The 126,143-nt window shown below is 58.6% G+C and overlaps 2 protein-coding genes across 7 annotated transcripts in view; one reads left to right on the top strand and one right to left on the bottom strand.

The window, feature by feature from the left end:
- BRSK2 (BR serine/threonine kinase 2) overlaps positions 1-43,249 on the top strand; it is a 64,951-nt gene extending 21,702 nt beyond the window's left edge. For 2 of the 5 annotated variants that reach the window (XM_025355860.1, XM_025355862.1), the window contains exons 2-20: positions 17,264-17,358; positions 19,430-19,515; positions 21,734-21,874; positions 22,581-22,697; positions 23,131-23,164; positions 23,356-23,424; positions 23,507-23,653; positions 24,972-25,003; positions 25,303-25,467; positions 25,607-25,704; positions 25,792-25,942; positions 29,812-29,872; positions 30,641-30,848; positions 31,396-31,444; positions 35,002-35,125; positions 36,838-37,018; positions 37,088-37,177; positions 37,457-37,551; positions 41,507-43,249. In XM_025355860.1, coding sequence (XP_025211645.1) covers positions 17,264-17,358; positions 19,430-19,515; positions 21,734-21,874; positions 22,581-22,697; positions 23,131-23,164; positions 23,356-23,424; positions 23,507-23,653; positions 24,972-25,003; positions 25,303-25,467; positions 25,607-25,704; positions 25,792-25,942; positions 29,812-29,872; positions 30,641-30,848; positions 31,396-31,444; positions 35,002-35,125; positions 36,838-37,018; positions 37,088-37,177; positions 37,457-37,542 — 1,934 coding nt within the window. In that variant the 3' untranslated portion in view covers positions 37,543-37,551; positions 41,507-43,249. Of the gene's footprint in view, positions 1-17,263; positions 17,359-19,429; positions 19,516-21,733; positions 21,875-22,580; positions 22,698-23,130; positions 23,165-23,355; positions 23,425-23,506; positions 23,654-24,971; positions 25,004-25,302; positions 25,468-25,606; positions 25,705-25,791; positions 25,943-29,811; positions 29,873-30,640; positions 30,849-31,395; positions 31,445-35,001; positions 35,126-36,837; positions 37,019-37,087; positions 37,178-37,456; positions 37,552-39,711; positions 39,760-41,001; positions 41,226-41,506 lie in introns of those variants that run through there. The other 3 variants (XM_025355861.1, XM_025355859.1, XM_025355863.1) reach the window with 3 other exon arrangements.
- A 6,706-nt stretch (positions 43,250-49,955) lies between these two features.
- Positions 49,956-121,565, bottom strand: MOB2 (MOB kinase activator 2). Of its 2 annotated transcripts, none has more exons than XM_025355873.1 (5): positions 121,452-121,565; positions 61,683-61,843; positions 61,353-61,446; positions 51,780-51,904; positions 49,956-50,992 (listed from the first exon to the last, which is right to left on the bottom strand). In XM_025355873.1, exons 1-5 carry the CDS (start codon positions 121,466-121,468, stop codon positions 50,676-50,678), a joined length of 714 nt encoding a protein of 237 aa, XP_025211658.1. In that variant the 5' UTR covers positions 121,469-121,565; the 3' UTR covers positions 49,956-50,675. The 2 variants fall into 2 exon arrangements, with proteins under 2 accessions (XP_025211658.1, XP_025211656.1); XM_025355871.1 differs by lacking the exon at positions 121,452-121,565 and adding an exon at positions 67,290-67,419.
- Positions 121,566-126,143: the final 4,578 nt, after the last annotated feature.

Below are 126,143 nucleotides of genomic sequence, written 5' to 3' on the forward strand. Positions count from 1 at the left end.
GTGAGCTCCCCGGGGGCTTCTGCCTCCCACGTGGCCCCTGGGGATGGCCCCTCAGAACAGCCCCTCGGGGTGGTGTGCCCTGACCTCACTGTCCACTGGGGTCAGCCCGGGGGACCCTGCCTCTGGTCCACTTCTCCCACCCTGCAGCCCCTTGCAGGGGCCACTAGGAGACTCGCAGAGGCAGGGCCCCAGGACCATGGAGGGAGACCCATCCCTCTCGGGCTTCTGCAGGACCTGAGCTGTCTCTGTCCAGCCCCGAGGGCCCTGGCAGTGGTATCTCTGTGGGAGGAGGGGGCCCTCTGCCCAGGCTGTGCCCTGGCCTTCTGCCCTGGGAGCCCCACAGCCCACATGGGCCTTGGCACCCAGCTCCCCAGTAGGACTTCCCCACGCCAGGAAGGAAGTGGGCATGGGCGTCTGGGGTCTGTGTGCCTGGAGCTGAGCCACGTGGCCTGGGCGCCCTGCACTGCCCACCACCCACTGACCCTGACCACAGGTCCGCAGCAGGCCCTGGGCAGAATGGGGAAACCAAGAAGAGGGGCCTGAACTGAGCCTGGGGTGGTGGGGCCTAGCACCCCCACTCCATCAGCCCCTCCTGCCATCTCTGGGGGCATCAGTGGCCCCAGAGCCAAGGAGCAGCCTGAGGGGCTGAAGCTCAGGCGAGGACAGGTGGGCGGCTGCTGCTCCACAGTGGTGGGCAGCCACAGCGCCCGGCCCTGCCTTCCGCCCCGAGGAGAATGGGCTGCCTCCCACACTGGCCACGCAGCGTGGGCCGCTTCCTCACACGCTTTACTGTAGCCAGACTTGGAAACAGTCATGTGATCCCCAGGGATAAATAACTGCGTTTTTTCTCCATCTGTCCTTAGTTTAAAAACAATTGTTTGTTGATTTAAAAGGAAGCGTTTACCTTCAAATATAAAGAAATTCAAATTTTCCTGTATGGACTAAGATTTGTGTTGGTCAAAAATGCCACACCCCAAAGTTGCCATTGTTCCATTGTTTAAAATTCTACATGCGAATGGAATCTCCAGAGGCCGGGCAGGAGGAGGACGGCCTGGGAGTGACCAGGCTGCTTCTCTGCCTGGACAGCTGTCTCCGTGCCCCTGTGGCAGTTGGAGGCTGGGGATGCCACTGCCCCACAGTGTGCTCCGGGATCTCAGGATGCTGGGAACTTCCCTCTGCAGAGAGTTCGCATCACTGGGATCCCAAGATGAGCTTGTGTGTGGAAAGCAGCGTTCATTAGACGCTAAGGAACCTCAGAGCGTGCCAAGGTGCAGCTTCAAAGGCAGCAATTCTTTGGAACTTAGGCCAAGGAAGATTTGTGTTTTGGAAATGGCAGATATTTTATCACTGACATTGTTTAGTGTAGGGTGATAAAAAGTAGACTGAATTTTTAAAATTAAAATGAAATTCGTGTAATATAAAATTAACCATATGGAAGTGTACAATTCAGGGACCGCGCATTCACCGTGCTGCGTGGCCACCATTGTCTAGTTCCAGAACATTCCACCCTGCGGGACCCTGCACCATTGTGTCCTCTTGCCCCTCCTCCATCCGTGGGAGCGTGGCCTGCCTTCCGTTTCTGGACACGTCACAGACGTGGGTCCCAGGCTGTGCGTCCGTCTGCGTCTGGCTTCGTTCACGCAGCAGAATGTCCTCAGGGCCATATCTGCTGCCATCCCTGTTGGGGTTTTCTTCCTTTTGAGGCTGAATGCGCTTCCCTGTGTTGACCAGACCACATTGTTCGCCCGTCATCTGCCGTGGATGCATGGCTGCCTCCACCTCGTGGCTCTCAGGAGTGGTGCGCTGTGGACCTGTGTGTGAGTACCCGCTCGGGTCCCTGAGCTCAGTTCCTGGGAGCCTAGACCTGGGAGTGGTAATTCTGTCTTTACCTTTTTAAAAAAATTAGTTCATTTATTTTTTAGAGACAGGGTCTCACTCTGTTGCCTGGGCTGGAGTGCAGCGATTCAATTCTGGCTCATTGCAGCCTTGGCCTCCTGGGCTCAAGCGATCCTCCCACCAGCTTCCCAATGTGCTAAGATTACAGGCTTGAGCCACTGCACCTGGCTTGTGTTTAACTTTGAGGAGCTGCCAGACTTTCTCATTGGACCTAGTTTTAGTTGACCTCCTTTTTTTTTTTTGAAACGGAGTCTCACTCTGTCGCCCAGGCTGGAGTGCAGTGGCACGATCTCGGCTCACTGCAACCTCTGCCTCCCCGGTTCACGCCATTCTCCTGCCTCAGCCTCCCGAGTAGCTGGGACTACAGGCGCCCGACACCAAACCTGGCTAATTTTTTGTATTTTTAGTAGAGACGGGGTTTCACCGTGTTAGCCAGGATGGTCTTGATCTCCTGACCTCGTGATCCGCCCGCCTTGGCCTCCCAAAGTGCTGGGATTACAGGCGTGAGCCACCGTGCCCAGCCCTCATTTGGGTTTTCTAAGGCCCCACAGCAAAGGCAGCCTGGTGCCCACTGGACGGCTGGCACCCCTGCCTGCCTGGGGTATGCCTCGCCCCCTCGGGTCCCTCACTTTGTAGAATGCGTTGGCTTGGAGGAGCCTGTTACCTGCTCGCTGCCCACAAGGTGGTCCCGGTGGAGGACTTGGAGTGGCTGCCCCTTCTGTTGCACAGGCTCTACCATGGCCTCCTCGGCCACTGTCCCCTGGGAGGGCAGCTGTGGTAAAGGCCAGAGCTCCTAGCTTTGGGCAGGTGAGTGCCCCTGGCAGTTCTGTTCTGTGATGTAGGTTTTTCAGACTGGGAAAAGTTGAGAGTTTCAAGGTCCATTGCCAGTGGGAACTGGAACCAGGCAAGCTAAACCATTATTGCTCCCGGCAACCCCAGGGCTCACCTGGCTCACGGGGACCTCTGCAATGACCAGGGCCTGGGACCACCCGATCTAGGGCAAAGGGAGGGGGAGGGGGAGGGATGTGATTATAAAATTTCTGTTTTAATTTCAAGTACAATAATGTTGGCAGATAAAAACACACAAACCAAAGCACTTTGATTTTGTCAGTAACTATTAAGAGTCTGGAGGGTCCTGAGGCCGGGGGGTCTCACGAGCACAGAGTGTGATGCCCGTGAGGACGTGACCACAGCATTGAGCGTTCTGTTTCCTGGGTGGCACCTCTGCGATGCCATCCACTGTTTGGCAGAGTCAGTCTTCTAGAGATGCTCTTGTAAAAACAGGTTTTTAGGCTCATGTGCTCCCTTCCCAGTGCCCGTCACCCCTGCCTGAGGCTGTGGCCCGGGCTCAGCTCCCTCGGGCTGAATGGCTTCCCACACATTGTGTCCAACACGTTCCCCCAGCTTTCCTTCAACTGCCGATGGTGGTATTTAGCCTCGGTTTTGGAGGATACTTTTGCTGGATGTAGAATTCTGGGTTCCTTCAAGTGCTTAGCAAGTGCTACACCATGGTCCTCTGCTGGTAAGAGGCAGCCGCCACCAAGGCCCTGCGTGTGATGCTCGTCTCTGGCTGATTTTGAGGTTTTCTCTTTATCCTTTGGTTTTGTGAGTTTCGCAGTGACCCACCTTGGTGTGTTCCTCCAGGTGTCTGTCCTGCTTGAGGTTCAGTGAGCCCCGTGGATACACAGACTGATGTATTTAGCACATTGGGGAAAATTCTTCATTTTTGTTTAAGTTTGCCCTCTTCAGCCGGGTGTGGTGGCTCATGCCTGTAATCTCAACACTTCGGGAGGTCAGGGAGGGCGGATCATGAGTCAGGAGTTTGAGACCAGCCTGGCCAATGTGGTGAAACCCCGTCTCTACTAAAAATACAAAAATTAGCCAGGCGTGGTGGTAGGCACCAGTAATCCCAGCCACTCGGGAGGCTGAGGTGGGAGAATTGCTTGAACCAGGAAGGCGGAAGTTGCGGGAGCCAAGATTGTGCCACTGCACTCCAGCCTGGGGGATAGAGCAAGACTCCATTTCATAAAAAAATAAAAATAAAATGTGTCCTCTTCCCTATTTGCTCTTTCCTGTCTTGAGGGACTCCAGGAACAAGTGTCTTAGACTATAAGGGGGCCCTGCAGGCGCCTGACATGCTGTGAGGTCTCCACCTCCCTCTTTTGCTCTGGTGCTTGTCAGGATAGTTTCTGCTGGCTGGTCATTGAGGTCACTGTTCATATGTGTGGTATTACCTTACCCTTTTGTGAAAATTCTAACATTTGGGTCACCTGTGTCCTGTTTCTGTTGGCTGTTTCTTCTCTTGAGGGTGGGTCACCTGTGTCCTGCTTCTGTTGGCTGTTTCTTCTCTTGAGACTGGGTCACCCTGTGTCCTGCTTCTGTTGGCTGCTGCTTCTCTTGAGGGTGGGTCACCTGTGTCCTGCTTCTATTGGCTGTTTCTTCTCTTGAAGGTGGATCACACTGTGTCCTGCTTCTGTTGGCTGTTTCTTCTCTTGAGACTGGGTCACCTGTGTCCTACTTCTGTTGGCTGCTACTTCTCTTGAGGGTGGGTCACCTGTGTCCTGCTTCTATTGGCTGTTTCTTCTCTTGAGACTGGGTCACACTGTGTCCTGCTTCTGTTGGCTGCTGCTTCTCTTGAGACTGGGTCACCTGTGTCCTGCTTCTGTTGGCTGCTACTTCTCTTGAGGGTGGGTCACCTGTGTCCTGCTTCTATTGGCTGTTTCTTCTCTTGAGACTGGGTCACACTGTGTCCTGCTTCTGTTGGCTGCTGCTTCTCTTGAGGGTGGGTCACACTGTGTCCTGCTTCTGTTGGCTGTTTCTTCTCTTGAGACTGGGTCACCTGTGTCCTACTTCTGTTGGCTGCTACTTCTCTTGAGGGTGGGTCACCTGTGTCCTGCTTCTATTGGCTGTTTCTTCTCTTGAGGGTGGGTCACCTGTGTCCTGCTTCTGTTGGCTGTTTCTTCTCTTGAGGGTGGGTCACACTGTGTCCTGCCTCTATTGGCTGTTTCTTCTCTTGAGGGTGGGTCACCTGTGTCCTGCTTCTGTTGGCTGTTTCTTCTCTTGAGAGGGTTCCATTTCCCCACTTCTTTGCATACGCCATAACATTTTGTTGGATGCTGTGTGTTGTTTATTTGGAGCAGCAGTTCAGACTGAAGTAGGAGCCATCATCCCGGAGGGGCTCCCTGCTTGTGTTGGGCTTGTGGGGGGCTGCTCAGCCAGATCCAAACAGGACTTCAGCTGGGCTGGGACTGGGGGCCTGCCAGCAAATTTCTGTTCAGCTGTAACACATCTCCAAGGGCCTGAATCCCTGGGTGGGGAAGTTGTTTCTTTTTTTTTTTCTGTAGTGCCGTAAGTGCCTGTCACTAATAGAAGCTCAGTGAATACCTGATTGATTGACTGATTGATCGATTGATTGATTGAAAGCAGCAAGTGTCTGGGAGCTCCTCATTACAGGTGTGTGTCAGGTGTGAGTCTGGGCACCGGGAGGCCTTTGCTCAGCTGTGTTTGTGGGCCCTGGGACATGATTCCCTGTTGGGTGGTGTTTCCAGCCGCTGGCTGCTCAGGCAGCTCCGAGCACTGAGCTGTTGGGTTGGTGGCCTCTCTGTGTCTTTCTGTTATCTTGTTCTGCTCTGCTGGGTATTTTCTCATTTTTTCAGTCCTTATTTAAATAGTTTCTTATTCTAGCAGTTATTATTTTTTATGTCTTAGAGCATTTTTATGTTTCTTAATTGTTTTTGTAGACCTTGTTTATAGATGCAATCACTCATTAAATCCTAGCACATTGGTACAATCAACAGAATTTTTGAAATACTTGTTTTGGCCAGACACGGTGGCTCACGCTTGTTTTCCCAGCACTTTGGGAGGCCAAAGTGGGTGGATCACTTGGGGTCAGGAGTTCGAGATCGTCCTGGCCAACATGGTGAAACCCCGTCTCTACTAAAAATACAAAAATAAGCTGGGTGTGGTGGTGGCACACGCCTGTAATCCCAGCTGCTCAGGAGGCTGAGGCAGGAGAATCACTTGAACCTGGAAGGCGGAGGTTGCAGTGAGCTGAGATTGTGCCACGGCACTCCAACCTGGGCAACAGAATCAGATTCTGTCTTGATAAAAACAGAAACAAGAATGTTTGAAATATTCATTTAATGAGGGCCAGTGCTGCTGCTTCAGCTCCAGGCTCCGCACCTTCTCCCACACCCAGGCACGTGGTCATTAGTCTCGAAGGAAGCCTGGTTGAGTGTGGAGCCGCCTCTCTCTTGGTTAAGAGGGAACATTGTCTCGTCTGAGTCTCTGGAAGGCAGGGCCTCTGCCCGGGGGCTTGGTGTCTGTACACACATGTGAGTGTGCATGTGTGTACCTGTGTGTGTGTGTGTGTGATGGCCTAATGGACAGGGAGTGGGGCAGCCTTGTCAGGATGAGACAGATTTTGCTGCAGGACCAGCCCCCACTCTGCTGGGCGTGACCCCGACTATCTCTCTTGTTGGCCTAGAGAAGGAAGAGGCCGGCCGGGGCTGCCCCCGACCTGTGCACACCCTTGGCAGGTGCTCCGGGGTGTCTGCAGCCCCGCCCACGGCCTGCCCTGCACTCCAGCTGACACAGACATTTTCAGTTTCCCAAGTCCCCTGGAGACAGGCAGGCCCAGGCCCACCCTCCGCCTCCTCTGCCTGCCTGCTTCTAGAAGGTTCTTGAATGTTTTGAGGTTCCCCCATCATGGCCAGGCTCCCTCTTGTTTAATTCAGGAAGGTTTGACAGGTGAGCGTGAGGTCCGCCAGCCTGGGCCTGGGCCCCTCCATGCAGGCCCTCTCTGGACCTGTGGCTCCCCGAAGTCCTGTCTCCACCCCCTTGGTCCCCAGCTCCAGCCTCTTCCTCCACTGTCTGGGCTGTCCCCTGGGGACACACCTCCTCCCTGCAGCCTCCTCGCTGGCTGTCTCCCTCTTCGTGGCCTGCCTGGGGGATTCCTCCGGTCACTCCTGTCCTCAGCTCTAGGGGGGGCTGGCAGACCCAGGGGCTCAGCCTCCGTGTGGCGTCCAGCAGGTGCAGCTCCCTGCTTTTCCAAAAGCCTGACCTTAAGAGCCCGGCTTCAGCCTTTCATGGGGAGGGCGTCTGTGCCCCCCAGGGACCCCCCAGGGCCCCCTCGGCCCTCTGGCTGGGTGCTGGCAAGTAGGTCTCAACCCTGGAGCCTGACGGGGGCCTCCCACCAGCATCTTTCATTTGGGTGCAGAGCAGAGAGGGGTTTTGGATGCTCACGGCAATGTCCTCAGATCTTCAGGGTTCAGATCTTTGGGCTGTCTGTGGGCTCCTGGCTTGGCTGACCCTGGACCTCTTCCTGGTGCAGCCCGAGGCTGTGCTTTGGAGGGGAGGGACAGTGTAGGGGCTCTCATTTAATCTTCACTTCCCAGGAGGGGGTGTCAGGAGACCCCTGAGGCTGGGCACGCCCGGGGTCACACCAGGGAGGGAGGCAGGTGTCTGCAGTCTGGCCCTGGCTCCGGCCCACCCTTGCCCATCTCGGGCTGCACAGATGCCCGCCTCTGCCTGGAAGGGACCTGGGTCCTGGAACAGCCTAGGGCTAGGAAGATGCTTCCTTCTCCACTCTCTGGTTTCCAGTGGGAGCTGCATCCCACCTTTTGTTTGGGTGCTGGGTTAAGAGGTGGGAGCCAGGCAGAGGCAGCGGAGCGGCTGCAGTGCGTGTGAAATGCTTCAGGGCAGCATGAGTTTAACTGGAGAGGTTCCTTCCAACGTGAGCAGTTGTCTCCCAAGAGATGCGCCGCCCCTCCCTCTGCGCCTGGCGCTGGTGGGCGGCGGATTCTGTGGGATCTATTGATGTTCTGAGGATGTGCTGAGGGCCTGGCTCCTTCCTGTCCCTGTCCCGGCCCCTGTCTCAGGGCTGTTATCGTGGGCGTGCGGGGTGGGGGTGCATAGAGCCTGGATGCCTCCAGACTGAGGAGGCGAAGGGTCGGGGAGCAGAGACCTGGGCGCTAATGAAGGAACGAGGCTTCAATGTCTGCAGCAACTTCAGAGGCCCCTCTCGGGGCAGGTGGGGGGACCCCCAGCCTGGGGAGCAAACCTGCCGGCCCAGCACCGGGGTCTCTGCCTGAGATGTGAGCACGGTGGCCTGATCAGGGCCCGAGAGAGGAGGGGGCAGGTGGGGCCGGGGGCGGGCAGGCTGGGGGTGTCACTGGGCCTGCTGGGGGTCTAGCCTGAGGTTGGGGTGCCAGGTGGGGGGGGCTGCGCCTCTGCCGCATCATCGGGTGTATTTGAGGCGGGGTCAGAGCCAACTGTGTGTCGGGTGAGAGCCCAGCCCAGCCCCAGCTGTGGGCCCCCAATGGGAGCATGCAGATGGGTGATCAGGGGTGAGCCAAGCAGATTGGGGGGCAGGGGTTGGCCAGGCCTCATTGCAGCTCACAGTCCCCAGCCCCCACCTGAGCCGTTTGGTGCCCTGTGTGTGCACAGAGTCTCAGGTGGGGCCTGCCCTCCTCCAGCCTCTCCTCCACCCTGTCTGCCGTGTGCCACCCATGGGGTGCTCTGGGGAAGGGTGGGGGTCCCTGTATCGCTGGGGGAGGTGTGCTGGCCACAAGGGGAGCAGCTTATGGGGCCGAGGCTGGCTCAGGGTGCAGGAGGCTCTGTGGTGGGCCCTGGCGAGTGAGGAGCTGTGGGGACGGTGCAGAGGGGCCTGTGCACCTCCTGAGTTTGCAGTTGCTGTGGTGCCCACACCCCCAGGATGCATGGCTGACCGCAGTCCCCCTGGGTGACCTCGACAAGCGTGTGGCCCGGACAGGGCCTCCGAGGGGCTGAAGACCTGCTTCCGAGGACACTCCACTCTGGCAGTCCTGTCCATGGTGCTGGACCAGCTCTGGAGACCCCACAGGCACACAGGTCTGACCGCCCAAGGCTCGGCTGCCTGTGGGGAACTGGACACGCTCCCTTCAGAGTCTCCCAGTGCCATGTCCACTCCCCAAGCCAGGACCGGGGGGTGACGGAGATGAAGCTTGTGCCGGCCCCAGGTGGGGGCCGCTGCCTGCCCAGGAAGCCCCACAGCCAGTCCCAACCTGGTGATGTGGTGTCAGGAGGATGGAAGGTCTTGCAGACCTGGGTTTCTGAGCTCCTCAGGTGTCTGTGTCCCCTCCTGGGAAAGGGAACAGAGCTTTGCAAGGCTCGAGGGGAGGGCAGTGCAGCTTGGGAGCCTTAGCTTGGCCAGAGAGCACCCTGGAGGGTTGATGTCCAGGTACCTCCAGGGCCCTGCACCCAGGACCTCCCCGAGGGCTGTACCTCGTGGGGGGCGCGGTGCTTCGCGGGGGGGTGTGGTGCCTCACGGGGGGACCCGGTGCCTCGTGGGGGGCGCGGTGGAGACGTTGGGGTCATGGCCGTCCAGGCTTCAGAGACATCAGAACTGGGGACCCTCCCCTGAGTCCTGTCCTTAGTGTCTTGAGACTGGGGGTGGGTCCGAGACCTCGTAAATGCTTCCGTGCAGAGCCTTCAGTGAGGAGCCGAGGCCTCTGGCCAGGTTCAGGCCCATGGAGAGTGTGCGTGGGAAGTTCCGAGACCGTGAGAGGGGCAGGGGCGTGCTGCGGCCACAGCGGTCCTGGAATTCGAGATGCCTTAGGAGGTTCCTGATGAAGGACTGTGCCCACGGACAGTCGTGTGAGCGGCAGACGGCACTCGCGAGCTCCCCGGGGCTCCACGAACAGCAGAGACGTGTGCTTTCACGTTCTGGAGGCGGGAAGTCCAAGGTCCGGGGTGGGCCGGCTCTTCCGAGGCCTCAAGGAAGCCTTGCCCCAAGCCTTCCCTGCTGGGCGATCCCCGTGCCCCAAGCTTCCCCCGCTGGGCGTTCCCGGCGCCCCCTGGGCCTGCAGAAGTGCCCCCCACCGTCTTGCTTTCACCCTCACGTGGCCCCCCGCTGTGTCCCCAGCCGCTTTTTCCTCGGTCTTTGATAGGAAGGCTGGTTGTTGGGTCAGCGTCCACCCCAGATCCCCAGCGATGCTATGTTGAGATCCATAACTTAGAAACCTCTGCAGAAGCTGTTTTTCCAAGTCAGGTCACATTCATGCACCTCAGGCACTGGGACACACATGGGGCCGCCATTCTACCTCCACATTCTCCAGCTGTGATGTGGGACCTGGTGGACCCCTCGGTGTCCCCATGGCCTCCAGAGCTGCTCCGTGAGCCCCAGGGAGCCCCAACATCCCCCTGGAGTGACAGCAGGTCCTGCCGGCCAGGCGGAGGGAAGTCTGCTGGGTGTCCACCTGCCAGGCCCTCACCCGCCACTGCTTCATGCGGGGGGTGCCCCAGCACTGGGTGGGTCTGAGTGTGGGGGCAAGAGGAAGAAGGGCAGGGAGAGCCAGGTGGGGACAAGGTGTCCTGGTGAGGTGGCCCCCACCTGCCCTCATGATCCCTCCAGGCAGACAGTGGGGGCTGTGTAGCCAGTGTGGGAGTTGGGGGTAGGTGAGGGACCCCTTCACTGCGGTGGGCCCAAGTGGCAGGAACTCCCCCAACATTTAAAGGAGAAAGGTCCAGGACCCCTTCACCAGGACCTGGACTGCTTTGCGTCCCGGCAGGACGGGGCAGCTACGCACCTGCTGCCCCGCCCTCCATCTGCGTCCAGCCAACAGGCCGTCCCTCCCACGCTTCACCATCCTGGCCTAGGAGGCCCAGGCTCAGGACTCGTTGGAACCGCTTGGACGGAGGGAGTCCTGGGGGCCAGGCAGGGCCCTGTGGAGCCTGCTGGGGTTCTGTTCAGACAGATGGGGGCTCTGGACCTGGGCCTCTGCCAGGTGGGCTCCCTGGGACCGGCTGGCAGGATGCTGGGGGAGAGCAGGACCCCCTGGGCTTCATGCTTCCCCTTCCTGGGGCTCCACACAGCACCTCATGGGCCCAGAGACGTGTTCTCCCTGCCTCCATGGGCGAAGAATCTGGGGCCTTGTCAGAGACCGTGGGGTCGGTGGGATTGGCGCCAAGGCCCTGCTGCTGAGGCCACGTGTTTCCCACTCAGCGAGGCTGTTCCTGCCAGGCGTGGGGACTTGGACCCTGGTCCTGAGCGCCGCCCCGAGCCTGGGATGGGAAGCCCGACGTCTTCATGGTCCTGCGCTGCATGGCCGTTTGGTCCCGGCGCTCTCAGCACTTGGAGTCTCAGCTCCCCGGGTTATCAGTCCCAGCCGCTCGGCAGGTGGCTCTGGTGAAGGCGTCACCCAGGGCTGCCCGGTCTGCAGTCTGGGCTGGAAGGGCTACTTCCTGGGGGGTCCCACAGGCTGTGTGGGGGCCTCGGGTCCTCAGCACCTGGACGCCCTGCAGGGCACTGCTGCAAGACATGGCCACTGGGCTCCCCTGAGCTCCCCAGAGTCCTGGAGGAAGCTGTGGTGTCCGTGTGGTCTGTGGATGAGGCCCACTCGGTCCCAGAGGCGCGGGTTGGTGACAGCGATGGGGCAGGTTGTCGCCTGTGCTGGTCTCTGGGAGCCACCTGGGTGGGGTGGGGGCAGGGCAGGCCTGTCCAATGACCCCACTCCTCAGGACTTTTCCTCCCTGCAGCCTGGGCCAGGGGCCATGTTCAGCACCAAGGACAGCAGCCCATCCCTAGCGCACGCCCTCCCCCACCCCAAAGCTCGTCTCCTGCTCTGTGTCCTCTCCACTGGTCTTTGGGTAGATGAGCTGCCCCCGTCCTTTCTCTTGGAACCCACCCCCTTCTGAGGGTGGGTAACAGACACCCAACGGTGTCCCCAGGTGGTCCTCCAGGCCGTGGCACTGGGTGTGCGCTGTGGAGATGGGAGGAGGTGTGGGGCAGGGGAGGGCGTTGGGAGGACACCCCAGGGCCGGTGCCTCAGGCCTCTGGAGAGTGGACTTGGAGCCCCATGGCTGGGGAGGGCTGAAGCAGGGCCAGGGCATGGGTGGGAGTGTACACTGGAGAGAAACTGAGTCAGGAAGCTGTCTGGTGAACCCAGGGGGTAGGGGCTTGAGCACCAGGTCTCCACCACCCAGCGGGCTCCTGGCAGCCCCAAGCCTCTTCCCTCCATGCCTCGGGGAAGTGAGTGCAGCTGCTCTAGGTCGTTAGGCAAACAGCCGTTTCCGCTGTGCATGAGGCTTGTGCGCGGCACGGCCGGGTCCCCAGTGCATCCCCTCACGTGACACTGAGAGGCAGGCCCCCGACTGCCCGGGTGCAGGGCTTGGATGCTGAGGCTCTGCCGCCCTATGCGGTGCCGTGGTGAGCACACCTCACCTGTCCAGCCTTCCCCCTAAACCCAGCGCTCCAGACGGTGGGCCAGCTCCTGGCTCCTAGCCTGTGTGCATCCATTCAGGAAAGCAAACACTACACACCAGTCCCCGTGAGGCCTCGGGTGCTCTGGGTGCGCAGCTGCGTGGGATGGGCAGGGCCACGTGGCCATCAGGGCCTAGATGGAGGCCTGGCAGGCAGCGGGCACTGGGGATGTGTCGTGGTGGGGTGCGCTCTGCTGGCAGCTGGGCTTGGGTCTGTGAGGTGTGAATACCCGAGACGGCCGTCCCAGGGGAAGGCAGAGGCTTGAACTGTCACTTTATTCCTTTCAGACTCTGCAGGAGAACAGGACACACTGGGGAGGACGCACGTAGCCCTCGGGGGGGTGCCCAGTCCTGGCAAGCTTGGTCTCAAGCCTTGGTCTGTCCCAGCAAATCTGGGTTGTGCAGGGAAGGCCCTGGGGTGCCAGGAACTCACAGAGGCCCTGGGTGAAGGCGCCACGTGTCTTCTCTGCGTGACTCCCACCCGTGAGGTGTCCCCCCTCCAGGAGGTGGTTGCTGGCAACCGGAATGGGGGCAACGGATGGACCAGCAGCCACGTGGTGGGGAGCAGAGAGGGCCTGGGGGTGCAGACACGGTCAGGATGTGGCAGGGCTGCTGGGAGGGAGCTCAGGATCCCTCAGCCAAGTGCAGGTGGGGAGGGCCCTGGAGTGGCCAGCAGGAGGCAAGTCCATGAAACGGGACCCCTCTGCCTGGTGGGAAGCCCCCTGGGTCTGCATGTGGGGGATGGGGGGCAGCACCCCAGGCTGTCCCCGTACCTGCTGTACAACTTCAGTCTGGCGCGTGCCGGGGCGGTGAGGGGGCTGCAGAGGGTCCTCCCCCAGTGCCAACACTGCCACCCGCCCCAGGGGCCCTACCCAAACTAAAGAGCAGCCGGTCCAGCCCGAGGCTCGCCTGGCTCCTGGGCCTGCAGCCCCCCATCCCCTCTCCCCACAGCCCCACAGGCTTCCTGGTGGCAGGGCGCTGCCGATTTGCAGAGCTGCAGGACTGAGCCCTCACTGCCCCTCCAGAAAGTGCCAGCCCTCCTGGGTAGCTGAGTGCAGGGGCAGGGGCTGTGCTGCTGCCTCGCCTGGCCCAGGCGGGAAAAGGCCCCTCACTTCTTGGACAGCCTGGTCAGAGACCATGTACAGGGTGGTCCCGGGGCTCCCTTTGACTCTCCTGGCTGACTCAGGAGCACCCAAGGGCACCCGTGATAACGCACCAGTCTGCTCCCTGAGGCCCAGCAACCTCATGGCATACCTGTGGCTTCCCTGGGATGCCCTGGGGCTCCACGTGCCAGGGCCCTTCCCTGTGAGGGGCACAGGGAGACTGGGCACCCACCAGCGCACGCTCCCACAGAAATGGTTCTGGCGTGAGCTGCTGTCCCCAGCTGCTGCGTGCCGCCCGCCTCCTCAGGGCCCTGGGCAGTGATCTGTGGCACTGCGCGCCTTCCCTCTCAATGGCCAAGCCTGTTTGTGTAAAGACAGTAATTAGAGCTGGAATCTCAATCGGAAAATAAGCCAGGAGTTCCAGGGGTGGATAATGAAGGGTGGCCCTGGGCTTCCCGTCCCCCATCCTCCAGGCTGCGGCCCAGTCAGGAGGGCCTCTCATGGCACACTCCCCACTCCCTGCCTCCAGAAAGTGGCAAAACTGCTCACAACCCAAACATTCCGCTCAGAGAACCCCGGAGCTGAGGGGGACCAGGACACAGAGGGCTGCCTGGGGACTCAGGGAAGCTTTACCTCGGGAGCCACCTCCGTGCTGGGTTCTGAGGAGTGTGTAGGAGTCTTCAGAGTACAGTAAGGGGCAAAGGACTTTCTAGGCGTAGGGGCAGCAAGTGAAAGAGGCAGGCAGGAGGAGTAGTCAGAGCTCCAGGACGCAGCTGGGGACGGCTCTCCTGCACCCGGCCTGCTGCGTCCTGGCTGCCTTTACCTGAGCCACGGTGGGACTCCTGAGCACAGGCAGGAGGCTCTCGGTGGCTGTGGCTCCTCTGTGACTCCGTTGCTGTTCGAGAGGCCGCCTGCCACCTGCAGCCCCCAGACCCCAGCCTCATGGACGTGGGCAGGCTCTGTGGGTGCGGCAGGCCCACCCCCGTGGCTCCATCCCCTCCAGAACTTCCTCTGGGAAGGTGGGGGCTTGCCAGGAATGTCTTGTTCCACATGGTCCACTGTCCTCACAGCCCTTCTGAGCCACATGCGCTGGCAGGGAATGGAACCACTGTTTCCTCATCTGTGAAATGGGGGTGAAGGGGCCCCCCTCAAAGCAGCGCCGGGAGTAAGGCCAGTGCTCTGAGACTTGGCTGTCCTGATTTGTGACGGGCCCAGCAGTGTCCTTTCAATATCGGCTTCTGGGAAGTTGAGTCAGGTGGCTGTCACTCCCTCCCGTTGTCAGTCCCCATTTTCTTTCCTTTTCTGGAGGTCGGACTGTGCTCTCCACACCTTTTGGCTCCTGTCATTCAAGGATGTGTGTGCGCACACTGGGAGTGTGCCTGTTTGTACATGTGTGTGCACGATGGTGTGTGTGTGTGCGCACGACAGGGAGTGCGTGCACTGTGGGTGTGTGTGCATGTGCACTGGGGTGTGTAATTGTGTGTACATGCATGGGTATGTACGGGCGTGTGTACTGTATGTGCACACGGGTTACTGGGGGTGTGTGCACTGGGTGCTTGTGTGCGCTGGGTGTGTGTGTGCATGGGTGTACGAGTCCTGGGTGTGTGCGTGTGTGCACGGGTGTGTGTGCACAGGGTATGTGCACTCGGTGTGTGGGCACGTGCACTGGATGTGGGTGTGTGCACGTGTGTGTGTGTGTGCACGCATAGAGGTGTGCACACACCGAGGGGTGTACACAGGTACGTGTCTGTGCATGTGGCCACACGTGCTGTCCCTGCCCGGGGCCCTGCTGCTCTGTAAACAGCATCCTGCCGTGCTCAGCAGTGAGCATCTTCTGCGGTCTGATCAGGTCTCGCCACTGTTTAATGGCTGCCCCGTGCCCTTGGTGGCTGTGACCTCATGACTTACCTCCTGTGTGGGGCCATCTTTTGTGAAAATGCAGAACCACGAGGGCCACCCTCCCTGGGAATGCTGTCCCGGTGGCCTTGGGGACTTTGACCACAGCCTCCCTCCTACTTCACCCCGGCCCTCATGACGCCCTGGGGCAGGGTGTGGGCCCTACATCCTTTGGGGTCTCCTGATCACTCCTGAGGGGTCTCCTGAGGGCACGGGGGCTCCTGAGGGTGCCTTGTGCAGGCACTTCTGGGTCATTTCTTCCCTTCTTTGGGAGCCTCTGTTCTGGTCTCTGCATCCTCACAGGAGTTTGTCCTGGGGGGTTTTAGGAGCTCAATGGCCTTTAGACCAGAGGCTGTTGTCAGGGACCACGCCTTAGCCTTGCAGCCATGTTTGGGGGACATTGAGCTCTTGCTTCTTTCCATATGTGGGGCTGAGTCCTTCCTGCAGGTGCTCCCTGCCCTGGGGTGCAGGCCAGCCTCATGCCTGGGGAGGGCTGCGCTGTGGGCACCTCCAGCTGCCCTGGATTATGGATGAAGGGCGCCAGGCCCTCCTGAGTGCTCCCGTGGCCAAGCGAATCACAGGCCTCGTGCTGGATCAAAGGCCGCCAAGGAGAGGCAGCTCCCCCTCCCTGAGCACACCCTGCGGAGGCCACCCCCCTCTGTGCCCAGCCTGAGTCCCCGCCTGGCCTGCAGCTCCCCCTGCCTCTGGGGAAGCCCGTGTCTCCGGCAAGGTCCTGGGTCCCCCACCCGGCCTGGGCTCACCCAGATCCGAGCGTGATGCCACACAAATGAAACTGACAGAAAGAGCAAAGCTAAAAGCCGATGGGGCAGGTGGAGTGGATGCTTAACACGTGAGACGAATGAAGGATTAATTTCCCATAAAAATCAAAGGGCTCTTGCAAATTGGTAAGAAAATGCACACATGTGCGTGCACCAGTATGAAAACGGGCACAGGAAAGGAGCCCAGAGCAAACCCACATGGTCAGTAAACACCAGTGACGTCCCGCGGGTCACCAGGGTGAGGCCGAGTCTGGGTGAAATTTGAGTACAGCACGTGCACGGAAGGATGGCGTCCACTAAAGCCCAGTGGGAATGCCAGCCAGGCTCTGGGTATCTGGGTGCTCCTAGGTGGTGGCGTCCCCTGTGATAACCTGGGCAGGCTCTGGGTGTCTGGGTGCTCCTAGGAGATGGCGTCCCCTCTGATAACCTGAGCTGGCTCTGGGTGTCTGGGCGCACCTGGGAAGTGGGGTCCCCTGTGATAACCTGGGCCCCACATGATTCCAACATGCCCCAACACGGAATGGGCCCGTGAGTGCACCTGGGGACCTTTGATGGTGGGAGAGGGCCCAGGTTGTGGGCGCTCGGGGCGTCTCCAGTGTCAAGACCACAGCTCGGGCCAGGTGGGGCTCAGGGGTGTGGCCGGGCTGTCCTGGGCAGGGGCAAGTATCTGGCTGTGAAAAGAGTGGGGAGAGGAGAAAGGGAGGGTGGGCCGAGGTGGGGAGGGGGACCAGGACCATGTGCCCAGCCGAGGCACATTCCCAGAGCACCCTGCCTGCCTTTTAGGTAGGTCTGGGAAGGAAGGGGCTGCGGGGCCGCGGAGGTCCAGGGCAGTGCTGCCTAGGGAGCCACCTGGGGCCCGTCCTGGTGTCCTGGGGTGCACACAGGGCCGGCGCTCAGGTGCAGGGCAGTACCTCAGCAGAGAAGGGATGCGGGTGGGGGTCTCAGCAGAGGGCTGCAGGTGGGGGTCTCAGGGCAGGGTGTGTGGGGGATGGCCTTCTTGGGCCATGCAGGGGCCTCGAGGGTACCCTGGCTCCCAGCTGAGGGTGGTTGAAGGCCAGAGGGAGGGGATTTGGGTGCTCTGGGACAGGGGAGAGGGCGAGGGGGTCCACGGAGACCCGCGAAGCCCAAAGGGCTGGCGTGGAGGGAAGACGCAGCTTTGTGGGGGCAGCACGAGGCCAGCACTGAGCTGTTCCGGACAGCGACCCAGGGGGCGGGGCCGAGTCCGCCCTGGAGTGGGTGGGGCCGCTGCTGTCCAGGATGTGGGAGGAGGCTCCCCACTTGCAGAGTCCAGCCAGGTGCTCGCTGCAGGCTCCCCGGGCGGGTCTGAGCGAGGCTTCTTCTCTCCCGCAGGCCTGGTGAAGCTTGGGGTTCACTGTGTCACCTGCCAGAAGGTGGCCATCAAGATCGTCAACCGTGAGAAGCTGAGCGAGTCTGTGCTGATGAAGGTGGGCGGGGCCGGGGAGGGAGGCGGGGCCGGGGGAAGGAGGCGGGGCCGGGGAGGAGGCAGGGCTGGTGGTGGGGTGGGGCCGGGAAGGGAGGTGGGGTCGGGAAGGGAGGCGGGGCCGGGGGGAGGCGGGGCTGGCGGTGGGGTGGGGCGGGGAATAGCACAGGGGGTGGGAGCCCGCGTTGTGGGGACCTGCGGAGCTGAGTGCGGGGGTCCTGCAGGCTCCTGGGCTGCCGCACCCCTGCTGGCCCCCTGACAGGGCGCCTCTGCCCTTCTTTCTCCCCTCCGGCCCTGCCCACCTTTCTCCTGCCCCCAAGCAGAGTGGGCACCCCTGAGGGGACTGGCCGAAGCTGGGCAGTTGAGTTGCTACACTGACCTGCTGTACTGGCGGGCAGAGCCTCAGTGTCCCCAGCTAGAATCTAGAGGAGGCCCCTGCCTCAGAGCAACCCCTCGCCTGCCAGGGCCCAGCTTAGCAGAGGGGAGCCCTGCCTTCCTCCTCATCGGCTCCATGCGGTGGTGTCTGGTCACCGTGGGGTCCGGACAGGCCCCCTGGGTGGAGGACTCCTGGGCTCTGACCCACCTCTCAGTGGGGATGGGGCTGTCCTAGCTGCTGGGAAGCCTGACCCTGGGTGTAGAGGCAGAGGCTGTGGCTCCCAGCTGCTCCCAGTCCCGCCCACAGTGGAACCTGGGCTGGCAGTGCGGGACCCTCCCAGCACCGGGGCCAGCCGAGCCCCCTGCCCTCCCTTCCCCTGCATTCACTCCTTTGCATGCAGGGCTGTGGGTGGGGCAGGACACAGGGACGGGGGCCAGTGGGAGTAGCCGAGAGAGGAGAGGCTTGTGGAAGCTGCTGACAGTTGGGGACCCTGACACGTTGAGCACCCCCCAGCTGCTGGGGGTGTGGAGGAATTAACCAGACTAAACTGGGAAGGCCCAGGGACCCCATGAGGAGGTGGGAGCGGCGTTAAGGGCTGCTGAGGGCTGCTTGGATGGGGCTGGCAGGGTCCGACCCTGCCTTGGAGGAGAAACAGGGGCCCTGGGAGTGACGGGGCCAGGACAGCGCCTGGCAGAGAGATCCAGTACAGGGTGTAGCTGGGGAGAGTCCCATGCTGAATTTGGGAGGTGCCTGTGAGCCCCGAGTGAAGGAGGGCCTGGAGATGTGGGGCGGGGGGAGGTGTCCCTGTCACCTGCAAGTGCCGGGCACAGTTGCCTGCCTGGGAGGGAAGGGCTTGGGGACAGGCTGGCCAACTTGCCAGAGCTGGGACCCCATCACAAGACTGGCCCCAGCCCCAAAGCCTCGTCCACCCTGGCTCCTGAGTGCTGGGTCCCCCAGGCCGTGGCCTCAGCTGGCCCCACCACTGACAAGGCAATTCCTCTGTGCTGGGCAGGGCACCAGGTGCCCGTGGCCAGGCTTGCATGTCTGAGGGAGGAGACCCTGCCCTCACCTCAGAGCAGGACTGGGTATCCTGAGTCAGGTGCCCTCAGGGGTCACTTCTGTCCCTCCCTGGGGCCCTCCCCACTTGGGGACAGTACCAGCTGGGAGCCTGTGGATCAGGGACACGTGCCCTGAGCACGGCCTGCACGACTACTCTATGCCCCGCACGCACAGGTCGCCTGCCCCCACCTGGTGCTAGTCCTGAGCCCACAGAAGCCTGTCCCGGCCCCTCCTCCTGTGAGGCCTCCACCGTAAGGAAGGACGGAGCCCAGGCACAGCCTGCCTGGAAGGGCCCTCCATCCGACTGGCTGGGAGCCTGGGAGGCCCCATTCCTGAGGCTGGGTTCACGGAGAGGAGCAGCACCGAGGCCCAGGCTGCCTGCCTTCCTGGGCAGGGTGGGGAGGGACCCTCCTGCTCCAGGGGACCCCAGTCCTCAGCCCTACAGGCTGCTGTCAGCCCTGGGGCCTGGGCTCCCTCCACTGTGGCTCTCCCTGCCCTCTGCCCTCTCCACTAGCCAGGGCCCCAGCTGAGCAGCCCACGTCCCTGCGTCCCCCACAGCTGGCACCAAAGGTGGCGTCTGTGGGGAGAGGAGAGTGCCCCAGCCCTGCGAGCGTGACATGCTCTGGTGTCTCCCATGCAGGTGGAGCGGGAGATCGCGATCCTGAAGCTCATCGAGCACCCCCACGTCCTAAAGCTGCACGACGTTTATGAAAACAAAAAATATTTGTAGGTATTGCTGGGTCTGAAGAGCTGGGGTGGCCGAGGTGGGGGCTGTCGCTGCAGGGGCAGGCGGCCGGGGCTTGGGGAGTGCTGGGGCTGGAGGCCAGGGGTGTCTACTGCACCCCAGCAGCCCTGGCCCTGCCAGCATGAACACTGTCTGGGTAGGGTCTCAGCCCAGGCCGCTGTGGTCTCTGCTTCTTGACCAGACCAGAGACCTGCTCTGTGGGGCTTGCAGAGCCACCAGCCTGAGGCCGGCAAGGGGGAACAGGGCCTTCTGGAGGAGGCTTAGGCATTTCAGGGCAAGGGGCCGGAACACCTGGGCCTCCCCACATGGCCACGCTGAGCCTCCTGGCCTCTGCCCGGGACTTCCCCAGCCCCACTGAGCCATGTCTCCATCCCTGAGGCTCCCCAACACGAGGCACAGCCAGCAGGCTCCCGCCCTGCCTGGACCCTGTCACCCCCACAGCCGCCGAGGCCAGCAGAAATCCCCACCCTGTCCCAGGCATGCCTGGCTGTGAACCCCATCGCCCCACACCCAGCCTCAGGGAGCTCCTGGGAGTGGGCACAGTGGTCACACACGGGGCGGTCTCCTCGTGCGCTCTGATGGGCTTTCCCATGGATGAGGGCTGCTGCCCGAGGGCTGTCTGGCCTTGAGCCCCACCTGACCCTTGCTGGTCCCCGGGCGGCATCCTGACCTGCCAGGTGATGCCAGCCGGGCATCTCTGAGGAATCAGGCATGGAGGGGGCAGGGAACATAAAGGGCTGGGCTGGGGGCTGCCCTCAGGGTGAGCTGGCTGAGGGTCTGGCAGAACCCAGCCACTCCCCTTCCCCCGGCAGCGACTTCCGCTCAGGCCTGGGTTTCTGCATTCCCGTGGGGAGCATGTGCCTGTGGCCAGCTCGTGTGTAGCTGGGGAGAGAAAACCCGGGGTGGGGTGTGGGGAGCCCACCTGCCCCTCCATGAGCAGGGACACAGAAACTGTCACCAGAGGCCTGGGGGGCGGGGGCGGTCCCGGCCCTGATGCTGGCGAGGTGGACTGTGACGAGGGCCACGGCTTCCTCGCTGTGACATGGTGCCGGTGTAGTGGGGTCCTGGGGAGGTCTTCTTGGAGGGGAGGGTTGGGGAGTGCGGGGGGGATGGGCACCGCAGGCCAAGGCCCAAGGACAGGAAAGAGCCCAGGAGGTGGGCACGGCTGTGCTTGGGGCTTCTCCTGAGGTCTGGCCCTGGGTGTTGTCCCACGGCCCCCAGACACCGTGTGGCCTATGCTGAGCCTTGGGCCTGGCCACCCCCTGCCCAGAGTCCCCCCCTGTGGCCCCCACCACCTTCCTCTGCCATGGGAGCTTCACCACCACGACCTCTGCTCCCATCCCCACGCTGGGCCCCCGACTCCTGCCAAGACCAGCTCCTGGGACAGCCGGTCCCCCCGGTCCCCACTCCGCTCTGAGCGTGTGCCAAGGCCCCACCCCTTTGTCCTGTGCAGCCCCCCGACATCACTACGGCCACACCTGGGGCCACCACCCTCACAGGCCTCCCCCTGGAGCTGGTTCAGCCTGGGCGGAGCGGCCCCCAGGCAGCTGCATCCAGCATCCCACGGGCCTCTCACCAGGAACCAGCCCCTCAGGACCCTCTATGTGGCTGAGACCCCATGTTGGGGGGTGCTGGGAGCCTGCCAGGGTAGGAAGGGGAGGGCCACACCAACCTTTTCCTCACCCCCTCCCCATGGCCTTCACACTTCCTGTCTCCCCCTCACAGCGGCCCAGACGGTCCCTGGGCCCCTGGACGCGGCTGTGTGGTCTCCCTGCTCGGTGCCCGTGCCACTGAGGTGCAAGGGGACCCCAGGGTGTGAGGGCCAGAGCAGGCAGAGCAGGCAGGGCAGAGCCCCGAGGCCACCCCATGCACTGCTCCTTGGCCCCAGTACCCGCCCCACTCAGCCTGCGAGTTCCAAACCCTCCCTCGCTGCTCTGCCCCCAGACCCATCCCTTCACCCGCCCCTCTTCCCCCACCCCACCCCAGGCTCCTTGCAGACTCATTTGAGGCCCACCCCCAGGAACCCAGATGGTTTGAGATCTGCCGTAGTCAGGGCTCCTCTCAGCTGCCTCGCCAGCCAGTGGGAGAATGGGGGCGGCCTGCAGGAGGCTGGCCAGGAGGTGGCTGTGGGAGGCCCTGGGATGAGGAGGGGCGGCTGGCAGCCACAGCTGGGCGCACTGGTGGCCCCGTCTCCTGCAGGTACCTGGTGCTAGAACACGTGTCAGGTGGTGAGCTTTTCGACTACCTGGTGAAGAAGGGGAGGCTGACGCCTAAGGAGGCTCGGAAGTTCTTCCGGCAGATCATCTCCGCGCTGGACTTCTGCCACAGCCACTCCATATGGTGAGCCCCACCCCTGGTGCCCCCCACTCCCCAGGGACCCCAACCCCCAGGGTGCTACCGCAGATGCCCCTGTGCCCCAAGGACTACACCCCCTAGTGTGCTATTCCGAGGTGCACCATCCCCCCATTAGCTGCCCGTACTCAAACGCACTGTCCCTCCCATTGTCTACCCCTCAAGGGCACCGTCACCCCCCTTAGCTGCCCCTCAAACGCACCGTGCCACACCAGGTGCTGCCCTTCCCCCCTCCCGAGGAACATCAACCCCTGGCACCCCCCCTGGCACCCCCGCTTTCCCCTGAGTGGGCAGTGTGTTGGGAAGGTTTCTGCCTGGCGCCCACCCAAGGGCTCTGGGAGCCCCTCGGCCTTTCCAGGGTCCACTGCTTGCATCCATGCGTGCCTGGGGGCCCTAGGTTGGCCTAGGCTAGAGCAGGTGTGCTAGGGAGCAGGAGGGGGCAGCAAGGAGCCTGCCAGGGGGCAGGAGCGCATGGCAGGAGAAACAGGGATGCCTGACCAAAGGCCAGAGCCAAACGGACCAGGCAGGCGACTTCTGATTGGCTGCCTATGACATCACCAGGCTGGGCTGCCATTGGCCCCTCTGTGTGATTGGCGTTTGGAGAGGCAGTGGGCTCTGGGCAGGGGGTCTCCAGAGTGGGGAGGTGCTCAAGGCAGAGACTGGCCCTGTTCAGCCTCACCGCCCTCCTCCCCAGCCACAGGGATCTGAAACCTGAAAACCTCCTGCTGGACGAGAAGAACAACATCCGGATCGCAGACTTTGGCATGGCGTCCCTGCAGGTTGGCGACAGCCTGTTGGAGACCAGCTGCGGGTACGTGGCCCTCTGCCCCTGCTGGCTCTGCATGGGCTGGGCTGGGGGAAGGGGAACCGGTGGGCACCCCACAGGCAGGCCCCCCACAAATGCCTGAGCCTCCCGGCACCCCACAACCTGGTGGTTTTGGGGAGACAGGCCTCTCGGCACAGTAAGGGTAGGGGTACGGTCCTGGCTCTGGCCCGCCTGGGTGTGAGGCTGGGACCCCCTGGCCCCTGCCTGGCTGAGCGGGCAGACAGCCTTGGGCACAGCAGAGACCCAGCACCCCACCTTGGTCTCCTCCTAAAAGCCCGCCTGCGGATTCAGGGACGTGGGGGCGTCTCGCGCCACAGCCCTGGGAGCCTCCTCGAGGGCCCTGCGGTGCACCATCACCCCGGGGGGAGGGCCTGGCAGCGCCCGGAGCCCTGTCGCTGACCTCCGCCCTTGCCCGCAGGTCCCCCCACTACGCCTGCCCCGAGGTGATCCGGGTGAGTCGGCGCCGCCCGTGCAGCTCTGCGGGTCCCAGGGTGGCGGGGACCTGACCCCGGTGGGACCCCAGCCTGCCGCACCCCAAGGTGCTGCTAGGCCGCCTGTCCTGGGGCCGACTCCCTCTGAGCCCGGCCCCGCCAAGGCCCCCGCCCTGCCCTGCGCCCAATAGCCCGGGCACTGTTGTCTGCAGGGGGAGAAGTACGACGGCCGGAAGGCAGACGTGTGGAGCTGCGGCGTCATCCTGTTCGCCTTGCTAGTGGTGAGACCCCGGCCCCCTCCACCCCACCCCGGCCTCTCCCCAACCCGCCTGCCCATGCTGACCCCCGCCCGGCTGCCCGCAGGGGGCTCTGCCCTTCGACGATGACAACCTGCGGCAGCTGCTGGAGAAGGTGAAGCGGGGCGTGTTCCACATGCCGCACTTTATTCCGCCCGACTGCCAGAGCCTGCTGCGGGGCATGATCGAAGTGGACGCCGCACGCCGCCTCACGGTGCGTGCCCTCGGAGCGGGGCGGCCCCAGAGCGTGGCGGGGGGGCGCGGGGGTGGGCGTGTGCCCAGATGTGTGGGCACCCAGGTGTGTGAGTAGGTGCCCAGGTTTGTGGATATGTGCACAGGTGTGTGTGGGTGCCCAGGTGTCGGCTTGTGTTCAGGTGTGGGTGCACAAATGTGGGCATATGCCCGTGTGTGTGGGTGCCCAGGTGAGTGTTCAGGTGTGTGGGGGTGACCAGGTGTTGGCTTGTGTTCAGGTGTGTGGGTACACAGATGTAGGCACATGCCTAGGTGTGTGTTCAAGGGTGTGGGGGTGCTCAGGTGTGGACACATGCCAGGGTTCATGTGATTGGGTGAGGGCATAGGTGTGGGCATGTGCACCTGTGGGGAGGTGTGTCCAGGTGCATACGAGCACTTGTACCAGTGTGGGGTGTGCACAGGGGTGGGGGGCTGTGTGCACAGGTAGGTGAGACCTGGCTGTAAGTTACACAGAAGCACTGCTGCTTCCCCATCACAGCCATCCTGCTTGCAGACGCTGCTGGGGCAAGCCCCAGGCAGGGTGAATAGTTCCGCTGAGTGCCCCCCAGCAGCTGTGGGGGCTGGCAAGAGCCGAAGGTAGCCCCCAGCTGCTGGTCCCGACCTCCTCCAGGGCTGCCTGGCGTGGGGACCGCACGTGCCCACTTGACAGAAGCAGGTCACCCTCTGGGCTGGCCCTTCCAGGGCAGCGTTGCCCTGTTCCCAAGAGGCCACCGCCTCATACCCCACGAGCTGTCCCTGAGTCAGGGTGGAGAGAAGGGGACGTGTGGCTGGCCGGCCCTCCCAGCCTCCTGCCCGCACCTGCACCCAGCCCCGCCCCGCCGCACAGGTGGGCCAGGTTCTCCTGGCTTCAGCTCCCTCTTGGCTGCTCTCTGCTCTCCTGCCTTGGTTCCTTCCCAGATCCATGGGGGGGCCCGGCCCAGGCAGCACAGGCACCTGGGGCGGCCCTGGCTCCAGCTTCCCTCCCTCCCGCTCTTCCTCCACTCCCTGGGCCCCTGCCCCTACCTGGAGCATCCCCCCCAACCCCGGCTCCCCCCCGGACTTCTCTCCTTCAGGTTTGCGTTTTCTTCTCCGCTTGGGAGAGGCAGGGGCAGGGGTGCTGGCCTTGAGCCTCTGGGAACGCAGCCCCCTCCCCATCCTCCTCCCCACATCCCCCACTCACTCGCCCTCGCCCTCTCCTGCTCTCTCCGCGCCCCCAGCACCCCCGCCTTCCCCCTCACCTCCTAATGTGGGCTCTTTCCGTCCCTCGTCCGTACTAACTCCCTGTTTCTCTTTCCTTGTAGCTAGAGCACATTCAGAAACACATATGGTATATGTAAGTAGCTTTTCCACCCACTAATCGCCTGCTTTGCCTGTTGCTGTGGCCTGGAGGCCCTGCTAGGAAAGGCGGGGGGAGGGCGCCGGCCCAGCGCAGGCCCTGCCCCGCCTTGGCCCTTGGCCCTCTGTGGCCTGCGCTGGGTGCGGGGTGCGGGCAGGACGCAGGAGGCCTCCCCGGGCTGGGCACAGGGAGAGTGGCAGGACGCAGGGCCCCAGGTGAGGGCGGGCCTCCCACCCTCCCAGCCGCCCAGGCCCGGCCGCAGCTGATGACCGGGCGTCCCTGCCCTGTGTCCACAGAGGAGGCAAGAACGAGCCGGAACCAGAGCAGCCCATTCCTCGCAAGGTGCAGATCCGCTCGCTGCCCAGCCTGGAGGACATCGACCCTGACGTGCTGGACAGCATGCACTCCCTGGGCTGCTTCCGAGACCGCAACAAGCTGCTGCAGGACCTGCTATCGGAGGAGTGCGTCCAGGGCGGCTCCTGGGTGGGGCCCTTGCAGTAGGCGGCTGGGAGGGGCACGGGGCCTGGGGTGGGAACGCTGCGGTGAAGGAGCCGACGGCCCCGCGTGCCAGCGCGTCTCGCCCCTTCTCACCCACTGCAGGGAGAATCAGGAGAAGATGATTTACTTCCTCCTCCTGGACCGGAAAGAAAGGTACCCGAGCCAGGAGGACGAGGACCTGCCCCCCCGGAACGAGATAGGTACGGTCCGGCGGTGGCCTCCAGCCCGGCCCGCACTGCCCCACTGGGGTCCAGGGGCTGTCTGGTCTGACCCTCATCTGTACTCAGACCCTCCCCGGAAGCGTGTGGACTCCCCGATGCTGAACCGGCACGGCAAGCGGCGGCCGGAGCGCAAGTCCATGGAGGTGCTCAGCGTGACGGACGGCGGCTCCCCGGTGCCTGCACGGCGGGCCATTGAGATGGCCCAGCACGGCCAGAGGTGTGTGTGCCCCGAGGCTGCTGGGCCTCCCTCCCTGGGCTGCGCGGCACTGCCGCCTGGCTCATCGCTGCCCATTGGCCTGGGGTCTTGGCTGAGGCCATTGGGTGGGGCTGCATGGGCTGGGCTGGGCTGGGCTGGGCTGGAATGGGCTAAGCTGAGCTGGGCTGGGCTGGGCTGAGCTGGGCTGTGCTGTGCTGGGCTGGACTGGGCTAGACTGGCCTGGGCTAGGATAAGCTGGGCTGGGCTGGACTGGACTGGACTAAACTGGACTAGACAGGACTGAGCTGGGCTGGACTGGTCTAGACTAGGCTGAGCTGGGCTGGTTTGGGCTGGGCTAGACTGGATTCGGTTGAGCTGAGCTGGGCTGTACTGAACTAGACGGCTGGGCAGGTCTGGGCTGAGCTGGACTTGGTTGGGCTAAGCTGGGCTAGGCCGGACTAGGCTGGGCTAGAATGGGCTGAGATGGACTTGACTGGGCTGGGCTGAGCTGGGCTGAGCTGGGCTGAGCTGGGCTGAACTGGATTTGGCTGAGCTGAGCCAGGCTGGGCAGGGCAGGGCTGGCTTGACCCAAGCTTGGCTGGGCTGAGCTGTGATATGGTCACACCACGCTCAGAGCCATCAGCCCAGCAAGCCTGTCCCCCTGGCCTGGGCAGTGCTGGGCCCGGCTCTGGGTGGCAAGTATGGTGTGTGTGGCCAGGGACATCACAGAACTCAGCAGTGATGAGCAGACCCGTGGCCGGAGGAAGGGCGCCAGCCCCTGTGGAGCCTCTGCTGGGTGGGGGCAGGGCTGGGCTGCCTGCACGAGGTCCTCAGCAAATCCGTGGAGCCGGTGTGGCCTCTTGGGGATGAGTTCAAATGTCCCTCACCAGGTGGGGGCTTCCAACATTTGGGGACAGCCCTTGGGCCCAGGAGCACACCAGGAGGTCCAGGAGCCTGGGCAGTCTCTGGTCTGCCCTGTGGTCTGGGCCTCAGCACCCCAGGGCCCCCTCCTTGTACTGGGGATTTAGGGGTGGGACAGGCAAGGCCTGTTCTTTGGGAACTTGGGGGAAACTGTGGGGAACTGCAAGGTAGCTTGGCAGCCATCAGGCTAAACCTGTTCCAGCCCCAGCCCTGGCCAGAGTACTGGTGGTCCTAGTTCTGCCAGCTCCCAGGCCATGGTCCCCTGGGAGTCCCAGGCCCTCCCCAGGGTTTCAGGCTGGCCCAGCCTCCCAACTGGGGCCCAGTCCCAGAACCTCCTTCCCAGGGCCCACTCAGCCACAGCCTTGACCCCAGGACTAGGGGGTAGCAAGGGGCCCTCCTATCTACGTTCTACTGCCCTGGCCTTCAGTGGCCTGCATGTCATGGGTGCACCCAAACCTGCAGCCCAGGTGCCTGCCTCCTGCCTTTGTGGCCACCTCCCCAGGCTCCCCTGACCCTGCAGGGCAGGCCCCACCACCCCACTGCCTGGCCTCTGGTCAGTGGCGTGGGAGGCCACCCTCTTGGCCTCTGCTGCATCTCCCAGGCCTGGCTGCCTGGGCCAGGGCGTGGAGCATTTCAGGGCCTCTGGAAGGCCACTAGTCCTGGCATGTCCCAGTCAGACTCTGCTCTTGGCAGGGTCACCTGTGCAGCCAGCAGAGACCCAGCTGCTTGGTGCTGGGCCACACGGGGCTGCTGACTGGGGACGCAGGGGTCCTGGGGGCTGGGGGCCGGGGGCTGGGGTGGGGCCGGCCAGGCCACCCTGCCCAGCAGTCACACAGTGCGGGGCGCGCCGTCTGGCCCAGCCTCCTCTCTCGCCATCTTTGTGCGCCGGCCTCAGAGCCGCGTGTTCTTACCTGGCGTGGCCCGGGCCCTGGGGGCCGACCTGTGCCCGCATGTGGCCGTCAGTAACTGTGTTTTCTCGCTCTGTTCTGCTGTAGTAAAGCAATGTTCAGTAAAAGCCTGGATATCGCTGAGGCCCATCCCCAATTCAGCAAAGAAGACAGGTATACACCCCGACCACCCGTCCCCGCACCTCCCAGCCCCAGACACGCTGTCCTGCCTCAGGCCGGGCAGGCACATGGGCGGGTCTGGTGGCGGGCTGGGCTGCAGGGCCCCTGCGGCAGTGGAGCCGGCCAGCAAGCCAGGGAAGGGCCCGCGGGCTAGGCAGAGGCCAAGGAGGAGGGGTGGGGCTGCCGAGGCGTGGCATGCCTACCCTCGAGGGACCGGGCACTGTGGCTCACAGGGCCTGGGGCTAGAGCCCCGCGTGGCTGCAGGCTGAGCCGCCCCTCCTGCCAGCCCCTGTGTTGTGTCCAGTGGGCCTTGGTGGCCCTGCTGCCCCTGGGGCCGGCCAGAGTTGAAGCCCAGCAGCCGTCCTGTGCCCACCTGCAGGAGCTGAGGAGGGCAGGAGGTGCCACCGTCAGAGGGGCCTCTGCCCGGGGCCAGTCTTCCGAGCCTGGGCAGGTGGCGTCGTCTCCCAAGGCTGCACCACGCTGGCTGCCGGTCGGGCCTCTTTGAGCCCTGGCCCCGCGCCTACCTGTGACCTCCACCCTGGCTGCCCTCAGGGCTGGCGCCATCTCTCCTGCCCCTGCCCCAGCAATTGTAGCTCAGTGTCCCAGCGGCTGCCTGGCCAGACAGGACCGGGGCTCAGCCCCTCCACCTCAGGGCTTCTGCCGCCTCTTCTGTCTTCCTCGTGTCCAGTCACGAGCTCTGGGCGGGCTGGACAGGAACCACAGGTCCAGGCCCTCACTGGTGGCTGCTGCCACTATGAGGGCTGTCCGCAGCTCGCAGCTCAGCCCTGAAAGCTCTGGGTCCAGTCGCAGCCCTGGGTGCCATCCTGACCCACACAGGCTGGGTTGGGCATGGGGTCCCCGCCGCCTCCCTGCCCCTTGGCTGTGTGTGGTGAGGGAGTTGGAGGGTCGTCGCTGTGGGGCCCAGCCCCCGGGTGTCCAGGAGCCAGGTGTGTGGCCAGCGTGGCGCTCTCCATGGTCCAGGGCCTGGGCCGTAGTGTGGACCAGCGAGGCCCCTCGTGGCCGGCTGGCGGTGGGCAGGCCTGGTGGGCAGCACAGGGCGGGCTTTTACTCTTCTCTGTCCTCTTCTCTTCGGCGGCTGCCTCGGCCCCTCCCTGCACTTCCTTCCTCCAAGGATGGCAACTGCCACTGTCCGGGCGTGTGGGCGCCGGCTCGTCTGTGCAGTGTGGTGGAGCGACACACGGCCATCCTGGTCCCTGCATGGGGGTGGCGGCCGCACACCGAAGTCTCAGCCGGGCACACCGGGCCAGGGCCTCCCTCCTGCTGTCAGGTGTCAGGCCGAGTAGGGCAGTGGTGGGACAAGGCCCCACCGTCCCTGCCAGCAGCCGCCCCAGCCTGGCCCTGCCCAGGCCCTCCTGGTTGTGAACAGGGAGGGCTGGCCGCTGACCCAGGCATCCCTCACGGGCATCTAGGGACGTGGAGGACCAGGCTGCAGGCCCTGGGAGAGCTCAGCCGTCTGGGGAGGGGAGGAACTTGGCAGCAGGGGCATGGGAGGCTGGAGCCAGCATGAGGCCTGGAGCAGAAGGGGCTGGATACAGGAAGCTCACAGGAAGCCCCGTCTGTCCCCTCGTCCCTCTGTCCACCCCCACGCTGGATGGTCCCTTGCTGCGGCCGTCTGATGCCGCATTCTGTGCTGTGCCTGCGCTGCTGGCATGGGGTGGCCCCCACACGTGGGCTCTGATGGGGGCCCCAGTGGGGCTGGGCACAGCCAGGCGCCCTGGGCCCTCCTGGAATTGGCAGGAAGTGCAGCAGGACCCAGGGCCTCGAGGCTCTTGGCCCGGGCTCCAGGCCTCCTGGAGGGTTTACCTGGGGGGAGCAGAGCCCAGTGCCTGCTGCTCCGCTGCCCCCTGGCTGAGCCGTGGCCCTGTACCTTGTGACCTCCAGGTCTCGTTCCATCAGCGGTGCCTCCTCAGGCCTTTCCACCAGCCCACTCAGCAGCCCCCGGGTGAGTGATCCCCCGCCCCCACCCAGCCCGGATCCTCACAGGCCCCAACCCTGCCAGTCAGCGTGTGCCGGGGGGGGGGGGCAGGCCTCCGCAGACCCTGGGAAGCAGCCCCAGGCACCCCCCATGCTCGAGCTCGTGTGGCGGCTGCTGCTCTGCGGCGCGGGCTGCTCTGCTAACTGCACGCTCTTTTGTTTTTTGTTTTGTTTGTTTTCTTGTGTGTCACTTGTTTTCTTTTGTGGCGAACCCCCCTGCCCCTGCCCGCCTGCCTCCCTGCCTGCCTCCCCACCCTCCCGCTCCTGCCCGCTTCTTTCTGGTCCTCCTGTGCTATGTGCCTGTGGGGGACTGGGGTGCACGTGCCGCGCGGCTGCCCCCGCCCCGCTCGCTCCCTGCGCCTCCCTGTAGCCTATTAGGAAGCTTGTCCTGCCCCCACCGCCCCATGAGCTGCCCTTCATGGCCCGCCCCCTGACCACCTCCACGGAGCCTGAAGCTTGTGGGAGCGCCTCGAGGCCCGGATACGTCCTCCCTCCGCAGGCCGCCCCGCGGCCCGACCCCAAGACCCAGACCTTGCCGTGCAAGGCCAAGCTGACCGACAAGCCTCTGCAGGGCACCAAGTCCAACCCCTTCCCGGCCAGCACCCCGGCCCAGTCTCCCGCTGCCAGCCTTTGTCCCCAGCTGGCACCACCCCTGGGCCCGCCTGCCCTGCGGGTGCCCCCCCGGCCCCCACCCACTGGGATTGAACCAAACACCAAATCTGTCCCCATCATACAGGTGACCCCTCACCCCTCACCAAGGGGCAGTCCCCTCCCCACCCCCAAGGGGACGCCTGTCCACACGCCAAAGGAGAGCCCGGCCGGCACGCCCAACCCCACGCCACCGTCCAGCCCCAGCGTCGGAGGGGTGCCCTGGAGGGCGCGGCTCAACTCCATCAAGAACAGCTTTCTGGGCTCACCCCGCTTCCACCGCCGGAAACTGCAAGGTGAGTGTCTGCCCGGAGATGCCAGAGCAGGGCTGGGAGAGAGGAGAGGCCGCCCCGAGGAGGCCCCCCAGCAGTGCCAGACCAGTCCGCAGGGCCTGCCCATGGCTCACTGTCCCGAAAGCGTCCAGCCGCAGCCTGTGTCCTACCTGCTGCACAGGCTGGCACCCCCTCCAGACATTCTGTGCTCCCGAGTCTTCCCACTCCGTGTCCTGGGGCCAGGCACACAGCAAGGAGAGCTGGCCACCAAGGGGGCACTGCCAGTCAGGAGGCCCCATGTGTGGACACCGAGGGCCAGCCAGTGCTGCTGGAGCAGGCACAGCCGACTTCAGCACCAGAGGCGGGGACAGCTCCCCCTTAGCCCCGGGGCACCACGGCCAGTGGAGCCTCTAAGGTGGCCGGGAGCTGGGCTGGGACCGTGCCCCTGGGGGACTGTCCCAGTGTGCGGGGGTGGACTCCTGATGACCCTGACCTCGGCGCAAGGTGGCCGGGGCAGGGGAAGGATGGAGTGGTCACCAGGCCTTCCCTCCTGTTCATCCCATGTGCACAGTTCCGACGCCAGAGGAGATGTCCAACCTGACCCCAGAGTCGTCTCCAGAGTAAGTGGCCCCTGCTGGAGGCCTCCTGGTACCTGACACTGGGCTGACCGGGTGAGGGGCACGGAACCCTTCCCCTGTGGCCGATGGGGGCTCCTCCACCTGGCTCCACCTCCCACTGCGGGCAGGCCCGTCTCGGCCACTGAGTCTCTGAACTTCAAATACCCAGCAGTGAGAAGGCCAGCCAGGGGAGGACCCCCAGCTCTGTTGAGAAGCTTCAGGCCTCAGGAGAGCCTGGGGTTGGCTGGAGGCGAGCGGGGGGTGCGCTGGGCAGAGTCTCCCAAGGGCCTGAGCTCGCCAAGGGCAGAGACTCAGGGTCGGTCCGGTCTCACGGAGAAAGCAGCCTGTGTTAGGAAGAAAGAGGCAGCCCTGGGGCAGCAGGCCTGGTGGGAACACGTGTGCAGGGGCAGAGCAGAGCAGCCAAGCTGAGGCCTGGCCCCGCCGCCTTTCTGAGCTGTGAGAGGTGCCACTGCAGAGACTCTACAGCACCCAGGTGCTGCAATGCCCTGGGGGCCGCTGTGACCAGCGTCCGGGCAAGGATGTCCCCAGAGAGACCCCTTCCCAGTGCCCAGGCCCTCTCCCTCTCCTCCACGACGGCCTCAGTCACTGGGCAGTGTCTCCGTGACCAGGCAACTGCTGGCGTGCACATACGAGCCTGCAGCGTGACCCCAGGCCAGGCAGCTGCAGAGAGCGGCAGCCAGGCCCGAGTCACTTCACAGGACACCCTGGGAAATGAGGTGTGGGCAACTGTGGACTGAGTAAGAGAAGAACCTTCATCCTGCTGCTGGCTTTAAACCAGGGGCCCCTGTGGAAACTGCTCAGTGCTAAGCCCCAGGAGCGGCATCTGCAGTCTGTGCCAGGATCCCGCCCCAGTGGCCTTTCTGCGCCGGTCAGGTGGCCCCTCCAGCCGGGTGCCTGGGTCGGAGGTGTGTAGGCATCATCGCAAGCCCAGAGGCACAGGGCTCAGCAGACTTGGGAACCCTCTGCCTAGGCCCTGACGTTGCCATTTCTGCTGCCACCAAAAGCTTTCATGAACAGACTCATAATTATCTCCCTCAGAGAAGGTGGCTTTGACGCCACTGCAGCTGCCTGCGCTTCTCCCCTCCCCTATCCTGAGACGGCCTGGAGGCCCTGACCCCTCCCGAGGGCCTGGCACGGACGCCTCCCACAGACCCTCTTTGGTGACGACTCGCTTGCTGGGGACCTGAGACAACCCCCAGCTGCCGCCAGCCCCATGTCAACCGGGCACCTCAGAGGAACAGAACCAAGGGGCTGTGTGTGCAAGGGAGGCAGTGGCTTCAGGAAGGGGCACGTGCGGTTGTTTGGGACATGCAGGGCTGCAGGCTGGACACTCAGGGCTGATGTCCTTGAGTCTGAAGCCCTGGCTGGAAGCCCAGGCAGTTTCCAGGTTGCAGCCTCGAGGGGCGTTCTTTCTCTAGGAAGACCGAACCTGGTGGATGCACCACCCTGTGAGGAAGGGTCCCCCGCCAGACTCAACAGGCGACTGATTTAAGTTCGTCTCATCTAAAAATCGCTTGGCAGCTACACCCAGACTAGCATCCGGCCAGGCTGTGCACTGTCCACCACGTGGGTGCTGGAGTCACAGCACAGGCCCCTCACCCCTCATCGGCCTGGCCTCCCTCGGCCCTCCAGCGTCTTTCACACATGGGACTAGTTTTGCCAAATGCTACACCCCCGGGCCTCAGAGAGTCACGTTTGTGCCATCTTTCCTGTCTCTTCGTCGGGCAGAACGTTGACCATGCCGAAACCCGTCTGTACTTCCGAACTGCCTGGCTGCCCCGGGCACTTCCTGGCTCCAGGTCCTGGCATAGGGGGAGGGGGTAAGGTCAGGGCCAGAGCTGGCCCTCGGAGCTTGGAACCCACAACAGCCAGCCAGCAAGACCAGCAGGACACTGAGGCGGCATCGAGGGGCTGAGCAATGGCTGGGCCCGGTCCCCGTGCTTGTCTAGGAAGACTCCTGGGCCTCACAGGGACGGCCACAGTGGCCAACGAGGCACCTCCAGGAATGGGCAAGGGAAAGGGGAGTTGAGAGGCCGCTGGGAGGGGCCTCAGAATCAGTCGGGAGAGGGCACCACTGCGCCCCAGCCCTGCATCAGTTGGGAGAGGGCACCACTGAGCCCCAGCCCTGCATCAGTTGGGAGAGGGCACCACTGAGCCCCAGCCCTGCTGGCGCCTCCTCCCGGTCCCTGCCTCTGCCTCTCGGTGCACCTGGTTCCACCTCCAGGCAGCAGCCGCATGGGATGCTGGCAGTGCGAGCCACCACCGCGAACAGCCACCCCGTGCGCTCTGCCTGAGAGTCTCAGGGGCTGTGCTAGAGGCGCCCCTGGCCGTGGTCCTCACGACTGGGCTTCCTGGCTCCCTCACTGGTGGGTGGGGTTCGGGTGCCCTCGAGCTGGAGAGCAGAGGGCCTCTGCACGTTGGGGTGAGCCTGCCAGCAAGACAGCAGCAGCCTTCTGTGGCCTCAAGCGCCTCCCCGCTCTCCTGTTGGAAGCGAGTTGTAGGCCCCGCCTGCTCCTGGGGGTGGGTGGCACAGGTGACTTCAGGAGCCCAACTTGAGCCACCTCTCACAGGGGCCTTGGTGAGGAGGGCTCACCTGTGGAGGGACATTCCCAGACTTGGGAGCGAGTGGCAGGTCGGCAGCCGGGCCAGGGGTAGGGAGGGGTGTGGGGCAGCTAGGCGGGCTGGGCAGGTGGGTGGTGCCAGCCGTTGTCACTGGGCCCTGCGTCCAGCAGAGGAAGTGATGTCAGTCAGGCCTGCCAGTCATGAGGTTAGCAGCACTGCCCTAGCCCGGGGTGGGGACCACCCACCGTGGTGGCATCTGGGAGCCAGGGTCTGCGTGGCTCTGGCAAGCCCTGAACCACCCTTCCCCAGCCAGCCTCAGAGGTCTGGAAGCGATGTCTGCTCTACAGGGTAGGGACCAGCCCTGCCAGGCTGGAGCCACAGGGAAGCCACATGGCCACACGTGCTAAACACAGGAGGGCAGCCCCAGGGGTGCTGAGGCCGCCCTGTCTGGTGGGAGGGCACGCAGCTCCCGGTGTCTGTGCCGTACCTGTCCTGCCACTGCCTACGTACAGCTCCCTGGTTTTCCCAGCTCCAGGCTGGGCACCTCAGCCAGGAGGCCACTGGGCACCTGACTAGGGCTTAGCCAGAAACGGAGAAGCAAGGCCAGGGGCAGGGGCCACCCACTCCCTCCCCTTTCCTTCCCAGTGGGGGCTTCAGCGAGTGCTGCCCGGACACAACTCTTAGGGAACCAAGAGGGGCCAGTTAGGGCCATGGAACCTGGCTGGGCCATGGGCCAGGGTTAGGGCATTAGGGCTTGGATAAAGGTTATGGTCAGGGCTGGCGTTGCTAACGGTGATGGTCAGGGCATACGGGCCAGGGTTAGGGCGCTGGGGTCAGGGCCGTGGGCACTGCGGAGACGGCCGTGTCCATCACGCAGGAATTGAGGATTCCACTGTTCCAGCCCCAGGTTCGAGGGAGGCAGGGGTGTGGACAGTACCACGCCTCAGTCCTCACAGCCTCTGTCTCCCGCTGCCCAGGCTGGCCAAGAAGTCCTGGTTTGGGAACTTCATCAGCCTGGAGAAGGAGGAGCAGATCTTCGTGGTCATCAAAGACAAACCTCTGAGCTCCATCAAGGCTGACATCGTGCATGCCTTCCTGTCGGTGAGGCCACAGGGCGCCAGGGGAGGCGGGCAGCCCTCCCAACCCCACGCCGCCCAGCCCTGAGAATCAGGCTCTTCACTTAGACGGGACACGTCCACACACACAGCACGGACGTCCACTCAGCTGTGGGCCGGCCTGGCTGCCTTCACTGGACAGGCGCTGTCTCCCGCCCAGCATTCCGAGGGAGGGTCCCTGCCCGTCTGGGGCACTTGGCCTGTAGAGGGAGTCAGGGCCTTGCTCACTGGTCCCCAGCAGCCCTAGATGTGTGCTGGGCGGGCCTGGGCAGCTGGCACGTGGGGCAGAAGGAAGGCTCCAGCTGGGTGGGCCTCAGAGGGGAACGTTTCCATGAGACTTAGGGAGAAGCCCTTGTGAGGCCGTGACCCCAGGGACCCGTGGGGCTCTCACCCCCAGGCCTCAGGTATCTCGGTTTCCCTGGTCTCACCCTGCCCTCGGAGGCCGGGTGGCTCTCACAGTGACCGCGCTCAGGGTCTTGGGTGGGCTTCGTTTGTCTCTGCTGGGCATCTTTGGGTTAGGAGGAGCAGAAAAGCCCCTCAAGCCTCAAATAGAGAAGTTTCATTGCCAGGACTCCAGCACCCAGTCCCATCAGGAGGCCCCTTCCTTGTCGGCCCTGCCCCACCCTGTACTGCAGCCAGTGCTGAGGCATCACAGGGGCTGCCCCCACCTCCCCCGCCTGCCTCCCCAGGGCTGCCGTCCTGCTCTGTGCTCACTACGCCCAGGCCCCAGGATCTTGGCAAGATCAAGCTGTGGCTCCCTGTGGCAGCTCTAGCTGGGGGCTGGCCTCCACCCCACCTGACGCTCTGCCCCCAGGCACTCAGGCCGCTGCTGCCCTGGCTGCAGCTGAGGTTCCCTTAGCGCTGTGGGGACAGCTTGGAGCCCCTGCAGAAGGCTCCAGGGCCAGGAAAGCCCAGCGCTGGGCAGGCCTCAGGCTGCACTTGGACCCCGGCCTCGGGGACCCTCAGCGTCCCCGTCCCCACAGGCTGCTCACTTCTTTGGGCCTCCTCCCTCACCACATCCCTTCATGCTGCCCCCGGTTGCCACAGCCAACCTCAGACTCAGTGGTGGCCTCAGCCCCTCCCCATGCCAGCCCCAGTAAGGCGGCCGTGTGCCAGCCTGGGCCCCATGCGCTGGGTGGCCCTGAGTTCTGCTTCCTGCAGCTGCCCCTCGGTACTGTGGAGCCCACACAGCCAGTGCCCAGCACCGTAAGTCCTGCAAGCAGTGGGAGTCCCAGGAAGCCCCAGCAGAAGGGCACAGCCCCAGCAGGAGGGCACGGCCCCAGCCCTGCCCTGGCACCTCCCTCTCAGTGACAGCTCCCAGACTCCCCACCTCCCACTCAGCTCCACCTCGGACCCCACCTCAGGCTGCAGGGTCACCTCTCACCTCCATCTTTGCCCGTAAGGCTCCTCTGTGAGGTCCTGGCCGTCCTGTGCTGTGGCCGCGTGAGAAAAGTCCACGGCAGGGGTTCAGCCGCCCCCGCTAAGGGGACCAAAGCTTTGGAGGGTGGGGGCTGGAAACGGCCCTCTCCCTGCTCCGACCGTCTCCACCCGCGCTGTGCCCCTCAGATGTGGAAGCAGAGGTGCCTGGGTGCTCACAACGTGTGCGCGGTGGGGCTGGCTCGCCCCAGGGCTGCCTCCCCAGAGGGCCAGGGTGGGACCTGCCAGGCCAGCCGCGCTCACCCTGCTCCCTCTGCACAGATCCCCAGCCTCAGCCACAGCGTCATCTCCCAGACGAGCTTCCGGGCCGAGTACAAGGCCACGGGGGGGCCAGCCGTGTTCCAGAAGCCTGTCAAGTTCCAGGTGGATATCACCTACACGGAGGGAGGGGAGGCGCAGAAGGAGAACGGCATCTACTCCGTCACCTTCACCCTGCTCTCAGGTGAGCTGGCGCCCCCGGGGCGGCTCCGGGCCCAGGCCTGTCCAGGGCGTAACCCCCTGTCTCCCCTAGGCCCCAGCCGCCGCTTCAAGAGGGTGGTGGAGACCATCCAGGCCCAGCTGCTGAGCACACACGACCCCCCCGCGGCCCAGCACTTGTCAGGTGAGGCGGGCTCAGCTCCGGCCAACCTGCAGCCTGCGAGTGGGGCGTGGCCAGCTGGTGCTGCGTGGACGGGAGGCCTGAGAGCCCTGGCGCAGCCTCCTGGCCCAGCCTCCTGGCCCCTCTTGACGGATGCCCCCACCTTCCTGCCCCAAGCTGTGGCTGCGCCCCTCAGGGAGCAGGGCCCCCCCCGGCCCGGCGGGACCCCCCGCCTCGCCTCTGCACGCCAGGGACATAGGGCGCGGCCGCACCACACTGAAAGGCGCCTCTTGTCCACTGTAGAACCCCCCCCACCAGCGCCAGGACTAAGCTGGGGTGCTGGGCTTAAGGGCCAGAAGGTGGCCACCAGCTACGAGAGTAGCCTCTGACGCTGGCAGGTAAGGCGCCCAGCCTGTGCTGGGGCGGGGAGGGGCTGCGGGCAGGTCCTCGGCGGAGCCAGGCTGGTCCTGAGCAGGGCCCTCCATGCCCACCCACAGGTCTCGGCCCTGGACAGGCCAAGCATGCCCCGGGCGGCCCATCTGCTAGGGAGCCAGACACAGGGCAGCCCGCACAGGCCCTGGGAGAGCAGTGACAAGGCCCTGCCCTCGAGGCTCCCCGCCATGGCACCCTAGGCGGGCCGCGGGCTGCCTCATGGGCTGTGACTTATCTCTCCATACTTCCTGACAGCCCAGGGTCATGCCTCCAGCAGGGCAGAGGGGCTTGAGCCCAGCCAGAGCTGGGGCTTCACCACAGCCTCAGGGGCTTGTGCAGGGGAGGGTCACCCCAGCCTGGAACCACCAGGGGCCAGGAGCCCAAGGGTCCATGCCACTTGGCTCACCCCGCTCCCTTGGGCCCACGTGTGGTGGGGGCAGGGCAGAGCACTGGGCACATGCATGGGCCTGGTCTGCCAGCAAGGGTGTGTGGGCGCGCCTCTCAACAGCGGTGTGGCGTGGGAGTGCTGGGCGTCATGTGGGGGGAGCGCCCGGCTGGACCCTGGGGGGCCCCTCTCCTGGCCTGCATCTCTGCAGCTCTGTGGTGTGCTAGGTCACCTCCTGTGTTTCCGTGTGGGGTCCTGGAGGCCATAGAGGGCCCCCACCCCACTCCCCGTCATCCTCATTCCATCCTCATTCCATCACCTGTGGGAGCCCCCCCCAGAGTGTGCTTCACCCCACTGCGGGCTGGGGGCTGAGGTCCCTAACAGCCCTGGCCCTAACCGAAGCCCCAGTGGGTGGAGGAGTTGCCCCCTTCTCCTAATTTTGGGAGCCAGGCTGGCACAGCAGGCAAGGAGGAGCAGGGTTCCAGGTGCTCAGCCCCGCAGATACATGTGGCTCTGCCCTACAGTGGAGGCTGTGCCATCGGCCAGCAGCAGCTTCTGGCTCGCTGAGCCTTGAAAGCCTTCATCTTAGGAAGGGAAACCAAGGCCAGGGAATGACAGGGCAGCCACCAAGGCCAGGGACGGACCGGCTTGTCCAGGAGGGCAAGCAGAAATGGGCCCCGGGTGCTGCCCAGGGTGTCCCTGCACCTGAGCAGCCACATGGATGCCTCAGGCTGCTCCTGTGTGGGCTGTGGGCAGAGCTCCCCCAGCCTGGCCCTGCAAAGTGTGGCCCTGCAAAGTGTGGTCCTGCCTGTCAGCACATACCACTCCCCACCGAGCCAACTCCCAGCCCCTCTCCATTCCTGCCCTGGACCCTGACCTCAGTGGAGCCCATTGCAGAGGCTCTCGGGGGCCTATTCTGGGCCCCATCTGTCTGCCTTTGGACTTGAGGGGCCCAGCCTGTCCCCATGATCTCGCTACACCCAGCCCTGCCCCCCCCCCCCAACATTGGACGCTTTTGTCCAGTGAGCCCAGCTCCAAGGACATGTGGAAGGTGTCTAGCCAGCAGGGGGCCTCCTCAGGCACTGCCCACCCTCCTGGAGACCCCAGCCCGGCCGAGGAGGGGGGCTCAGAGCCCCCAGTGAGCAGGCACACGCAGACCAGGGCATGTGTCCACCCTCTGCAGGCGCCAGAGAGGGCCTCGAGGGAGCAGCTCCTCCCAGGGCCTTGCTCCCACCCCAGTCCTGGCAGCACCAACATCCCCAGGCCCAGCAGCAGGGGAGAGGGTTGAGAAAGAGGGTGCCTGCCTTGAGTTGAGGGGCAGCTGGAAGCCACAGGGTCCTGGAGCTGCCGAGTGGCACAGTGAGGATGCATAGTGACCGACGCAGGTCACGGCCAGGGCAGGGTTGTCAGCCCATGGGAGGTTGCCAGGCCCACCCAGGGCACCAGCCATATCCAGGCTCAGGCTCAGGCTGCTGGAGGACCCGCGGCTGCCCAGGTGGCTCCGCCTTGTTTCCCGCCCCCGCAGCCCCACCTCACTCCAGGCCCTGCCCCCTGCACTGCCCCTTCTAGGCCCCACCCCCTCTGGCTCTGGCCCCACCCAATCCCTCCCCCTTACCTCCGGGGCCCCACCCGCTCCTGGCTCTGCCCCCTGCCCATCAAGGCTGTGGGCGTCCAGCCAGTCGGAAGGCGCGGGGCGGCCTTTCACTCACTCCCTCCCTCCTCTCTCCATTCTGTGCTCCAGACACCACTAACTGTATGGAAATGATGACGGGGCGGCTTTCCAAATGTGGTAAGAATCCCCCACGCTCACATGGCGCCTCCGCCTGCCACTCCACCGCTCACCCTCAGCCCGCTCTGGCCAACCCGCCGCCCCAGCTGTCTCGGCTTCCCTGTGTAAGATAGACGTAGGCAACCAGCAGCCCAGATGTCCCGGCCCATCCGCTACCGGGAGCAGCCCAGGTCGCTCCCCTACCACAGTGGGCCCAGGCGGGGCTCCTGGCCAGACCCACCTCTGCCAGGCCCTAGGATCGGGGCAGGCCCAGGAAGGGGCTCCCAAGGCCTGAAGCCAGTGAGGGTCCCACTGGTCCCAATGGTGCAGGCTGTGGCCTAGGTGCCCAACCCTCTGTCCACTGGAGGCTGTGCCTGGCAGGGAGCTCAGGATTCAGGTGGTGGTTAGGCTTAGGAAGTGGGGTTGACGTGCCTCCATCGGCACACCTGGGCAGTGAGCGCAGGGCCCCAAGAAGGGTGGGCTCCCCATTTCCGCCCCTGTCCTCAGGACTGCCCCCCTCCCAGGGACCCGGGACACGACTCTAGCTGCCTGTCCCCAGACCCCCAGCCTGCCTCCCACACCCACCCCCTCCATGCCTGTCCACTCATCTGTCCATCTGTCTGTCTGCTGCTGAACTGTGTCCAAGCTGGTCAGGAGTCGGGCTTCAGGCCTCTCTGGGGAGGTGTGGTGGGCACGCCCTCTCCCTGTCTTCCACTGGGCCTCACACAGTGGGGCCAGCAGCTGCCCCCAGGGTCCTGCGAGGCTGCAGAGCTCCCAGCAGGCCCTTGTCTTGACGCTGTCATCTCCGGAGTGGGGTGGGCTGTCCCTCACGGCTGTGAGGTGGGGAGGCAAGGGGGCGGTGCAAGGCCTTCCGGGCCAGGCCTTGGTGGGGAGGGAGGGAGGGGTCTCACCACCTGACCCGCGCCTCACTTCGCCAAAGGAGCCCTGGGTCCTGCGCAACAGCTCGGAGGCACTGGGGTCCTAAGCTCCTGGCCCCACGGCGCACAGCTCCCCCACCGCACAGCCCCGCAGCGTGCAGGGCCCCTGCCGGCTGCCACCTGCCCACCCCGCTTGCCGCCCGCCGGCTCCGCTCCGCCCCATCTCAGCCTCATCTCTGGGTTCTCTCCCTCGTCGAGGCCCCTTTGTTCATTTGTTTGTTTGTTCTCTTTCTCTCTCCTTCCCTCCCTTCCTCTTTCTCTCCCCCTTTTTTGTTCTTTTTTCTTTTCTTTTGTTTTGTTTTTTGTCTCTGTTCTGTGTACCCAGGCAGCCCATTGAGTAACTTCTTTGACGTAATTAAACAACTTTTTTCAGACGAGAAGAACGGGCAGGCGGCCCAGGCCCCCAGCACGCCCGCCAAGCGGAGTGCCCACGGCCCACTCGGTGACTCCGCGGCCGCTGGCCCTGGCCCCGGAGGGGACGCCGAGTACCCAACGGGCAAGGACACGGCCAACATGGGCCCGCCCGCCGCCCGCCGCGAGCAGCCTTAGACACACTAGCCTCCCCCCCCCCAGCACAGCACTGACAGCGGCTGCCTTGCCGCCCGCCGCCCGTCCTGCCCCAAGTGGACCCGCGGCCGCGCCGCCCGTCCATCCAGACTGTTCTCAGAGCCTGGGAGGAAAGGAAAGGGGCGCCGGGGCCGGCCTGCGGGCTGTGCCAACCGCGCCCGCTCTGTTTCCTCTCTCCTGTCTCTGTCTGTCTTTCTTTTCTCTCTCCTGTCTCTGTCTCTGCCTGTCTCTGACAGCGTCGCTTGTTTCCACTCTGATACCAGGAATTATCCCGAAAAGTTAACATGTCACCTCCACGAGGCCATCCTCTGTGACCGAAGGCAGCTGCTGCGGACCCGCCCTCCCTCCGCTCCTGCTGTTGCTGCCAGGCAGCGAGGCCCAGCCCAGCGCCCCGTCCACCCCGCGGCAGCTCCTCGCCTCAGCTCCGCACGGCCCGTGGGAGGAGGGCCAGGCTCGGGGGAGCCTCCTCCAGCCCGGCCGACCCGGACTCCCGGTCACCTGACCCCTCAGCAAGAACAGCCTGCCTGGCGGCCTTCTGGGGCCGGGACCCCCGGTGGGCAAAGTAGCCACAGGAACAGACCCCGTCCACCCCGTCCACCGCCTCCACGCCGCACCTGGAGGCCTCCTCGCGCCTCGCGGCCCATGCCCCGCCTCCCTGGCCGTGCCGCCTCCGCCTCCGTGTAGTCTTGGCCTCCTCAGGCTGCCTCCCGCCCTCTCGTCTCACCTGCACCTCCCTTGCCTCATCTGGGGTGGCTGTGGGCTCTGGCACTCCTCCCTGGCTGAGGTGGAAACAGAGAGACCCTAGGGCGCCAGAGCCTTCCCAGCAGGCCAGGTCGCTGGGCTGGGATCAGTGTTATTTATTTGCTGTTTTAATTTATGGATTCTCTACACCTCTGTTCAGGGAAGGGCGGCGGCCGCATCCCCTGCCGTCTGCCCGTCTCGGGCGGGGTGGGGTCTGGGGCCAGGGCGCCCTCTGAGGACAGAGCTGGTGGGGCGCGGGGCAGCTGGTGAGCTACTGTAAACTTTAAAGAATTCCTGCAAGATATTTTTATAAACTTTTTTTTCTTGGTGGTTTTTGGAAAAGGGTGTGGGGGTGGGGGCGCCGCTGGGACAGGGCCAGGTTTTGTGTTTCAGTCCCTTGCTCCCGGTTCTTTCTACACACACATCTAAGATGGTGCGGTTCGCTCTGTCACGGGTTCCGTTTCTCTGCGGAGAAGCAGCTCCACCTGTGGGGGCTCGGGGCAGAGGGGCAGCGTCTCGTAGCGGACGGCAGCGCCAGCGCCCCTCTGTCGAGACCCAGGCTGGGGCGATCTTGGTTTTGTGTCCAAGGGTGAAGGGGTAGGAGGAAGGCCCCCAGCTGGCCCTCCCCACACACAGGACGGCAGGGGCACGTGGGGCTTTTCTTATTAAAATTTTAAAAAGTTGAAAAAAAAAGGACAGAAAGAGTCGGTGGCGCTCCTCCGCTGGGCGTTCTGTGCAGAGCGAGGCCCAGGGTGTGGCCTGGAGGGGGCTGCAGGCCCCCCTGCCCAGTGCCCACCGCCGTGCTTCACCCCAGCTCCAGCTTCTGCGTTCCCTTCTGCCCACGTGCCCGGCCCTCCCAGGCGGGCACAGCCCGGATGCAGCGGCCACGGGGGGCGGCGGGTCTGATGCATGCCTCTGCCGTGGAGTCTGTCTGCTTCAGTGCCTGCCCTGCCTCCCACCCACCTCGTGTATACATTTTAACGCTTCTGTTGACGTGAGACCTCTGCCACAGGCTGGGATTTCTAGACGTAAGAACAAAAGCAAACGCCTAGGACAGCAAACGCCAGGCGGCCCAGGCGGGAAGGGGCTCTCCACGGAGATCGAGGACACGAAGCACAACGCCTCTTGCTCGCCTTCCCCTCTTGTGCTTCAGACACGCGCGGACTCCAGCAGGCGCCACGGAAATGGGCGAGCCCCCGCAGTGTACCCCTGTCGTAACTGTGAGCGACTGCAGCTCGGAACAATAAATCCCTTCCGCAAAGACAGCGACGCAGGTCTTCCTCCGGGCAGGGCGCGCGCGCAGGGCTCTGGGACAGCCCGGGACAGCTTCCTGTTCCCCACTTGCAGCCCCTGGGCTGCGCCAGTGTGAACGCAGCTACCCTCTGCCCAGCTGAAGAGGGCGAGGGTCCGGGCAGCCAGGGTCAGAGGTCACTTCCGATCCCCTGAGGCTGCCCCAGCCTGAGGCGGGCTCCCGTTGAGGGCCAGGGCCGGGGCGGAGTGCTCTTTACATGGCACCTCTGCCACTACAAGGCCTGCATGGGCCACCCCAGGCCTGGGCCTTTTCCTGGAGAATGAGCCGCCTTCCCGCTCCTCACTTGGGAAGAGGCCGGATAGGGTGCCATGACCCAGCCTTGGGAGTGAGGGGCCCAGGCTGAGCACAGCCCCGGGAGCTAGAGCGGGGATGGTCCCAGGCATGCCTGCCACAGAAGGCAGCCAGGGCCGTGGGCTCCACTGGCACGACGCCCTGGCCCAGCTGCCCCTCTGCCGCCGCCGAAGCCGAAGGGCGAGTCCGGGCCCATGCTGTATGAGGCCAGTGGCTGGGAGTCCACCGCAGCCTGGAGGAGGCCAGGAGCAGGTCTCAGGAGGGTCCAGGCAGACTGCGGCATCCACAGAGCTGCCCTGGGAGGCGCACGCCCACGCACACTCCCCTCCCGTGTGAAGGACTCGGGCATGGCCGGACTGCACCCAGCTGTTTATCATTGGAGCAGGTGCTAAGCACACGGCGGCTGCGGTGGGATGACGATGGGGTGGGGGCCACATCCCTGGTCTCAGTCCAACAGAAGCTAGTAGCTGTCCCACCTCCACTGTGACAAAACATTCCCAGACATTGCCATGAGTCTCCTGGTAGGGGACAGAATCACCCCCAAGCGAGAGCCACTGCCCTGAACTTCAAGCTGTGCCTGTACCCATCTCTCTGGAGGGAGCCAGGGGGTCACCATGTCTGTCAGGCTTAGCTAGCTTGGGGCTCCACTCAGAGCCCGGGACACGGAGGGAAGCTGAGCCATCCCGTTTGATCCTGGACTGCCAAGTGGCGAGCTCACAGGAGGTGGGTACCCCGAAGAGAAGGCACTTGGGAGGGGCCCAGGGAATCAGACTCCATTCCAATCCCTGGATTATCCAGTTTCCCGGCTCATTTTACCTTAAGAAACAGGCTGAGGAAAGGAATTTGGCTGCTACAGTTCAGCGAAGCAAGGACAGTCTGTGTGGTCACAGGCTGCCGGCCCCAGACCGGAAGCCTTCCTGACCTGTGGTCCTGCACCTGCTTCTCTGAGTGGCTGACACACACACTCCTGGTCCTCCTCTCAACATTCACGGTGAGAAGCCAGCCTTCTCAGGCACACGACCGGAGGCCCAAAAGGAAACAGTCTGTCAAGAACCCTGCCAGCTCCCCAGTCTGCTCAGGAAGGGGCTGTGTCCTGCAGTCCCACTTCTGACACCAAGCTCTCTTGGTTGTTAAGTAACAGAACCCAAAGCGAGCTAAGCCAGAATCTGCTGGTATTTCTATAAAAAATGAAAACAAATATGGCAGGACTTCTGATGTGGCAGACACTAGTCTCGCTTTACACCAGTCGGTCCTCACATCATTTCTATGAAGAAATTAAGATGGAGATTGAAAAAGGATGTGGTGGTCGGTCTGCCCACCTAGAGGACAGCTTCGCAGTCCTGGTCCTCAGTTCTCAGGTGGCACATCTGGGGTCAGAGCCTGCCACGGCCTGGCCTGCGAGCTGGGGCCCTGCTGAATGAGCCTACTGGTGAGCCCACCCATGGCATGGCAGGTGGGTGGTGGGGATGAGTCTGACTCGCCTCCCGCACAGGACGTGGCCCCAGCAGGCAGGAGGTGGCTGCTCCAGGGAGGGGCCCTGCACACAGCAGTCCTGGCCTGGCTCTGCTCTGTGGAGAGCCTGCGCTGGGCTGTTCCCAGTCAGCTGAGGGCAGAGGCACAGAGCCCCGGCCTCCTAAGCTGTAAGATGAAACGACTCCTCGTGTTACAAAGCCTCAGAGCTTGCAGGAGGAGGCCGACGCCCGTGTGCCGGCTCCAGGGTGGGGCGTTCCAGCTGCCCTGCTCCCATCCCCTGCCAGGGAGCTCACCACAAGTGGCCTGGCCCTGCCAACCCGTCCTGCCTTCCTCCCTCCCTCCAGTGGTGTGGTGCCCAGGCCCTCTGCCCTAAGTCCAGTGCCTCCCCACTCGCTCCAGTGACTTCTCCCCCTCCCACCCCAACTCCCCGCCACCAACCCAGGTCTCTCGGTGTGATACGGCAAGGGGTCGGGGTCCGCAGAGAGCCAGAGAGGAGGCAGCCGGCAACAGAAGGGAGAGACAGCGCGACCTTCCAGGCAGCGGGGCCTGCTGGAGAGTGGGCAGGGCTGACAGACGTGCAGGGAACACGACCCGGGGAGCCACGTTCGTGGCCAGACGGGCCCGGGAGACTACGCTGTGGGTCTCATGCCGGGGGGTTGGGCCCTCTTGTGCACCTGCCCCTAGGACCCTGTAAGAACACCTTGGCCTGTTAGGTAGATGCATCGTCTCCTGTGGTTTCCTATCACCGCCATAGTTAAGTTATTGCAAACTAAGAAGCTTAAAACACCAGTACCTCACAGTCCCAGAGTCAAGGACTGGGCAGGTCTCACTCAAGGGGGTCTGCCTGGTCTAGAATCAAGGTGTGCTCCTCCCGGAGGCTCCAGGGGAGGACCTGTGGCCACCTGCATCCTGGGGCCCGGGGTCTCCACCTTCGCAGCCAGGAGCGTGGGTGGAGCCTCCTCACAGCTGTGTCCTGCGCGCCCAGCCTGCGTCCAGCTTCCACGATGAAGGCCGCGTGCTCTCACTGGACCTAGACCACCTCTGCCTCTCAAGGTCAGCTGACTGCCTTAATCCCATTGCTGCTTTCATTCCCCTTTGCTGCCGGGGGGCACGTTCACTTCCACAGGACTAGCCAGTGGTGAGGGATGTCTTAGGCCGACCACAGTACCCTCCCGCTCCCCCTGCTTCACACCCATGCCACGTGCGAATGCATCCCTCCCCTCGCGGCCCCAACAGTCTCCACCGAACACGGCACCCAGTCCCGTCCCAAACCTCACGTTCAGCTCATCAGTTTACAAGTCCCACGTCGCACCCTCTAAGCCACCCTGATCAGGTATGGGTGACACTCTGGGCCTTCCACCCAGGGGCAGTTTCCGCTCCATCTGTGGACCCCAAAAGCTAGAAAACCAGTTACCTGCTCCCAAAATACAACCGGAGAACAGACGCGGAATGCCAGTCGCAGACATTCCTGTTCTCAAGGAAAGTCTGGCTGGGTGTGCTGGTCCAGCACTTTGGGAGGCTGAGGCAGAAGGGATCACCGGGGCCCAGGGGTTCAAGACCAGCCTTGGTAGTGAAACTTCACCTCCACAAAATATTTCAAAACCAGCCAGGCATGGTGGCTCGCACCTGTGGTCCTGGCTGCTCATGAGGCTGAAGCGGGGGAAGTCTGAGGCTGCAGTGAGCGCTCCAGTTTGGGTGACGGTGAAACCCAGTCGTTTATACGTGCACACACACACACACACACGTGACACACAGAGAAAGCTGCAAGGTGCCTGTGTCGCTGCTCCCAAGAAATCCAAAATCGAGCTGGGCATACTCCCTCGGGTCCCAGCAAGGCCTGGGAACTCCTTCTGTGGGGCCAGACTCTGCCTCTGTGCTGACACCTCCACCCTCAGGGCCACGCTCTCTTTGTATGAAATGTGGCAAGTGTTTGCAGCTGAACAGTTTAGTCTGCTTCCTGCCTGCTGGTTTTTGGGGGCCCAAGAGCCTTTCATCACATCCCCTCTGCCTCAGTCCAAGCCAGTCAAGCCTCTGATGGTGTAAGAGCCGCTCGTCGTTTCCACGGGGCTTTCCTCCGTAAGCCCCGAGGCTCGTCCGCAGACCTCCCACAGCTGTCCCTGCTTTCAGCATCTGCTTGGGTGACCCGGAGCATCCACCAGCCACAGGCTCGCCCTCCTCCAGGAGCTCCTGGTGTGGCCGTGACTCCAAGCACACATTCCTGACAGTGAATCCCCTGACATCAGCATCTTTAGCTGAGAATTCCCGACGGCAGGGTGCTCACCCCTCTGCTAATGTCCTTCCCTCACTTGGCTGACCTCAGCAGCGAAAGGGGGCCAGGCTGACCGCCCGCGAGTGCGGCCCACACATGGCAACGGGACAGAGTACAGCTGTGCCTCTACCCCCATCGACAGGGCTCTCCCTGGCTCCCGTTCCTTCCTTTCCCTCTAGCTCCCACCTGCACCTTTAACCCCACATGTCTGAGGATGGGTGGGTCACAGCAGCTGTGACTCTTCTCAAAGCCCAGGCCGGTTCCTCCGAGCCCCTGGAGCCCCACTTGCCTCCATCCTTCCACCACCTGTTTAACAACATCACAGGCTTTTTCTATCACCCTTGAAATTCTTTCAGCCTTTGCCCGATTCCAAAGCCACTTCCACCTTCCTAGGTGTTTGCTACGGCAGCGCCTCATGCCTCGAACCAAAATCTGCCTTCATCTTCCGTTGCTGCAGTTGCCATGAACTTCGTGGCTGGAGGCAAAACGAACTTATCTCAAACGGGCCTCACCAGGCGAGTCAGCAGGGGCGCTTCTTTCTGGGCTCCTTCCTTTCCCAGCTTCTAGGAGCTGCCTGCGCTGCTGACTCAGGCCCTTCCCACGCTGCCTTCCTGCTCAGTGCCCTGGGCCCTCCCGACAACACTGGGCCCATCCAGATAACCTCCCCATCCCCAGGTCAGTGATCGGGAACCCGATTCCATCTGCGGCTTCCATCCTCCTGTGCTATCTAAGGAGACAGTCTCTCAGGATTAGAACACGGATCTCTTTTGGGGACCATCATTCTACCTTTCAGAACAGAGACCTCAGAGACTGGGTGAACTGGGGGGTGAGGGCTGAGCCCTCACCACTGAGACCCCCCTCAGTGTACAGGCCTCCTGTTCACAGAAGGAAATGGAGGCAGAGGCAGGGAGGCTTGGCCAGGACTCCAGGTCTTGCAGCAAGAACCCTTCCCAGCAGAGGACGGCGCACATCGGTCCCCTCAGCCAGGAGCGGGACGGTCCGCCAGCCTGTGGCCTATCAGCAGGCACCCCCAACACCCAGCGCCAGCCCTCATCCCAGGAACCCTTCCCAAAGGGACTTGTGCCCGCAACTCCCATGTGCCCTGGGGACCCTGCAGCTGCATCCTGAGTGTGAGACCGGCATGAATGCGCGCCCTGGACACCTCCTAAGGCCGTCCCACAGGCTCCACACACATTTCATCTGAGGCTCCAGCTGGAATCCCAGTGTCCTCCTAGCCCCTCCAGGCCCTGTGGAGCCGGTCCCCAGCCCCCTGTGCCCCGCAGCACTCTCAGTCCAATCTTCCTCCTGGCCTCCGCTCGGCAGCCAGGCCCCAGGTTTGCCAGCATACAGCGACCCAGGCTGTGTGCCCGGTTGGCTCCCTGTGGCCTCAGCCAGGAGCTCCGTGCACACCCCAGCCAGGAGCCTTAGCTAGAGAGGGCAGCCCCACCAGGCCACCCGCCTCCGTTCTTGCCCTCCCTTGCCGGGAGACCTCCTTGCTGCCTAGGCCAGCGCTGGTCCCTGCCTCAGGCTCCTACACTCAGCCCCTTCAGTCAAGTTCTGTGGGTGTCCTGGGGCCTCCACTCTGGGGGTCCACGCAGAGCATCGGGAGACAAGGGTAGGTGGTGCCCAGCAGGCCTCCCTCTGGGGGGTCCACGCAGAGCATCAGGGGACAAGGGCAGGTGGCGCCCAGCAGGCCTCCCTCTGGGAACTGGGTTTGGCTCCAGGCACTGACTCACTGTGTGGCCCAGAGTCACAGTCAAGTGTGGGCCCTCGCGGGGAGGTGGTGGGCGTGGATGTCGGAGGAGATGCCGCCAGCTGACTCCAGCCATGTTGAGAAACCCAGAGGCTGTCAGTTCTTGAAGTGGGAGGCAGAGACAGGGCAGGGGAAGGGACTCTGACCTGCAGCTCGGTCCCTGGGAAAGCCAAGAACGGGCCTGTTGGCCACAGGTGCACCATGCAGGCTGAGCCCGAGGCCAGGGGAGCACCATGACCTGGACAGGCCCCACTAGCTAAGCAGGGGGCAGGGGGCTGCATGAGGTCACTGTGCAGCAGGTGCCACTGGCAGGGACCCACAGTCCTGAGGTCTGTACCAACTAGGCCCTGACCCGGGAAGCCCCCTCTTCCCACTTCTCAGCCCACTCAGGTCCCGATAAGCCCCAGGCTTCAGTTTAGGGCCCCTCTCCCTGCAGCACGTGCCTACCCACTCCCAGGCTGAGGACACAAACCTGCTTGCCCCTGGGCCACACTGTCCCGGCCAGGAAGGGCCCCTGCGGCAGAGCCACTGTTTCGGGCTGGCTGGCCCAGACCCCTTCGGAGAAGATGTTCCCAGCTGACTGCAGCCACATTTGAGGGTCCCCGCCACCAGCATGGGGAGAGGCAGGTGGCTGAGGTGGCTGGGGAGGGCGAGTGACACGGGGTTTGTGCTTCCCCCACGGCACCTGCAGGCTGGCTGTGGACCCTCACAGGCAGTGAGGGGCGAGTCTGCTCTGACCCCCACTCTCGGGGCAGCCTCCAAGGTGCCTGTTCCTGAGGCTGCCCACCAAGGAAGTGGCCGGGCTGCCCACAGTGTGTGTGGGGGGGGGGGGGGGGGGGGGCGGGGAACCGAGACGCTGAGACGCACACAGGCTCTGACCTGAGAGAATTCTTTTTATTACGAGTGAACAGATGAACTAAGGTAAGCGGGTCTCAGCCTTCTGCTGGTGCAGCATCTCCACGCAGGGCCTCAGCCCCGTCCTGGCCTTGCCTGAGGACTGCACCATGGGCGTTCCCTGGGCATGGAGGCGGCAGCAGGAAGGGGCGACAGGAGCAGGTGCAGGGCACCCCACACCACAGGCCTCCCCCACCTCTGAGCTGCCAACAGCCAAGACTCCTGGCAAGGCCAGGAGAGGAGGGGGTGAGAGGGAAGGAGGGGTCTCTGTGAAAGCAAGCCCCACCCCCAAAGCAGAGCAGAGACCCAAGTCTGCAAATCACACCCTCCTGGGGGAGACGCCCCCACCAAGTTCCTCCTTTGAGGCCAGCAGCACCCGAGGGAGGGCAGGGGCTGCACGGAGACCAGAGAAAGGAAAACCCCACAGAAGAAAACTCAAAGCTTCAGTCCCATGCGTGTCTGCTGAACGAGCGAACGGGCCCAAAGGCTCTTCTCTACAAACGGCACGCATCCATCCGACAGGGGGCCGCAGGACATGGCCGGGGCTGTCTGCGTCTGTGCAGCCCACACCAGCGCAGCCCGGGGCCCTCTCAGACCTCACCACACGCGTGCCAAGCACATGTGTGCACACGCAGATGCAGGAGAGGACACACACCACCGTCTTTTTGCACACGTGCGCCCCTGTCCAGCCCGGGTGGCTCATCTCTCCTTCACGTGGTTCTGTGCTCCCGGGCCCCCGCTGCCGGCCCCATCCCCGCTGCCCCCACTGTGGACCCCGCCGGCCCCGCTGCATAGCACCTCGGTGAGGTCGTCCATGATGGCGGTCTCTTTGGGGTCCAGCAGGTTGAACTCCCGAGCAAAGAGGATGAAGTGGACGTAGAGCGTGTTCAAGTGTCCGTGCAGCTCCAGGGCCAGCGTCTCCTTGAAGTGGGCCCAGTAGATGTGCGCCAGCACGTGGAACAGGTGTCTGCAGATCTTCCTCACCAGGGACTCAAAGGAGCTGGGGAATTCTCTGCCTGGGGGAGGCCACTGTGTCACAAGCTGCAGATGTCCCTTGGCCCCAACAGAGGCCAGGCCCCTGGCACCCATCCTGGTGGGTCTGGTGCCTGCCACCCACATCCTGACCCTGCCACCCTCGGGGCTACGAAGTCCCAACAGCAATAGCTTCTGCCCACCAGCAGGCACAACAGGGACTTGCCAACCCCAGGTCCGGGCTGCTGAGACCTCCCTGTGAGCTCAGGCTCCGGAGGCTGCACCTGCCCTGAGGGCTGGGCGCTCGCTGGGCCATCCTGGCCACCTCCTCAGGGAGGGGCCTGTGACTGGGCACTTGGGCCCCCGTGTCTCCCTGATGGACATCTGGGGCCCTCTCTCGGGCCAGGATGGAGGTGGCAATGGTGGCACAGGCCTCTCCTGTTGTCCCCTGCTGTCCCTCTGGCAGCATGGGAGTGGTGTGGAGCCCCACCACATCCCACCAAAATCTGGACACAGGCTCCGCAGCTGATCCCCAGCCCAAGCCCCCACAAGGTGGACGGTGGTCTCTGCGTGAGCGGCACAGACCAAGAGGGGCCCAGAGCAGCGGCATGGCCCAGAGGGCCAGGCAGACGGCCCTCGGCCCTGGCTGGGCTGACTCCTGCCCAAGGGCTCTGGCCTCACCTCACAGCCCAGGGGACTCCATGCTAAGCAGGGGCTGGGGTGGTGCAGCTGCCGCCCTCCATGCCTCTGCCCCTCGCAGCACAGCGGTTTGGTCCTGAATGCTCCCTGCACCCCCGCGAGGATGACTGCCCAGTGCTGGGGGAGACGAACCGTATTTTGTGGGGAACACGTCCTCATCCGTCACCAGCTTCTGCACGGAGCTCATGACGAAGTCAACGTACTGCGGGGCCGTGCACTTGACCTTCTTCCCCCGCTCATCATACCAGTAGTACTGTCTGTGGGGACAGAGACACGGTCAGGGCATGTGCCTGCTGCACACCCACCCAGCCAGCGAGTCCCTCCTGCTCAGGTCATCTGCAGGCAGAGGCAGCGCCAGCAGCAGAGGTGTGGCGGACTCAGGCGTCTCCCTCCTCAGGCAGACACACTGTCCCCGCCGTCTGCGGGGACCACAATGCACTCCATGGAGGGGTCTGCCTGAGCTGACTTAGAACGACGCCAGGATCATGCTGGGTACCCTGCCAGTCACATGGCTGTACACGCGTGTGATTAAATGAAAGGGATCATCTTCATTTTCTCCACTTCTAAATGGCTTCAGTTGTATTCATTCACACAAATGTGTACTGCTGTTTTTCTGTTGCATTAAGCACAGAGGCTCCTTCTCTGCCCAGGAAGCTGTGCTGTGGCTCGTCAGCCAGGCCCCACCCTTTGGGAGCGCCCCGCTCTGACTGCTAGAAGCCAAGTCCCTCTCCGGGGAAGCCAGGCAGTGCAGTGGCCTCTGTGGCACCTGCAGTCCACAGACTGGCCAGGACAGGGACTGGCCCCGGAAGGCCCACCCCGAGGCCTCCTCTTGCCCCTGTACGCAGGGCAGCCAGTCATGTCAGACTCGTGGCCCCTGAGCAGGCTGGAGCATCCTAGGGACATGGACACCCTGGGTTTGCCTCTTACTGTCGGGTACAACCATGACAACAAGGGTGTGCTCTAGTTCATGTAAACATAAGGTGATACCCAGCCCCTAACACCCAGCCCCAGCACACAACCAAGACCCAGGGCACCCACCTGGTGGCCACCACCCCTCTCCCCCTGCCATGGTGCTGGGCCTCAGTCCTCCAAGGCCATGCCCACAGCGGCTGCCCCCGCAGGCCTGAACCAGAGTATCTGGGGCCAATACCCACCCACAGGCAGTGGAGAGTGCTGTGTTGGGAGTGCTTACACCTGAGACACAGCGGCTGCCCCCGCAGGCCTGAACCAGGGCATACTGGGCCGATGCCCACCCACAGGCAGTGGAGAGTATGTTGGGAGTGCTTACACCTGAGACATGGCCAACACTATGGGTCGGGGTTTCCTCCCCGAGAGCCAGCTCCCAGCTCACCCCAGGTGGGAATGGGCCACACAGCACAGGGCAGCACTGGCCACTGGGCAAACGCCCCTCCACACCGAGACCACAACCACCATCGCCTCCACCGCCCCAGCTAGACCGATGGGCAGCCTCCCAGTACTGGGCTCCACACGAACCGCTCCCACCCTCCTCATCCAGCCACGGTTCCTCTTGGAATGGCCCCGGGTGGGGCAGTGTCAAGAAGGATGGATCCAGGCTCCACTCCGGAGGCCGTTCGTCTCTTAGCTGGCTCCGAGCATCGTGCCCTGGGTTCCAGAGCCCACCAGGCACCTGGGGAGATGCCCCAAGGGCTGAGACGGGGCCACTGGGGGCTCGCCCACTTCCCGCACAGCCAGAGAAGCCATCCTTCCAGCTGGACACAGGACCTCCGGTGTCTCTGGGCACCCCTCTGCTGTGTCCAAGAAGCCCCTCAGCCTGTGCACTGCAGGTACCAGGGGGGTCACCAGAGTTACCAAGAGGCTAGAGGATGACACTGCAAGCCCTGCATGCTGGCACTCCGCCCTCTGCAAGAGAAACAGCCACCAGGCCACCTCCCAGCACCACCAGGGCCCTGGGACAACCCCTCCCAGCACCCACCTCCAGAACGCAAACCAGCTCTCATGTGTGCCCTGTGTGGGGCTGAGTCGGGCCACCCGAAGGGGAAGTGTGGCCCCAAAATGGACAGGCCATGAGGAGGGGGACGCAGTGCCCACCCCTGCTTCTCAGGTGCCATCCTCGCCCTGGGGCAGCTCTGCATGACCTTCGCGCCCACCTGCCCAGGCTGTAGGCCTCACCGTGGGCATCGCCACTGGGCTGTCAGACCCTCTGAGAATGCAGAGACGACAGTCCTTTCAGTATCTGCTCCTCGAGAACCATGTGGAGAACGCACATATCCCCACTGTCCCGGGGTTCCCAGATGGTGTAGCGGAGGCCCAGGCCCCTAAGGGCCAGGCTGAGGCCCATGTTTCCAGGACGAGCACCCAGTCAGCACGGCCCAGCAGTCTGCAGGAGTCAGACACTGGCTCCAGGGACCCTGACACTGCCCGCTGACATCTGACACACCTGGCCACAGGAATACAACAGGTCTCAAAACAGTGGAGGTCAGAGATGGAAACCCTTTTCCACGATGCAAACCAACAGAAAGTAGCAACTGAGGGACACTGCAGATTGTCCCATCTGTTCTGAAAAATGGAACACCACTGTTTCCTGTACTTTTTGAATTATCAGTAAACCGTTTCTGGTATACAGTTCTATGAATTTTATCCACACATGGACTCACGCATTCAAGACCACAATCAGGACACGCAGCGGCTTACGTGGCCACTCACAGTCGTGCTGCTCTGTCCCCAGCACCCCGGGGGTGGCTCCTCAGGAATGGGCCGCAGGAAAGAATCGCACCGTGAGGGTCCTCCCGATCTGGGCCCCTCTTGCACGCAGGAGGTCCCTGGGATGCAGTCACGTGGCGGGAGTGTTGGGCGTCCACGGCTCCTCACTGCCCAGATGCTGCCCCTGCAGACGGACATGGCGTGCTCATCTATTCACCTGTGTCCCTGCCAGCAGAACACAGTGCCAGGTAGCCACACCCTCGCCAGCACCAGTGTCCCGACCGGCATGTGAGCAGCCGGACATGGGTCTGCTCCTGGCTTCAGTTTGCCTTTCTCTGATTGCCAATGACACACGACTGCCCCGGCTGCCATCCTCACATCCTCTTTGCTGAACTGTCTGCTCATTTCTTTTGCTGACAGTTAACTGGACTGTTTTGTTTTCTTATTGCTGAGTTGTATACGTTCTTTATGTATTCTGGATATCAGTCCTTTGTGGGATGTGTGATTTGCAAATGTTTTCTCTCCCAGCCTGGAGTCTGTCTTCTTTCTCTTAAAAGTGTCTTGAAGCAAAAGTTCTAAATTTTTATGAAGTCCAGTTCATTGGTTCTTTTCCATCAATGGATCGCATCTTTGGTGTCAATCCACGAACTCTTTGCCTAATGTCAGGTCATGAGGATTTCCTACGGTTCCTTCCAAAAGCTTTGTAGTTTTAGATGTTTGCATGAGGCATGAGGGTTAGGTCAGCGTTTGGTTTTTGACACAAATGACTGCTTTTCCCAACAGCATTTGTTGAACAGGCTATCCTTTCTCCCTTGAATTTATTTTGCTCTTTGTCGAAACTCTGAGGGCCCCATTTGCGTGGGTCTATCTCCGGACTCTCCATCTCTATCGACAGTCCTCTATCTCCGGACTCTCCATCTCTATCGACGGTCCTCTATCTCCGCACTCTCCATCTCTATCGACGGTCCCCTATCTCCGGACTCTCCATCTCTATCGACGGTCCCCTATCTCCGGACTCTCCATCTCTATCGACAGTCCTCTATCACTGGACTCCACTGTGTTCCACGCAGCTGTGTACCCGTTCCTTCAACACCGCACACTGTCTTAATTACTAGAGTTTCACAGTAAGTCTCAAAAGTGTGAGATTCCTCTAACTTATTTTTTCAAAATCACTGTAGCTATTTCAGCTAATTTGTCCCTCCATGTAAATTTTAGAACTGGTGTACACTTGAACTCTGCTGGGATTTGGATTGGAACTGCACTAAATCAACAGATCAGTTTGGGTGAAAATTTGTGTCTGCAGTCATCTTCCAGGTGATAAGCGCAGTGCGTCTCTCCATTTACACAGACCTTTGATTTTTCTGCATCAGCATTTTGTAGTTTCCAGGGTGCAGATCCTGGGAATGTCTTGTTAAGTTTATAACTAAGGATCTCATTGTTTTTGGAGCTATTACAAATGGTATTTTAAATATTAATTTCAGTTTTCAATTTCACACTGCTGATATCCAGACCTATGACTGATTTGTATGTGCTGACCTTGCCAGATTTATTATTATTATTATTATTTGCTACAATCCTTGAGGTTTTCCCAATCACACTATGTGTGCACAGGGAAACAGCAATCCCCCCGTCCACAGGGGATGCACCGCAAGACGCCAGGGCATGCCTGAAGCCAAGGAGAGCCGCAAACCAGTATATGCTGCGCTTTCTTCCTGTACATACATTACTAAGACAAAGACAGGCGAATTTGATTGGCTGACTGAGATAGGGTCTCGCTATGTTGCTAAGTTGGTCTTGAACTCCTGAAGTGATCTGCTGCCTCAGCCTCCTGAGTAGCCAGGATTACAGGTGTGAGCCACCACACCCAGGGTAACTGATAAACAGGACAATCAGTTGCAGTGAGTTGCTGGTGTAGCATCTCAGGGGGTCCCTTGCTGGCCTTCTGCAGGCTCAATGGCCACACGCTGCTGCTCCCATCCTCTCACCTCCTCCACCCACAGATCCAAGTACTCGACACGCACTGTGGCTGCCACTTTCGCAGTTTCAGGTGTCACAGCAAAATTAACCTTTTTTTTCCCTCCTTCATAATTTCATGAAGAAGAGATTTGTTCTTACCTTAGACCTTAGCAACTTCACACACAATCTTTTTCTTTCTACTCCAGAACTTTCACCTTTTCATCTTTAGGTCAAGGAAGCACTTTCTGTCTTCTCTTTGGCATATCTGAATTGCCAGCACCAGCTCCTGTGCTTTGGGCCGCCTCAGGTCACAGAGAGGCGACCTGAGCACAAGCACCCTGGCACTGCAGCAGTGGATCGCTCATGGGGGCCGAGGCACAGCTGGGCCGAGGGAGGAGGACGCACACCTGGAGCAGGACGGTGGAGACCGCATCACGATGCTCAGAACCGCGTGCAGTTTAAACCTTATTGCTTATTTTGGGAATTTTCCATTTACTATTTTCAGACCACAGTTGACCATGGGTAACTGAAACTGCAGAGAAGGGGGCCTACTGTTTTATTTCTTTTCCAATTTGGATGCCTTTTATTCTTTCTTCTTACCTTACGACACTGCCTATCTGAGGCGAGTTTTGGTGTACTGTGCTTTCCAAAGAGTTGGTCCGTTTAACCCAAGCCATAGAATTAATGTGCACAGAGATTATTTTTGCAATACTTACTTCTTATCCTTTTAACATGCACTGGGTCTACAGTGATACTCCTCTTCACATCCACAGGGTTTAGTGACATTCACTCCTTTTTACTGATCATTGTATCTTCTCTCTTATCTTTGTACTTACTACAGGTTTCCCAATTTTATTATCTTTCCAAGTCATCACATTTTGATTTCACTCATTTCCCCTATTGTTTTAAAAATCAATTTCACTGCTTTCTGTTCTTATTTACTTTCTTCTGCTTGATTTTGATTTATTTTGCTCTTTTTCTAGTTTAAGTTGGAAACTTCAGATTATTGAAAGTCATCTTCTTTTTCTAAGAAAGCATTTAATCCTATAAATCCCCTCTAAGCACTGCTTATGTCTCACCAGTTCTGACGTGCTGTATCTTCCTGTGCAGTCTGTTCAAGTTTTTTCTTGAAGCATCCTCTCGGACCCGTGGATTACTCAGAATGTGTCGGTCTGCAAGTGTCTGGAGATCTTCCTGTTCTGTTCCTCATTTCCAGTTAACTCTGCCACGGTCAGAAAGCTTACTTCGTACCGTTTCGATTTTTTAAAATTGTTAAGGGCTCTTTTGTGATATGCTCCATTTTGGTGGCTAATCTTTGTGAAGTTGAAAAGAGGGGTGTTCTGCTGTTGAGGCTGCAGTGTCTGTGTGTGTCATTTCAACACAGCCGACTGGTGGGTCATCGGGCTCCACGCTCTCGCTGACTGTCTGTGGGGCTCTATACTGAGAGGAGGGCTGCAATGCCCGGCTATCAGGTCTCCGCGCAGTTCAGTCCGTCCGTCTGCTTTGGTGGAGAGCCCTGCTGTCTGGTGCACACGTTTCGGGCAGGATTTCAGTTCAGTCCGTCCGTCTGCTTTGGTGGAGAGCCCTGCTGTCTGGTGCACACGTTTCGGGCAGGATTTCTTCAGGAGCTGCTCCTTTTCTAAATAGACAGCCTTTTTGTTCCTGGTCATTTCCTTGCTCGGAGTCTCCTTCGCACTGACACGGCCACTTCCGCTTCCCTCTGAGCGTGTTTTCTCAGCACCTTTTCTGGCCTCTTACTTCTAACCTGCCTGCACCACAGCGTCCAGAGTATGCAACACAAGGATGCTTGTGCCCCACATTCCTATGTTGAAAGCTTAGCCCCAGATGCGAGGGTATCTGGAGACGGGGCCTTTGGGAGCTGATGAGGTCGCAAATGCTCATGAACGGAATTGGTGGCTCCCTCACTCCGCCATCCTTCCAGCAAGAAGGCGCTGTCTGTGGGCCAGGAAAGGGGCCCTCAGCAGACACTGAATCTGGCTATCAGACCCAGTGACATGGTCAGTGCCCCCTTCCTGGTCCACAGTGGATCTTCACCTTGGACTTTCAGCCTCCAGAACTGCAAGAAATAAAATTCTGTTGCCCACAAGCCACCTAGCCTATGTGTTTCGTGACAGCATCCCAAATGAAATACGACAAATGAGCTTCCTGTAGACACCAGAGAGTTGGTTTATTTTAAAAATCCATTCTTGGCCGGGCGCGGTGGCTCACGCCTGTAATCCCAGCACTTTGGGAGGCCGAGGCGGGCGGATCACGAGGTCAGGAGATCGAGACCATCCTGGCTAACACGGTGAAACCCCGTCTCTACTAAAAATGCAAAAAATTAGCCGGGCGAGGCGGCGGGCGCCTGTAGTCCCAGCTACTCGGGAGGCTGAGGCAGGAGAATGGCGTGAACCCGGGAGGCGGAGCTTGCAGTGAGCCGAGATCGCGCCACTGCACTCCAGCCTGGGCGACTAAGCGAGACTCTGCCTCAAAAAAAAAAAAAAAAAAAAATCCATTCTTATAAGCTGCCCTGTGACTGGTGTGTTTACACCAGTCCCGTCTGTTGTTCTGTTAGCATTTAGGTTTTCCATTATTTGCTGTTTGTTGCCTCTGTTTCTCATTCCTTATGGTATTTCTTCTTTCCCGCTTTCTTCTGGGCCATTGAAATGTTTTTACATTTCATTTAAATTTACCTATTCTGATTCCGACTGTGTCTCTTCACACAAGCTCTGCAAGGCCTGCTCAAAGGGCTATAACACGCACCTTAACTCCACGTGCTCTCCACGGCACCCACACGTGCGCTTCCACTGGAGCATAGCAGCTCTCCTGCCCACAGTCCCACCACCACCACACGCCCCGCCGCTGCCACAGCTGCCCTGGGAACAGCGCTGCAAGGGCACTGTCAGACACTGCTCTTGTCTTCTTGCACCATCACTGGCGTCTCCACAAACACTCAGCAGGGGGAGGCTCTCCTGTCAGGAGACGGCTGCAGGGAGCCCCTGGAGCAGGTCTGCTGGCTGTGAGGGCTCTTGGTTTTGAGTGACTCTGGACACTGGCTGGATGTGGAATTCTGGGGTGACCTTTCTTTTCTCCCAGCACTGTTAAGATGTGTGGGGCTTCCTTCTTCCTTCTGGTCTCCCAGGTTTCTAACAAGCGCCACGGTCATTCACTGCGGCATCCCTTGTCAGTATCGGACCACCATTGTCTGGCTGCTGACAGACGACGGCTGCCAAGGGTTTTTTCTTCGCCCCCAGTTCTCGGCGTTTGATTGCGTGCATCTGCAAGTGTCTGTGAGCCTTATTTGGGGTTTGCTCAGCTTCTTAAGTCTGCAGGTTTGTGTCTTTGTGTTCTCAGCCATTATGGCTGCAATGTGTTTCTGGCCCCGCCCCCTTTCTCCCCTCCCTAGGAGTCAGACATCAGACTTTCTGGGACTGCCCTACAGGCCCCAGCAGGGAGGACACACGCCTCAACCCCAGGGCCCTCACACAACCCAGGCAGACTTGCTGGTCTTTTGTGTGGCAAGTGGCCCTAAGGCCCTCTGAGAAGCCTCCGTGTTTCTCTTCGTTTGAGTGGATTTCTGTCTCTTGGTTTGAAAGGATTCCTGGGAAGGCATTACGTGAAATTAATTCACACACATCTACACATCTACCACCACCGTGATGCCAGCTCCAGATGAGAAGGACCGAGAGGCACATCTAGGTGGCCTAGGCCCTCCAACGGGATGCAGGTCTGCCCAACACGACATCCTATGCTCCTCCAAGGACCCCCTTTCCAAACAAACCCAGTACCACAGAATACACAGGAGCAGAGCCACTGGGAAGGGTGCCAGGCTGCGCCTGCCCAGGAGCAGAGCCTCTGGAAAGGGTGCCAGGCCCCACCTGCCCAGGAGCAGAGCTGCTGAGCCAGCGCTTGGCCACAGGTGGCTCCAGAGCCACAGCGGACACAAGGCTCTCGTGTAGCTCTCGGGCGCTGCCCTGCCACCTCAGGACCCGTCTCCATGCCTGATCCACAGAGGCCACTGCCGTCTCACATTGAACTTGCTCCTCTCAAGGCCATAAGCACTGTCCCCATCTTCCTGGGCCATGCCTGGCTGTGACACCTCATCTTCCTGGGGAATTAAGAGAGTGGAGCCAGCTGTTGTCTGCATCTGCCCCCGTGTCACCCATAACCAAACCAAGCTGTGACCCATCAGGGCCATGAGGGCGGGGCCCAGCAGGGCTAAAGCCAAGGGGTCGCCTGGCACCTGCCTGTGCAGAAGCTCCCCGTGGCTTCTTGAAGGCAGAACTCAGCTCTGTCTGGGGACCACGTCTCCCTGTGCCAGGGCCAGGAAAGCCATGTCTGTGGGCAAGATGACTTTCAGGACGCGCCCACAACACACGTTCTGTCCCTGACCTGTGTGCACTGACGACAATGGGACATCAGGGAAAAGCTTCCGCCCTCCTCAGCCGCACACATCCCAGGCCAAGCCCAGCAGACTCAGCCTCCTCCTGCCTGCAACCTCCAAGGCTGCCTCCAGCAACCCAGGCCTGGCAGCGCTCCCCCCCGTGCTACGCGAGTGACGCGCTCAGGGCCACTAAGGGACACCCACTTACTGAGGAAATCAGGGCGCGGTGCTTCCAGGAGAGAGCTACCAGCACCGGGCGTGTTGGACGGTCACAGAGAAGGCACCTGAGCTCCCACGAAATGAGTGGCCGAGCAAGGAGCTGTGGCCTGCCCAGCCCAGCCCTCACTGTCCCACCCAGAGCTGTCACGGTAGCCGGTGGAGAAGGGCTCTCTGCAATCTTAGGGCATTCCCTTTGGGAACGTCTCTGTCCCTAGAAACATAGCCCATCAACCCCCACCAGCTCCTGCACCTTCTGGGCCCCACTGGGGACCCGGGTGGCTGGGCCACTGGCCCCGTCTATGGCCCTCCCACAGGAAGGTGAATGCTGTGGAAGGCTTGTGCCAAGGTTTCTCAGGGTCTCCAGGCAAGCACGGAGTCTGAGAGGACAGAAGCCTGGGGCGGCGGGGGCTCAGAGCCCACCGAGTCTCCCAAGAGGGAGCGGGCTGTAGCCAGGCAGCACTCACGTGTTGCACACGGCCATCGTCTGACACGTCTCTCCTGTGCAGAACTCCGAGATGGTGCTATACTGCAGGTTGATGTGGTGGAAAAACGTCGTGGCTGGAAGAGAAGAGAAGGAGCCAGATGTGAAAAACCCCAGAGCCGGGCCACCCGGTCCACCCTGCTTCCAGCAACAGGTGCAGGAGCTCGGCTGGGTGCGCTCCGCCTGTCCACGGCCACTCTCTCCCCACAAGGCAGGGGGCTGCTGAGCACAGCTGCGGGGGTCCTCCTTGAGGAGGGGCTTCGAGGAGGAGCGGGGAGGAGGGAAGGGGACCCCGCCCCAGGCCCCTGCGCACTGTTGCTGGCCAGCCACTCGTTCAGGTCGATCTCGCGGGGCAGCACCACCAGCTCCTTGAACTGGAAGTCGGTGATCCTGGCCTTGGTGTGCTCGGGCTCCAGGTAGGCCTTCCTCTCCTCCGCAGCAGGCTTCTTGCCATTGGGCTTGGCTTTGGACTTCCTGCCAAGAGAGGAGACATGGTGTGGTCACTGCATGCCCATCAGACCCAGGGCCTGCCCACAGGGTCACTTTTGGCCAGCGCAGGTGTAGAGGCAGCTGCCCGAGCCCATCGGGGCAACCCTGACTCCCTGCCAGGCTCCAAGGACACCAACGGGACATCAACGGTGAAGCTGCTCCGCAGAGGAGCCAGTGGAGCTGCCCTGCATGGCGCCTCCTGGGAAGAAGGGCTGGCGCTCCCACTTGCCACCACAGGCCCCTGCACAGAGCGCATCTTCACCCCTCACCACCTCCTCCAACCAGGGAGGGGCCGAGGATTAGGGCCCCCATCGCCCACCTTCCAGTTTTCCAGTGCTCTTGGAAGGACAGGCGAAGCAAACCCTCTCACTCCTGGCTTCTTTTGAGTTGGCCGGCCTGCCCCTGCCCCTGGTGGCCCTGGTGAAAACATACCGCAGGCCTTGTGAAGGGCACCTGCCTTCCTGGCTGGCCTGAGAGCACAGGGCCCCTGGCATTAGGCGGCAGCCTGGCCTGCAGCTCCAGTGTCCCTGCTGTCCACATGGCCTGGGGAGGCCACAGGGTGATGGGGATGGGGGACAAAGGTCTTTGCAGCAACCTGACCTTGTCCTTATTTTTTTCCTTTCTTGTTTTGAAAAGCTGCTAATGGTTTATTTAAGAGAGAAAAATGCTCCCTGACTGCCAGGGAAATGTTTCCCTTCAGCTTCTCACAGCAGATCTTCGCCTTAAAAGGCGACCAGCGCAGGCCTCTGGGGGCAGTGCTGGAGCGGCCAGAGCCAGGCAGGGGCAGGGGCAGGGCCCACGGGCCCCGGCGCTCCCACTCCACCATCCCTCCAGAGCACAGGGCGTGGGGTCTGAGGAAGAGGAGGTGTAGGTGTGGATGGGCCACATGCAGCATAGGCACTCGGGGTCCCCATGGTACAGGGGTGGGACAGACAGAGACTCGAGCTTCCGTGTAGCCTACAGCCCCTCGCCCCAGTACAGCGAGGCACCCAGACTCCACACCAGCCTCTGCCAGGCCATGCCCAGCATGTCCACCACAGGGAAGGCTCTCCCCATGACGCTGGGCCTGGCCCTGACCAGGAGGCAGGCCTGCACCTCCCTGCCTTGAGCGCTCACGGCAGACCACACCCCCCGACGCAGCGACAGCCTGGCCTTGGCCTTCCCATTTGGAGGGGTGGGTTGCAGTGGGGGCCCAGGCTGCCAAGTGGGCTACAAGCCATCTCCCTGCTCTGTCTTAGGAGCTGTGTCAACCGGCAAACTCCTGGTGGTGGTTACCTGGCGGTCATGCAGGGCTGCCAGCAGGAGCAGCTGTCAGCTCGCTCACTCTCAGGGTGTGCCCCAGGGCCCACTAAGGGAAGCTGCCCTACTGACAGTTCCTGCCCTCTCGCCAGCCTTCCAGGCCGGGGCTACCTTCCATCTCTGGTCCTCAGAGAGGGTTGGGCAGGGCGGAGCCTGGAGACCTGGCTTCCCTCTCCCAGGCTCTGGCTGTGGTCAGGAGTGACCAGCACTGGCGCCTCAGCCTCCCTGCCTCCTCCCGTCCGCACCTGCTCTCCTAGCACACAGAAGAAAAGTGTGTACCAGGCCCTCCAGGCCGGGCCTCCCCAAGCTGCTCCCCCAGTTTCACCCTGTCCCCAGCACCCAGGGCTGGCCGGGCCCCGGAGCTTGGTGCACTGTGAGACAAGCCTCCTGCGAGCCCACCTTCTTTGGACCTGGTCACTCATTCCAATGGGGCAGGAGGACAGGCACTGACCCAAAGGTAGTAGGACCAAGGGGATGCGCAGGACACGGCCTCTGCTCCAGGAAGGGCTATGCGGGCACCAACAGAGGGACTTCCACGAGAGAGCCCCAAACGCCTGGCAGCACCCACGTCTCCCTAACCTCAAGTGCCCTCCTTCCCAGAAGAGCAGGCTCTCAGCGAAGGCCCAGGCCCAGGCAGGAAGCAGTCACCCTGAGGCAGCCCACTGCTCGGTCCAAGCCAGCAGCAGTTGCTGAGGAGGCCTCAGAGCACAGGACACCCCTGCAGCGCCCGCCTCGTCCTTAGTCACTCTTGGCTTTGCCCAGCGGAGAAAACAGAACTCTGCTGCGCCCCCCGCAGGCTCACAGGCTCTGAAACAGGCTCTGTGCCGTCCAGGCCCAGGGGTCTGCCCAGTCACGGCCTCAGTGGCCCAGCTGCCCCTCACCCAGGGAAGTGCCGAGGCCCTGCACCCTGCTCCCAGGAGCCTGGGGGCACAGAAAGACCAAGTCCTTGGATGTGGAGGGAGGACTCAGGGAGCAGGCCCCGGCCACAGCCAGGACAGAGATGGCACTGAAGGGACCAGGGAGTGGACACTGGACCTCCGCCCACCCACAGGGCTGCTGTGACCACTTGGAAGAAGCAGAAAGGCAGATGGTGCGTGCACAACCCCCAGAACAAAGCCCCCCACACTGTTCCCAGCCCAGCAGGTGGCCTCTGAGTCTGGGTCCTGCCCGGCAGGCACCACGCACGTGGGAGGGGCTGGGCCGGAAAGAACCACCTCCCTCCTGCCTCCCACACACTCACCAGACTCGCCCTCCTCCCTGCTCCAGATGCCCTGCCCTGCCCGCCACAGGGGTCTGCACCCTGCTTGTGGGCACCAGCTGCTGCTCTGCCAACTTGCCCATCTTACACCAGGCCTAGCAAATTTCTCCTGGTCCTTTAAGAGCCTGTCAAATGCCACCCTCCTCATTCTCGCCAGTGGTACCCATGATACTGTGCCAGTCAGCCTCCTTGTCACCCAGCAAGCACATAACCGATCCCTACTGGGAAGAGAGGCAATCCCTGCTGGACACGAATTTGGTGGGCAGGGGAAGGGGCACAGGGAGACATCAGTGCTGCTGAGCTCCTGTGGAGAATGCAGCCAGCCACACAGTCACCACACAGGGGGCCTCGCCCTGCCAACAGCAGGTGCACACTGCTTCACAGGCAGGGGGAGCTGGGGAGTGGGCTGGGAGCTGCCCACTCCTCGTCCACCCTGAGGGACAAGGACAGCACAACCAAGTGCCCCGCGCCTGTGCCACGAGCATCAACTTCATTATCACAGGGACGGGACCCTGGCCAGGCCCCACGGCCCACAGGAATGGGGTGCTCCCAGGCTCAGGGACCCCCACTCACCCAGAGCGCACTTGCTGTGGAAGTCAAGAGAAGCCTGCAGACCCTGAGGTGGGTGGGCAGCAGCAGCAGGTGGCCCTCGTCTGGCACTTCCCACCACAGGTCAATGCCAAGCGGTGGGGCAGGCACCAAGGGCCCAGAAATGCAAGTCCCCAAGCCCAGGCCTGGAAAAATACGGTGACCAGGCAGTGTGTGGGGTGCAGGAGAGAAAGGCCCGCAGGCACCGCCTCCGAGGAGGGCGTGGTCCTTGGACCCCACTCAGCCTTCTGCACCAGGCCCCTCACGCTCCTTGGTTGGGGTGAGTGTCAGTGCTGGTTGGTCCACCCAGAGCCTGAAAGTCAAGGCTCCCAGTGATCCCTTTCCCCAAGACCCGGCCAGGCAGAGCCCCCAGCAGCCACCCAGGGCTCAGCACACCTTGCTGCCCAGGGTGCACGCCACGGGCGCCTCCCGTCACCCCAACATGCAGGGGAGGGCATCACATGCTGGGGTGCTTGGCACCACCCCCACCCCTACATTTCTGATGTGGCCTTCCAGATGTTGGGTGGGGCCTGAGAACTACATTTCTAATACAGTGTTCTAACCCAAGTTCTCCCTGGGTGCTAACCCCACTTCCGTCACAGGGCCTCAGGCCAAGGGGTGGGAAGGCCCCCGGAGCCCCTGTCCATCTCTCAGCACAGCCTGCACTTCCCACAGGCTTCGGCCAGCCGGCAGCTGTGGAGTGTGACTTCTTCTCTTCTGAGTTTAACTGTCTGCTCCCCCAGACAGGTCAGCAGCCCCAGACAAAGCGAGCTTTCACCAGCCTACTGTGCCCTCCGCAGAGAGGCCCACTGAGAATGAAAAAGCCAAGATGGCACAAGGAATGCCTGCAGACACCTCAGACCAAACGTCCACACAGGCAGGTGCCGCTGCTGTGCTAGAACCTCAGCCCCACGTGGCTGCCATGCTCTGCTGCGCCTCGGCCCCTCCACGTGTCCAGCTCCCAGCCAGGGTGGAGCTCCAAGCGTCCGGCTCCCATCGCTTCCCTTGAAACCTCCCTGAGCCCCAGGGAAGGGACCCTGCCCGTCTTCCTTAGGGCCTGGCTGGGCTCCAGGCCTGCCTCTGTGTTTCCTGTGGAGCTGGTTTCAGCATTTGGCCTCAGACACAAACACGCTGGCACACACACACGCACACATGCCAGTCCCCTCACACCACTGATGTCAGGCACCGTTCCTGATTTGAACTCAACGAGTTCTGCCAACCTGCTCACACATTTCCAAAACCTCCCAGTTTCACCTTAAGATAGGACATCTTCGGCAGGGTCCCGGCAGGCACCCTTGCGTCTACTTGTGGAGTCCTCCGTGTTGAACGCACAGGTGATCAGGAGACAGGGAAGGAACCCATGAAGAGAAAGATGGAGCCGGGTGCCCAGGGACAGGCAGAGGCACGGAGATGCAGACGCGTGCCACAGCCCCCGCCCCTGGAGGGCACGTCCAGCAGGCCACGCTCGCCTCACACCCCCACCAGGCAACCCCACCAGGGAGGACGCGCCCACTGCTGCAGCTGGCTGTGCCTGCCCCACTCCCCTGGCCCCTCATGCCCACACACAGGTAGGTGCAGACCCCCCCTACACACAGGTGCACGCTCCCACACACGGGCGCACATTCCCACACACGCCTGTGCACACACCCAGCTGAGTGGTGTGGACAGGGAGGCACCCCTGCAGCAGGTCAGAGAAAGTACAGGTAAGAAAAGTCAAAAATGGATTTTCCGGCAACATCCCTATGGCAGCCAGCACAAAACCAGGTGCCCAGGAGCCCCATGCCACTTCTCTGGACAAGGCCACACAAGGACAGGCTCCAGGTCACCTCTGCCTGAGTGGCTGAAGCCCCTGCCCAGGGCACAAGTAGCCGAGGGCTGGGACAATGACAGGCACACCTGCTGGTGGTGGAGGCACCACACCCTGCGGGCTGCGGGCAGACACGGCAGGCTCCTGCGCTGGCAAGGTGGGTCAGCCCTGAAGGCCGAGGACACCGAGCCCTGCTCCTCTCCCACAGAGCAGCAGGAAGTGCAGGCGGCTAAGGAAAGCTCGACTCGGCAGGGCTCCAGAGCAAACCCGCCAGGCTGGCCCGGGACTGCACAGCTGCCTCTGCCCTGGACAGCATGCCGGTTGCCCAGCACAGCTCGCTGCACAGCCACCGGCCACACGGGGAGGGCAGCCATGGACACAGTCCACTGCCTCCCCAGCCTGACGTCCTGGGGGCAAGAACAGGACAGACAGACAGATGTCCTACACACCGCTCCCCCGGCCAGGCCGGCAGGTGTTACCTGAGCATTTTGCTGACAGCCTGAAGCACCATTTTGCAGCAGAGTCCGGTTTGCGGGGACTGGCTGGGCAGGGCTTGGTCTTCAGGGAGACTGCAGTGGTCTCCCAGCATGATGTGGGCGATGGGGAGGTGGGGAGGGGAGTTAAGGAGGGGAGGTGAGGAGGGGAGGTGGGGCGGGGTGCTGGCCGGCCAGCACTCACAAGTGCCTGCTGCTGGGCCCTGCAGCCTCTCTCGGCCCTCCACCCTCACTCCCTGACCAATGGGACGCCTGGCAGAGACAAACAGCTGCTCCCTTTCCAGAGGCAAGGGCCGGCCAAGGCTGGTTAAATAAGGGAGCATCTGAATCGGCCTTTCCAAAGTGGCATGGCTGTCAGAAAAGGCGGTGGGGGTGGGACCAGAAGGGAAGGGACAGGGCCGTCCTCGACCTGCAAGAAGGACCCATCAGAGAGGTCCCGGGGTCCACCTCAAGGTCCTCTGGTGCCAAGCCCCCAGGAAAGCCCTTCTGAACACAGGTAGCAGCTCTGCTGATGAGCTCCAGGTTGATGGCACCCCCTCACCCTTGTCCGGCCCAGCCCAGCCCAGTCACTGCTCGGGCTGGGGACAGACAAGATGGGCCGCCCTGCCCTGCAGTGTGTACACAACTGGAGGCACTCAAAGTGGCTCTCCCACTGGATGGCCCTGGAGAGAGAAGGGGCCAACCAGCTTCTGGGGTGCCTGGACAGTGCTGGGCTGAGGCTGCGGCCAGCCAGGGCCACAGGGCACCCAGCCCAACAGAAATGCCCAGAGCAGCTCCCCGTGGGGGCACATGGAGGGGCATGGCCCTGGCCTTCCTTCTGGCTGGTCTGCACACAGAAGACCGCCACGTCCCGAAAATGCAAACACCTGAGAGGACAATGTTCTCTCCTCGTCCTGAGTCAGTGTGGACCCCACTGGCAGCGACAGCCCCCGACAACACGGGCTCATCAGAAGCCCCACCCACCCACATGGGAGCCGTACTTCCTGTGCTTCCCGCCAATCAAGAGACCCCAGCATCTCCAGCCACTGCCCCTCAGAAGCTGTCCCAGCACCTCTGTCGGTGTGAAGCCCTGCAGGAGTCAGGACACAGCCCGTGGCACCGGCTGCTGCGGGGAGCACACGGCCATCAGGAAAGCAGCCAGGGCTCACCCCTATCAACATCAGCCACCATGGGAGCTGTGGTGTCTCGACTGCATGCACACACACAGCCTGGGCGCACGGGGAGATGGCCAGCACAGACACACTCTCCAGGAGCCACGGCGGAGGAGGATGGACCCAGGCCAGCACCCCCTCCCTAAGCAGCAGCAGCAGCAGGCCCAACAGGCTGCAGTTTCATTTTCCCCACTAGGCCAGTCCCTAAGCCACGCTCTGAGCAGTGCGGAACTCGTCTCTACAGAACGAACAGCCCGGTGAGGCTCAGGATGTCCACGTGCCCATGGGCCTTCCTCTGCCCTGACAAGGCCATCCCACAGCCCTGTGGTGCCACATACACCCAGGCACCGTGCTCCCGGCTGCCGGTCTGCCCTCAGGGGCTCCACCAACAGTAGGGACACAGGTGCTGGCAGATCACCCAAGCAGCAAAGGGAGCCACAGGAAGAGCGGGCTCCGGGCGTGGGGAGGCCCCCGTGAGTAGCAGGGCTGGTACCAGAAGGTGCACGACGCAGACCTGCCCACTCTCGGGAGGCATGACTTGGACAGAGGAGGCCATGCAGAGGCCCACGAGAGGGAGAATGAGCTGCTGGGGGCTGGAGGGCACAACACAAGGCACACTGGGGATGGTGGAAGCTTTGGGCACAAGAAGCCAGAAAACGGGGCAAGGCAGTGGTGAGGGTGGCATGGGGGAAGGGAAACAGGACAAGGTGCCGGGTAGGGTGGGCAGAGCACATTAAATGTGCCCAGTGGGTCTGGTCAGCACATGGCAGCTCTGTGGCTTATGCCACTGTCCTGAGAGGGCTGGGCTGGCATGCGGAGGAACGTCCACATTCTTCTGTGTTTGCTCACTGGGGCACACGTGCAGGGAGCAGGTATTCCTATTGATCAAAACTTAGGGGGTGTGGCGGGGGGGAGGGGCAGCCAGAACCCACAGACACTGAGCTACAGACACCACACTGGGAAGAGGAGCAGACGCAGAGCAGGCCCTGCAGACTCCACGGGGAGCTGCCACAGAGGCCCGCAGGCCAGTGACAGGTGCCAGTGTGGCCTGACCCCGCCACCCCAGAAAAGGAAGAGCAAAAGCACCTTCCAGGCACAGCCAAGGCCAGGAACAGAGCACAGGAGCAGGGCAGAGGCACCGCGCAGTGGGGAGCAGTCAGAACCAAGGCGGGATGGGGCGGGGGCACGAGTCATGTGTCTGTGTCGGAAGTTATTTTACCTTTAATAAGCTTTTAGTTTTTAGAAAAGTGTTAGATTTACAAAGAAGCTGCAAACACAGAATCCCCACAGCCCCACACTCACTCTTCCTATTGCTAACCCTTACACTAGGATGGCCTGTTGGTTAACAATGAACGAATCCATATTGACGCAGCAAGGTCCACACCTGACTGGATCCACGTGCTGCTCTCCTCATGATGAGGCTGGGCTGTGGGTGTGGGGAGGAAGAGCACAGAGGGAAACGTCCCTCTCGTCCCCCCGTACCCAAGGCCCGTCCTGTCAGCGCGGCTCATCGCGGGAGGTGCTGCCCGATCTCCTGGCTGAGGTTGTGACTGTCAGGTCTCCCCGTGCAAAGATGCTCTCGTACTTCCCGTCCCACACTGCGCTCTCGAAGGAAGCTGCTGCACGCAGCCACACTGAAGGGGCAGGGACCACCCTTTACCACCCTGACGGGAGGGGTAGCTATGGGAATTACTGGAAGTTCTGCACCAGACAGCGGCCTCTTCTCAGTCACTCGTTTATATATTCAGCCATTTGTTTATATTGGGATGAAGTCACGGCTATTGAGGCTGCACTCTGAGCTAGAACACAACACTACTTTGTTTTGCGAATCACACTGTCCGTCCTTGGCCCTGGGGAGCTCCTGCCGTCGGCTGCTGGGTCCCCTGACGCGCCCCCATCAACAGACTTTTCATTCTGGGGCATGTCCTGACTTCCTGGCACTGTAGGGTGCTCCAGGTTCCTCCTGCAATCCCTGCCCTGGCCCAGGAATCAGCCCCTTCTCCAAGGAGCCCTGGTTCTTTTTCATTGGAGAATACTAAAAACTGGCCAGGCATGGTGGCTCATGCCTGTAATTCCAGTATTTTGGGAGACCAAGAAGGGACATCACTTGAGCCCAAGAGTTTGAGACCAGCCTGGGCAATAAAGTGAGACCCCATCTTTACAAAAAATGTACAAATGAGCCAGGCTTGGTGGTGAGTGTCTGTGTTCCCAGCTACATGGGAGGCTGAGGCAGGAGGATCACTTAAGCCCAGGAGGTGGAGGCTGCCGTGAATCACACCACTGCACTCTGGCCTGGGGGACAGAGCGAGACCCTGCCTCAGAAAAGGAGTGAATGAATTAAACACTGAGACCCAGCCAGGCACGCTGATTCACATCTGGAATCTCAAGAGCACTTTGACAGGCCCCCAGGTAAGTGAGTCACTTGAGGCCAGGAGTTTGAGATCAGCCTGGGCAACACAGCAAGACAAGACCCCCATCCCTAAAACAATTTAAGTTATCTGGGCGTGGTGGCACGTGCCTGTTGTTTCAGCTACTGAGGAGCTGCGGTGGGAGGCTCGCTTGAGCCCAGGAGGCTGGAGGCTGCAGTGAACCGTGACTATACCACTGCACTCCAGCCTGGGTCTACACAAACGAAAAACAACACACTAAGATCAGAGCACTGGGTGGGCTCACTGCCAGTGGGTGTCACTGCTTCCAGGCCCTCTCAGCTGGAAGAACACGGAGGCACACGTGTGTACACACATGCACTCAGACGCCTCAATCTCCACCTACATGGCGACATTTGTATCTACACTAAGCTAAGCAGGGGTTCCCCCTGAGGTCTCCAGCCCACCCCTGCAGCCATCACTGCCTCGACCACACTGGCCAGACGACCATACCTGCGCATCTGTAGCCTCCCCTCCAACGAGGAGACTCCTGGAGAGCTTCGTGTTTTCAATCATTTTGTGAAAACAGCAGAAGACGAGCTCAAATGCTACAGAAGCAGCAAAGCAATGCCCCTGGCACCCTCACAAAGACACAGGGAAAGGGGGTCACTTAAAAGCAGGCACAAAAAAGTTTCACGGTTGTGTCTAGTGAAAATCAAAAAGAATAAAGAAGAGAGTAACACCCCCCACTGCCAATTAAAACATCCCAGAAAGACACACACGTAACACAGACCAAGACACACAACACAAAGACACACACACAACACAGACGGAGACACACAACACAAAGACACACAACACAGGTGAAGACACACAACACAGATGAAGACACACACATAACACAGGTGAAGACACAACACAGATGAAGACACACAACAGACGAAGACACACAACACAGACGAAGACACACACATAACACAAAGACAGAGAACACAGACGAAGACACACAACACAAAGACACAACACAGACGAAGACACACACACAACACAAAGACACAACACAGACTAAGACACAAAACACAGATGAAGACACACAACACAGACAAAGACACACAACAGATGAAGACACACAACACAGATGAAGACTACAACCCAATAAGACAGGGAAACAATGAGATTTAAGAAAATATTTGAGGCCAGGCGCTGTGGCTCACACCTGTAATCCCAGCACTTTGGGAGGCCAAGGCAGGCAGAGGTCAGGAGTTCAAGACCAGTCTGGCCAACATGGTGAAACTCCATCTCTACTAAAAATACAAAAATTAGCCAGGCATGGTGGCAGGCACTTGTAATCCCAGCTACTCGGGAGGCTGAGGCAGGAGAATCACTTGAACCCGGGAGGCAGAAGTTGCAGTGAGCCAAGACTGCACCATAGCACTCCAGCCTGAGGGACAAGAGCGAGACCTCGTCTCAAAAAAAAAAAAAAAAAAAGAAAAGAAAGAGAAAATATTTGAAAAAAGAGGCAAAATAAGAATCAGGAATGAGAGGATAAACCATTTTTGAAATGACGTCTAAATTAGAAAGAATACAAAACCTCCACAATGTCCAAGTAGAGGATGGGAAGGAAGAATTTCTTAAAACAATAAAGGAAAGAAGAGATTTCTGCTTCCACTCGTGACAGAGTAACTGAAACTGGACCTCACCTCCACTGTCAACAACTACAAACTGAGTAGAATATATGAAGCTCCTGGCTTCAGACCCCAGATACCGCCGTGCAGGACGGTGGCCCCTGCGCACAAGCAGTGCGTGGGAGCCTCCCAGGCTGTAGGTGGGGACGGTGAAGCCGCACGGGGCCTGCAGTCCGGAGAAGCTGAGGTGGCAGGGATGGAAGTCTCAAGCTGCTGAGCTGTCGAAACCTGCAGGATGAGGAGGAGTCAGGATGGAGCTGCACAGAGAAGGGACTCTAAAAACATCAACAGCGAGGAAGAGAGGTTCTGGAGGTCACACGGGGCAGGAGACAGACATGTTCCCACACCCAGACTGGAGACACCTTGGGTGAACAGATTCAACAGAGATTCCACAATGGCTGTGCCATGGGGACTGGGCTACAATAGCCCAGAGGGAGGGGTTCTCTGGACCTGGCACAACAAAGCTTAAAAACAAGCCTCAGATGGGTCCTAGTTAACCGACAGCAAATTAACTGCCTGCCAGAACAAACCACACTGCTCTTTAAGGGAGGAAAACAGAACTGAGACTTTCAACAACATTGCCACCACAACACCTAGCCTACAAAAAAATTACTAGATAGAATGAAGCGGAAAAATGTAACTCATAACCAGGAAAAATAAGTGAACAGAAACAGGCCAAGAGATAACAAAGATAATGAAAGTAACAAAGACTTTAAAAGAATGAAATAAATATATTCAACGATTTATTTATTTACTTAGACAGTCTCCTCTATTGCCCAGGCTAGAGTGCAGTGGTGCAATGTCAGCTCACTGCAGCCTCCGTCTCCCAAGTGATTCTCCTGCCTCAGCCTCCAGAGCAGCTGGGATTACAGGTGAACGCCACCAAGCCCAGCTAATTTTTGTATTTTTGTAGAGATGGTTTCACTATGTTGGCTACGCTGATCTCAAACTCCTCACCTAAAGTAATCTGTCCGCCTTGGCCTCTCAAAGTGCTGGGATTACAGGTGTGAGCCACTGTGCCCGGCCAATATATTCAAAGAGTTAGAGGAAAGGTTGGACATAATAAACAAAGCAATTAGGGCTCTCAAAAAATCGCAAACTCCACAAAAGAATAAACAAAAATTCCTGGAACTGAAGAATACATCCAAAATGAAATTTTTATGAGATAAAATTAACATCAAACAGTGCTAATGAGAAGATTACAATAAAAACATCACTTATTAAAATGTGTAGAATGCAGTTAAAGCAGGGCTAAGGAAGAAATTTATAACTATAAATGTTCATATTAGGAGAGAAGGCTTAAAATGAGTGATTCATACATCCACCTTAAGAAGCTAGAAAAAGGAAGTGCATATTAAATGCAAAGTGGAAGGAAAAAATAGAAATCTATGAAATGAAAAATAGGCAAATAATGAAGAATTACACACAAAGTTAGCCTGGAAAACAAACAAACAAAAAAAACTGATCAATTTCCCAAGCAGACTAAGCAGAAAAGAAACAGAAAGCCAAGAGACGAAGATCGGAAATGAAAGGGACACTCCTACAGACCCTACAGATATTAAGCGGGTAACAAGGCACTGCAAGGAACTAAATGCCAAGAGAAAATGCAGATGAAACAGACAAATTTTTCACAAACACAAGCTACCAAAACGGACATACGAAGAAGCAGAAAATCTGAACTTATAATTAAAAACCTTTCTACAAGGAAATGGCAGGTGCAGGTGGCTTACGGATGAACTCTGAGGATATAAGTAAGAAATGATACCAACCATACACACACTCTTTCAGAAAACAGAGGAGGAGGACCAGCATAATGCTGCTGCCAAAGTGAGACACGGCACTCCGAGAAAAGGGAAATTACAGCCCCATATCGTTCATGAACGTGGATACAAAACTCCGTAAGAAAATAGGAACAAACTAATTCAACAACGTATTGAAAGGATAATACAGCATAGCCAAGAGAGATTCACCCAGTAATGTAAGCTCAGCTAACACTTGAAAATCAATGTCATTCACCACATTAAAGAAAGGAGAAAAAAATATGGCCATCTCAAGTAGATGCAGACACAGCACATGGCAAAATACACGTGCAAACTCTCAGCAAACCAGGAACAGAAGGGACCACACTCAGCTGAGAAAGAACATCTATAAAAAATCTAAAGCTAACATCAAATGCTGCTGATGGAGTAAAGATTTTCCCCCTAAAATCAGGAACAAGGCAGGGGCTCTGAGCATTTCTCACTCTCACTACTCTTATTAGGTGCCACTCTTACACCAGTGGCACAATGAGGCCACTGTAATGAGGCAACAAAAAGGTGCACAAGGCATAACTACTGGAACGGAAAAGGTCACCTTGTTTGGCAGGTAACGCGGTTATGTAAACAGGAAAGTCTAAGGAAACTGTTGCAAGTCTGCTAGAACTGATACGTAAGTTTAGTGGCATCACAGTGCACAAGGTCAATATAGAAAATTAATTTTATTCCTATACAATAGCAACAAATAAATGGAAAATACGATTTATAAAACTGCTATTTACAATACAATTTTTAAATTCAGGAATAATCTTAAACACAAACGTACAAAACACCTCTCACAAAACAATGTTGAGAAAAATTAAAGACCTAAATGTGGCCGGGCGCGGTGGCTCCCGCCTGTCATCCCAGCACTTCGGGAGGCTGAGGCGGGCGGATCACGAGGTCAGGAGATCGAGACCATCCTGGCTAACACGGTGAAACCCCGTCTCTACTAAAAATACAAAAACTTAGCCGGGCGAGGTGGCGGCGCCTGTAGTCCCAGCTACTCGGGAGGCTGAGGCAGGAGAATGGCGGGAACCCGGGAGGCGGAGCTTGCAGTGAGCTGAGATCCGGCCACTGCACTCCAGCCTGGGTGACAGAGCGAGACTCCGTCTCAAAAAATAAAAAAAAAAAAAAAAAAAAAAGACCTAAATGTGAAAACATTTATCATGGCCATGGATTAGAAGACTCAATATTGTTAAGAAGTCAATTTTCTTAATTCAATACAATCCTATCAAAATCCCAGAATAATTTCTTATTTTTAAAAGAAATTAGCAAGAAGATTCTTGTTTGTTTGTTTGTTTTGAGACAGAGTTTCGCTGTTCTTGCCCAGGCTAGAGTGCAGTGATGTGACTGATCTTGGCTCACTGCAACCTCTGCCTCCCGGGTTCAAGTGATTCTCCTGTCTCAGCCTCCTGAGTAGCTGGGATTACAGGCACCCACCACCATGCCTGGCTAATTTTTGGTATTTTTAGTAGAGATGGGGTTTCACCATGTTGGTCAGGCTGGTCTCAAACTCTTGACCTCAGGTGATCTGCCCGCCTTGGCCTCCCAAAGTGCTGGGATTACAGGCATGAGCCACTGCGCCTGACCTAACAAGAGGATTCTTAAATGCACATGGAAATGCAAAAGGACTTTGAAGGATCCAACCATTCTTGCAAAAGAAGACCCAAGTAGCAGGACTCACACGAATTTCAAGACTTACCTTAAAGCTACAGTATTAAACACCGATAAAACATAAATAGAATAGTGTTCAAAACTAGCCCTACACTTACATGGTCAACTAGACTTCAACAAAGGTGGGAGATCAATCTAACGGGGAAAGGAAAATGTTTTAAATAAATGGTTCTGAGAAAACTGAGTATCTCTGAAGAAAAAGAAACCTTCAATCCCTACCTCACACCAAGACAGATCAGAAATTCAGACATAAAAGCAAAACTACAATGCTTCTACAATAAAACATGGGAGAGTATCTGGGCCAAGCTCAAAGTAGGCAAAGATTTCCTAGAATGCAAAAAGCACTAACCAAAAAGTGACAAAACATATTTCATCAAAATTAAATCATACACACACTTCTATTCAATATACTATTAAGAAAAATGAATAGGCAAACCACGGATGGCATATATCCAACAAAAGACTTCTAGCTAAACTACAGAAAGCAGGTCTACAGTTCAACAATAAAAGAGACAGCTCAATGTTTAAGAAGGGCAAAAGACTGGAATAGACATTTTACATAGGAAGACAAATAATGGCCACTAAGTACAAGGGCAAGTGCCACGGCCTCCAGAATGGCCAAACCTGCACAGACTGAGAACACCCAAGGCACGGAGGAGGCAGGAACCAGGAGACTGACGTGCTACTGATGGGGCTAGGAACTACTGAGGAAAAAGACACAACTACTGAGGAAAAGGGCTGGCAGTTTCTTAGAAAGTTAAATGTGCATGTAGGATTCCATAATTCCGTGGCTAAGTACTGACCCCAGAGAAACAAAAACATACATCCACATAAAGGCTCCTACAAGAACGTTTACAGCAGCAGTGTTCACAATAGCCAGACACTGAAAACAACCCAAAGTCCACGAACAGAAGAACAGCTCAACAAACGACAGTATATTCACACAACAGAACACCACTCAGCACCCCAAAGCATAAAACCACCACTAAGATGCAACACACAGCTAAGCCCCACAGATGTGATATTGGGGAAGAACGCCAGAGACAAGAGCAGGGATCATTTGATTCCATGCATCCGATGTTCTAGAAAAGTCCCAATCAGTCTCTGATGAAAACAAATCAGAACAGTGGTTGCCTATTGGGAGGGAGGTGGCAGGCAAACAGCGAGGGCTGACTGGGAAGGCACGTGGTGGTGTTTTCCGGGAAGATGGAAACATTTTGCGTCTTGACAGGGGAGTGGGCTACAGGGGAATTCATATTCATCAAAACTCACCTAGCTGTATACTTGAGATCCGTGCATTTCATTGTTTGTAAATTATACGTCAATTCTGAAAAACTAAAAGTTTCTACAAAGGAGGAAAGGGAGAAAGCATTTAGAGAAAGCGGCAGACAAAATTAAAGGAAAAAAAGACTTGCAACTACGTAGGAAAAGGCACATGTCACCTCAGACCAACCCACACCAAGGTGTTCTAGTAACATTACTAGACTTATAACAAACAGAAAGTCCTTTGATAAAAGGTAAGTTTGCATACAAAGGAAAGAAAATTGTATTTCCATTAGATGCCAGTAACACTTTAAATCAGAAGGCTATTGTCATCGACAGAATTCCCACGAACTCACAGGTTGAAGCCCGTACCCCCAGTGCTGTGATGCTATTTGGGGATGGCGCCATTGGAGGTAATTAGGGTTAGACGAAGTCATGAAATAGGGTGGGGCCCTCGGGATGGGATTATTGGCCTTATATGGAGAGGAAGGTTCTAGGCAGAGGTTAGCAGTAGCCGCAAACAACACGAAAACACAACCAGATATTACGCACCTCCTCTGGAAGAACACAGCCACCAGCGGAGCCAACTGGCCTCCAAAGAAGAAGAACGTGAATGCGATCAAGGTCTAAATCTAGCTGCCAATTTACAGGAAATACAAAAGAACATGCTAAACAATACCACAGCATGCAATTAGCAAAATTCAGACCCTGGGAGACACCACAGGAAGAGCAGGCAGGCTCTGTTAACAAAGTAAGTGGACGGAAAAAAACCAAACAGGAAGCGCAGAGAGGATCCAGAGATATGGGGCGGAGCCTGCAGACCACTCGGCACCCGTGCCGTCACCTCTGGTCCAATGTCGCCTAAGGTGCTGTCCCTGTAGGGGCTAGCTGAGGGTGGCCCTGGAATTTGTGCTATTTTTGCAACTTCTTAGGAATTTATAATGATTTCAAAATATAAAGTTAAGAGAGTTTCACAATCTGTCATCCAAGTGCAATGCATGGGCCTTATTTGAATCCACATTCAACTCTCTAAATACAAGTCATGAGACACTAGAGAAACACAAAGGCTGGATACTCAGTGTTATGAACAAAGCACTACTTTTGGTATGATAATGAGACATCTTATGTTTAAGGAAAAGAATCCCTCTCTTTATAGACATACAGAGAACAGTCACGGATGAAACATGTTCCAAATTTCCTTCCAAATCATCTGGGTGATGCGGGAAAATTACAACTGAGTTGGGTGTGAGCCTGAACACATGGCTTTGAACACGTGTACCCACCAAAATCACTTACCCTTCTTTTAAAATTAGTCCATGAATCCAACCTCTATCAAAGAAACGCACAGAATTTCTCGAGAGATGCTGCCCCAAGAAACCCCAACCAGTCTTTTTCCTAACAACAGCTTTCCATCGGTTCTCCCAGCTCCTCCGAACAGCAGAGCTACCCGAGCTGAGTGATTTATGCTCCATCCCAGCATTGCAGCCGTGGTAGGGGCACCACGGGGCCACAACGGAAGAGCTCGGCGGTCAGGTGTGGCTCGAGGATGCGAGCTCTTCTCAGCAAGGGTGCATGCACAGCACTGCTAGCTCACAAAACTCGTGTGTGTGTGTGCACGTGTGTGTATGCATGTGCGTGTGTGCACGTGTGTGTATGCATGTGCATGTGTGCATGCAGCACAAAACAAGAGTTCACGATGTTTTACTTCTAACCAAAGATCACATGTTCAAGGAAGAAAGGAAAATAATCCCTTCCTTGGAGTCAAATCGAACCACAGGAAAAGTCCCATAAATGGCCGAATGGCAGAATCAGTAAACGACATTTTAAGTCATGCTAACTCTATTCCATCCATCCAGAAAGCCAGAAGAAACATGAGACGTGGTAAACAGAGAGAAAGAAGATTTTTCTTCAAATCCAAACTGGACTTCTAGATGTCGGCATGAAGATGTCTGAGGTGAGCACCATGTGGGCCGCTGCAAAGCCAAGGTGGCTGAACTCAAAGACACAGCAGCAGCAACTCCGCAGAGGAAAACAGAGCGGAAGAGGACTGAAAATGAACAGCCCATGCCTGAGCTCCGGCCACTTAACAAGGACAAGCCACAGGCTGGAAAACATCTTTCAAACACACAGATCTGATAGAGGACTTCTATCTAAAGCAGACAATGACCTCTTACGACTCAGTAACAAGAAGGCAAGTCACCCAATAAAAAATGGGCAAAAGACTTCACCAAAGAAGAGATATGATTAGCCAAATGAAGCACACGAAAAGATGCTCAACATCACTGGCCAGCCGCGAAATGCCAAACACAAGCACAGGATGCTGCAGCCACACAAGGGACGGCTGCGACCACGGGACGGCCAGGCCACGTGCCCGTGAGATGACCACAGATGAGCATGCCACGTGCCTGCAGGATGACCACGGGATGGGCATGCCACGTGCCCACCACCGCACCGAGAAGCAGGGCTCTGAGGCTGCTGGTGGGGGTGTGAAATGGTGGCACTGGAACTGCTTTAGAATGCCACTGGGCAGCTTCTACAAGCATCAAGCCTATGCCCACCTACGGCCCAGGTGCCACACTCTCAGCTACTTCATGGAAAGCACGCGTTTCTACTGAGCCCGCACACAAATGTTCACGGCAGCTGCAAGTGTGCTGGTCAGAAAGGAGGGGACCTGCACGCCCACCGTGGGGAGGCAACACGCCGTGGCCTCAGCATCCACAGAGTGTGCCTCAGCCACAGACAGCAGTGGCCTGGGAAACACGTGGAACACGGAAGACTCCTACAGCAAGTGTGCTGAGTGACACAGGCCAGGTGAACATCAGGTTCACACTGCGATTCCGTTCATGGGAAATTCCAGAAAACTAAAGGTGTGACCACAACGACGGAAGCTTGTCAGTGGCTGGGAGCTAGGAAGTGGGGAGAGAAGTGTCCCAGAAAGGCAGCAGGAAACCGGAACCCCGGGGCGATGGGTGTGTTCCTCTCTCCCTGGCATGGCCGTGGCTTCAGGGGTACACATGCACATGTCCACACTTGTCAAGCTGCACCCTTTAAACACAGGTGGTTCACTGTATGTCAAGCAGACTGCAGTAAAGGTATAAAAGAAAAGCAACTCCTCGCTGGGCTCCTGGCCCAATGCCTGCCCACTGTCCCCCTTTAGACTAACGGGCATCTCAGACTTGGGGCACTCCCTCCAGAACTGGCTCCTTGGGTGTCCTCCGCAACTCCGGAGACTTGTTCCATCCTCCCACTGCCTCAGAGGAATCCAGGAGTCCTCCCTGGACCCCCTCAGACCCCACTTCCACCCATCAGCAGGTCCTCACGGCTCTGCCCACAAACCACGCCCGGAGGTGTCTCTTCCCCCCACGTCCCCCACCCACACACCTCCACAGGCCTCCTGTGTCACAACCATGGTCTCAGGCAGGCCCCCTTGTGCCCCCACCCTCCAATCCACTCTCCACGTGACTGGGAGTGTGATCTCGGCAAGTCAGCTCTGACCCCACCCCCAGCTGCTCAAAGCCCCTCACGGCTCCTGCGCCGTGCAGTGAATGAGCCTGAGTGCTCCCCACACCGCCTCTGTGCTCTCCCCACCTCCCCTCGCTCTGGTCCCTCGAGTCTCCTCTGCAGCCTGGGCACCCAGCATGTTCACGCTGCGGGGCCAGCCACCTACCCTTTGCTGTGGCCGGAGCGCTCCTCCTCAGACATCCCATGTTCTGGTCAGCCATTCGTTTCCTACGTCTCTAGCCGCCCTACCTGGCGCTCCTCAGTCCGCGACCGACAGGCACATCTGTCCAGCACTCCTGTTACAATGTAAGGCCTCTAAGGGCAGGAGTCTTGTGTCCACTGTACTCCTGGCACCCGGAACAGGGGGACAACAGGCAGTCAATATTTGTTAAATGAATAGAAGAAATGCCACGTCAACATCAGAGCAAGAAAGCAACCCTCAAAGCAGAGAGGTGATGGGTGAGTGGAGGGCAAGCGAATGAAACCTGTCTCCCCTCTCACTCATGTTTCTCAGTCCATGCCTGTGCCCTGCAGTTGCACAGTGACATCCAGGGTGATGCCAACACCCAGGGTGCCAGAGGATCCTCAGCGGCACTGACGCCCTCCCGTCGGGTGTGACGTCTGCATGAAACACTCTGCCCCGGTGCTTGCCAGGGCTCAGTCACCCACACTAGGGCGGACGCCAGCACTAAACGAGCACTCAGCTAGAAGGGAACCACAGCCCCAACACTGGCCATGGCGGCATCTGGGGGGAGTGGACCTCAGGACTTGTGGCACCTGCGCCATGGGAAGGGACTGGGGGAGAGCCAGTCACGTGCCCTGTCTGTTGAACGTGGGATCTGGTACAGTTGAAAAGGGCCTGTGGCAGGGCGGCCGGCTAGGCAGCGAGTGTCGGATCTGCGGCTCTTCCCGTCCCTCCAGGCTTGCCTCCTGCCCCAGCCATGATGGGAGCAGGGCGCTCCTAGAACGGGGAGGAGACTGGCAGTGGCAAGGAGGTGGGAGGGGGCAGCCTTCGGCTGCACTCCAGACAGCATCCCACCCTTTCTCAGTAGCTTATGCAATTTATAGCTGAGAAATGGCCCATGAGGTCGAAAATCACAATGACGGCTGCACCAAGGGGGATGTCAGACCTGGGAGGGTGAGAAGGGAGGTCTGGACTCAGGAGGCAGTTTTCTGGGGCCGCCAGGGCCTCGTCCATGGAAGGTCTCACAGCACCTGCCCACTGGGCGGCCCGCACAGCTGGCGGCTCCTGGCACCCATGCCACGCTCTCAGCTGCCCCAGAAGCTCAGACTGTCAAATAAGTGGCACTGAAAACCCCCAGACGACAGGAGAGCCCCGTGTGTGAGTTCTTCCCCCACAGCTCCCTTCAGAGTAGACTCAGCCAGCCAGAGAACTCGAGGTGGAGGCTGCAGCGAGCGGGGAGAAACCCACACTGTGTCTGCACTCACGCAAGTCCAGGACAGCCAGGGCAGGGCACTCTAGGACTCCCAGAAGACCCCCAGGGCTTACGCAGCAGCTATGTTACGAGACATCTGCGGCACAGAGCACCTAGGCTAGGCCGGGGACCTGCTCTCCCGACCACACAGCAAGCCCAGGAGCCACCCAAGGGTGAACTGAGGGGAAGGGGACCACACTGGGGCACAGACGCCAAATGGCCGGCTTTGTCAGAAGACTCTAGGCGAACCGTGGAACAACGTGCAAGGGAAGGGAAAGAGCCTCGTTCACAGAGAACCTTCTAAGTGCCGGGTGCCACGTGAACATCGGTGTGTGCATCCCAGGCACCCCGACTTCAGCCAATAGGCCTCTGCAGGGCAGAGCCGGAACAGACGCCACAGCCTCACCTGACCCTCCACTACTAGCTTCCCAGGCACCCCGACTTCAGCCAATAGGCCTCTGCAGGGCAGAGCCGGAGCAGACGCCACAGCCTCACCGGACCCTCCGCTACTAAGGAGTCCTTTGATTGGAAATCAAGGCTGCCTCCCTCTAAAGCATGGTCCTGCTGCAGAAAAAACAAATTTAGCCACCCAGCCCAACACTTTGGGAGGCCTTGGTGAGAGGATCACTTGAGGTCAGAAGTTTGAGACCAGCCTGGGCAACATAAGGAGACCCCCCCATCAAAGAAATCTTCAACATTATCTGGCATGGTGTACCTGTAGCCCCAGCTACTTGAGAAGCTGAGGTGGGAGAACGGCAAGGGGCCAGGAGCTCAAGGCGACAGTGAGCTCTGATTGCGCCCCTGCACTCCAGCCTGGGTGAGAGCATGAGACCCTGACTGCCTAAGTAAATAAATGATAACGGAAACACAAGTGTGCATTTTAGGAAACAAACACACTGCCTTTGAACTTGGTTCCAGGACCCACAAAAATGGCTTTTGAAGCAAGTAGACCCCAAGGTAGGGATCGGCAACACTACCCAGAAAGGAACTACACCCACATCAAGCTGAAGGTTGATCTGAAGGGGATCGGGGGGCTCTTACAGGGCCTGCCCACAGAAGGGAGCAGCTGGGTTCTGGGAACAGCCAGTCCAAGAGCAGCACTCCAGCCGGCTCTGAATAATCAGGCTTCAGAATCCCTCAAGTTCCTCAACCGGCAGCCCCCAGATCTGCCCCTGCCCATTTTACTGATAAGGATGCAAGCTCCACAGGGTGTTCACACAGGGTCCTGGCACCACCAACGCCATTTTCAGATCTAGAAAACAGACCCTGTACAAACACTGAAAAGTAACACTGGAGGTTCCAAGCCTCGCTAGCGTCCTGGAATACAACCTCTGTAGCGGCAGGCGTAGAGAAGGTTTAAAAAAATATCTAACTGGGTGCGGTGGCTCACGCCTGTAATCCCAACACTTTGGGAGGCCGAGGCAGGTGGATCACAAGGTCAGGAGTTCAAGACCAGCCTGGCCAATACAGCAAAACCCCGTCTCTACTAAAAATACAAAAATTAGCCAGGCGTGGTGGGGCGCCTGTAGTCCCAGCTACTCGGGAGGCTGAGGCAGGAGAATTGCTTGAACCCAGGAGATGGAGCTTGCAGTGAGCTGAGATCACGCCACTGCACTCCAGCCTGGGCGACAAAGCAAGTCTGTCTCAAAGAAAAAAAACAAACAAAAACACCTGTACTGGCTGGCAAAGCACTGCAGAGGGAGCCCAATGGAACAGTCTCTTTAGGATGCACGCCGCACCCTCGTGCTGAGTATCTGGATGGAGCCTCCTAATGCTGCAAGAGGAGCAGAGCAGGTTATTTCCACACCCATTTTACACATGGGAAAATGGATGATAAAAAAGCTCCCCAGCCCTGGTCACATGGCACAGGGCAGCCACCCATACACACATACAAACACGAACCCCCTGGGGGCATGGCACAGGGCAGCCACCTATACACACATACAAACACGAATCCCCTGGGGGCATGGCACAGGGCAGCCACCTATACACACATACAGACACAAACCTGCCTCCAGCTGAGTGGACAAAGAGATTTTCCAGCACTTCATCTACCCAAGTTCATAACTGTTCTTACAAAGAACAATCCTAACAGAGCTGCCCCCTGGATCACCCCCGCTCCATTCAGGCTCCCATGGAAGTTGTGTGTGTCTGTGTGTGTCTGTGTGTGTCTGTGTGTACCTGTGTGTGTCTGTGTGTACCTGTGTGTACCCTGCCAGTGTGAGTGTATCTGTGTATCCGTGCATGTGCGTGTGAGTAACTGGTTGTCTGGCAACTGCTCTCCCTTCTTTCTTGCTCCTTCCCTGCCCCCAACCCCCAGCTTGTGACCCCCATTCCTCTCGGTCCCCTAGGCCCCTGAGCAAGCCACAGGTGCACAAACTCAAGCCCACTACAGGCTGGACCCTGGCTCCTCCACTCTCCCTCCAGGCATCTTCTAGGGTCTGCACACCCCTCGCTGGTCAGGTGCCTCCTCCCCCTGCACCCTCAACCTCCCGGCCTCGCTCCTGCTGCTCACAGCAGGCCCCGACCTCCCACCTGGCACAGACTCTGTCTACTTTCCACCCTGCCCCCATCGCCACCACCAGATGGTGACGTCAGGAAACAGGGTTTCACCTGCTTCCTTCACGGCCACACCCCAGCACTTACACCCATCCTGGCACCGGGGTGGGGACCCAGAGGTGTTTCTGGTGAGCTCAGGCTGTACCTTCACACTGTCCCCTTCCCTGGGAGCTTCCCAACGTAACGTTCAAAGGGCTCCGAGGGCACCTCCAGCATGTGCACGTGTTCTCAACAGGGTCGCATCCGCACAGCAGTCTAGGCCCCTGCTACTCTCCCAGCTGTGGGGAGGGCCCCACCACCAGCCTCGAGGACCTATCCACCGTTTGTCCACTTTCCTCTCATTTTTGTAAAACTGGCACAAGATGCAGTAACATCTCCAAGCCACGGGGCAAGGCCTGATCCCACACACGAGAGGACTGCCCACCCGGGCTCCAGACAGCAGCTCGGCCCCGGGGCAGCCTGGAGCATCTCCATCACTGCACTTCCAGGCCCCAGGAGGATGAACAAGCCAGTGGCAGGGCCCATGAAGCCCAAATCCAGCCCCCAAGTGCTGGACACTCAAGATTTTCAGACCAGGGGCGTGGGCTGGTACCAGAACTTGTCTCCTGTCCCACCTTGTTCATGCCTGCTGTCCCACCAGTGAAGACAGAAATAAACTCAAATGTTGACACCCAGCCCCCCAGGGGCCAGCCCCAGACAAACCGAGGAAGGGAAGATTCAGCCCAGGAACAGCAAAGCAAACACACAGGACCCTACATGTGGAAGTCAGCCACCAGGACACAGCGCAGACAGACGCACTCACAAGCGGCACTGCAAAATGAAAACACCTGTACTTCAGTGGACACCACTAAAACAATAAAGACAAGCCACAGACCAGAAGAAAACATTTGCAAATCACACAGCTGGTAAGGCACACAGCTGGTAAGGCACTAAGTCCACAATAAAGAACTCTCAAAACTCAGCAATAAGATGGCATCTAATCTAGGGAAAAACAGAGAAGATTCTAACAGACGTTTCCCCAGAGACACAGGACCGGCTAGGACCACCAAGCGTGGCATGCAAGTCACGGCCACTGTCCGAGCCCGCCACACCCACCAGGATGGCAGGAACCTACGGCAACCACGAGGGCTTGAGAGGCGGTGGGCAAACTGGAGCCTTCACACACCACTGGGGGGCAGAAAGGCCACAGCCACTTTCAGGAGACTGTCCCACGTCACACACATGCCTCCCATGGGACCCGGCAATTCTGCACGCCAAGAGCAGAAGACAGCCTTGTAGACAGCCCTGACTGAGCACGTGCCTCCAGCACTGCAGACGACCTAAACGGCCACAAACCGGTGAAGGAACAAGCAGATTCTATCTTATCCACACAAGGCCGCTTCTCACCAACAGCAAGGAACAAGTTTCTGACACACACACACGGATGGATCTCAAAGCATCTAGCTAAGTGAAAGAAGCAGACACAAACAAAGCAGGAACTCTGACTGCATTTACGTGAAATTCCAGCAAAACCCAAATGACAGTGCTGGAAGCGTCCCGTGGTTGCCGAGGGCGCGTCAAGGGGTTGGCTTCAAAGGGGCACGTGGGGCCTTCAAGCATCATGCATCGTGACCGTGGGATGCGTATGAGGCTACATGCATTTGTCAGAACACACCAAAGCATACGCTGTATTGCATATAACCTACACATACAACAAAACACATGCTTTAAATTGGTGAATTTTACTGAATATAAATCACACCTCTAGAAAGCTGACCAGACACACACAGAGAATCCACAGCCTGAGGAGAAGCCCTGGACTCCCAATGTGAAGGACTGGCCCGCACATCACCATGGGTTAGAAAGCTGACCACACACACAGAATCCACAGCTCGAGGAGAAACCCTGGACTCCTGATGTGCAGGACGGGCCCGCACATCACCATGGGTGAACCCCGCAGGTATGACGGTGAACAGAAACAGCAAATGTGGCGGGGAATGGCTTCGTGACTCCACTGACATCAAGCTCATGGGCCAGACGCAGGGACCCTGGGGGCTGCTGGTTTTCCCACTGCATAACACGGGCTGGTGTGGGCTCACTGCGTGCTTTCCTGTGTGTATGCGCTTCACACCTAACATCCGAAAATGAAACGTTCGACAATGTTTCTAAAGCAGAGGGCTGTTGTGCTCATGATGCTTTATTTTTGCTAAATGGTGCTTACTGTATGCTCACTGCATAGTTCCCAATTGTTTTTTGCTGTTTATTTTTTTGAAATGGTCTCACTCTGTCATCCAGGCTGGAGTGCAGTTGTGCGATCATAGGTCACTGCAGCCTGCACCTCCTGCACTCAAGCGATCCTCTCATCTCAGCCTCCCAAAGTGCTGGAATTACAGGCGTGAGCCATCACACCCGGTTAATTTTCAATTTTTTTTTTTTTCTGTAGAGACAAGGTCTAGTTATGTTGCCTGGGCTGGTCTCCAACTCCTGGGCTCAAGCAATCCTCCCGCCTCGGCATCCCGAAGTGCTAGGATAACAGGTGTGAGCCACCATGCCTGGCATCAGTTGCTTTTATATGAAGGATTTCACAATCACAGAAGCTGTACCTGTTTTCAAGATGGAAGGAACGAAAGCCACACGTCAGGAATGGGGAAAGCCCAGGGCCACCTGGAGGGCAAACCATCCTTAGGGCCTGGGGTCCAGGGTCCTCAACCCGGCCCCAAGCCACAATCCCCAGTGAACACACCCACGGGGGACCACACCCAGAAGCCCAGCAGCTTCAGACAGCCCCAGGAGGCAAGGTCGGTGATACGCTAGGCTCATCCCCTCCAATGTGAGAAGTCACTACTCCCAGTGATAGAAACATCTCAGGAGCCACCCAGCTGGGTACGGCGGCTCACACCTGTAATCCCAGCACTCTGGGAGGTCAAGGAGGGCAGATCACAAGGTCAGGAGATTGAGACCATCCTGGCTAACACAGTGAAACCCCGTCTGCTACTAAAAATACAAAAAATTAGCCAGGCGAGGTGGCGGGCACCTGTAGTCCCAGCTACTCGGGAGGCTGAGGCAGGAGAATTGCTTAAACTTGGGAGGTGGAGGTTGCAGTGAGCCGAGATCGTGCCACTGCACTCCAGCCTGGGTGACAGAGGGAGACGCCATCTCAAAAAAGAAAAAAAAAAAAAAAGAAACGTCTCAGGAGCCACCTGAGAAAAGCTGCTCTGTGACTTCAGACAGTCAGGAGCGCTGCATGGAGCCTTGGACATCACAGTAGTCAACCCCCACGAGGAGCCTCCATACTGCGCATCAGAGGCGGGGAAAACTGGCGTTGCCACATACTGCGCATCAGAGGCAGGGAAAACTGGTGTTGCCAAGCAAGTAAAACCCGGGCTGGAGTCAGGGAGAGACTGCTCAGGACACACGCGTCCATCGGCAACACCAATCAAAAGGAGACCACAGACCATGAGGAAGACGCAGTCTGGACTAGGAGGGGATGTGCGGAGGGGGCAGGTTTCTGCAGGGAGAGCCACTGGTGCAGGGGTGGACACGGCCCCCTAGGCCCCGCAGTTCCCCTCACACAGCAGCCAAGGTCATTCCTTCACACGTAACTGTCCCCCAAGAGAGGAGAGCAGTGTGTGGAAGGGGAAAGAGCTTATTCCTACATGCCCAGCCCAGAGCAAAGCACAAACCCATCCTACCCTGGCTCGTCTCCTTTTCCCAAGGGGGCCCACAGCCCAGTCGGCAGAGGAGGAGAAAATGCCATCAAGTCTACCCCAAACCCATCCCTGCTCCTAGCAAGCTGGCCAACAAGCCTTGCACCAAGGAGGAAAACGCCCAAAACACAACAGCTTTCTTCCACGCCACGCCGGCAGGAGACAGCGACAGCCTCTCTTCCTAGTGCAAGGGGCCTCTCTTCCACAGCTGACCTGGAGGTGCCAACGTCCATGGGCATGGACAGGCTGTGGCGCTGCCAGCATGCAGAGACGGGTTGAAGCAAGCCAGGGTCATCCTAGCCCTGAAAGAAGTCCCAGGCAGCGCCACAGGCCTTGTACCCTCAGACAGTATGCCTTCGAAGCACAGCACAGCCCGTGGGCCTGGGGACATCCAGGAAGGAAGACACGGGCGGCCGGGCTGGGGGTCAAGTGTCCTCCTGGGGTGAGGGTGATCACTGACTGCCAGGAAGCCAGGAGCCAGGTGGAGGTCATGCAGAAAGAACTGCCTGAAGCCATCAGCGGGAGGGCTGGGGGCCAAGATTTCAGTATAAATTTAGAAGGCAGAGTAATGTACCACTGCACCTCCAAAACTGTCCATTTCAAGTTCAAGTCAAGCCAAACTCTGAACACTAAAGTGGCTACTGGAGCCTGAGCCTGCCTAGTCATTCTCCTGGCCCCCAGCCAACCACTGGCTGCGGGAGGGCAGGGGCCTCCAGGGATCTCTGACCCCTCTCCCTCCTGAAGCCCGTGTTTCGCTCATCCAGGAAAACCCCTGGGCTGGGGGACAGGTAGGAGGACTTAAGGACCCCCATCTATCATGCCACTGAAAAAAGCGGAGGAGCCCCCATACTCACCTGCTCACGGCAAGGCGGAGGGGCGTGGACTGATGGTTAAAACAAACAAGAGCGCTCATGACCCCTCAGGAGCTCACAGGCTCAGAAAAGCCAGGGGACAGGTGAGACCCTGCCTCTCTGTCACTCTGCGCTCTCCCCACTCCCAGCTTTACCAAGCCCAGCAGGCGCTGAGCACAGGCAGCTAGTGCCCAGGCTGCCTAAGAACAGGGTGGTGGAGCCCTGCCAGGCCACCCCACCCTTCTCTGTCTGGTATAAAAACCTTGGCTGCAAAATTTAGTCCAGGCTGAGTCCCTGAGTCCCATAGGAAGGAAGCTGGGAGCCCCACAAGGGAGGAGCAGTGGCCTGTGAGAGCACAACCCCCACTCCATGGCCCCCTGGAGCTGGTGAGAAGTCAGCCCGAAGTGCCCACTCGGCAACCCCTGAGGACCCCTGGCTGTGGGGACCCTCTCGGTCACGGGTCAGACCCCAGGTCCTGCCATGGCCATCTGGCCTGCAGGGGCTCAAACAGAAAAACTGGAAATCAATGTTTTTGTCAGTATTTTTTTCCCCAAAAAATACTGAGATCAGTCGAGAAACAACTTTTCCTTAGAAAAATGCCAGAAAGAAATGGAAATGTGCCCCTGCACTCTGGAACAGCGGGGGGTCTCCAAAGACAGACACAACCCCAAGAGATGCATGGAAGTGACTGATGCCCTGCTCTCCCCTCTGTGCTCTGGAACGGTGGGGGGGGGTCTCCAGAGATGGACACAACCCCGAGAGACGCACGGAGGTGACTGATGCCCTGCCCTCCCCTTCACAGAAGTCAGCAAAGCCACCCACCATAGGCCTGCGGGAGAACGGGCACTCCTGATATGCGCGCAGGCGGCTCTGGGTGGGCAGGGCAGCTTCCTGGGCACATACCGGCTACACTGCAAAGGGTGTGGTCAAACGTCACTGCACAGACCCCCGAGGTGATAGTTCAAACAAACACCATCCTCCCTGTCCTGCTGTGGACGCTGGGTGTGGGGTGCGCCTGGGGCAGGGCTCTGGCCCGAGGTGTCTGGTAAAGGGGGTAATAGGGTGGGCTCCAGAAGGCTGGGAGGAAGGCAACTGAAGACCTGGAAGCCCACTCCCAGGGGAAAAAGGCACCAGGCGGGCAGGTGGGCTGCCCCTGCAGGGGCACATTCCCCTCTAATTGGAAATGCTGTTTTCGTCTTTGAAACTGGAGAAAATGCGTCATATGTGGGAGTACCCCACATTCCAAGGGTGACAGGCACAAGGCAAGAGGGAAAACTAGAGTGGGAGGTGCCACCGCCCATACTTCAGATTCCTCAAGTGGGGGTCCATGGCTGAGGCTGTGCAGGGAGGAGACACAGCACAGGGCACCCTTGGGAACAGAGGGGTGCAACAGCTGTCCCCCCTGCAGGGCAAGGTGGCCTGGCAGCCCAGTCCCTCATGCACAGAGAGTTCCACGCAGCCTCTGCACTGGCCACCCAGCCAGCCCTGATCCAGCCTCGGGCCTCAGTCAGAGAACCCTCCTCAAACCAAGTCACCAGGGCCTGCCTCTCCCTCTCAGGGTCAGGCACATGCCCCCTCAGGCCAGCCTTGCCCCAGAGTCCTCAGCCCCAGGAGCCTGCAGACCCACCCCCAATGTCGTTCCTGCCAGCCTTTGTCCAATGTCACCTAGGAGACCCTAGCCTCCACCTCAACCAGCAATGCCATCTGCTCTGTGTCTTGCTGGGTCCTATCAGTCCAACGGGAGCAGAAGTGGGAGCACAGCAGTGATTTTCTGCTCTGTCCTAGGGGCTGAGAACAGGGGCAGTGCTAGCAGGTGGAACCTGAAAGCGTTTGAGTGAATAAGCTCCTCATATACAAATACGAATGTCTGCAAACCAGTAAGAACAAAATGACCATCATCCCCTCCCCAAAAAAGGGGCAAAGAAAACACCATCCACAGGCAGAAAATTACTACAAATGGTCAAAACCACAAGAAGATCAACTTCCCTAATTTAGAAGCAACTGAAGACAAGACCTTCCAATGATAGCCAGTGCTAGGCACCCCTGGCTGAGAAGCTCCTCAGAACGTTGAGAATGTAAAATGGGAATTTATCTCAAGTATTCAAACTCTGAGTGACTACGAATAATAAACCTGAAAGAAGCATTGCTCATGAAAGAAAATGCTGGAAACTGCCTAACACACTCACAGGGCCTCTTTAGCAAGTCCGGCTATGCAGTCATCAAAGAGGTAGAAGAGCCCAGCAGGCAGGGACCCGGGAGGTCAACGCCAGGGCTGCAGGGGACCCGGGAGGTCAGCGCCAGGGCTGCAGGGGACCTGGGAAGTCAGAGCCAGGGCTGTGAGGGCACTTGGGTGGCCAGAGCCAGGCTTGCCTGGTGACAGCTGGAAGGTACATACCTCCAGAGCTTTAGGGGTAAGCCTGTGTATTTTACTTTCTTTATATTTCTATGAATTGTTGGAATTTTCCATGTCAAAATACATCATCACCACAATCAGAAGAAAAAAAAACTATTTTAATTTCGGGAAGAGTGAAAAGGCCTACAAAGAAAATGCCCAGCTTCTCCAATGCAAGCAGAAGCTGCTGAGGCACAAACAAGGCGAGAGCTGTGGAGACAGGCTGGGGGGCTGGTGGCCACCCCATCAGGTGGGCTCCTAGGTGGCTGGTACCACAGTCAGGACAACTCACTCCATCAGTAGAACTTTCTTCAGGATGGAACACAGGGCTTGGGTTGAATTTACCTCCGTTTTAAGAAGTAAACTGGTTTTCCCTCAAAATGTCTTTAACAAATAGACACTGCAGGTCCAACAGGGAGAATGAGAAGCGTGGGCGGGCACCACCAACACGTGTGTCTCAGGACTGCCGGCAGCAGGCACCCCTCCACCAGTCTCGGGCAAGGCGCTGTCACTCCGGTTGTTCACACTGAAGCCAGGTGCAGCCTGTTCGGAATGTGGAAGACCCAAGATGGGCCTGAGGCAAGACGGGTGGCAGAGGTGGCCCCCCAGTGACACACTGCTGGGGAGGCTCCAAGCCGTTCCTGACGACAAGGGGCAAAGTCTCATCTCTGACTCCCCACTGCCGGCACAGCCACACACGGTGGTCCTGACGCCCGTTGCCCACTCTCTCCACATCCTTAGACCCTTCCTCTTTCCTCACACTCGACCTCCTCAGAACTTCCTGAAGGCGGTGCTTGGGAAGTAATTTTTTCAGAATTCACACATGAGAAAATATTCTCATTCTATTCTCACAGGATTGATGTACTGATGCCGAGGTCTACTCTGGAAATCCTTTTCTGAACACGTTTTGAAGACCGTCTTCTAGTTTCCAGGTTGGAATTCATATTCTGGTTCTCAGTACACTGTAGATGACCTGGTGCTACGCTCTGAATGTGTCCCCAAAAAGCATGTGCCGGAAACGGAACACCCACTGCTGCAGCGCTAGGAGGTGGGGCCTGGTGGGCGGTGCTTAGGGGTGGGGCTGGAGGTGGGGCCTGGTGGGCGGTGCTTAGGAATGGGGGAGGCTCTGCCCTCCGAATGGATTAATGTGATTCTGAAAGGGCTTGGGGCTCTGAGTTCCACCTCCGGCCCTTCCACCTCTCCCCACGAGGTGACACTACACAAAGGCTCTGGGCAAACATGTGACCCTCAATCTCGGAATTCCGAACCTCCAAACTGTAAGCAATAAACCTCAGTTCTCTGTAGACCACTCAGTCTCAGGTATCGTTTCAGCAGCACAAACAGACGAAGGGGTTTTGTTTTGCTTTGTTTTTCTCTCTGGAAGTCTTAAACATACGCTCTTTATCCCTAGCATCTTCTGATGTCGCCTTTTCATTCACTGCATTGGACACTCTGTGAGCCAGTTTCATCTGTGAATTCATTTCTGGAAAACTGTGGCATTCCTTTGACGATTTCCTCCCTTCTATTTCCTGCTGTTCCTGGAACTCCTACCAAGCTATAGCGACCCCTGCCTGATGCTCGGTTTCGTACCTTTGCGCTCCTGATGTCTGCGCCTGATACCCTGCCCCGCGCAGTCTGCCTGCTGGGAAGGGCGCCCAGCACCATCTCCCACGCCTCACTGGCTGTCTGATCCTCCTCTCTCAGGCACTCTTTGCTGTGCGCCGGACGCTCCTTTCTGTAACTTGGTCTTTACAACTCTGAGGAGACTCACGAACGCTCTGCTTTACTCTGTGGTTTGGGCTGGTTTCCTGCTTTTTCATCTGCTTTGGTCTATCTGGTGACCCCAGCCCTCACATCACACGTGGTGGGAGGCACTGCAGAGCTCGCTGACGGCTCCAGGTGCACGGAGGGGGCTACGCTGGGGGAGTCTGGCTGTATTCAACACCTTTCCAGCATCACAGGAAACGACTTACCAGATTGAAGGGACTCACCCAGCATCCACATCATTGAATGCAGAGGCCACATCAGGGAACACACTGACATTTCAGAACACGAAGGGACACGGGGCAGCCCATCCTCCCCACTCGCAGTGCCTGAGGGTTTTCTCTCTTGGCTGGGGAGACTCCCATTCTCTGCCTGGAGGGTGGACCTTAGCTGCTGGGGTCCTGAGGACCCAGTGTGGGGGGGGGGGGGGCAGAAGGGGACATCCACAGTGGATGCGGAAAGCTGTCAAGTCTTCGTGTGCAGGATGACGCCCTCCACTGCACCTGGGTCTCAGTAGACAGTGCTATGATCCCACATGCTTGGACTAATCCTCCAGACTCAGATCAGACATGAAGGGGTGTCCAGCTGCTTCTAAATACACCTCCAGCCTCCAGGCCACCTCTGCTGTCTTCAGCTTCGCCATCCAAGGGGCTCCCAGACTCCACCACAGCTTCTCCGTGAAAACACTTCCCCTGCTGGTCAGATTTCAGGTTTCCTGAGTTTGTGTTCATTCCACCTGAGCCTCAGCTTTCCAACTTCCAAAATGTGTCTGCTCCTGTCTCCTCTGCACTCTCTGCTCCTGTGGGTTTCTGCCTCTCCGAAACTCCCCGGGAGCTTATCCAAGTGGGGTCGGGAAGCAGGGCCAACACAGAGGCTCACTGGTGCTCGTCAGTCGGAACCCTGTCTCTCCGCTCTTCAGCGTGCTAGTGGGACGGGAGCACCCAGGGAACAGCAAGTGCACCATGACGCGGAGACTTTCATCGCCGCAGGCCACGGGGCTTGTCCTTCCCAGAAGCCCCCACCCACAGCTGCTGAGCGACACCCACACTGCTTCTCTCTTCGCACAGTGGGCTCATGAGGAGTCCCGCCAAGCAGGAGCTCTGAGCCACAGCACAGAGTGCGCTGGCCCAAGTCCACGCCTGCATGCAAGCTCAGCCATGCGTCTGCTGGCAATAACCGTGGAACGAGCTCGTGAGGTTCAGAGAGTCCCACCCCAACAGGGAGAGCCGCCAGGAGCCCCAATCTCAGCAGTGACCGGTTCCAGGTCCCCCACGCACCGTAAGAGCGGGGGCAGCGGTGGACGGCAGTCCTTGAGCAGGGCACTACCTTCAGAGAGACCTCGACAAGTGAACACTTAACCCAGGGTTGACCCTGGGGCAAACACAGACCTCCTCCCGGTGCCCCCTTCAGAAAAGGTACTCAAACACTGGCCCCCATCATGAGCTGGGCATGGAACCAGGCACGGGTACTACCGGCCTCCTGGGCTTGGAGCTCGGTAGGGGAACCAATCCCGGGCCCTCGACCTGACAGGTGCCAGAAGGCCTCACACGAGACTCCAGCACTGGGGCAGGGAGGTTAAAGTAAACAGGACAGAGGGCTTCGATTAAGACAATACCTTTTCTCACCGTCAGGGGTGAAGGCGCTAATGCCAGCCGGCGCCCACTCAGGTAAGCACACAAGCTCTCCCGCCGCGGCTGCACCACATGCCTAATAAAGGGACAGCCGTGCATGTCCAGCTCCTCAGGCACATGTGCACACATGTGTGCTGCGCAGCACTGGCACCCCATTCCTGTTCTGTCCCAGGCATCTGGTGCACTCCCCGGTGCTCACCGGCTCGACCCCACAGCAGCACGAGACCTCACAGAGGGAGTCACACTCACGTGGTCGGGGTTCCAGAGTGGAGTCACACTCACGTGGTCAGGGTTCCACTCTGGTTCTGTCTGTGCTCACAGCCAGGACCCTGCAGGCTGGGCCCAGCGCCCGGCTCCCTCCGAGTGGCCAGCAGCGCCCTCTGGTGGAGACTGGCTTGGCCTCCGCGGCACTGCATTCCCATTGCAGTGGCCCATCCAGTCCCCAAGTCCTAGAGAAGGCCCCTCTCTGTCCATCAGCCCTGGCAGGGTCCTTGGCGCCCTGGTCTTGGCCCCCATTCTCCACACCTGCACTCCTTGGCTCTCCAGGAACTACAGGCCTCAGGGGCGCTCCTGGGAGCAGAGAAGGGGATCGGCCTGGACCTTCCTCAGAGGCACAGCCTTCACAGAGGCACGAGGGGCTTTGCTGCAGAGGGGGCTGCCACTGATCAACCAGACGGCCTGGGCTCAATTCCCAGCTGCGGGCCCTGGCCAGGGACATCACCTGTCTGCATTTTCCCACCTATAAAACGGGAATGCTGACCTCCAGCGTGTCCTGAGCAGGTGGAAGACTGTGGCCCTCCCTGGGGAATCCAACACCAGCCCCTGGACACCCCTGGATGCTCCTGAGCATGGCAAAACCAGCAAAGTCACCTCCCAGCGGCCCAAAAGGAGTGACCATGCCAACAGGGGCAGCAGTGACCCGACTGCTTCTGGACACACCATCTGAGCAATCATTTTCAGAATTAACAGAACCAAGGTGACAAGAAAAAAGGCACTTCTGTGGCAAGCTCTGCTCCGAGTGGCCACGGAGAAGTTGAATCTTCTAGCTGTGCAAACAGAAGGTGCCAAGTACTGGCTGCTTTCTAGGTCTCTCTAGGTCTGACTGTCACCCCTCTCCTATCACTCCTAGGGCAGTACCCAAAACACCCACTGCTCAGCGGTGGCCACATGAATCGGAAGCACGGCATCCTGAGGCCACGGTGAGCCAATCACAGTAGACAGCTGGTAACGAGGACACGAAATAGGCCTCACCAACAACCGGAGCAGCCCGATGCATGCGAAACCACACAGCACCCACGGGGCGGGGGCAGGGAAAGACTGGCACCCGCCCTGTGGGGGAAGGGGACAATTAGACAGTGGTGAAACCTATCAGGCCGGAGGTGGATGGGTGTCCCTGCTCAGACACAAGCACAGGAGAGACGGGCCAGTGCGGGCCCCGCTGCTCGAGCACTGCACGGTGGGGTGGACTGGCCCGCCACTCACAGACAGAAAGCAGAGAAATCGGAGTCCAGTCCTGTTCACAGCAGGGCTGCGTTCAAATGCAGGGCCTGCAGGTGGTGCCGTGAGGCAGGATCCAGAACAGAGGAGAGGCCCATTTCTGTTTCAGACAAAGAAAGGAAGACAGCCATTCCAGGTCCAGCACACAGGCCCCTGTGGGGAGGGATGGAGGCCTCCGTGCTACTTTTCACCACTGTAAGGTGAAGCATGTGACTTTACTTTTATAGTCTCTTTTTCAACATGAAAAAAAACATTACATAAACCAAAAATAAAACACAGAGCCAGGACAAGCCCCGCCAGGACAGTTGGGCCGGTGCCCAGCCTCTGTGGCCCGTTCCAGCACGACCCCAGCCTCACTGATAGGATGCAAAAGGCAGAGAGTACCCGGGTGCCAGGCTGCCCAGCCCCACCTCCCCTGGTGGGCACTCACCCATGTGCCACCTCCTCAGCCAGCAGTGCTCTCCCACCCTCCGGAGCCACAATGGGCACACACTACCCGAATGTGCTGGCTCCACCCCCTCACCTTATGGGGGTTCAACCCCCTGCCTCTCCTTCTCCACCACCCTCCGCCATGCCACAAACAGCTCTGGCTGAGGCCACCCTCAGCTGGCCACGTCCTCAATTCCCAAACCTGTAACACAGGGGCAGGCACCTGTGGAGGCTGATCATGGCCTCCCCTGCAGCCACCCACCACAGCTCCTTCCAGCTCCTTCTCTCGCACCAGCTCTTCCTCTTGTCACCACTACCCCCGCCTCTGGCTCCCCCAGGCACACGCTTCCCCCGCCTCTGGCTCCCCCAGGCACACGGAGGTGAAGTCTCAGGCATACCAGACACTTCACCTCCAGTTCACTGTGTCCAGAGATGTCTGACGTAGGTACCGTGTCTGCCTCTGAGAGGCGCCCCCAACGCCTGCCATCTCTCCAGAGACAATGCCCCGCCACAACTGCCCAGGGACACCTGGCCGCCATCTCCACCACCTCCCTCCCCAGAGTGAGGCTTGTCAATTCCCTCCGTTACCGGCCAGAGCACCCAGGAAGGGTCGAGCACGGCTGGGCCAGACGCAACTCCCACCTCTCAGCACCTCAGGCAAGATCCTACCACTTTGTCCCTCCATTTTGCCACCTACATAACAGGGTCACAGTAAGCGCCCTGCAGGGTGTGGCGGTGAGCAGGGGGACAGTCAGAGCTCCAGGGCCCATCACGCCAGCACCTGTGCCAGCACTGTGCCCGCTGTGACTCTGCCTGGTGTCGCAGCCAGAGGTCACTCTAACTGGCCACATAACCTCCACAGAGAACGGAAGAGGCTGAGAAACAAGGGGCCTGGGACAGTAGGAAGATGCTGCCTGCTCTGACAGACACCCCCCCCCACCCCGCCCCTTCCCCCTGTTGGAGTCCACCTGGCTGTATTCGACAACGCCAGACAGGATGTAGAGGGACGCTGCCCTCCACGGCTCACCTCAAAGAGCTCACTCAGAAGGGGAAAGGAAGGGCCACGAAAGGGTGAAACGCAATGGCTTCTCCATCCCGTCATACTGTGTGTCCGCAGCAGTTACTCCGCAGAGCTGTCAGGTACAACAGCCAAGACACGGGAAAACCTCAATGCCCAATGAGGAATCAAGGGACAGGGAAAGTGGTGCACACACTCCGTGGCGACCCCTATGAGACTGGCCTGCACGCAGGAACGGCTTCACGTGTGCGACAGCAGGGGGAGCAGGAGCTCCGGGCCAGACAAGCCTGGGGGGGAGCTGGGCCCCCATGGTCCTGGAGCTGCTTGCCTAGGGCTCGTCGGCGCAGCCAGCCAGCCAGGCCCCCCTTCGTCTCTGCAGCAATAGTTCCGGGTGGTGGAGCCCAAGACGTGCATTTCTAACAAGGTCCCAGGCCAAGCAACCCGCTGGTAAATCTAGTGTCACCTACAGCTGCCTCCTTATATATTTTAAGTTCCACCTAAAGGTTTCTTTGTGCATCACGAACTATGACAAGTGGAAGTGTAAACAGATCATAGCCTATACTTGTGCCAATCACCAAGTTTTGGCCAATCACGTGTAGCTAACTGCTCGAGCTGTGTTCAAATAAGGCAAATGGTGAGCTGTAACCAATCGGCTGTTTCTGTGCCTTTCTTCCGTTTTCCGTAGGTTGCTTTCCTCTTCCTGTCCATAAACCTTCTCCCACCACAGGGCTGCTCTGGAGTCTGAGTCTACTCTGGCTCAAGAGGCTGTCAATCCAAGAATCACAGGTTGTTCAATTAAAGTCCTTTACATTAAGTTTTTCTTTTATCACTGCCCTTGCTGGTACCCACACCCCACCTGGGGAACCACTGCCCTACAGCACCAGGCACACACCTGACCTCTCTGCACCTCCATTCTGGGGCAGAGATGCAATGGGGACCAAGTGGGGCCGTGTGCACCCAGTTCTCAGCAGCACGGGGCCGGCACGCAGCAGACTCCCTTTGGGGGTGAGCGAGTATAGCAGAGGGGCTTCGATGCGTGCTCTGCAGGGTCCTCCACACCCACCCAGCACACATCCATCCACTGGACACCTGCCCCAGGACTGCCCTGGGACACCAAACCCAAGAACTCACTGCCCCTGCCTCCCAAGGAAGGCCAGCAAGTGAAGAAATGAAGGACAGGACGGAAAGGAACCACGTATGTTTCCGGCAAACGCTACTGAGGACAGAAACCCAGCATGCTACAGGGGAGCAGGAGGCTGGGGTGTGAATCTGGGTCATTTCTGGGCAGCCTCTGGCCACCCCAGCAGAAGCACAAGAAACACAGACTGTGGTGCTGATCAGAGACGCAGGACATGGAACAGAGCAGTAAGCTTTACACCAGCGAGGGCGGCGAGTGCTGGAAACCCGAAGGCATTCTGGTTGTCACCACACGGGGGACACCAGGAGGAACGTGTCCACAATAACACACAGTGGGCTTTATAAGAAGTTACCCCGAAATCAGGTGTTCAGGATAAGGCTGTGCTGGAAAAGGAAGCTCAGATGGAATCAAGAGTGTCCAGAAATCACCAGCTGCCTCACTTGACACAAGCTGTCTGCTCAACAGACTTTAGAATTTCCAACCTCATAATTAGTCAAAAGGGATTTTAATGCAACCATTCAGTAATACGAAATCAAGAACTATGATTGCAAAGGAGAAGCAAAAGCGATTTAATGTTCCTTTTAAACAACGTAAAACTAAATACTATTGAATCAGTGGAGAAATGAAAAACAGAGTCTTGCTAATTTTCATTAATGAAGACCGCCTTAAAAGTCTTTCAGTTTATGACCAGCCTAGGCAAGATGGCAAGACTCTGCCTCTACAAAAAATTTTTTTCAAAATTCGTGGGGCACAGTGGTGCGCACCTGTGGTCCCAGCTATTCCAGAGGCTGAGGTGGGAGGATCTGTTAAACCCAGGAAGTCAAGGCAGCAGTGAGCGGTGACTGCACTACTGCACTCCAGTCTGCGCAACAGAGCGATACCCCGTCCCTAAACAAAGAACAAACGAACAAAAAAAAACTATTTCGGTAAGAAATCCAGGCTGTAAGGTGGCCACGTGGGGACTGCCCACTGTTTCTGCAGCTCACTCTGCTGGCCCGGGGTCAGATCCCCAGCTTCTCAGGATCATGTTCTGTTCCCTCTGCTCCCAGTCTCTCCTCCAGTCCCCAGGGAAGGGCTTGGTCTCCACAACGTCAGGAACTAGACTGTGAACCTGCACGTCAATAATGAGAGTGGGGCTTCCAGAGAGCAGCCATGCTTGCTGCCCTGCCCCTCTCAGGCTGCAGCCCAGGGAGATGCCACTGAGACACTGGCCATCGGGCTGGCCACCCCTGGGCTCCCTCCATCCTCATGGCCCCACTCTGTGTTGGCAATTTCCACCAAAGCCCCCTCCCAATACACAGCAAGCCTGATCTGCTATCACTCTCGCTCACACTGTGCCTCTGTGTCTCCCCTGCGTCTCACACAAAGTGACTTCTGAGCCGGTTTCAAAGTTTATCCTGAACAGGGCAGAGTCTGACCCCTTCACCATCTCTTTCTGTGTGGGTGCACCCAAGTGTTTCCCTGCTGAAATGCATTCTATTCTATGCTGGGATAGAGATGCAAGTCACTCTCAAACTGCTGAGAAAAAGACCCGTGTGCATGTACTGAGAGAGAAAATGATAAGGCAGATACGGCAAAAATGCTGACACTGGCCAATCTGGGAGAAGGTATGCAGGAATTATTTACACTACTTTGGCAACTTCTAACTTTGAAATTATGTAAAAATTTAAAAATGTAAACGTCAGAAGCAGCTGGGGCCAGGAGGTGGCAGACACGCCCGAGGGAGCAGCAGCGCACCTGACAGCCGCTTCTCCACAGCAACGCCAGAAGCTGGAGGTCGGCAGCCTCATGTCGAAAGTGGGCTGAAAGAAAGTCAACCAAGAAAACAACACACAGTGAAAAGCTCTGCCAAGAATGAAGGACAACTGAAGGCATTTTCAGACAGAGACTGACAGGGCACCCCCAGCAGAGTCACCTGAAAGAAAATCCAAGAAAGCTCAAGGCCGCAGCATAAGCGGAGGAAAACTGGTCACAGACGCAAGGACAAAACCAGAAGGATGGAGGAGGAAGGAGAGGGTACAGCCCAAGAGATGGAGCACAAAACCAGCCAACCTAAACAAATACCAACGTACAAGACAGCAGCATGCGGGGGGTCTAAAGCGTACAGAATTTAAAGCACACCAAGTGCTTACAACTCGAGAGGGGAAGTGCACAGAAGCGGTCTAGTATCTTGGGTACTTTCGGGAGGTGGATAAAGCCATTAATCAGCATCAGACCCTGGAAGTTTAGGGTGTGCTGTAAGAAAACCACGAAAGGAGGGATGGGCACGTGGCTCACAGTGTGATCCCAGCACTCTGAAGGTGAAGGTGGGCGGATGGCTTGAGGCCAGGGGTCTGAGACCATCCTGAACAACACAGTGAGACCCTGTTTCTACAAAAAATAAAATAAAGGAAAGTACCTAACTTCCAAGGCAATTTGAAAGAAGGATGATTAAAAAATAAAAAGAAGAAATTCAAACAAAGCATGGGAAGATCAAAAGCGCAAGCAAGATGGGAGTCGACCCAGCAGCGAGCACACCAGGTGGAAAGGGTTAGCAAGGGGACCTGACGCCCGCCTGGCTGGCACGGTGTTCAGTAGACACCTGCCATCACGTGCGGTGCATCTACGGTTCGGGGTTTTCCCGGGCTTACCCCAAGGTAGACGCCAAGGGCTCTTTCCCATGGCTTGGGGCCATTTGCACGTCCTTCTTCATGAGGCATCTGTTCAAGCCTCTGCCCGTCTTCTACGGGACGAGCTGTTTCTTGTTCTTTGTTGGAGCCCGTGGGGAAGTCTGGATCTGAGTTCCGGTAAGTTCTAGGTATGGTAAATTCCCCTGCAAAAGTTGCTTTTCTTTTCTGAGACAGAGTCCTGCTCTGTGGCCCAGGCTGGAGTGCAGTGGTGAGATCATGGCTCGCTGTAGCCCCAACCTCCTACGCTCAAGGGATCCTCCCACCTCAGTCCCTCTGAGCAGTGGATGCCACCACACCCAGCTAATTTATTTTTATTTATGAGGTCTCACTATGTTGCCCAGCCTGGTCCTGAACTCCTGGGCTCAAGCAGTCCTCCAGCCTCGGCCTCCCAAAGTGCAGGGATTACAGGTATGAGCCACGATCCCTGGCCAGCCTTTTCAGTTTTTGAGGAGTATCTCTGATGCTTAATTTTAATGTAAACCAAATTATCTATCTTTTCCTTTATGAAGAGTACTTTCTAGTCCTGTGTAAAAAACTTTTCTTAACCCATGGGTCAAGAATAGCATCTTCTCTAACAGTGTTGTTCAGGAGTAATATAATATAAGCCATAATCTGGGCCATGGATATAAATGTTCTAATGGCCCCACTGAAAAGTAAAAGAAACAGCCAAGATTAATTTTATTTATTTAACCCAATGGATGTAAAATATTTTCGACTTACAATCAATACAGAAAATGCAAAGTGCCGCTGTATTTTTCTCAGTCTAGTGTATTTTACATTCAGCACATCTCCAGCGCTGCCTGGCTACATGGCTGGAGGCCGTGCTGGACAGCAGTTCCAGAACCTTCTACACTTAGACCTATATTCTACTAGGCTCAACTATTCTTTGTAGGGTGTGAGGTACAGGCCAAGGTTTTTTAAAATATGGATATCTGGTTGGCCACCATGACCTATGGAAAAGACTGGCTATCTGTACCATCTCTTTTTTCCTGTCTTGATCACTCTTGCCAGATTTTCCACTGTACTCCTGTTTTCAAAGAATCCAACTCTGGCCTCGATGAGTATCTCTGTGGAAGACTGACTTTCCACTTTGTCAACTTCCGCTCCAGCCTCATTTCCCTCCATCCACCGTCTCTGGGCTCAGCTACTGCTCCCAGAGTGACGAATGCCTGAGGGCTGTGAACCGCTCCTGGCTGGCGTGCACCCTGCAAGTCTCGGCATGGCATATTTTTGTTATCTTTCAGCTAAAAAGTATGTTCTAATTTCCATTACAAATTCTTCTTTGTCCCACTGGTTACTTGGAAGTGTGCTTCCTAATTTCTAAATACTAGGAGTATCACTTTGCTGATTTCTAGTTTAACTCCGCTTGGGTCAAGAGCATGCTCCGGAGGATTTCAGTTCACCGAGATGAGCAGAGGTTTTGGTCAATGTTCCATCAGTGTGTAAAGAGGCACAGCCTGTCAGGGGTGGGTTCCCTATTCTTCCTGTCAGGTGAAATGCGTGAGTCTGGCTTTGAGATCTTCAAGCTAGCTTGTGAGTACGGCCAAGCTGAGCTGCTGGGACAAAGGCCCACCGTCCCAGGCCCCAAGTCCTTCCCCGGTGTTAGCCCAGGGCAGGGGTCGAACTTCACTCTCCAACACCTTCCGGGGCCCCGGGCTGTGGGGCAGTCCTGCATTCTCGCCAAGCACTATCGAGGAGCCGCAGGAAGGGACGAAGAAGAGGAAGGACAAGCATCTTCCAGACGGTGACTAGAAAGCTCCACCTGCCCCCACCTGTGCCTGACCTGAGGCTTGGGACACAAGGGAGGCTGGAGTTCAAGTGCCTGAGAGACCACAGCCAGAGAAGCCTGCACGGGGTCAGGAAGACAGACGGGAGTCGGCAGGTCACAGCCCTGTGCCCATAACAGGTGGCAGGAAGGAGGCTCAGAGACCTGACAACAGCCACAAAAAGGACACATGTGCGCACAGGCCAGGTGTCTCGGCAGAAATGCGGACAGTGGAGGGCCAGCAGGGCTGAAGCGCAGGTGGGCCACACAGGGTGGGGCTGGAGAGAGACAGGGGACTTCACCCCACAGGCAATGGGGGTCCACCAAAGTGCCTTGTGTATAGGAGGATGACATGTGGTCCTCTCGGGTGGCTGTGGTGGAGCAGGAGTCAAAGATAAGGACACACATCCCCTCCACCACCAGGTGCCTATGGCTATGAGAGCCTGGGCCTCAGCCCAGCGAACCGCGGGCTTGTTCAGGGAATCCAGCAAAACCCTCACAGGCTTCTGGATGGAGCACCGCGGCATCGATGGCAAGGTGTGAGGGCGGCAGAGCGTGGCCTTCCCGAGCAGCAGGCTCCTCCACGGGCCACCACCGTAAACTCAGGCTCTGTAATGGGACCCACCCACGCAAAAGGTCCTCATCTGAAAGGGCTCCACCCTCACCCTAGAGCCCTCCACATGTCATTTTAGGGGACATTTTATTTATCTATTTTTATTTTTATCTTTTTTGCGATGGAGTCTCGCTCTTGTCACCCAGGCTGGAGTGCAGTGGCACATCTTGGCTCACTCCAACTTCCGTCTCCTTGGTTCAAGTGATTCTCCTTCCTCAGTCTTCCGAATAGCTAGGATTACAAGCACGCGCCACCATGCCTGGCTAATTTTTTGTAATTTCAGTAGAGACGGGGTTTCATCATGTTGGCCAGGCTGGTCTTAAACTCCTGACCTCAGGTGGATCCACCCACTTCAGCCTCCCAAACTGCAGGGATTACAGGTGTGAGCCACCAGGTACCATTTCGTTATTTTGATTAGAAATGAAATGACCTGCCCAGGCACGGTGGCTCACGCCTATAATCCCAGCACTCTGGGGAGGCTGAGGCGGGTGGATCACTTGAGGTGATCCCCAGCCTGCTGGGGAAGGGCAAGGAAGGTGGCCGCAGGCCCCAGCATAGTACAGACTGATGCCCTTCAAGTCCATGCTGCACCGTGGGCCTGGACAGAACAAGCCTCCCGCCCCACCTTCACAGAGGGTACTCGCGGACAGCCACTGCACAGCACAGCAAGTCCCTGGACCCAGGCCTGTCCAGACCCTTGTGGGAGTGGGATACGAGCTCCACAAAGGTTTTGGGGGGCACCCAGGCCCCAAGTCCCCATTCCACCACCAGGGCAGCTCAGGAGCCAGGACACTCTGCTAGTGAACCCTGGGACCTGCTGCACTCCTGGGGACACTGCAGAGCTCAGGAGTCGACAAACCACAAATGCTGCTACTTAGAACCTGTGTGTCCAACAAGGAGAAGGCAGCAAAGGAAGGAAGACAGCTGGGCAAGGAGAGCACCCCAGATACCACCACGCCTACCAAGAAGTGGTCTCTGAGGACAGCTGTGGCCAGGATCCTGCGTCGTCAGCACAGAGCTGCCTTCAGTCTGCCTTGGAGGAAGGGCCTCGGAGCAGCACGGGATCACAACGCTTTTATTTTCACATGAATGATAAATACCCAGGAACCCTCACACAATTCAGCTTGGCCCAGCACTTCTTCAGCCAAAAAGGTAGGAGGCCTTCCCAGCAGGAATAACAGAATGTTCTTGAAGATAAAGGTTTTAATGACAAAGCGTTTCTAAACCTCCTGACAGCAGCCACCTCCAGAAAAGCCCCTGGGTCTCCACGCTGACAGTGCAGGAGTGAACGTCAAAAAGCACTCCCAAGGTAGGGCACAGTGGCTCATACCTGTGATCCCAGCACTGTGGGAGCCTGAGGTGGGCAAACTGCTTGAGGCCAGGAGTTCGAGACCAGCCTGGCCAACACAGTGAAACCCCATCTCTACTAAAAATAGGAAAATTTGGCCGGGCACGGGTGTCTCACACCTTTAATCCCAGCACTTTGGGAGGCCAAGGCGGGTGGATCACCTGAGGTCAGGAGCTCGAAACCAGCCTGGCCAACATGGCGAAATCCCATCTCCACTAAAAATACAAAAATTAGTTAGGTGTGGCGTGGCGTGGCCTGTAATCCCAGCTACTAGGGAGGCTGAGGTAGGAGAATTGCTTGAATTCGGGAGGCAGATACTGCAGTGAGCCGAGATCGTGCCACTGCACTCCAGCCTGGGTGACAAGAGCAAAACTCCATCTCAAAAAAAAAAAAAACATTACACTGGCCTGGTGGCACGTGTCTATAATCCGAGCTACTCAGGAGGCTGAGGCACGGGAATCATTTGAACCCGGGAGGCAGGTGGAGGTTACAGTGAGATGTGATTATGCCACTGCACTCCAGCCTGGATGACAGAGCAAGACCCTGTCTCAGGAGAAAAAAAAAGCATTCCCAAGACCCCAAGTATGAGAGGAAGCAAATCCCTTCTGTGCATCCCAATGCAGAGCTCATCTCAGGGAGCTCTGCGTCCAGATGTCCAGGAGGCAGCCAGCTGGCCAGGCAGAGGCCACCCTGGGTTGGTCAGACCTACCCAGTGCCTGCTCCCTGCCCTCGGCACGCCAGGTACAGCAGGGGTACGTGTGGGTCTGTGGAGAAGATGAAGCCCGCACCAAAGCAGAAGCATTTGTTACAAATTTAAGAAAGCAAGGAGGACACGGGAAACCATTCAGCAGAAAATGCTGCTGTCACGAAGAGAGAGATGGCCACCTTTGGGAAATGAAGGTGCCCACTCTGCTCTCGAGGAAGCAGCAAGCCTCAACTGCGCACCCGCCACACAGTCACCCCCAGCCCCAGGCAGTCTCAGGCCGCACATCCCAGAGGCCCCATGGCATGAAAAGAGTGTCTCTGAGGGCATAACACCCGACACCCCATGCGGGGAAGTCCAATCACTTCTGGAGCACAGCCGAGCAGACACCAGGCCTGCATCCCCGTCAGCACTAGGGGTGGTGCCTGTGGACCATCTGCAGCTTCACGTTCCACCATCCCCTCCGACAGCTAAGAACAGGCTGAGGGCAGGCGACGGGAGTAGGAATCGGGTGGCAACAGTGGATGGCAGCGGCCAGGGAGTGGAAACTACAGGCCACACAGTCAACCACGGTTCCCTTGCTCAGAGCCCATAACTACTGCCGTCCACTGAGCTTCCAAGAGGGCCTCAGTCTTCACCTGGGGCTTCCCGAATTCACCTGGTTGTCTAGGAGGACTAGTGTTTCTTGAGAGATGGTGAGAAACGTGGCCCTAAGCCCTCTGCGTGGCCCTGTGCCCACTGCCCTCTCCATGCTCTGTGGCGCCTCAGTGACCAAACATGGTCCCAACCTGCACCAGGCCACACCGAGCCCCCGAACAGGTCAGTGGTGTCGGGTGCCAGTGTGGCCTGGATTTCTTCCTGACGGAGGAACTAACCAGTGCACAGCTCCAGCCACTTGGAAAGGGGGCAGGTGGGAGGTTGTAAAAGAAAGTAAGGGATAGGCCAGGCGGAGTGGCTCACACCTATAATCCCAGCACTTTGGGAGGTCAAGGCAGGTGGATCACAAGGTCAGGAGTTCAAGACCAGACTGTGGGGCGCGGTGGCTCAAGCCTGTAATCCCAGCACTTTGGGAGGCCGAGACGAGCGGATCACGAGGTCAGGAGATCGAGACCATCCTGGCTAACACCGTGAAACCCCGTCTCTACTAAAAATACAAAAAAAAACTAGCCGGGCGAGGTGGCGGGCGCCTGTAGTCCCAGCTACTCGGGAGGCTGAGGCAGGAGAATGGCATAAACCCGGGAGGCGGAGCTTGCAGTGAGCTGAGATCCGGCCACTGCACTCCAGCCTGGGTAACAGAGCGAGACTCCGTCTCAAAAAAAAAAAAAAAAAAAAAAAAGACCAGACTGACCAACATGGTGAAATCCCATCTCTACTAAAAATACAAAAAAAAAAAAAACAAAAAAAAGCCGGTTGTGGGGGCAGGGGCCTGTAATCCCAGCTACTGGGGAGGCTGAGGCAGGAGAAATGCTTGAACCCGGGAGGCAGAGGTTGCAGTGAGCTGAGATCCGGCCACTGCACTCCAGCCTGGGCGACACAGTGAGACTCCGTCTCAAAAAAAAAAAAAAAAAAAAAGGGCTGGTGAAAAGAAGAGCACCCCTCAGGCACCAGCCAAGGGCAAGAGCAGGCCCAGGGCCAACAGGTGCCCAAGGTTTCCTGGCACTTGCCCTCCCAGGCTGCTCCCTGGGCCCCAGCTCTCCCTGGCCCTCTGGTCTGACGCCCAGCGTACCTGTCCTCTGCCCTTCTGCAGCCCAGGGCAGTTGCGGAGACACTGCCGCAGGCTCCAGCACTTCCCATCATTTCCGCCTGGGCTTTTACCCGTCTCTTCAAGAACAAGCTCTAAAATCTTAACACTCAAGATTAATACCCTTAAAGAGAACCCATGCCAGTCAGTCATAAGAAAACTGGACCAGTTCGAGACAAAGTAGGCAAAGACCAAGCAGATGATGGCATGGCCCACTGTGCACAGAAGCGTCAGCCACACCAGCCCTCCCACAGGAAACACAGGCTAAACCCTGGCACCACTCTCCGCCTGTCAACGTGGCAAAGATCTTCTTCAGAAAAGACCAACACGAGTGGTGGGCACCGACCTGTGGAAACACCAGCACTGACCCCACGATCTCTTTGCAGGGGCTCAGGAAGCATCACACAGCCTGGGAACATCCCCATTCCCACCGGCAGGGGAGCAGCGGACAACTGGCCCTGGGGAGCAAGGGTCCCACGACGGAGTGAGGCCGGTTTTAATGTCGAGTGTAGACTGTCTCTGGGAGGTAGGAGGATTTGCTTTTGATTTTTTTTTTTCTGTATTTTGTGTCTCTACAATGGACACATAACACCAAGTCCCAGGGGAGCAGGGACGTGTCCTTCTTCCAAAGGTCCCCCCAGCACAAGGCACACAGGACACCAGCAGGGTTCAATGGGTCCTGGGCAGATGAGTGGCTGCTGAGCACAACCTGAGGCCAGGCCCTGCGGAGCCAGAGGCAGGCACGGGTCAGTCCCACTTTCAGCACCACTCCTGGACTCCATCAGCCGGCGCTGCCTGCTGTTAAAAAAGCACCAACCCAGAGGGAGCTGCAGTGACAGGGAAGGGTCCTGCTGTCCCTGCCCGCAGTCCTCTCTGCCCCACCCTGTGGGGCCGGAAACCGGACTCAGTAAACCTCACCTCCCATGCACCCTTCCCTCTCTGTTGGGAACCACTGGGCCCATGCTGAGTTCCCGTTCGCTGAGTCAGAGAATGGCACTTGGGAAGCCCTATAGGGTCTGTCTTGCTGAGCAGCCAAGGAACCCACCCAGGGCTGATGAGACCAGTCAGTGCAGAGAGACGTCCGGTGAAAGGGCGTGCAGTGCCTCCGCAGAGAAGCCTCACCAAACACGAGAAAGGACAAAAGCCCACAAACAGCGGCTTCTTAAAACACTGTGGACACAACCGCACAGGAGCAGCTTATCTGCTCACAGCCTGTTTTACACGATTTCTGCCTTTCTGTTTTGCTAGGACCAGGCTGCTGCTAGGTAAGTCCCAGGCAGTGCGGCTCGGTGGGTTCTGGGGTGTGCTCCCCATACCTCCCAGCACAGTCCAGGCCAGCACTGAGTACGGACAACCCCACAGACCGGCAACTAGGGCTCAGGAGCTCCTCCTAAACGAGGGGCTGCCTGAGTAGCCTCTCCCTAGAGGCATCTCCCGGGCCACACTGAAGCCCTGTCACAGTGATACTGGACCGCACCAAGCTGAAAGCTTGGGTGAAGCCATAGAACATGCCGGGCCATGGCCTGCACAGGCCGACACTCACCTGAGTGGGCGCCACGAAAGCTCAGCAATGGAAGCGCAGGCCATCCAGTGTTGGCTCTGCCTCCGTGGCCCTCGGTGGCACCTGGAGACAGCACCCGCCCCACCTGCACAACCCCATGGCCCACAGTGGCGCCGGGCCGTATGCCCTGGGAGGAAAACTAAACGGCAGGAAGAGGAAGGTAGCACGGGACGAGGGCCGAGCCCTGCCCAGAAGTTAGGGGGAGAGAGAAAAAGCCTGGGTCTCTGGGGTGGCCAGCCAGGGCCTCCTGGAGCCCTCCTCCGTCTAGAGGCGGGTTGTCCTACCCACTCCCACCCCCAGATCCAGGTGGCTCTGGGACTCCCTGACCAACAGAAAGTGGCTGAAAGGGTGTATTGTCTTCCAGCCATTTCCACGATGGCTCTCCTGGGATGAAGGCCTTCCTGGCAGAGGCAAAGAGAGGCCACGGTGGGGAGCCCTAGAGCCCAAAGTGTGGCCTGGGACCATGAGGTTAGCACTGTCTTTACAATAACACAAAGGTGCCACGTGCCAAAGCCTTGTGGACGCCACCTGGCCTGTAAAATTACAGCAGGATAAACACAGAACCTGACAGAATCCAGCTCTTGAGATCCGCAAAAAGTAAAGTCACTCTGTCTGACGCTAGAAGATAACGGGTTTTTTAAAAAAATTTTTAAATGATACTTATGTTAAGATATGCTAGGTTTTTAATTCTTTCTAAATGAATTAAAGTTTTACATTCTCAATTTTAATTTCTAAAAACATGAACATTGGCCGGACGCGGTGGCTCAAGCCTGTAATCCCAGCACTTTGGGAGGCCGAGGCGGGTGGATCACGAGGTCAGGAGATCGAGACCATCCTGGCTAACATGGTGAAACCCCGTCTCTACTAAAAATACAAAAAACTAGCCGGGCGTGGTGGCGGGCGCCTGTAGTCTCAGCTACTTGGGAGGCTGAGGCGGGAGAATGGCGTGAACCCGGGAGGCGGAGCTTGCAGTGAGCCGAGATCACGCCACTGCACTCCAGCCTGGGAGCACAGCGAGACTCCGTCTCAAAAAAAAAAAAAAAAAGATGAACATTAATAGCTCAACTCATGTAAACTCAATGAGGACTTTGTTTTCATTTTAGAGGCAGGGTCTCACTCTATCACTGAGACTGGAGTGCAGTGGTATGGAGCTCACTGCAGCCTCAACCTCTTGGGTTCAAGCAATCCTCCCGCCTCAGCCTCCCAAACGACTGGGACTAGAGGCACACACCGCCGCATCTGGCTAATTTTTACTTTTTTGTACAGATGGGGTCTCCCTATGTTGCTCAGGCTGGGCTTGAACTCCTAGTCTCAAGTGATCCTCCCACCTTGGCCTCCCAAAGTGCTGGGATTACAGGCACAAGCCACCATGCCCAGCCTCAACAAGGACTTTAAGGGGTCCGGACAGCAAGAAGTCAAAAAAACTCTGCTCTAGGGTGAGGACATTAAAACTCTGCCTGGAGAGATCCATGGGGGGGACTGTGGCGCCCCAGCAGACAGCCACAGCAGCAAGGCCCCTAAGGGCTGCCAGCCAGTCACCACTGGTGGCAGTGCAGGAATAACCTGTGGGGCCAAAGCCCCACCCACCAGCTCACAGATGCGGGAAAGGTGATGAGTCCTCATTCTAGGCCCAGAAGTTCCAGGGTTGATTACTCAGAAAGAGGTAAGCAAGACCCACCCACAGCCAAGCCAGGGGCTGCTGAGCCACGCCCAAGATCAGAGACTTGTGCGTTTGGTGCAGCGCCTGACACCTGACCGTGGTGGCTGACCATGCGGCCTGCCTGCCAGTCGTGGGCGTGGGATGCACACCACACCCTGGCCGCACTGCCTGTGCCAGGGGCAGAAGCGGGGACCATGAAGTCGTGTGTTCTGCTGAGAGCATCAACCACAGCAGAGCCGCTCAGGAGGGCACACGGTGCTGCAGGCCTAGCATGTCACACGCAGAGCCGAGGCCGCCCGCTGGGAAGCCCACCGCCGGCAGGGAGCGCAGCCTACGCACCGAATGATGCCTCACGGTAATACTCCCCACAGAACCCTGCAAGGGTTCATCTTATTCTATATTGTTATCTTTAACATTAAAAACTTGGCTACCAGTGACACTGATTATTTCTTTTAACCCACAACATCCACAAGATGGCTGCCAAATTGAGAGCAATGTGACCTGCCACCGAAGCCTCCTGAGCGCACTCTGAGGTCTCCTCGCTGTTCCTCCCGTCCTCAGACGGTCCCCCGTGCCCAAATGAGCTCAAGGGCTTTGCTGGCACAGCTCTTCAGCTCGGAGGCGATGCAGGTGATACACAGCCAGGCTCACTGGTTCTGCTCACAGAGGCTTCCCTCCCTGCCCCTTCATCTATTCAACTGATACAGGAGCTGAGTCACATGCACTCCTGCTGGCTAAATTTGACACAGCCCATTCATCAAAATATCATTAAAGACGACAATCGACTGAAAAATATTAAATAAATAAAAACCCACACGTCCGTGGAACCATGAGCGGGAGGAGGCAAAGGCAGCCCTTCTAAGACAAGGCACCAGGGAGCCAGGGCTCCCTCCACAGGCCTGCATGGCGAGTACCCTCCCTCACCTCCGCAGGTCTCAGCTCAACGGCACCTTCTCAAAGAGGCCTTCTAGAGCCCCTACTCAAACAGCTCTCCAGGCACCCCATCCCACACCTCCTTGCCTCCGTCCCCCTCCAGGCACCCCATCCCACACCTCCTTACTCCCGTCCCCTTCGGCTCTCCCGCACCCTTCCTCCAGGCACCCCATCCTACACCTCCTTACTCCCGTCCCCTTCGGCCCTTCCGCACACCCCCTCCAGGCACCCCATCCCACACCTCCTTACCTCCGTCCCCCTCGGCTCTCCCGCACACCCCCTCCAGGCACCCCATCCCACACCTCCTTACTTCCGTCCCCCTCGGCTCTCCCGCACCCCCCCTCCAGGCACCCCATCCCACACCTCCTTACTTCCGTCCCCCTCGGCTCTCCCGCACCCCCCCTCCAGGCACCCCATCCCACACCTCCTTACTTCCGTCCCCCTCGGCTCTCCCGCACACCCCCTCCAGGCACCCCATCCCACACCTCCTTACTTCCGTCCCCCTCGGCTCTCCCGCACACCCCCTCCAGGCACCCCATCCCACACCTCCTTACTTCCGTCCCCCTCGGCTCTCCCGCACACCCCCTCCAGGCACCCCATCCCACACCTCCTTACTTCCGTCCCCCTCGGCTCTCCCGCACACCCCCTCCAGGCACCCCATCCCACACCTCCTTACTTCCGTCCCCCTCGGCTCTCCCGCACACCCCCTCCAGGCACCCCATCCCACACCTCCTTACTTCCGTCCCCCTCGGCTCTCCCGCACACCCCCTCCAGGCACCCCATCCCACACCTCCTTACCCCCGTCCCCCTCGGCTCTCCCGCACACCCCCTCCAGGCACCCCATCCCACACCTCCTTACCTCCGTCCCCCTCGGCTCTCCCGCACACCCCCTCCAGGCACCCCATCCCACACCTCCTTACTTCCGTCCCCCTCGGCTCTCCCGCACACCTCCTCCAGGCACCCCATCCCACACCTCCTTACCTCCGTCCCCCTCGGCTCTCCCGCACCCTTCCTCCAGGCACCCCATCCCACACCTCCTTACCTCCATCCCCCTCGGCTCTCCCGCACACCTCCTCCAGGCACCCCATCCCACACCTCCTTACTCCCGTCCCCTTCGGCTCTCCCGCACACTCCCTCCAGGCACCCCATCCCACACCTCCTTACTTCCATCCCCCTCGGCTCTCCCGCACACCTCCTCCAGGCACCCCATCCCACACCTCTTTACTTCCATCCCCCTCGGCTCTCCTGTGCACCCCCTCCAGGCACCCCATCCCACACCTCCTTACTCCCGTCCCCCTCGGCAGTGGGGAAGCTGCCCAGGGGTGGCCCGTTGCCTCTGTTTATGCGTGTCCTGAGCACTCAGAGCAGGCGGCACGCATGCAGGTCTCCAACAGGAACCTGACTCAACCCAGATTCTCAGGCCCACACTCTTGTGTTTCATGACACCGCTGCTATGACAAATGGTCCTGTCACATGTGGCACAAAGAACAGGGCACGCAGCAGAAGGGCAGACATGCTGGGAGGAGGAACCCAAAGCAGCCTCCCATGTAGAGGGCCGGCCGCAGACTATGGGGAGAGGCCAGGGCTGTGCATGACAAACTCAACACAGACAAGCCATGCTCACACCAGCAGCTTTCAACCCACGCCCAAGCTAATTTTATGCTCCCTGGGCTCACGCCCAGGCCTGGCCCCAGGCTCAGGCATCCGGCTCCTCAGGGCCACCTGGCACCATCAGGCCTTTCCATGGGCTGAGGACAAATCCCAGCAAAGCAGGAGTTAGGAGCTTCCACAGACGGTGCAAGCCAAACCCCGAGACAACAGCCCCACGTGGGCTCCTGAGACTATGCTGCTGTGGGGATAGGGTCTGCCAACCCACAGCCTGCACAGCCACCATGTCTGGAGGGGAAGAGGCGCTGCTGAAAGGGTGCTTGGAAGAAAAGTCTCCCAACCCTGCAAAGGTCACAGGCAAAAGGGAAACAGCATGGTGCCTCTGTGCTTTCCAATCCTCCAGCTCGCCTGCTTTCTGCAGGGAAAAGCTGAATACCTTTGTGGGAGCTCTCTGCCTCCCTGCCTGCCACAGCAAAATGCTCGATGACACAGACCAAAATCACCACCAGACAGGGCAAAAAACAGGAGCTGTGGCACTTAGCTCCCTCACGTTAGCCCCGGGACATCCGCAAACAACTGCAGGGATGAATAAACAGACATTCCAGCCCAGGGAGCTTCAAAGAGAAGGGAGCCAGGGACAGCAATGCGAGTGTGGCCACAGTCCACGGGCCAAGCAATGCCACAGATCACACGTGGCCTGGAAGACCTGCCCACCATCTCCTTCTTTTCCCTTTAACCTTCCACATTTTATGTTTGTACCAATTGTTTCTACTTCCGCTGAACACCAATGGGTGTGCCCCAGCCAGGAGAAATCCTGTGCAGAGAAAAAACAAACACGGTGAAGGCAAAGAATGGGAGGCCCTTCTGGCCAAGACAGACGGGAACAGCACACGCCCTTCCCTTCCAGACAGGTCTAGCACTGGCAGGAGGCTGCACACACACAAATCACCAACGGAGAAACAAAGGCCACGGCCCTGCGGCTCCCAACCAGCACTCAGTGGCCCTAACAAAAGTTGCAGTGGGCCCTGATGTTTCTAACCCACACCACTGTGTGGACAAAGGAAACACTGGGGTGACAGTGGCACGGCACGGGGCTCCTCCCTCACAGTGGCCTCAACGCCCCTCTTACCATACCGGATGACCACAGCAGAGACCACGGCTGCCTCTGGAGGGGGGTCTGCTGGTGCACCACACCTCTGTTCGATCTGACAGCCGCACTTGGCAGGCAGACCCCTAGTGTGGCTGGCTTTCCCAGGGCTGGGGGAGGCCTTCACGAGTCAGGACACAAGGGTGGCACCTGGTGGTGGCAACACCAAAGCAAAGACCCGAGGCGGGGGCTGCACCGTCTCAGATACACTCACGATGAGAAACGCAGTCCTGCTGTTTACCAGCCCCCGAACCACGGACGCCGCCTGCAGCTCCCCTGGGGGGCTCACCCCCAGCTTCAAGGACACGTGTGCAAGGGTTCCTAGGGGGTTTATGGGGAGGCTCCTTCTAAAAAGGGCTCCATGTATCCACGACCGTTGCTTTTTTAACTCTGTCGCCCAGGCTGGAGTGCAGTGGCGCGATCTCTGCTCACTGCAATCTCCACGTCCCAGGTTCAAGTAATTTTCCTGCCTCAGCCTTCCGAGCAGCTGGGATTACAGGCACGTGCCACCACGCCCGGCTAATTTTTTGTATTTTTAGTAGAGACGGGGTTTCGCTGTGTTAGCCAGCATGGTCTCAATCTCCTGACCTCGTGATCTGCCCGCCCCGGCCTCCTAAAGCGCTGGGACTACAGGCGTGAGCCACCGTGCCTGGCTGACCACTGCTCTTTTTAAGGGGAATTTGGAAACAGGAGGGGGTGATGGAGAACTTTTTTTTTTGAAAAAGAGGACTCTGAATGCACCACCACCCTAGGTAAACACTTCTGAAACCCAGGCCTAAGAGCTCCCTGGTGGAGCCCTGATGGAAAGAGGCTATTCCTGAAACCAGACCTTCCAGGGCTGCCTGCTGGAGATACAGACGCCCTGGGCCACGGCTTCTCTGCTCATGCCTCTGCATGTGCTGCTGCCTCTTCCTGGGCCACCTCCTTCCTCCTTTCCTCTTGGAAAAGCCCTTCATACCTGCTCTAACCGAGCCCCCTGCTTTCGGCTGCACTCACCCACTCAATTCTCCTGCTGCCTGTGGCCCTTCTCTACCAGCCTAAGAGCTCTAGGAAAGCGGGAATGGCTGTGTCTCCATCTCTGGACCTTCAACCCATCACAGAGCCTGGTACACCGCAGCCCACGAACTCAGGAACCTGGGGCCCCCGGCTGAGGAAGAGGCCCAGCTCACTGTCCTAAAAGTCATGGTCACAAACCGTGGATCAGTGGTGGAAGGAGAGTGGCAGGTGCACATCTCCACAGGACGGAATCGCACTTGGTGATGAAGAGCACGGAGCTGCAGGCACGTGCAACGCCACGGATGGACGTTCGCAACACTGCACCGCGTGGGCCAGGCACACAGCCCATGTACTGGGATTCCATTCACATGAGTCAGTTCATCCACACAGATGGCGGGAGACTGGTGGCCGCCTCGGGGCTGAAGGTGGGGATGGGGAGCAGTGCCAGTGGACATGAGGCTTCTCTGGGGCACGACGGCAAAGTTCTCAAATTAAACTGTGGTGATGGTTACTCGGCCCTGTAATTTTACTAAAAATTATTTAATTGCAAACTTAAGTTAACTTTATGGTATGTAAATTATACCTCAATGAGGCTGCTAAAAGAACTCTAGAGATTCAAGCAAGTTCGGCCTGGGTGTCCTCATAATCAGAATCAATTGTCAACCCACCACTAACATCCTCCCATGCGGCAAAGAAAAGAAAGAAGAAAAACAAAGTTGTCAATACTCCATTCACATTCCTGCAGAGACACACACTCACGAGATTTTATCTGTCAGAGAGGAGGACACCTGAAGGCAGCTGGGAGAGCCAAGTTAGTAAGCACAAGCTAGCGGCCCCAAAGAGGCCCTCCCCACTCACCTGCAGCCTGTCTTCAATCAGAGCTGAGTTAGTAAGCACAGGCCAGCGGCCTCGGAGAGGCCCTCTCCACTCACCTGCAGTCTGTATACAATCACCAGCACTGTGGTGCCACAGCCCCAGCCCGCTAACCCACAGCTCACCTGCTGCTTGGAGGGTAACCAGGACACTGATGTCAACGCATCATGCAGCCTCAGAAGGAGCAAGAAGAGCCCCAAGGAAGCGTGCTGGAGACGTGTGCCCCCTGCCCTGGCTGTGGCCAGCTGGTGAAGCTGCCTACAGGAGAGGGGCCTTTCCTTGCAGACTCCACCACACCGGGCCCTATGCAGGGCCCGCGGGAGGGCAGTTACATTCCCATCAGTCGGGAGGGGAGGAAGTGTGCTTCCTCTCATGTATTCCCGGATGCACAGCTGCTCCTGGGCTGTGCGTTCAGTTGGGTAACACTGACTGCGCACACACCTTTTCACAAATGCCTGTTGTCAGTTAAAGACAAGACAAAAGTTTCTCCTACACTCCAAACACTGTGTGGTAGAGTTCCTCCCTCCCCTAGCCTCCACGGAAACCACCGCAGCTCAAGCTTCTCTCCACCTGCCTACAACTCAGTGGCGAGGGATGACGTCCTGTCACTGGCTGCCCAGAATGGAACAGAGCTTGTCTACAAAAAGTGGAAACTTTTTTCAAGTTACGAATTACTCTTCATAAAAGGAAGAAAGAGAGAGGAAAAAAAAGTTTACCTTTACAGCTACTTCACCAGCAAACTCAAAGCAATGCCAAGCAAAGGAAACCTACGAGAAACAGATGGTGGAGAGCCATGCCTGCAAACCTCCAGAAAAGCCCCAGCCACGCTCATCACCACCAGTCCTGACGTGTTGGGCTCTGTTCCGGTTTCCCGAGCAGGTTTCCCTGCAGGCACCCCCCTCCTCAGGAGCGCTGATGATAAGGCTGCGAGAATGCTCAGCGGGCCAGGCTCTTAGCTCTTCTCCCAGCGACAAGGAAGACGTGGCTTTTCACTTGCACATCTACAGAACACTCTTCCGGTTCTAACGATGATCAGAAGACTACACAGCAGGCAAAGGCACTGTTTGCTGCTACCGTCGAGTCCACACTTTGTCATCTGAGATGAACTAATTCAAAGAAATCCTTTCTTTAAAAAAAAACTTAAGACATTAGAGACCTGTATTCCAAACTAACTACTTGACTGACAATGAATGCTTTGAATTAATTAAAAATATCAAGAAATAGTCAAAAATAACGCATTTCCCCAATCCCAGACTGACACCTAGTTGAAGGATTAATGGCCAACGAAAGCCCTGGCAATGACCACACAAAAGCTGCTCAGACAGAAGCAAGCTCCTTCACTCACTGCTGAGCCCTCTCCAGTGGGAGAGCCCGATTCAGCGAGCGAATAAGAGAGACCTGTGGGTCTCTGCAGCTCGCTCACTCTTCAGCTTTTACAATTTATTTTTATAGTAGATGCTCAATAAACATGTGAAATGAGCAGAGAGACAGAGTAGCCCCTGGGCCCTCTCTGCTCTGCATCCTTAGATACCAGCTTAAAAACAGGCTCTGGAAGAAAAGCAGTACTTGACCACTAAACTGTACCACCTAAAACAGGAAGCACAGCCAGGCGCGGTGGCTCACGCCCATCCTAGCACTTTGGGAGGCCAAGGCAGGCGGATCACCTGAGGTCAGGAGTTCGAGACTAGCCTGGCCAACATGGTGAAACCCCATCTATGCTAAAATACAAAAAAATTAGCCGGGCGTGGTGGCAGGTGCCTGTAATCCCAGCAACTCGGGAGGCTGAGACGGGAGAATCGCTTGAACTCAGGAAACGGTGGTTGCAGTAAGCCAGCCGAGATTGTGCCACTGCACTCCAGTCTGGGGAGCTGAGCGAGAGTCCGTCTTAAAAAAAAAAAAAAAAAAAAAAAAAAAAAAAAAAAGGAGCACGTATTTAAGGAATTGTTAAAGAATTCATGATTCAGAATGTCCAACAGATTTAAAACCACGTATGCAAAGATAACTGCACTCCACCCTAATCCCACTTTTAAATCTCACTGCACTCTTGGAACTGCCCACTTTTACAGCCAGGCAGTGGCAGACACCCCTTCCCTGGCCAGGGCCCTCTAAGGCAGCAGCTCCAAGGTCCTCGCCGGCCTTCCCCTGGCACCCAGACCCAGCCTGGGGCCATGAGGTGAGTGCACCACCATCCTTCCCTGGAGGACTACTTGGTTTCCAAAGTCTTAACAAGGGTCACAAGAATCTATCTGTCCCCCAGGCTGGGCGTGGTGGCTCATGCCTGTAATCCCCACACTTTAAGAGGCCAGGGCAGGTGGATCGCTTGAGGTCAGGAGTTTGAGACCAGCCTGGCCAACACAGCAAAACCCCGTCTCTACTAAAAACACAAAAATCAGTTGGGCTGGTGGTGCACGCCTGTAATACCAGCTACTTGGGAGGCTGAGGCAGGAGAATCACTTGAACCCAGGAGGCGGAGGTTGTGGTGAGCCGAGAACGTGCCACTGCACTCTGGCCTGGGCGACAGAGTGAGCCTCCATCTCAAAAAAATAAAATAAAAAAAAAGAATCAGTACCCTGAAAGCCTAGTAGTGGTTAATTTCCGAATATTCACAATGATGACAGCAAAATCCACAAAGCAAAGACCTCAGTGAGTTTAAAAAGACCGACTGCTGGTCAGCTTCCAGGTACAAAGTACCTGCTACTTATGAATGTACACAGGCAATAATCACACATTCACAAAACGCAGTCAGCTGCCTCCTCAGGAACCCGGCTGACTGGGCTGGTTCCGCTGACACGAATCCCTGTAGGTTCAACTCACCCGCTCAAGAGTCTACTCCCCACTCGGAGGCCTGGGTGCTTCCAACGCAGTCCCTCCCAGTAAATGCAGAAAGCAAGCAAGCGCCTATGATTCGGAATCAAGCACACACAGCTGTGTGGCCTCGATTCTCAGTGTCCGTGGGTTTCAGAGGCCTTGCACGAAACACCTCTCCACACTAACAGTAGCCAACATTTACCACATGCCAAGCGCTGTGCTAAGCCTTTACCTGGGTCTCTCCCTCCACAACCAAGCACTGCAAGTCGTACGGTGTCCGCTTTACGGGTGATTTTTTAAAAGCAGGTGATTTAAAGAAAGAGGTGAAGTGACCACTTACACAGCTAATAAGCAGCAGGGCTGGAACAGCAGTGCTGCCTCTTCAAGAAGTCATGAGCTGGTGGGGCTCAGTGGCTCACACCTGTAATCCCAGCACTTTGGGAGGCTGAGGCGGGGGGATCACGAGGTCAGGAGTTCAAGACCAACATGGCCAAGATGGTGAAACCCCGTCTCTACTAAAAATACAAAAATGAGGCAGGCATGGTGGCGGGAGCCTGTAATCCCAGCTACTCGGGAGGCTGAAGCAGGGAACTGCTGGAACCCAGGAGGCGGAGATCGCGCCACTGCACTCCAGCCTGGGCGACAGAGTGAGACTCTGCCTTTTAAAAAAAAAAAAAAAAAAGCCATGAGCCCTCCCACCCCATGGCTGGTCCCCTGAGCCACCAGCACAGCTGCCCTGACCCCAGCACTCTGGCTCCAGGCTGATCCCCGCTGCACCGGGCATTTCTGCGTTCTCTTGATTCATCCCATGCTGCTTGTCTTCCCTGGTCTCCCTGTCACTAGAGTCCACGCAATGAGATGCCAAGAACGGTTCTAATTCCTCTCCTTGGTTATCCTGACAACACACCCCGCACCGACCCCGCGCCCCCACGCCGCCCTTCGACTCCCAAGGGCCTGAGAGACACTGAAGCGAAACGCCCATCAAGCCTTTCACCTCACTTTCCGAACTTCGGTGTCTACACAAGCCCTTCCACCGGCCAAAACCACGAGCAACGGCTCCCCACTCCCACCCCAAGCCCCTGGAACGAGGACGCGGACTCTGGGCAGGCACCAGAGGGGAAGCTACAGGGACAGGCAGAGATGCGCAAGGACCACGCTGTCGGGTGAAAATGCCTGTCCTTACTGTCCTTACAAAGCAAAAAAGTTGTTTTTTTTTTTTTTAAAAACCACTTTACCCAGAATAACTGCTGCGGGCAACGCGGCGACGCTTTAGCTGCTGCACCGCTCCTCCGGTTTCCAGCAAGCTAAACACAGAAGCGGATGGGAGGGGAAGGCGGCCGCGGCTCCCCAGCTAGGAGCGAGCAGTTTCTCCGGCTTCCTTCCTACTCCACCCTCCTGCCCCGGCCGCCCGTGGACCGCAGCAACATCTGCGCCTCGCCGGGACCCTCCGCGGGTCCGCAGCCCGCAACAGCCAGTCCCGCTCCCCTCCCCGGCCACGGCCCCGCGGGGACCTCAGGAAACTGGGGGTCTTTCACTTCTTTTTCCTTTTTCCTAAGGAACTTGTCTCTACCGGTGTTCAAGTTACTTGGTCCAGAAGCGAGCCCCGCGCAAGGAGCGGAGCGGGCAGCCCAACCTGCGAGGCCCCGGCCCACCGACAGCCGGGCGCGCGGGGCGGCCGGGCCAGGCCTCTGCCAGGACCAGAACCGGGCTGTCCCCGAGACGCCCGCCCCGGCCCGGCCCGCCCAGGACAGGCGCGTCCGCTCCGCCCGCTCCGCCCGGGCCCGATGCCCTTGAGCGGCGGTGCCCGCACCGAGCCCCGCAACCCACCTGCGCCCCGGCCGCCCCGCCTGGCGCCCGCCCGAGCCCGGCCCGGCCGCAGACTCACCCCATGAGCCAGTCCATGGCTGCGCGGGGCGGTCGCGCCCGCCGCCCGACGCGATCGGCCTCAGCCCCGGCGTCCGGAAGTAAACACTCGCCCGCCCGCTCGCTCCCACACGCGCCGCCCGCCGCCGCCGGAAGTGACGCGCCCGCGCGCTGCCTGCTGGGATGCGTAGTCCCGGCCTCGCACGCTGCGCTTCCTGCCCCGAGTGTGTTTCTGGCTCCATGGGCAGTCCCCGCGCACCTGGACTGTCTCCCCACGCCCCGGCTGTGCTCTCCCCTTGGGCTCTCTCCGCGCTGCCCCCCACGCCCTGGACGGTTACCTCCCGCCTCTGGCGCTCCCCTTGCTACAGGACTGTCCCTCGCACCCTGGCTGTCCCCTTCCTCCCCGGCCGTCCCCCTGCGCCTCCGGCTGTCCTCTCCCTCCTTTGGCCCGCTCCTCGCTCCCTGCGCTGTCCCCGCTCGGTGGGCTGTGTGTCACCTCGCTCTTGGCTGTTCCTCCCCCATCCCTGACTCTCCCCTCGAGCCCCTGGGTGTCCCCATGTCCCCTGGGCATCTGACCTCCTGGCCACTCTGTCCCGGGCCCGGCCCACAGCAGTTACTCAGTGACTGCCTGTCAAAGGGCCGGATTCCCCATTCTTCCCCGGGGAAGATGCTCGGAGGAGCTCAGAACCAGGACAGGCAGAACTTGGGGGAGAGCGGAGAGGGACTGCTTCCCCCGGCTGGATACAGGGCGGCCGGCGGGGCTGACCGCGGAGGGGGTGAAGTCGGCTGGCCTGATGGGGCCACTTGTCTGAAACCCAGCGGCTGTGTCACTCCACCATGCTCGTCAGACAAGTGACTGCATCAGGAAAGCTGACCTCGCCCCCTCCAGGGTCAGCCCCGCCTGCCGCCCTGTTTTCAGCCAGGGACTCGCCCCCTCCCCGCTCTCCCCAGGTCCCCTCCTGCCACCTGGCCTCTCTTCAGGCTTGAGAATGCTTAGGTATCAGGCAGGGCTCTCAGTTGCCATCAAGAGAAAGGCTTAAGGTGAAAAGGAATTCGTAACAGATCCTAGGTAGCTCACGGCATTGACCAGAAAGCTCGAGAACTTCTAAGACCATGCATCGGGGAACACCTCCGGTCACAGTGGCCTCCGTTCTTAGTCCCTTCTCTCCGGCTTCGCCCCACAGTTGAGGCCAGCAAGTGAAACCTTTCAATCCCAGACACCCACTGCTGCAGGAGGCTGCGTGACGTGGTTATGGTCAGTGGAGTCAGAACAGAAGTCGGCCAGGGAGGCTTCCCGTCCGAATGAGAGGACGACGCCTCCGCAGGGAGGCGGTTTGACTGATGCTTCTGCACGGGCAGGATGCCTGGAGGGCGGGAACCAGGTAATGGGACTGCCTTGGTGGGAGGCATTGACAGAAAACAAGGACCGAGAAGACAGGAAGAGCTTAGGACTTAGATGACTCCAAAAAACAGCTGCACCAGCCACGGGCTGCTTTCCCCGGAGCTCTCCTTATGCGCGAAATGCAGGCCCGCCCTGGAATTTCTGCTGGTCACAGCCGAGCCTCTTCCTGCCTGATGTGTGAGCACAGAACTGGGACAGTAAAGGCGTCACTGCTGCCACCACAGGGCGCCAGCGTCCGGGATCCCTGAGTACTGGTGCTGGAGATGCAGCCTCCGCCGGCCAAGCGCTGCTGCTGCTGCTGCTAGCATGGGCCGTGCATGCCGCTTCCTGTTCCAAGTTGGGCAGGTGCTGCTGACAGGGAAACTGAGGGAGTCTGTCTGCACCGCCGCTGGCAGCTTCTCCAATGCAAGGCAGAACCGGCCTCCTAAGGAGGGGTTTCTCCAGGAGGTTAATACGCTTAGACGGTGAAGAACGAAACGACCCACAGCAGTCCCTCTATTTCGCTGCTTTGTACAAACACTGTTCTGCCCACACCTCCCCTTACCGCCCTCATAGTGCAGCCGAACCTTGTAGAGGTGAACCCCCACTCCCTCCAGGGCCTAGCCCACAGCTTATCAGCAACGGCCAGGAGTCTGGGAGGCGTCCACTCCTGCTGCGTCGCTTTCCTGGTTGTAAAGCTCGTGGGTGAACATTGCAGACTTAACCAGCAAAAACCACCAGAGATAAAGTAGTGAGGAAAGAAAAAGAGGAGGAACACACATTTAACACACGGCATCTCAGGAAGTAAGAAAAGACAGACACATGCCACCAAGGTCTGACTGTTGAGTCATAGGTTGAGTCAGAGGTTGCAGTGAGCGGAGACAGTGCCATTGCACTCTAGCCTGGGCAACAAGAGCCAGACTCCGTCTCAAAAAAAAAAAAAAAAAAAAAGGGACAAGTAACAGAACTGCTTGTACTGCAGCCCCAGCTAAACCTTGTTCTCAATCTGGGGCACATTTAAAGCTTTTGTGGACTCTTGGGTCTCTTGCTAATTAGTTAAGAACAGCACATTCCGTAAGCACTGGTCAGAGAGGACAGGTTACCTTACTTGTGTGGCCGAAGTTGATGACTTCTTCTCCCTGCTCCACGCTCTCTTTACTTCAACGAACCGCTTGCTCAGCTGGCTGCATCTCTACCTTGCAGAGTGACCCAACCCATCGTTTCTGATGACGAGGAACCCTTGGTGGCCCTGCCTGCTCCTAGATGCTGACCTCTTCCAGTAACGGCTCCCCTGAACGTGGTTGTCCTAGGGAGTGCCTCTGGCAGCCCCTCCCCAGGTTCCATCCACATTCCTTCCAGCCCCACTGAGTGCCAGCAATCCTGGTGACAGCCTGCCTGACTTGGACAGGTTATTTAATGTCCCTGTGCCTCAGCTTCCTTTTTAGAGGAACGGGAATGATATTAGCAAACTTGTCCTAAGAAATCTGTCATTAGGCCCCTGGTGCAGGCAGAGGTGAGGAGCCATGGGGGAGTGGGTGGGCATGCTGGGTGCGTGGCCCCTGGCTTAGGCAGCTCTCCTGCCTCAGCCCACCCCTCCTCCCCTGAGGATGGTGTGCTGCCCAGCGCACCCCACGCATGTTTTCATGTGTCCCGCCCAGATCACGTGTTGTGTGCTATCCCATGGTGTTACATATCGTCTGATCTAGAGCCCAGTGGCAAGCTGGAACATGCATCTCTAAGAACCATGTTTATTTCTTAAGAGGATAGGGCTTTGCTCCAAAGCCCTGGGGCCCTCCTAGCTCATCCTCCTGGTAGAGCTTGCCACCATCTCCACGCAGCAGCACATGGGGCACCACTGGATCTGTTGAATCAGAAGTGACAAGTGGCCAGGTGTGGTGGCTCACATCTGTCATCCCAGCACATTGGGAGGCCGAGGTAGGTGGATCCCTTGAGGTCAGGAGTTCATGACCAGCCTGGCCAACATGGTGAAACCCCGTCTCTACTAAAAATACAAAAATTAGCCAGGCGTGGTGGTGCGCGCCTGTAATTCCAGCTATTCAGGAGGCTGATGCAGGAAAATCGTTTGAACCTAGGAGGCGGAGGCTGCAGTGAGCTGAGATCACACCATTGCACTCCATCCTGGGTGACAGAGGGAGGCTCCATCTCAAAAAAAAAAAAAAAAAAGGAAAAAGAAAAGAAAAGAAAAAGGCTGGGTGCGGTGGCTTACAACTATAATCCCAGCACTTTGGGAGGCCAAGGTGGGCGGATTACCTGAGCTCAGGAGTTTGTGACCAGCCTGACCAACATGGTAAAACCCTGTCTCTACTAAAAACACAAAAATTAGTCAGGCATGGTGGCAGGCACCTGTAATCCCAGCTACTTGGGAGGCTGAGGCAGGAGAATCGCTTGAACGCAGGAGGTTGAGGTTGCAGTGAGCCAAGACCATGCCATTGCACTCTAGTCTGGGCAACAAGAATGAGACTTAAAAAAAAAAAAAAAAAAAGGTGGAAAGGGACAGAACCGCTTGTACTGCAGCCCCAGCTAAACCTTGTTCTCAATCTGGGGCACATTTAAAGCTTTTGTGCACTCTTGGGTCTCTTGCTAACTAATTAAGAACAGCACATTCCGTAAGCACTAGTCAGAGAGGGTAGGTTAGTTGCCCCACATCTACTTCCATTTCCTTCTTTGCTTCTCCCCCTCTTCCTCCTCCTCGTGTTACTTACTAATTAAATGCTGATCAATATGACGACAGGAAAAACTCTTTTACCCAGCTTCCCAGGTAGGCAAGGTGGCCAACAAGATGTAAAATGAAGTTATTGCCTAGCTTCCAGGAAATCCTTTCTGTCCTTCCTGTCTACCCCAACCCTGGCCCAGTCTCCTGCTTTCTGACCAAAATAGAAAAACAAATGATGGGTGGAGCTCTTGCAGCCACCTTGGAGCATGAGGAAGTGATGATGGCAGAGCAGAAAGGCAGAAAGAACCTGAGTTCCTGTGAAACTCAGAACCCTCCACGATAGTCCTGATTTTCTTACCAAGGTGCTGACGTTTTTTGAAAAGAAATATGGATTAAATCATCATTCTCCCGAATTTCTGCTACTTGAAGGAAAAGACAATTGTCTAAATGACACATCCGTCAGTGTGTCATGGTGCTGGAGGTGCAATAGCCCATCCTTTACTTTGAAAAGAAGGTTTTTTTGGCCGGGCGCGGTGGCTCAAGCCTGTAATCCCAGCACTTTGGGAGGCCGAGACGGGCGGATCACGAGGTCAGGAGATCGAGACCATGCTGGCTAACACGGTGAAACCCCGTCTCTACTAAAAAAATACAAAAAAAAA

The sequence above is a fragment of the Theropithecus gelada genome, chromosome 14 (assembly GCF_003255815.1).
Source record: "Theropithecus gelada isolate Dixy chromosome 14, Tgel_1.0, whole genome shotgun sequence".
NCBI lineage: Eukaryota > Metazoa > Chordata > Mammalia > Primates > Cercopithecidae > Theropithecus > Theropithecus gelada.

What these genes read in the sequence shown, in the direction of transcription:
- MOB2 (XM_025355871.1), bottom strand. Translation starts at nt 67,399, where the DNA reads ATGCTGGGAGACCACTGCAGTCTCCCTGAAGACCAAGCCCTGCCCAGC. An exon ending in CGAGTGGCTGGCCAGCAACA is followed by an intron (nt 61,447 to 61,682) that starts GTGCGCAGGGGC and finishes CTTCTCTTCCAG; the next exon opens with CCACGACGTTTTTCCACCAC. An exon ending in ACGATGGCCGTGTGCAACAC is followed by an intron (nt 51,905 to 61,352) that starts GTGAGTGCTGCC and finishes CTGTCCCCACAG; the next exon opens with ACAGTACTACTGGTATGATG.